At 39.6% G+C, this 108,130-nt stretch overlaps 1 protein-coding gene across 1 annotated transcript; it reads right to left on the reverse strand.

Moving 5' to 3' along the window:
* Positions 1-25,985: 25,985 nt before the first annotated feature.
* COL4A1 (collagen type IV alpha 1 chain) lies at positions 25,986-98,712 on the reverse strand. Its single transcript, XM_031056155.1, has 51 exons — positions 98,667-98,712; positions 79,263-79,352; positions 79,128-79,172; positions 77,568-77,612; positions 77,396-77,458; positions 77,241-77,294; positions 77,062-77,088; positions 75,642-75,725; positions 75,467-75,529; positions 74,821-74,856; positions 74,232-74,273; positions 72,543-72,632; positions 71,910-71,945; positions 71,707-71,766; positions 69,799-69,843; positions 69,525-69,578; positions 69,022-69,063; positions 67,774-67,867; positions 67,089-67,124; positions 65,388-65,552; positions 63,426-63,521; positions 62,248-62,331; positions 61,415-61,485; positions 58,215-58,406; positions 57,197-57,365; positions 56,749-56,841; positions 56,546-56,650; positions 54,951-55,048; positions 54,495-54,645; positions 54,047-54,160; positions 53,475-53,642; positions 52,823-52,912; positions 52,087-52,239; positions 49,230-49,328; positions 49,050-49,139; positions 48,075-48,214; positions 47,084-47,210; positions 46,900-46,980; positions 46,055-46,153; positions 45,503-45,553; positions 43,412-43,597; positions 42,617-42,750; positions 39,206-39,278; positions 38,453-38,524; positions 36,992-37,120; positions 35,530-35,628; positions 35,172-35,384; positions 34,240-34,417; positions 31,336-31,450; positions 30,538-30,710; positions 25,986-28,898 (listed from the first exon to the last, which is right to left on the reverse strand). Exons 2-51 carry the CDS (start codon positions 79,302-79,304, stop codon positions 28,817-28,819), a joined length of 4,848 nt encoding a protein of 1,615 aa, XP_030912015.1. The 5' UTR covers positions 79,305-79,352; positions 98,667-98,712; the 3' UTR covers positions 25,986-28,816.
* Between the last annotated feature and the right edge of the window lie 9,418 nt (positions 98,713-108,130).

Genomic DNA, 108,130 nt, shown 5'->3' on the forward strand with positions numbered 1-108,130 from the left:
CACAGCCAGCAGCCGAGCGCACACACCCTGGCCAGCAGCTGCCAGAGGGCTCCCAGCCCAGCCACAGCCCAGCCAGGACAGCTCCAGCTCTGCCTGGACCTCTGCACAGCAAGGGGCTCCAGAGCAACACAGATTAACCATGTACAGTCCAGCATGAGCAGCTCAGACTGTGCTACACAGCTCTGCACTCTTCACAACCACCTGAGATGCAGCAAGATAGCTGAAATCCCAAACAGCATCTGCTTTTAAGGCTGTGTATTCTATTGGCAAATGGTCTATTAATTGTACCCCAGTGAGCAGTTGTAGAAGCAGTACCCAGTGTCTCTAGCTAAAGTAATAAAAATAACTTAATCACTTCTCTGGTTTTCCCACTCAGAAAGCTACTGTGCATTAACTCAATCTATCATACAAAAGATTTCATTTTGTTTCTCCGTTTCAGCCCTAAAAGGAGGCTGTCAAGCTTTTATGATAAAAAAATAATTGCCTCCTTCAGCAGTGGTCCCATTTAAATGGATCTTTTAAAGAAACACCTTGGGTGTATTTTTCCTTTCTTTTACCCTGACAAGAAGAAATAAAACGCTCCTCAGCCCATTATTCTCTCTTTCTTCCAAATTCACATTTAAAAAAACAAGCTGGCCGTGTTTATTATGTCTCATCTTTTATAAGCAGTTGTTTGTTCAGTCAGAACTTGATACAAAGCTAATGGAAGTCAATATGCTTTTTGAGCTGTCTTAATTAAGTCTTGGATGAGGCAACACAAAAACACAGTGTCAGTGTGACATATTTTACTATAATGTTCAGTAGCTGGTGTTCTAAGTCAATAAATGATTGATTTTTTTTTTTCTCTATACTAGGTGGGATTTGTAGCAACTCCTGTTAGGAATTTAGCCTGGCATGTTAATGATAAGATAATAATATGATAAAACTCTTTACAAAACTGCCCATAATAGGAATTGTCAACTTCTAACTTACATGTATGAAAAGCTGCAGATTCAGTTGGACACTGGATGATGAATAGTTGGGGAAAATTTGGCATGGCAAGATCTAGCCACCCACAAGAGTGAGTGTGGGGAAAGAATAGTGTTTTGTACATTTTTCAGACTTCTAAAACCTGCTCTTAAATCTAGAGGTTCAAACAAGTCACTTGAAATGCAATGGGAGATGAGTGACTTACATGTGAAAACCTCCTGCCTTTTCCATCCAACATGATCCAGTTATAAGCTTTTCAGAAATAGTGATTTCACCTGTTCAGAAATCAATAACTGCCTAGAAATTGCACCCTTCCTGCACATGTTCCAGGTGGAAGCTGCAGGGGACAGAGCAAAATTTCAGTTTCACCTGGGCACAGCAGAAAAGGAAAATGGAACTGGAGCATCCAGGTCTGGGAAAGGACTCCAGGGTGAGGGTGGGAAGGGGCTGTGGGCAAGGGGCAGCAGAAGCAAAGACCTTATGTGGTAGCACAGGAAGAGCAAGCCTGTGAGGGAGATTTGGAGCTGACCAAAGGCAGACACAAGGGGAAGGGAAGCAGAAAGGTGGAAATGGGCAGTTTGCAAAGTGGCTCCTGAGAAGTAACTGGGAACAAGAATGCTCAGGGAAAGAAACAAAAGATGGGCAGCCTGAGGCTAAAATGGCGAGATGGGTTATCTTCTCCCATCAGACAATCAGTGTATTTTCCAGCAGTCATAGAATCCTAGAATCACAGAATGCTTTGGGTTGCAAGGGACCTAAAAGATCATCTAGTTCCAAACCCCCTGCCGTGGGTAGGGACACCTTCCAATAGATCAGGTAGCTCAGAGCACCATCCAACCTGGCCTTGAAAACTTCCAGATATGGGGCATCCACAACTTGTCTGGACAACCTGTTCCAGTGCCTCATCACCCTCCCAGGAAAGGCTTTTTTCCTAATATCTAATCTAAACCTACTGTTTTCAGTTTGAAGCCATGTCCTTTTCCTATCACTCTTGTAGTCTCTTTCCACCATTCCTGTAGGCTTCCCTCAGGTACTGGAAGGCTGCAATTAAACCATCCCAAGTCCTGCTAAGAGAGCTTGTCCAGGTCACCCCGGATAGCAAGTACCTATTGACGTCACTGAATTTAAGAGGAACACCTCTGAATAAGTAGGATAGAAAACTATGCTCCAATATGGGATTCAAGCACAAGCTTCAAATGACATGCAGATTTCAGGTCTTATGCTTCTCTTCACCTTGCCATCACTGGGAGAAAAGACCCATCACTGTGTTTCCTGCAGAGCTCCAATGCAAGTGGCTCTGTGCTTCTTTTCTCCTTACCCTTACCTAGTGCTTTCTTTTCTAGTATTAGAAACACAGCAGAGATGAGTGGTGAACACAGCTCATGGATAGGTCTGGGAAGGGTGCCCAGAGAACAGGAGCATGAGGGGAGAGAGTCATTCTGAGCAAAAATGGCGAGCATGAGAGCACAGAAGTTGAGTGACTCTTGAAAAAGGGTGAGGAATGTGTGATTTGGGCACTCAGAGTGCACATACCCACCCAGTGGGTTGCATTTCTTCCCGGGACTTCCCAAACACAAAAGCGCATATGTCACACAGTACAGCGTTTCTGGGAAGTGGCTGCCTGGTCAGAACTTGCATAGGAAATCTGATTCTTTCCAGAAACATGCACCTCTTTGGGCTTTTCAGTTACATGGCAATGGTTGATGTTTCTGTACGGTGACTATAAAACAGCAGACCAGTGTTTATTAAGAAAAAAGGGACAGAGTCTTCTTCAGCTTTACTGAGAAGGGTAGGAGTTATACATCAACAGCAACCTGTCTTCACGTGAAACATCTGACATACTCAAAAGGGTTTTGCTGTTGAAGACTAAATTTCTTTTTTTAATAAGATACATTTGTGTCACCAAACAGCACAGGATATAGTATTAAGAAAGCCTCATTCCAGTGCTTCAATTATTTATCTGGCATTCTCCTACAAATAACTACATTTTTAAAATCCTGGTTAAAGGCATTGTTACTTAGCAGACAGTTAATTACAGTGCATTGCCAAGCAGCCAAAGCAATGCTCATATCAGCAGCTACAGGAACAACACAGCATGGCCATAAAAGGAAAATACTCTATAGAATTGACATAACATGTCACCCATGTGACAGGATTCCCAGCATAGCTACATGCTAGGAAGACAAGCAGAAATCCTGTGTGATAGCTCTATTCCTCTCTGCTTTCAGTGTAGTGCTAGCTGGGTTTTTATTACCTGCTTCCAGAGATGGTAGTGGAGACCATTTCAAGTAGCTAACCAAATACCTACAACGTTGTTTTATTGGCAAGTGCTGTTTGCATTGTTGCAAAACTACAACAGGAAATCCAGAGAGTAGTCACTAAGAGGAAGACAGTTCACCCTGTGCAGCCTAGGAAGCTCCTGTAGGTCTGCTGTAATTAGCAGTAGAAGCACTTTTGCTTTAAATAACAATTCTTATGTGCCACTACTCTGATAATGGACTCTTCCACAGAGATACTTTTATATCTGATGAGCAAATGCAATTAAACACGTCAACAATTCTACTGTGGAATATCACAGAATCACAGAAAGGTTCAGGTTGGAAGGCAACTCTTCAGTTCATCTAGTCCATTCCCACTTCTCAAGCAACGTAAGGTAGAGGTGGTTGCCCAGGACCATAACCTGACTTTACACGATTCCATGGATGGAAACCACGACCTCTCTGAGCAACCTATTCTGGTGTTAGACCACTCTTGCAGTTTTTTGTGTTCAGATTGATTTTTTTTTAATTTTTTTTTTAATTTGTGCCCATTGCCTCTTGTTTGGCCCCTAAGCAGTGCTATAAAGATCCTGTCTCCCTTTTGTTCATAGGGACTTATACTCACTGATAAAATCCCTCTCAGTCTTGTCTTCTCCAATCTGAACAACCTCAGCTCCCTCAGCCTTTCCTTATGGTAGAGATGCTCCACTCTTTTCTTCACCTTCATGACTGTTGGCTGGACACTTTCCAGTGTCTCTGTGTCTCCTGTACTGGAAAGACCAGAACTGGACCCAGTACTTTAGGTATTTCCCAATCAATGCTGAGAGGGAGGGCCATTGCTATCAACCTGAGGGCAATGCTAATGCTGTCCTGTTGGCCTTCACCACAAAGGCACATTTTTGGATCATATTCAGCTTGCTGATCCTCGCATACTATTCTGCAGACCTGCTTTCCAGCTTGGTGCCCTCAGCATATTCTGATACTCAGTGTTATTTGTCTGTACGTCTGGGACATGACATTTCCTTTGTTGAACAACACAATTCATCTTTGCCCAGTTCTCCAGCCTATCTAGGTTCCTCTTAAAGTGAGCACACCATCTGGCATACCCACCACTCTTCCCAGTCTTCTGTTGTTTGCAGTCTCACTATGGGAGCATTCTGCTCCACAGTCACTAGTGGGGGTAATTAGTTGAATATTATTGGTCTTACTATTGATTTCTGGAATACATTTCAAGTGATTTGCCTCAAACTGGGCTTTGTCACAATGACTGCAATCCTCTGGGTCTGACCATTCTGCCAGTTTTTGATGCGCCTCACTGTGTACTATCTAATGAGCATCTTGTCAGCTTATCTATGAGGATGTTGTGATGCATGATGTCAAAAGCCTTACTAAGGTCAAGTTAAATAGCATTCTCTATTTTACCCTCATGCACCAAGCTAATCCCCTCATGGAAGAAGACCGTCAGGTTGGTTAAACATGATTCTCCATTTGTAAATCTCTGCTGGCCAATCCTGATCACCTTTTTGTCTTTCAGGTGTCTGGAAGAGATTTTCAGGATCGGTTGTTACATCAGCTACCCAGGGATTGAGCTAAGGCTGACCAGTCTACAGATCCACAGATCCTCCTTCTTTCCCTTCTTGAGCATTCCATTACTTTGCAAACATAATCAAGAGTGGCTTCATAGTGACACCAGCTAGCTCCTTCAGCACTTGTGTATGCAATCTCTCAGACCCTATGGACTTCAGGATGTCTGGTTTGTTCAAATGTTCTCTAACATGATTCTATGTAACCGAGTCTTTCCTGTTACATATTTTCCCACTGCTTTCAGAGGACTGAGATATTTTAATATTGTTTAATATTCATTATGTAAACAAATACACACACACATGCATATAAATAGCATTTGTTTATAATGACTATTGGCTATATATATAAAGCTATAGAAGTGTTTATTTTTTATTAAAGTTATCTATTTTATCCAATATGTCTACTTTATTCAATATATATATCTTGTCAGGGGGATTGAGATTAGGTTTTCTGTTGAGTAAGGAATCACTGAGAGATGGGCTGCCAAAAGCCTTAAAGAAGCATCAGGCGAAAAGCCTAAGATGAGTAGGCTGTAAAGGTACAGTCTGGGTTTCCCTGTACTGCCAAAACAATGAAAACTTTTTCAACTACTTTACATGAAAAAGAAAAAAATCCTTTGTTCTTGTTACTATCAGTTTTTCTTTCCTTCATTCATTTCCATGGACTAGGTACAGAGTTCATTACACACCCCTTAGGCTCAACACCTTGCGAGTTGGGGCAGTGCTGACCAGACACTGCACAGTGATTCAGCCCAGCCTTCTGGAAATTCACACTTTCCAGTCATATACCAGCAGGTGCATTTATGAAAATGAAAATTTTGAGCACATTAGTTTGGCACTTCATAGTAGCACATTCAAAAAGCAATTTTCAGTGTTATAAAATTTTCTTCCTATCCTGCAACCTGAGCTGCAGGGCATCACTCTACACCCTTGTACAACACCACTGGTTTCAAATCAGTTTTTCAAACTGAGGTTTTCCAAGGCTCTAGAGTCAGCACACATAAATCAAACAACAAGATCAAATCCAATGCTGGAAAGGCTTAGGCTATCAATTATGATGAAATATAATAAATGGAGGACCCAGTGACATTTCATTTTAAGACACACATGTTATAGTTGAGGCTCAGTGACATAACACTATCGAAAAGTGATGTGACTTCTGAAAAGCATAGCTGCTTGATTATTTTTCCCCCTTGTGAGTTGTTGCATCTTCAAAAGCCTTGAGCTTCTTTCTAAGATGTCATTTCTTCTTCCAGTATAGAAAGCAGTTTGTTTGTGGACTGCCCTTCTAATCAGAAAAACAAGTCACAGATGTTCTTGAAAGAGCATTAAATTCTGTAACTAAGCCTCTACTCACTGGAAACATACCTCGCTTGGAAAGGCACCAGGAGAGCTGTGCCACAGCTCAGCTGTTTACAAGCAGCTCTGCATTCACTCCCATCTCTGGGACCAGATGTGACAACAATACCACGGGCTGCTTGCTGTTCGCTGTTTGCCTTTTGTGCTCATGCTCCCAGGGTCCTGCCTTGTCACTTCTGAAGCTCAAATTTGTGCATGACTGGCCCCATGCCAGGGCCACAGTAAGTACTCCTCACAGCATCCAGAAGTGCCTTATCTCACAACTAATCAAACCCTTTTTTGTTGTTGTTGTTAATTGCAGAGCAACTTGCCGTTAATATGCATAAAGATTTAACAAGACAGATGCCAATTAATCTTGGATTCTGAGATGCCCAGTCAGTTCAAAGTGCACTGGAGTAATCTCAAAGAAATAATGGCAGTGGCAAATTCAGGCCTTAAAACAACATATGTTTAACACAGATGGTATATATTCAAACATTTCATTTGTACAGTTGAATCCACTTTTAGAGTCTACAAATATAGCCACCATTTACATACACTGTAAGAAAGTCAGAATTCCAGATTTCCATTTGAACATCAAAACAGTTATATTATAGCCAGGCGTCATGCATATGATGAAATTGTTTTGATTAGAAACAAAACCAGATTTTTATAATGGGATCCCATTGTATCTGTGAAATTAATCTGTCTTAATACTCAGGAAGAGCATCTGTTTTTAATGGAACAAAAATACCTCAGCCAGTATAGCAAATAACACTGTAAAGTTTCCAGACTTTCCACAGAAGGGATTCCTTGGTAAAGGTGACTTAGGCTTCCCATGTTTCCACATTGAAGACTGTGATTCAGATATTTCCTATGAGAAAATAATTCTATTAGCTTTGTGTTGACAAAATGAAATGTTAAAAAGAAAGGAAACAATAAAAAGCCCAATACAAAGCAATTTTATTTTGAAGTTGCAAATTAAGGGGCTCATGAAACAAGGCACAGTGAACTAGAAATTGAAAGATTGTATTCTCTGCTTCCTTTATAATACCTTTCACAAAAGCCTTTTGCATAGTTGAGCATTAGGTCCTTGATAAACTATTCCCTGTTTGAGCATCACTCCAGACTTGAAGCATATTTGTAACCCTAGGATAAGATATGTTCTCATCTGACCCCAATCCCTGCAGTCTTCAGAAGAAAGGCTACATCACTATGAGCATAACTGGCTACATAGTGTGACAGACATTTTAATTGGATGAAAATTTAAAAGTTTGTTCAGAGCATTCACAGTAAGATCTGTTGCTAAGAGCTTTATGCTTTCCTGTAAAGAAACCTCCAAATATGGTTCCTACATACCATGCAAGCTAGTGAAGTGAGATCAGATCCCTCAGGTGGGAAGTGGGAATGCTCTATCCAGACCCTGCTTCTGCAAAAACTGTCAGGCCTAGCATGATGCTTTGGTGTTGTTCCATTGGAGTCAATTAGATAATAATTGTCCTGTTGTGCAGAAGTGGTTGCAGAATTGAAGGCTGAAAAAATATAAGGATATATTTATATTATCCTTATATTTATATATATAAGGATAATATAAGGATAAGGGCAGCAAAAAAATGAGGATGAAAGAAATTTCAAGAGACATCTTAAATTAAAATGGCTTTAAGCCAACAAATCATTTTTACATAATTTCATTTAAATGAAACATCCAACTGGTTTTCAAACAGACCAAATATCTTTCAAACCAGCAGCATTTTCTACTCCAGGCTCTTGCAAATATTTTAAAGTTTTATGAGAGGGGAGCTATTTCTAAACATTTTTAAGTGCTTGAGATATTTTACTCTTGAAAATGGAAGTGAATTAAGCTGTGTGTTCAAACAGGCAGTTCAAAGACATGTTGAAGCAATTTGTAGCAAACAAAAGGCTCACAATGAAATAAAAGCAAGTATAAAACACAAACCATTTAAAAACAAAATAAGCGGAGCCAATGTTTTATCATCACTGTTAGACAGTTGGAAGGGACCTAAATGAGTGCTTCCTTCTACTACAATTGTCCATGACTTGACTAACCTCGCCTGACATTGGTTTTACCAGCCCTTCTCTCCTTTCTCTTCTTCTGTCCCCAGGCCTTTGTCTCTGGAGTGAAATGTTGCAAATTATGCCACAAAGACACGCTTACCCTGGAACTGGTTTTCACCAGTCTCCTCACAATCAAAATTGGAAAATGATCCTGGGATTAAAGTGTTCATACCAGTATGAAATCATTCAGATAAAGTTGCACCAAGAATTCCAGAGAAAATTTGTTTTTCTTCTCTTGATCAGACCTAAATTTTGTCAGTTCTTCTTCTGGAACTAGTACCCTGCTGTGGGTTTTGCTTCCTGTGGTTTTAGATATTTAGAAGTCAGATATTAAAGTGCAAGTTACTCAGGCTTTCCTCCCTTTAGAACTAATTAAAAATAAAAAAAATGTCAGAGAGAACCAGCAGTTATCCCCTAGGATCAGCTCGAGTGCCATTTTCAGATTACATGGCTCACCTTCACTAGGAGCCTGTTTATAGGTACACCTGTGAGGGCAGTGATACTCTCTAACTTGGAACTAGCACCTATATGGGAAATACAAACTAGCAGCTATGTGGAAAATAAAACACCTAAATTAGGAATACTCAAGAGAGCATCCTAGAGTCTCATTCTAAAACAGTCTCAAGACGAAAGACTCAAATTAAGACTCAATTCAGCCACCTCATAAGTACCCTTGGACAAAAGTGTCCAGCATCCTTTTCAGGTGCATGCAGTTCCCCAAGACTGGCAGATACAGTACAGACCTGTTTGTCCTGCTTGTGTCAGGAGAGGCAGCTGTAGGCCAGATGGCACAGCCTAGGACATCTCTATTGGCATGAGATGTCTATATTTAGACTGCAGAGTCATGCCCCAAGCAACGTGTCTGCTGTATTTCTCTCTGGATCCCGTTGACTTAACCTCTGTTGACAGCAGTGGGAGGTTAGACTAGTGGTCCATGGGTGACACCCACACAACATAACTACAATTTGGGCATCTTAGACTCAAACTGACTCTCACCTAACACTTTTGGGTGAGATGCTCTCTGTCCCTCAATTTTATCTCAAATGCTAAGGTCATCTTGACTGTATGCCTGTGAATCTAATTGCTTTCCCTGATGTCTCTGCATATTTCCTACCTTGACCATGACATGCTGCTGCTGAAATTAGTTTTTCTTACCCTTCCTTTTGGTCATATCTGAGAAAACCTTAGTCCTCCCAATTTCTGTGGTGTGGTTCAAATATGTCCTTCAAGAATGAACAAGGTCTACACAGGTGTGTAATGGTATCAGGACATGGTCTCAGTCTCATTGACTAGACTGGGGTCAAGGCCCACAGGCGCAGAGATTGTGGTGAGGTCTGGCCTCTGGACAGATATTTTGCTGTTGATACAAAGGTGTGGCTTTCACTACATAATCGTGCCATCCAAAATTAGGACAAATATTAAATTTTTCTGAACTAAGCTGTCTGAAGTAAATCACAAGGGGAGGAATTGGGGGATTAATATGTTGTTGACCACCATCTTGCATGTGTCTTAGGATTTTTCATGTAACAGCTGTTACATCTTAGTTTCAAAACATGTCGCTTCACTTGCCTACCCTAAAATCAGCAGAGACAAAGTTTTGCTGTTGTTTTGCCTTCTGGCTTCTTCTCAGCACTAGACTGCACTTCCCTCACTATTCTGCCTCGCCTGATAAAAAAATGATTCTTTCTTACTTTTTTTTATTGCATGGTTTTGCAACTCTGAGCTCCTTTCCACTATATATACACTTTAAAAACCACTAACTCATATACATAGTTAAAGTAGAAAGACACATTGTCAGTGAAGCCTAGAAAGGCTTTACTTCCTCTCTTCTTTCACCAGAGCTTTTTCCCTTTTTCTTTTTCAAATCATGCAAAAAGTTCCATGCTTCAGACCTAACTTTGCAAATGCATATGTACACGAAAAAAATTAATCATATCACAGCTCTCATTTGAAATCAAAGAGATGATTGGTGAGTTTGCAAGATTACAGTTTTCAACTTCTTATAGAGGTACAGAATTATTTAGATTGGAAAAGACCCAAAAAATCATCCTTGAATAGGTTCCCCCTCTTATGAGTCTGCAGAGTTTTGTGTGCATTTTGAAGGTAGTTCATCACCTGCAAGATTAATCTTAGAAAACTGTCATCAGTAGAAAGGACCTTTAGCTGAGCAATAGTTAAAATGAACAAAAATTGAGATGCAATAGTTGTTCTTTCTAATCAGCCCTGATGTGAAGGTATGAATTTTATTCTCATTCCTAGAATTTGGCACTTTCGCCTTCTGACTTTGTGTCTTATATAGTTAGCGGAACAGAATGGCAGCTTCACTTGTGAAGTTATTATAAATGTTATTCATAACAAGCTAATTTGTTTTTGTTGTGCTAAATTGGAAGTCTTACTTCTCAAGGGCATTTATTCATTGTGATTGTGATCTGCTGCATTCATGTTTAATGTTTGGTTAATCTAGTGAGTGCTGCAACCTGATTTGTCCTCCTTGAGAGAGTGATGTGATCATAGCTCAGCTCTGAAGGGCAGGGTTGCAGTCTAAAGACTCTCAGAAAAGAAAAATAGATGGTATTTACTGTGGGTAAAATCACTGATGTTGTACTACTGAAGTTTGTCTCGGTACCAAACAAGTCAGGAAGGAAAGAATTCTGGCAAAAAGATTAAAAAACCCAAACCAACCAACCTCTCACTGGTAATTCTATATGTGTGAATATACCAATGCAAACAGAAAGAAAAAGAAGGCTTGTTAAGATCTTACAGCTACCTTGAGAGGTTTTCTGTGATTTGAAACTGGCTGCAAAACTCTTCTACTAAGCAAAGCTATTTCCTTAGCTAAATCTCAAGACCCATAAGAAGGAAAACTAGAATCTCTATTCCAAAAAAAGGCTGCTGCTTATTGATTTAATCAGTCATATAACTGCATATAACTAACTTACAGGGGACCTGTGTGACATGGTTGTGTGTTGTAGAAGTGAGAAGTGAAGCAGAGGAGTGAAACCAGGACAAAGGACTGAGTGAGAAAGACCAGCAGTGGAACAGAGAGCTACACCCAAAGTCTAAGAATCAGCCAGATGATGGGAGCCTCATCCAGCCCTCCTTTTTTTTTTTTTTTTTTTTTTTTTTTTTTTCTTTGTGAAGGAGTTTTTTGGTTCACTTCAACACTTCAACAGCAGTCACACAGTGGCACTTCTGCAAATGTGGGTGTCCCTGTGCACTCTGTCACACTGAGGAACTGAGACTGTCTGCACAGTGCTGTGAGCCAGTAAGACAGGCATGACCATCCTACACTATTAAAAACTGTTTTTAAACAGAGTAAAAACAGAGTACTGAATAGCTAAGCACACTGATTTTGGTTTAAGCTGCAATAGTGAAGAATAGCAGGTATTCATTTAACCTTAACTGGGTTCTGAGCCCAAGGATTTGGCACTAAAGAAACCATAAATGTTTATGTCCTGTGACAGGCGTTTCAGGAGAGCCCAGGCTGCACGTAGAAGGGATCTGACAAACTCAGTCTAGCTGCTCAAATTCAGAAATAACCTGCTTGCTCCTCACTCCCCCATCAGAGCCAAGGGCCTGACAAAGGCTTTTTGACTGCATGCCTGGGCTCCAGCCCACAGCAGCACATTGCCCCAGCCTGCCTGAGCTCAGCGGGCTTCAGCTGCCCTGCAGGAAAGTACCTTGAAAAAGTCACTCCCAATGCTTTCTTTTCCCAGCTAAGGGTAACAGAAGTGACAATGACTACCTGATGTCAATGAGATATTTATAACCAGCCTATTAACTTACCTCGTTCATGTGGCTCTTGCACACTTCCAGCCTGTTTCCCAGGCTGGGACTAAAGACTGCCATTCAAGTAGAATGGGCTTGGTGTGAAGAGTTAACTCAGAGTTAATCTAAGCCTAAGCATCTCCCACTTCCTCAGCTTGCCTTCAACCCACACTGTGAATATGAAGCAATTTTGGGCTCACTACATGGTTATACTCATGTTCAGACATCATATAGTCATGTTCAACTAATCTTTAGGTTTGAATCAGCTCTTTCTACAAATAGCTACAGTGACACTGTGACATGGAGGTCTGGTTTTCATGCTGCAATTATTCCAATGTCTCTCAAAGAAGCCAGAGGGAGCAGTCCAGAATTTATCAGTATAATTTTAGTGTGGGTTTGTATTGGGTGTGACCATCCTGTCTCTTCTAATCAGCATTTTATTACCTTGGACCATTACCTTGGACCATTTTCTACCAAGCTGGATTTATTTTATTAAATACATGCATTTCATAAATATCATTAAATACATAATTTTTTCATAAATTTCATTCATTATCCTTTCCAACTCGCTGGATTCACAAGTGTTCAAAGTAATTCAAGTCAGGTAGCTCTGCTTTGTGGGTTCTTTCTTTTTCAAGGTGAAGATGGACAATAGTAAGGGCTTTTGATACTCTGGTGGGAAAGGGATGGCGCAGATGTGTGGCGGAGACATCCTGGGCTACCAGAGCACAGCATGTCTCCATACAGGAAAAATGGCTACTGTCTCTCAGTGTTTTTCCTAGAAAGCTGATAAGGGAAGAAGTCCTTGGTTTTGCAATCTGGACCCCAGTTCTGTAAGAAAAAGAAAATCAGGAAGGAATTACAAATTGTGCAACATCACTGTTCAAAACAAAAGGATGCTAGTAGGGTGAGATGAACCTTGAAGATCTTCACAGAATATTTTTATTTTTCAGAGTGCTATATTCTCCATTCTTGGGTGTGTTTGAATTACTCTTGCCATGGCCCTGGCCCTACCAGAAACCAGAGATTCACCAGTTAACAAGGAAGGTATCTTGGTAATTACGGGTCCAGAAAGGCTGTGGCGCCAGCATTGTGATCTAAAGCAGAATCTATGGATCCCACTGCTAAGACATCAGATATTGCTTCTGAGCATGAACCCCTTTTCTATGATGCTGTCCAAATTCAAGAGTCTTTGAAGTATATAGGCTTTTGTACCCCATTCATAATGTATTCAGTGAGAAGCATATAAAAACGGTAGGGTAGATGTTAAAAAAATTGGAATTGAGCATAGAAGAACATACTCAAGGTACAGCAGGAGAAATCACATGTACAAATAGCATGCTGAGGTTGGAAGGGATCTCTGGAGTTCACCTTGTCTGTGTTTTATCTGTATTATGGGAAATAGATTTAGGAGCTTTTACAGAAAGAGTAGCTTTTTCTTTTACAGAAAGAGTAACTTTTTACAGAAGAGTAACCACTTTTTTAGGTGGTGGCAACAAATAAATGACATTAGATGCTTTTCATGGGAGTCTGAAAATGTGCTAGTGATTAAGTTTGGGAGAAGAGCTAGCTAAGATAACTACAGGGACCCTAAAATATTCACAGAACATGACAATAAGAGAGTTGCCATGTTGGAGCTCATTTTGATGGACGAGCAAATATTCACTGCAGATTTAGAATATTTATGTTTGCCTGTCTGTCAGTTATCATGATCGTGTTAAATATGTTCGACCGCAGTACTGCTACTAATCAGTATTACATCTTATCAAGCTTCAAATAACAATTTTTTTAATGTTTAAGCTAATTGACAGCATTTTATACTGGAATGTATATATAGACCAAGAAATGCTTTCAAAAAGCACATGAGGAAGTGCTTAAGAACTAGTTCTTGGATGCTAAATAAAGCAATGTGATGGAGAAACCATGAGAAACGCAATGGCTTATAAAAAAAAAGATGCAGAGAAATAATTAATTCCTCAAAACAAATATTTAGAATCTGAGAAGAAAAAAAATAAGTCAGTTACCATATGTTTTAACTTAAAAAAGGAAGGAGAGAAACAAAAAACTGAAGGAATCAGTCACCAGTCATCAGTGAATGACCAGGAAATGCCACAAGTCACAGTGAATGACAACTAGAATTCAAAATTATAACTGGGCTCTTAAAAAAAAAGAACAAATTGGAAAAAAAAACCCTCTCCAAGTATCAGGTCCATCACAGGATACTGGTGATGAACTGTAAACAGTAACAGGAAAAAAAAGTAGAACTCTGAATCTGGTCCTCTATTGGAGAAAAAGCAGTGAAATGTACTGTTGACAAATCTTCCATTCTGAGTAAAAAACTAACAAAAATGACTGCTATATTTAAATGCTTTTGAGTTAATAAAATGTAGATTGATTTATGTCAGTGATCAAGACACAGGGGGTCTGGGTGACTGTCCCCAGCCAGGATTTATCACCAGTGCATATTTAGATGGGAACAGCATCACAACAGGAATAATACTCTTCATGGTCCTACATCTGATATTGTTGATTAGAATAATGGAATCATAAAGTAGTTTGTGTTGGAGGGGACCACAGGAGGTGCCTCCTGCACCACAGCAGGGCCAGCAGTGAGATCAGACCAGGTTGCTCAGGGCTTTGCCCAGCCAGGTTTCACAATCCCCCAGGGATGGAGCCTGCCCAGCCTCCCTGTGCAGGACCTGCCTGTCCTCATGGAAATGTTTCAGTGCCCAGCCTGAGCCCTCCCATTTCAGTTCCTGCTGCCCAGGGCTTGGCTGCCTCCTGTCCCTCCCCTCCCCAGGGGCTCTGGGGTGGCTGTGAGGTGCCCCCAAAGCTGTCTCTGCCCAGGCTGGAGCAGCCCCAGCCTCTGCTCCCGGCCAGGCTCCAGCCCTGAGCCCTGCAGGGCTGAACTCGCTCCGGTTATCGGCGTCTGTCTGTCCTGGGGCACCAACCTGGGGCTGCCCAGATGGGCTCTGACAGTGAGGGCTGGGCACGGGGCCCTGCCCCAGCTCCTCACCGTGCTCCTGCTGTTGCCCCAGCCTGTATGATTGCAAGAGATTCTTCCTTCTCAGCTCTTTGCATTTTGTTTCTTGAAATTCATATGGTTCCTTTTGGCCCATCCCTCCAGCCTGTCTAGGAGCCTCTGAAAGACAATCCTTCCATGGAGAGTATTGTCTGGCCACCAGCAATTTGTATTATCTGGTGAGAGTGTGCTCTACAACATCTTCAGGCAACTGAGGCAGGACAGGTCCTGGGATAGACTCTCTGGCAGCTCCCCTGCAGCATGTTCCAGGCAGAAAAATGATCCCCTGACCCTGAGACTCTGAGCCCGACCATCTAACTGGTTCATTACTGCTCTGATTGTCCACCCATCCTGACTGCAACATTGCAGGTGTCAGTGTCAAAGGTTTGTTTGTTCTCATGGATATGTTTTTGATACCATTACAGAAATTCCCTCAGGCCATGGTGTCATGTCAGTGTTTAGTCACAAGTGACTTTAAGGTAATCCCAAGTACCTCCTTGCCACATAACCCAGATTCTGAAAAGAAGGCTTCTGGTTCACAGTTTTGGTTTTAAGATATTTAATCTGCACCAGAACTTCATACCTCCATAGGCCCATGGCCTCAGGTGTCTGTGGGTCGCAAAGAGCAATTTAGGACTGAGTTTTTGGAACTTCATGGTACACTGGTAGTATTCCTATGACATGCTCAGCAAAGGGATGCTGCGACCAGAGTAGTTTTTTCCCATTTTGCCAAGGATATGTCTCTCCTCACAGATCTTTGTCTTTGGAGAGCATTACTGACTTGGAAGCATTTTGTCCAGAATTAAGTTACTTGCGCACAAATCCCAGTGTCTTCACCCAACATGCCCAGCAATCATTCAAAGAACACTCATGATAAAACCAAGGACTCTACTAGTGACACAAAGACTATTATTAAGATTAAATGGAACAGAAAGTGATGTAAATGGAAAAGATGATGGGTGTTTACCTCCTTAAAGGTATTTTCCTTGTGAAGTATTTGAGTATTAGTTGAGTTGAGTGCTTTGTTATCTACTGATTGTTAATACAGTACCTTCCAGGCAATGTTTTATTATTTGTACTTTTTCCATCACTGACCCTGGCTTCTGTTCTCTTCTTCTGCACGCCATGAGCATTCCTCTGGGTAACAAGCTTTATTAGACTAGATTTATAGTGACAGTGACCTACAAGTCATGCTGATGGAAAATTCATTATGGTTTGGGATTAGTTGCTAATCTTTGGGATTATTAAAACTATACCACTTGGACATTCTTGGTTTTGTTTTAATTGCTGGAGTTATGAACAAAGGGCACAGCCAGTCTAGCATCTGGTGTATGTGTATAATTTCTTATGAGCATTGACAGACAAATAAATACGAGCTATTTTCAAAATGACCTTCTCCTTCCATCCTTATTAGAATGTTCTGACAAAATTTGTAATTGACTGAAGTCTTTTTATAGCAGCAATGAACATAATGACCAGGGACAGAGTTTCCAGGCTGCCACGTCTCTGCCCAGTGTCCTGTCATAGCTGTGGCTCCAGTTGGGCTGCACTCGATCAGGGCAGCGCCTGTGCTCTGGCAGAGTGCAAAGACTCAGCAGCCTCCCTCCACTGTGGGGATTTGACTTCACAGCAGATTGCATTTCTAGCTGGAATAACCTTGCTTTGGAAGTATCTCGTAAACCCCAGCTGGCCTCATATCCTAATGTTCACAGAATGAAGAGGAGATTAAGCCATCAGCAGTAGTCAACGGACAATTTATTTCTAAATTCTAGAAAAATCCTGCTTGTTCTCTCCATCATACTTTACTAAATGATATTGATTTTTAATACAGTTTACCATACTTGCTTCAGCCTATGGTAAGAAGAAACCAGATTAATGATAAAGATATAAGATATATTGTGAGCTTCCTGGCAACTGCACCAATTGAAACAACTTCTTGCTACTTCATTATAATACAAACCCCCTTGAGTTCCTGAGGGCAATGAAATACCTTCTTTCCAGTCCCTGGAAGACTGAACAGTGTAATAGGAACCTCAGTCATCTGCCACAAAGAAAGAAAACATAGGACAGGGAGTAGATTGCAATTTAACCTCTTTTTTTGTTTCTTACTCAATGTGTCTTCACATTCCTCTGAAAGTATCTAAGCACTACAATACCACGTAAGAGGATACCAATGTGGAAAGTAAAGGGAATTTTTATTTATTAAAGAAAATTTTTAAAAATCCCTCTTTGGCAATATGCCAACCTGAGACATAACAGAGCGCAGTCAGTTGTAAAATCATTAACACTTGCAGGGGCTTGGTCGATGTAATAGTTTGAATGACGAATGTCACTGCATTCCTAATGTACTCTTAGTGACCTACACACAGACACATATCTAATAACATGTCAGATTAGGCACTTCACTAGCATTCAATTACCGAGGTACAGAGAAAGAAAGTGGAGCAGAAAAAGTGAATTTAATATAAGGTATGATTGATTTGGGGTAAATACTGCAGCACAAAAAATATTCTATAAATGTAGTATTATCATATGGTCTCTTAAGATGCTTTAACAGGCTGCTCAGAGAGGTTGTGGATTCTTCTTCTCTGGAGACATTCAAAACCCACTTGGACACAATCCTGGACAACCTGCTCTCAGTGAGTCTGCTTTAGCAGGAGCATTGGACTGGGTGACCTCCAGAGGTCCCTTCCAATCCCAATCATTCTGTGATTCTGTGAAGAGTTCAGAAGTAATGGTTTTATACCACTGTAAAGTACTGGCAGGATCTGTGGACACAAAGACAGCAGTGCCTGTGGACATGGGCTCAGAGCAAGCACTGTGTGAAGAATTTGGGCTCCAGCTCTACTCACAGCCCAAGGTTCCTGGGCATCTTGGCTTCAACTCCTCTGCCCGCAAGAAATGGGGGTGATCAATCTAATTGCAAAAGCCTAGAGCAAATGGCATTAGGTAAGGTTGAAAGGCTGACCTTTGATGACATATTTGCATTTTGATGTGGCCACTGGGAAAGGACAAGAGCAGCAGGTAAGGAAGCAAGCCAGGTGCTTTCTCAGAACACCCCAGATGGCAGTATGTGTCACGTCAATGATGTCAGGAGAACACATATTTCCTATTTCACAGGAAAATAATTCTTCCAGGCAACTTTTGCTTCATGATGTTTAATTGAAGTCCAGTTTGTCTACAGTGTAAGAAAATTACTTTTTTTAACTGGGTAAAAGTAATTATTTAGAGAACATAGGCCAAAAAGCTATCTTGAATAAATGCATTTGTTATACTTCAAAAGACTTCTGGCAATTCTTGACCATAAAGTAGTAAGTAACAAGCCAGAAGAAGATGTAAAAAATGGAAAGATTAAAAGTAGTTCTTAGAAAGCAAATCACTTCCCCACATATGAAAAAAAAAAAATTAGTGAGAGGCTTTATGCAGATAGCCCCCTGGAGATAAAGTAAGAAGCTCTTCAATTGCACCAGGAAAGTTACTGTTAAAAGGCATATTCCAAGCTAGGCTGTATTTTTTAAAGTAAAGGCTTTTGTTGTTTGTTCTCACTATTTAAATCCTTTCCAAGCAGACTAAAAGGACACAAAATTAATTCTACCAGGAGTTTATAGCTTGCCCTTATAAAAGGGACAGACATTTTGTACATATAGCAGAGGAAGATGGAGCCTTACTCAGCAGCACAATTCCTGCCTTTCTGTAAAATGCAAGATATTTTTGTGTCTTTTTTGTGAAGCATTTTACTTGCTCTTGTGCTTCCACCCAGCTGTACCTTTTACCTTGTCAAAAGAGAATTTCTTTTGTTGCAGAAAATTTTCTGAGACCTATTGTTCCCAGAATTTCTAAGCAGGACCAGATGAGCATGTGTCCCTAATACTGACACACAGAGGTTACACCACTCTGAAACAAGAGTGGACCATGTTGTGGTGGTGTTTGTCTCTGAATAGCCTGGAGAGCTAGGGCACAGGGAGAGACAGATGTTTGGGATAACACATGGGACACACTGAAGAGAACTAGACTTTGCTGGGATTTTAACTGTTATACTGATAACAGACAGCAAACAAAGGTCAGAATAAATGGTGGCTGAAAAAGACCAGGTCTCTTCAGTTTGCTTTCATTTCACTAGGAAAACACACTGTTTGTACAATCAACCAGAGCTTTCAACAATGGACTGGCTAGAGATGAGTCACTAAAATGAATAATCTTTTTTAATCTCTATGAAAAACATCCTGTTAGCATTGCCATATTCTAGGAATTGTTATAACAGGAGCAGAAAAAGGATTAAGTGCTTAAACCTGTCCCATCAGTACAAGTTTATTGGAGTAGAATCTCTCTGTTGGTAATGAGCCTTTAGTTCTTACAAAAACAAGAGATTATTTCTATTCTGTGTTCCTTTTCTTCTGTAACAAACCCTCTATGACCCACCAATAACATGGCTATTTAAAAAATTTAAATCTAGATCAAGTCACAGCACATGCTGAGGATGACATAAAAGTAAGGACAACAAGTTCACTAAGATCATACCAGAGCCTGATCTAGTGCCTTTCAATGAGAGTATTACACTTCTGCCCAAATTGTACAGAGATTATGAATCCTGTATACTCGTTGCTGTTCTTTCTGTGTTTTGCAGCACAGTGCTGTGCCTCTTTCAAAAGATGAGTGATTCTAGGAAGTTATTAAAATATGCAGCATGTTCTGGGTAGCATAAGGCTGGAGCCTGTGCTTTCAATACCAAATGCAAAAGGGCTGTGAGCTATGCTTAATGAAAAAGCTCTCCAGCTACCTGACAGGAACTATTAGTCTCATGAACTATGAAAGTTCCTAGAGGAGGCAGATGACTACTTTGTTTTTCCCACAATATTTAAAATGGCAAGTGCTTGCTAAAATATTTTGTGTCAATAGAAACTGATGACAAGCCTTTACTGGTCTCCTTTCCAGAAGTGAGAGTTCAAGAAGATTGCCTTCTCTCACTGCCTCTGTCACATTGAGGTGTCTGAAAGATATTGAAGGTGATACAATACAGAATCCACAGAGACATCTTCAATTAATCTCAAATAAATTGACAAGGCTTTATCATCAACAGGTGGCCCAGCAGAGCGTGCTTTGAATGCCTCTTTTAAAATACATCACAATATGTTTAAGCCTCACCATCCTTTCTCCCATGAACTAACACTGACTTGAGCAGAAGCAGAGTAGGGTAGCACCAGCTGTATTTGCAGGGTAGTGCAGGTGTGGTGTTCTTTAGTCAAGGACCTTGGTCATATCCCAGCCACAGAGAAGTTTACCCCACAATATATCATCAGCCCTAACACACTGACTGCCCACACCACAAACAGGCTGGAGCTCATGACCAGATTGTCTGCCTTTTTTTTTTTTTTTTTTTTTTTTTTTTTTTTTTTTTTTTTTTTTTTTTTTTTTTGTGCTGGGCTTCTTCCCAAGAGCAAACAGGGAGGAGAGGGAACAGTCTGCACCTGTACCTCCGTTCAAGGTGGAGCTGAGCCAGAGCTCACATTTGCACCTAGAGCTCTCCAGCTCTTGGCACATCCTCCACCTTCAATGAATAATTTAAAATAACTGAGCAAGACCTCTTACTTACCACAGATTGGGTTCACCCTTGTGTCAGATGAATTTCAAAAAAGTTTGTGATGAGTAGTACAGATGATGGGTTAATAGGCCTTAGAGGTAAAATATATATAAAATAACTGTTGATTTAATGTGTTATGCATTATATTTATTATTTTAATATATATATTTAGAGATATAATCTATAGTAAGAATCTCCCCTGAACACAAAAGGGTAGTATCTGGTAATAAGGAACTACAGATATGGACAAGAGCTGTGCATTTCTTTTTGGTAAGTGATAACACATCTTGGGATGGTGTGCTGGTTTGGGCCCAGATGGAAATGAAGCACCATTAAGCTTCTCACTCCACACACCCATCTGAGTACTAAGAACCCTTTTAGCCTTCCAGTCCTGCTAGCCCAGTCAATCCCACCAAATAGCTATGCAAATTTGTCAGGCCTTAATGCTTAACATTTTTTGTACCTACATTCTTATTGAAAAAATAGCTCCAAATCTCCCCTTTTTTTGATGGTTACAATAGACTCCCCTGGCTGATTTTTTAAAGTTAATTTACATCCAGTTTACTAAGTCCTTTCTCTATTAAATAGCAGGAGTTTCTAATCCCCTTCTTGAAACTCTGTGAAGGAGTTTTAGGCTTCTCATTTTGGAAAAAGGACATCTAGGATGGATCAAAGAGGACACTTGTAGAAGTCTGTATGTCAGGATACCTGGTTATGCAGAATACCCTCTCCTAGTGATTGTTTCTCCTTTTACAATGACTCTTCCTGGGTCCCAAAGAAAAGAAAGTAAGTGATAAGATGTACTTCCTGAAAAAATACCTTGCCTCCTTTCACTTACCGTTACTTTGCTTTGGAGGCACTGCTTTGAATACCATGTTACTGATTTTTTCCTCTTTCAGGAAAGTGACTAAGATAGAAAGTGACTCTCATCAGACACCTTTCCTCAGGTTAATTGATAGCTTATGTACAATATCCACATATCTGATTCAGCTGTCACTTTAAAAGCACTGCAACATTTTAGCATCTATGTAAAGTTGTATACATTAAAAAGTCTAGCAAGTGCAATGGAATAATCAAAAACTAAACAAGTTTTCATAACCATTCAGGAGTGCCAGACACTTAGGGAGACCATGACCCAGCAGGGACACACCTGTTTAGGAGTTTAGAACTGCCTTCCTGTCTAAATAACAGCAAGACATCTCCCTTTCACAGGAGCAATGGCATTTATTTGTAATTGTAAACAACTTAGAAATACAAAAACCCTGTATATCGGTTTATTCTAAGTAAAGGTTGAAGAGAGTAAGTACTAAGCTCCTGTGGGTTCATTGCATAACAATGTACATAAACATAACTTTTGTCTGAGTTTGCCACATTCATGTTTGTATCTAACATATCTTTGTTCAGGAAGCAGGAAAGAAATCAGTTGTCATGAGTCTATGCAACTATTTAAAATTAGATTCATAAGAAGCCATAGGAATGATAAGAATGTCCTTTGCTGAACCTTGATGCTGAAGACTTGGCCACATGTGAAAGGAGGTAGATGATCTTACACATTCCCTCTCCACTGCTGCCACATGATGAGTTAATATTTGATTAGACAGTGCTGTATCTATGACACCTGTTCACCAGGGAGACTAGGACAACAACTGATGTAATCTACCTTATTATATACTTAATGATAGAGGAGAAGCACTGCTTTTTCAGCTTCCCACGTCTGCTTTTCATTTCCTCTCCTACACATTCCTGAGAGGTCATGTTCAGTGCCTTGCAAGAGCAAACAAACAACTACAATTTTTTCCCTCTCTTTCTGTGATTCTCTGCAATTTGTTTGATAGAAAAGAAAAACTTTTAAAATTTCCTCTCTACTGTGTGTTTCTAGGAAGAAAACTACTTCTTGAAAATAGATGTATCTGTATTGGCAACTACTTCTTGAAAATTAATATACCTGTGTTGGCAAGATTTCTCTGATTACAATAGGAGAGTACAGAAAATACCCAAAAAATGTTTTGGTACCAAGGCTACACAGAAGAGCCATAATGTTCGTAGTGGTGGTTCCCACACTTGGCTGCTTTTTTCAGATCCTCATCACAAATGTCCTCTCAAGACAACCTTGCCCTGTGACAAGGAGGACCTACTCAATTTTTTTCGTCAGTTCTCTTAAGTTCCACTTTGCAGGAGCACCAAGACACCTCATCTGAGCAGATTCCCAACTTGTCCAAGTTGTTTGTACCTGTGACTCCCAGTCACAGTGACTTCCTCTAGGAAATGTGTAATCCCAGTAATCTTTGCAATCTGAATACAATTTTTTATTTCACAATTATATGGTTGTGTTCAGAAGACACTTTTTTTCAATTCAGCCTTCACAGCTTCAGTAGCTTTCCTGCTAAGAAATCCTGACCTCTACAGGGAATCCCTCAAATTCTCACATAACTGTAGGTGATTATAGTATTTCAGATATTGTCTTTCTTACTGTAAGTAGCTGTTGTTATAAAGTGAATGTATAATCCAGGGAATAATTTTTCAAATTTCCATTTCCAATTTTTTCCTTCCTATTTTAAAGAGGTCAACATCTTTCCCTGAAGTAAGATTTGCCTTTGAAGAGAGGGGAAGGAGAAATGCAGTGGGGGTTTCTTTGTGGTTTTTTTGGACACCAGAACTTCTTTTCTTTTCTATGTTTTTTTTTAATTGGGAAAAGAAAGGCTGAGAATTAGACAGGGTGTATCTTTCATTACCCTGGGCTAGGTCCTTTCCTCAGTTCAGGAACAATGCCAAAAGGCCTGGATAGTATTAGCTTTGAACAGAGACAGTTGACCGTTCGTAACTGATCAAAGGTAGCAAAAAATAATCTGTGAAAAAGTTGTAGTCTGTCAATGTGGAAGCAAGAGCAAATGGCAATTTTGTTTGCAGATGTTGAGAGCTACCAGCAATCTTCATTCACTTCTGCCTGGTACTCACCTTCTTACCAGCCTGAGGTCCCAAAGACACTGCAACACATCCAGGCCAGGGAAGGAGGAGGTGGATCCCAATATAACTATAAAACAATGTGTACTGAGACTGCCCTGGGAATCAGTGTTTCTGTGGGGATTCCCAGATACATTACTGAAAGTGGTACACAGAAGGAATTCTTGACATGGGATTCATGTGACTGCATTTCAAGTCCCTGTGATTTTGCTGACACTTTGATCACATCTCTCAAACAAGTTCGTGTCCAAAATTAGGTTGGAAAAAATACCGCTATAATTATTTAGAGGAAATAGGAAGATGAGAACATCTTCCACTGCCAGCTTCTATGCCCACAAAGATAACAAAAGCTTTGGCAGAAGGTAACACCGGGCATGTTCTCTTCACTTTGAACCTCTTCCAGGAAACAATGGTGAGAAATGAGCACTCTGTGTAAGACTGAGAGGAACATTCTGGCAAAAACACACCATGAGTTACACTGGTCTAAAAGCTGTGCAGTAAGCATAACAAAAAGGTTTGATCCTTTAGACTGTTTTACAAGGACTTTCTCCCCTACCCAAGCCATTTTACATGTTTATTTACTACAGCGTAAATCGTTCTTCATGGGGTTGAGATGACAAATTAATCCTGCCACAATTCTGCATGAAATCTAACATGTTTTCTTAGGCAAGACAGGAGTTGACAGAGCATCAAATGATCATGTTCCATCTATAACTTTCACTCTGTCAAGTCTTCCATCCTCTGCACACCAATTATAACAAATACAGCTGACTGCATACAGCCAGAGGGGGAAAAAAAAGGCAATTCTCTAACATATGTTAAAGATTCAGACATTTTTAAATCTTTTCAATGTTTATACTCTGTTCTCTGGTTTGAAAACAATGAAAAGCTGGAATGTGCCTTTAAAAGCCAACACTGAAAAGTAAAAAAGAATATTCAGCTCTGAGTATCATCCTCTTACAGTGGGAGCTGAAGATAGAAGGTGGTGTCAGTAAGCCTGACTGGGTAAAGTATCTTACAACAGAAGCATTCCTGTGTTCATGAGAAGTAGTAATGGTTTATCCTCCCACAGATATTAACACCTCAAGCAACACAACAAGCTTATTGTTTGCCAGAGAGAAATAGCCAAAACCCACACACTCCCCTCTGCATTTTTAAGGAGTTTCCTCTGACACTCTGAAGAAAGAGAATGGTTTAAAGATTATACTTCCATGAAAATTTTTTTGAGGTTGTTTTGTTAGTACATCTTTCACAAAGAACATGTGCTTCTTGTTTAGCTGTTAGTGCTAAAAGTAAGTTTGTGCATTATTTTTTTGTTTATAATTATTCTGTAGAGACTACAGCAATATTACAAATTCACAATTTTTATCCATTTCATACTATACTTTTACTAACGGTTGTGTGGAACCTTCTCTCTACCATCTTTCCTCTGAAACAGATAGGCGGAACACTTCCATGTAGCCACTTCTTTTCTTAATAATGATTAATTATATCCCATACCATCCATCACTGGTCTCAGCAGTTGTCTGAGCTTGAAATATGCATTTAAAGATCCACCCTGGTCTCTCATGTTCTCACTGTTATCTAATTCAGAATGTGAAGATCGTAAGAAAGATAATTTCTATAAGAACAGGTGGAAACGCAGTGGGCAGCACATCGCTGCCACAATGTGACCAGCAGAGAGAGACAAGCTCCACTGCAACCTCTGAAAAAATGCTGTTGGTCCCCTCCCAGAAGTCCCAGTGCAGGCGTGGCCAAGCACCTTTACAGAGTAAGGGATGGAGATACAGGCAGGTACTCAACTATTTAGTGGTCTTTCTTTATGCCAGATACTGTATTTTCTATTTAGCTGGTGCTCTGAGATCCACAAGCCTGGCTCTGTATTTATGCTTCTCCTCATGCAGTTAGCGCAGATTATAACAGATTTATAAAAAATGGAAAATAGGAAAGGAATTCTCAAAAAGTCATGCAGATATACAATTTCAGTCATGAAGAATACAGTCACCTTTCTGGGAGCCTAGTATGGGGATATTTTTCTCAGGAGTCCTGTTACATAGAAAAAAGAGTATTTCATCAAGGAAGTTATCACTATGAAACAAGTAAGAGATATAATTATAGACTGAATGTACATTTCTCAGAAAAGACACACAGGCTAAGACATCATTTGCTTCAAAATATCTATTGGATCACTTAATTATATTTTTATTTTGCAGTATGTATAGAAATTTCTTTAATTGAAAACTGATCCATTCCTATTTCAAAAGAAAAATTGCTGGTGACTAGAACATGTCAAAGTAGAGATGGAGACATGAGAAAATAGTCATGTATTCAATAGGGTCATGTTAGCAGATGAGAGACCAAGGTATTTGGCATTAGTGTAAAGCTGTCCATCCCAGCATTACCACAAAGAGAGCAAGGGCACCACCTGCTGTTTCAGAAATGTATTTATTTGGAACATGACAGCGACTCTTCAAGTACTGCACTCTAAAATTTTCTCCTGAAGCTTCTGCAACACAATTTCAGTAAGTGATGACTCAGCAGTTGCCTGTTCACATGATGAACTTTATTGTAGCCACAACACTGGCCATAAATGCCTGAATATGGGGTACTAAAGAGGTTTTTGAAAGCAAGGCAGTGTTTCACACAGGCTCTTCTTCACCCAGGGCATCAAAATCTAGCATTCACACATTTTCAGGAGATCTGACTGATATTCAATAAGCACCAAAAAGTTTAGTGACTGATTTAAGAAATAGCATCTTTAGCATGAGAATGTTTTAGGTCATTATATGAGCTGGAGGTTATAGAATAAATAATTGCTATTAGATAAGAAAGACATCAAACTACAGTTCAAGCAGTTTTCAAAAATTTTCGAAGGACCTTGTTTCCAAATGCTCCCAATTGAGAAGAGAAAGGTTCATACACACCAAGTTGATTTAAACATACATGAAGAACTTTAAAAACCCAACTGTCTGGCAGTTCTAAGACAATTTGACCATAGCAAATTAAATCCCTACCTGACCAGGAGATAAAATGTAGAGTTGTGAGCAGCAGTTTGGACACTCTGAGTCAGTGAAGACTCAATTTTTGAATAATTTTTCCTAGATGGCACAAGGAATCACCTTATAGTCTTCTCCTCTTCTTCTGGATGTCAAGCGTCCTTGGGAAAACCCTGCATGAGGCTGCTCAGGCATAATCAGACTGTTTTATTTTACAGACTAGAAAGGAACTTTTGTGAGGAGTGGTCTTTTATAAATAAGATTATCAAGTGTCAGAACTTCCATGAGAGTTAAGAATCATTGCTAAATGGAATGGCCAATTCCTATGCAGGAGCCTTCAGCCATTTGGTCAGAGAATGTCCTGAAGGATTTTAATTGAAAGACAAGTTCAAAACAGCAGCAGCAGCAGTCTTCACAAATTTTGGAAAACAACACGAAACTTTAGCAAATTATGTGCTTTTGCCAAGGAAAATGATAGCATGGCCCATTTCCTCTTCAACCAGAGCCAAGATTCACCTTGCTCACTTAAAAGCAAAGTTTATGAAATATTTTAATTTTTATCCTATATAATTCAGTTCTGTTTGTGCACAATAAATTCAAAGGAAAAGTGAAAAATGTGCATAATTTGTTGATTCCCATGAGCTGAGATGAAGTTAGCAGATTTTTGTAATGTGTTTGTATCAAATACATTTCAGTGATAAGTTTCTCATGTTTCATCTATCAGTTTCATTTCTTACAAGATAACAACAGAGGTGTCAATACAGTGCCCTATTTGCCCCTTTAGAAGATGCTTTGTACATCTGCAAGATGTGCAAAACAAAAATCATCTATGATTGCATCAAGCTTTTGCATTTATTGGTGGCTTATTAAAATTAATTAATTGCTGTGAATGAATGCTAATAACAAATTAGTAAAAACATCTTCCTTTCTTCTGTTTGTTTTTTTTTACACAAATAGTTTTATTACAAACTTGAATTTTTAAGAAATACACATGTAAGAAATTACAGAAAGGCCTTGGCATTTGCAAAAATCTTTTGGTATTTGCATGGTAATAGTCCATAAAACATTTCTGGACACAGATGTGCTCAAACAATGGTATCATTGCATAGAAATTCTTTAGAAGTATTTCTGAGGCCACTTTGAAGAATTTTTTGGCACGATATTAACAAAATTAAGGCCTTATACTTTTCAAAATCAAGTAATTCAGTGTGTGAGTAGTGTTTAAAACCCTGAAAAATATTAAATACAGAATAAAGACTATAAGCTCAAAGCAGAATTTACTATTATAAACACAAATAACTATTAACCTGGGTTCAGTCTCTGCAACTTCAGCATTGAAATGGCTATGTAAAATTGAACATTTCACATCATATTTTGGCATTTAACACCTAATTCATGACACTGAAAAGAAGAAAAATCTTGTAAGCTTCTTTTTGAAATTATAAACTTAGAGCTTGTTTTGCCTAATGGTTGATATCTATATAAATTACTAAAATATTTATATATATATTTTTCTTGACCATTGCTGGATCATTCTTTATTCCACAGGAAAGTTTGTTCTACTGCACAAAGAAGCTGCATAGTACCAACATAGCAGAAACACTTGCCTATTTGTGAAGCCAATTTGGCAACTTCTTCCAGATGTAGACCCATTAATACTGACAGACTAAAGGCTACAAACAGAAGCAAAGGTTTGCAGGATGGCACTCTATGTTGTGAAAAGATGGTTACATGTTGAACAACCACAGTCTGTAATCCCAAACCTCTTTTTTACATTAGTATTTCTTTGTACAAGAACAATAAGTACATACCCAAGAGTCTGGGATTTTAAGACACCTAGATAATGGTAACAAACTTATCTGGGGAAGAAAAATGAATCTAAATATATACTACAAGAATGAGAAAGGGGGGTCAAACAGTATAAGGCAGAACTGCATACCTCCTAGCACCTTTGCATTTTTTTTCTGGATAAATGCTGACTTTTTATTCTATCAGTGCATTGCATTTATATAAAAAATACACATACTTTGATCAAAAGTGCCATTTGGCATGTCGACATTTGAAGCTTATCTTTGTTGTCTCTTTTCTTCTTTAGCAAGGACAGGGCCAGTAAAGCAGTGTGTGTTAGTTATGCAAGTTCCTAAAAGGCACTTTACTGTTTTCATATTGGACAACAATGAGGTACATATGATATATGTCTAGGCTTCATTGCTGTTAAACAAATAGCACCATATTGTGTGAAATTAGTTGAAATTCAAAAGTCATTATGTTTTTCTCATACAGACTTGACAACGGCTAACATTTGAGCGTAGATCCCCGGCTTTCAAGGTTGAGGGAGTCGGTTTCCTATGGAAAAGAAAGAAATTAAAAGACCCATTAACAACTTTCAGATTCATAACTAACAACACCAGCTTGGAATGCAAGTCTCCCTTCCAGCCTCTGCTGAATCAAGAAGGTGTTCCTAAGTTCTCCAGTGTGTAATCACTTCCAAGTTTGGCCACAAACTATCGTAAGACTAGTTTTAAATGTCACACACCTACTGAAGTGTTCAGTTCTTTCACAAGGCATAACATTTCCTTAACCTCGAACACCACATGTTAAAGCAGCAGTTTGAAAACAATCTAGAATTTGGGTAATAAAATAAAATTGGCAAAGAAGCTGAAATTTGACTGTTGATGAGTTTCTGTTAACTCATATGACTTTAAAGACAAATGAAAAGCTGGCAAAGGAAATTATGTGATGTCATATAGAAACACAAACCAAAGCCTCGAGTCTCTAACTTGTCATAAGGAGGTTAGAGACCTCCTAGCAACTAGAAATAAATCATTTTCAGATGAAGTTGTGCTTGCATTTAATGTTTTTCATTAAAAAATATTATGAGTTTACAGGAAATTGAGAAGTATTTGTGATTTCTGATAGCAGGGCAGGTCCCCTGATCTGGGATTATTTTATTAGTCTGAGGCACAGTTTGCAGCCAGAAAAGTGTGTGAGGTTGAGAGGTCTCAGGGTAGGACTCGAGGAATGGAAACAACTGTAGTGCTCACTCTATATTTTCTTCTGACCAGCCTTCCTCTTTCCTAGGGATTCAGGGCTTACCCCAGTGGTTGAGTGGTTGTGGCAGTAGTTTTTCTGGTTGTTAAGATTATTACAGCCCCAGTGACACTCAGTCTCAGTGCTCAGTTTTTCTACCTACTCCATTGACAGCTATCCGACAAAGAAAGAGTGAAAACTGGCTAAACAACCTGCTTCATTCTGAGACAGGCAAGGCAGCATTCACAGATTTGGATGGAAGGCATGAAGAGATGAAGGGTAACAGGAGCATCAGTCAGGACTGTTGTGGAAGAGGGTGATTGCCTGCACTCCAGAGGAATGTCTGCTGACCAGCTAAGCTATCCAGACATGGGAACTGACCTATATGCCAACATATTCGTAACATTCATATAGAGCAAATGAGCCTGTGTTGAAAAATACTCATGTGTGGGAGACCAGAACAAAGCCTATTACCACTAGCTGCATTTTACTCAAACATACTTCCTCTAACATTAGGGAAAGGTAAATAATTGTTCAACTCACTTAGTTTAACACCTGTACAAATTGCAAGTAATTCTATTATATGTTAATGCCCATTTACAGGAAATGTCATATTCTAACTTAATTTCAATCAGTATGTCAGCCTATCCCAGTTACCACTTGGTGATTACAATCAGAAACACAGTGGAATTGTGAACACTGTTAGATTATTCTGAAAAGCAAAATACATGATACAAATGACACATTGCAAACACTAACTGATGATACATTCATTAATTCCCCCAAAAGCTACTATTTTTTTTTCTTTCTGCTACAAAAGTAATTTACTACATAAATTAACTGTGCTGGTGGACAGCCAATACTTGAACCTGTATTACATTAAAAAAATACTTCTTTTATTCAGTGATAAGGCTCAACTGAGTCTCAAAGAGTGATAAATAAACCAGGAACTTACCTGAACATCTCATTCCGTTCTATAGTGGCAAGCCAGAAGCTGTAAGCATTTGCATAGTAATTGCAGGTGCCCCGGCCATGGCATTCAATGAAGGGAGCGCTGCGGAACTCCTCTAGGCAGGAGCCAGGGGATGCCAGGGCCTGGCCAGAGCCCTCAGCACCAGCACTGGTGTGCTAGGAAAGGCAAAAGCACTGGTCAGACAGGGACTCTCTATCTCCTCTGCTACAACTGCAATGAACTCTCTCGCACAAATATTTCTTCACACTTCTCTCCTTATCCTCTGTTCTGTCCATCTGCTGTTGTGTTGCTCAGCTCAAGGAGGAACAAGAAGGTGGAGCTGAAGACTCCAGAGATGGCATTGGGTTCTCTCATTCAACAGCAGCATGACACATGAGCAATATCAGCTTCAGGGACAGCTGTATGCACAGAAGTCCTTCAGGAGAGACAGCAGGACTCAAGCTATCTCTATGTAAGCAACATGCCAGGGCTAGCTCTTGGCCCAGGAGGAACAAGGTCTGGTATGGCTTTTATCTGAACAGCTTAACGCCATTCCCACCCCACATCACAGTAGCCTCTCTCCCATTGCCAAGTACTAACAGCTCCGGATCCAGCTGTGTCTCAGACCATGCCCAGGCCTTGCTGGGAAAATGATCAGATTCTTCTTGAAGTCACTACAAAGGGTGGAGGACTAATGCCCTCCTAAAACCTGAAGGGACAGAGGCAGATACTAAATTTCCATAGATCAAAACCCTGAAACAGATGTTTTCCTCAGCTCAGAGTATGTCCCAGCGCACTTACCATGACAAAGGAGTAACCAATCCAAAGTGAACTCCAGCCTTCAGGACACGGTGGTATTTGAATTGTTTGGCTGTGAACAGCTATTACCATAGCAGGAGCTTCACACACAGAGCATCTAGAAGGACCAAGACATGAATGAGCTACATGCACTTTAGGATTAATAGTTCATTATTCAGAAACTACTTTCTTTATGGAATCTTGAAATAGAAAATGTTGTCACATTCAAAACCAAAGGAAAATCACAATGTTTCATTTAGAAAAACAGCCAACCAGTTCTTTTTTCTCTTTTGTTAATTTCTAATTTATTTGATAAACTTCTAATTTCTCCCTTACTTAGAGACAGTTCAACTATTAAGTCTTCTTCCTACTAGCTTTCCTATGAGAAAAGAACAAGAGACCTCTTATCTGAATATTTATATGTATTTTGCTTTTTCTAGTCCTGTTTGTACTGAAGTTTCTAAAAGTGCTCAATGTCATGAACATGGGGGGCAAATAGCCAAACACTGTATCTCAGCGAGTATCACTTAAAAGTGGTCTACTCTGATCAGAAACAAGTAACACCAATTCATCATCCTAAACTTAGCTCTGACTTCCAGAGAAAAAGCCATCTCTCTGGAAAATGTCTTACAAAGGCAATCACTGCTAATCTAATCTAATGCAGGCTCTTTCCCATGCATTTTCCTTGAAAGTGTTTTTTATTTACATTTGTGGTCTATATCTCCAGTAAGAGATTTCCAGCAAAGTAATTTGCACAACAAACTTCCAGAAAGGCATGCAGCACCAGTTCTTTTACTTTAGATAAATTCTTCATGTCTCAGAACTGCTAAGTTACTGAATAATCCAATGACCAATCATTCCTCCACAGAATCACAAAAAACCCAGGAGCTGGGCTGGAATTTTAATATGGGGGCTGGTAATAAGGAATTTGGTAGATATAATCAATTTTTCCTTGTACAATTCTTCAACTGGGTGCTGCAGTTAGCAATTACGAAAATTATTCAAAAATAAACAGTCTGATTCCTGTTATCAGAGCAGGGAAAAGAATCAAGTGCAAAATGGATTAAGTTGGATTCTGGAAAATGCAGAGAAGCAAAGGTATTCAGAATGAAAGCCTTCTATTTCTGCCTTGTGAAGACTGCTTTCATACCTACTGCCTTCATCTTTAGTGCAGAAGCAAGAGAGTTATTTTAAGAAAGACATCAATGAAAGAGTAAGTTAAAAGAAGGAATGTAAAGCTGCCTCTATTCTTGGAGCTCTGCTTTGCTTCAAGAGATTTCTGGTATTTCAGTAGAAGGCCATACAGGAAAAGAAGTCCCGTGATTCAAGGCAGCAAGTGACACTTCTACACATTTTCTATATTTGGACAGAGAAAGTTGTTGGTTAAAAAGCATCAACTAATAAAATAAATTGAAAGAAGAGTTTTCCAGATTCTTGGCTAGTTTTCTAAAATGAATATTACAACTATTTCACTCGTTGCCATGACTAAAAGGAGAAAGACACATAAGCATACATGCACACACACACATGTACATACATGTACACACTTACGCGTTCTTACAGTGCAAAAGCTAATCCGTAGGCATGAGATAAGGCAAAGTGTTGGTTAGTACCTCCTTCAGCAAGAGTTTCAAATATGACTGTTAAAGGCTATTTTACATGATATGAGATGGCAAAAAAGGAATATGAATTTCAGAGGCTGGCTATTTGAATTTTTTCTGAGAGTCAAGCCCCTTCCATTCACGTACAAAAAACAACCAAAAATGTAAGACCAAAAAAGTCTCTCTTGAGAATCTTGTCCTCAATCTGCCCATTCATTTTCAAAACATACCAACTTCTTTGGTACTAAACCAAAAGTAAGAATACAGAGTACAACTGCAGATACAAGATGTATTCCACTATGCAAAATAAACATCAAATGTTTTGCAGTAGAGCCATATAGCTTTTTGAACATCCAAGATGTCCAGAATACAACCAACTGCTGATTTGGATTGTCCTTTCTCTTGGATGTACCTGAGAAATCACTACCAGCAATCTCCACTCCCATTCATTAAATATGGCTGGAAGAGGGATCAGCAAGAGCTGATACAGATTAGAAGCAATGACAGAAAGACAGTAATGCCTATTTATAATGATTATCACTTAAGCTGTAAGCTGAAGATTCCCTTGTCAGACTCATATCCAATGGTGGGGCAGTTTGCCACACTCTTGCTCACAACTCTGCCTTCAGCACTGGACATATTATGCCAGAAGAGGTTTTCTAGTGGTCTTAAAATTTCAAATGGAACAAAAGTTCAACATTACATTGATGTAGAACAGTTATGTCTCTGATATAAGCACCATTCTTTATGCTAGCTGCGAATCTGGAATTATTAAAAAAATTAGATGATTGATTTTTCAATTGTTTCCTTTAATTCAGAAAATAATGGCTGTATTCAAGCAGAATGTCTAAAACAATGGAAGAAGCCTGTCAGTCTACTGTATGATAAAAATGCTACCATTTTCAAACAAAAGGAAACTGAGCCCTAAAAAGCTTCTAGCTATGGCTAGTCAAAAAACAGAAGTGTTTCAGACAAGAATTGTGAAAAAATGCACAACTTTTTTTCCTTCAAAGTACATCACAGCTTTTGCAAGACAACATTTCAAAGTATATCTTTTAATTTCAATTATACCCAAAATAGGCTATTCTATTTCTTTGGGTTTCCCCCAAAATGGATTTATTTTTGATCAAAGTCTAAACTGAAAACATGCACACTTTGAAACATTTCATCAAAAGAATTCAAACTTTAAATTTAAAGGCAGGAAATAAAAATATACAAATTCAAAACCTTGTCCAGAAAAATAAAGTACCCTAAGCTCTTTCACAGGCTTTTTCACTTTATAAATACAGCAGAACTGAAACCATACCTGCTGATGAATGGTCTGATATTATCACCAGTGATAGGAGCCATATTCATTGGCATGGGCTCAGGAGTAGACAGCCAGTAGGAGTAGTCATTCCTTGATGCAAAATTACAGACGTTGTTGATATTGCAGAATAAGAAAGGCATGGTACTGAATTTCCGAAGACAGCTTCCTGCTGTGCCTGAAATGTTAAGTGAAAGGTTATTTCTTAACAGTTTTTTTAAGCCACTGCCAACTGCCTAACAATTATTTCCAGGAGCAGCTAAAAAAGGCAGAGAACAGTTGCTCTGGATGGCCCAGTTTACTCAGAGGAAGTGAATCCTCTTAACTTCATGAGGAATGAACAGGACAAGGAAAGGAGTAGTCCAGTCTTGCCTGTAGAATTACGGAATACGTTAGGTTGGAATAGACCTCTAGAGGTCATCTATCCTACTGCCCTGACAGGTAGATCTGGTTTCTTGGGTCCAGATTTAGTCGAGTTTTGAGGATCTCCAAAGACAAGAAATTCAACCATCCCTCTGGGGTTCTGTTCCAATGGTTGACCATCAGCATGATAAAAGAGCTTTCATTTATGTTTCATTAAATTGTATCTCATACTTGTGATCCATTGCTGCTTCTGTCAATGAGACCCTCTGAGAAGGGACTCTATACTCTCTACCCTTCCTCTAGACAGCTGTAGACTGCAAATAAAGGCCTCTCCATAAATATCTGTTAAGGCTGAGCAAACCCAGTTCCATCAGACTGTCCAAGACCCCGTGAGCCATCTCAGTAACTAGGTGTTGTATTCGCTGTGGTGTAGCAACATCTTTCTTATTCTGGATGCCTGGGTCTGAGCCAGAGCAATTACACAGATTTGCTCAATGCAGCTCTACAAATGAGAGCAGCATTTGGTTTGTAATGAATTCTAACTGAATTCTAACTTGGTCTCCACTTACCCAGATCTTGGCCATGTGCTCTTTCATTGCCTTGTACATAAAGCAAGGAGTAGCCGTGGTAAATCAGCCTTGTTCCAAACGGACACGATGGCTCTTCAATGGTTTGACTGTGTCTGGTAACAAGGAATCCATGAGCAACAGATGGTGCCCCTGGTGGGCCCATAGCCCCAGGCAAGCCATCAGGGCCAGGGGGACCAGGAAATCCTCTGGGCCCTACAATACAGAGAGGCTCCTTTTATTTCTGAAGACAGCAGTACTCTCCCTACATAACTAAAGAAGTGAAATTAATACATTCACACTTAATATCACATGTTATTTTTCCATGAAGGAATTAAGTCTGAAGAATGTAGGGACTTACCTGGGGGACCAAAAGGACCAGCTTCCCCTTTCTGCCCAGGCTGACCATCAAACCCTGGACTACCAGGTGGTCCAGGTACACCTGAAGGTCCTGTCACCCCTGTTGAGAAACAAGCAATAATTATTACTGGGTATTATTTCATGATCATTCTGGCTTTTTGGCTTTTAATACAGTACAGCATAGGTATGCCTCAGCACAAACTAAACTCCTGCAGATTCATCTAGAGAATATATGAGGGTTACTGCAGGCAAAGTGATTCTCTAGTAGAGAAGGAGAAGCAAGGAGAGAGCATGCTTCTAAAAAAACTAGCATTTGACTGGAATATGAAAAGGAATTGCTTCTCTCTCTGCTTATCATATGACTCAAAAATAGACCATAAAAAAGTAGGGTCATGAACAGCAGAAAAATGGGTATCCCTCTTAGCTTCTTCCCAATTCAGACACATTTCATGTCTTCCCCTTATCAATTTTTAGGGATGCTATGAATTCTACATAAACTCAGCAAATCTGACTTCAGGAGAAGGAAGTTAATACTATCAGCACTATAGCAATATTTCTGTGACTCATCAGACACTCACAGATTTCCTTTTCCTGATCACCCAAAAAGAAACATTGTTTTGATGTACTGAATTGACTACTAGTGATAGAGCAATGGATTCTGCACAAGCAAACCCATGCTGTGTTCAATCACTGGGACTGTTTCATAGCTATTTCATAAAGGACAGCAGTTGCAGAGTTGTATCATCACCTTCAAGAGAAAACTTTCATATCTACTATATTAACTAGGAAGAAGATACTCATTATCCTCCACTCTAATTCCCATCAACTCAACATAAATCATTCAGGAAAAAAGCTTCCCCCTAGAATCTTAACACCCCTGAGCTCCCATTCTCCATGTCCCATCATTCTGAATGACATGTCCTTGTGCCAGCATTTCATTTTTCCTACCACTTGCTCCATTCTCTTACTTGCTGATGTGTTTCATTTTTGCAGTTCACCTACTCTTTATAAAAAATGCCGTATCTGGACTAAAAGAAGAAATCCAGGACCATGGAACAAGCTTCCTCAGGAATTACTTTTCATTCCAGCATCAGGTGTTTTTCCTCATGCTTTCTTCTCCCAGAGACGCACAGTAATTAAGTCTGGATTCAAGACTAATGACAGAAGACACTCTGACAAATACATTTTGGGGAAAGGATAAGCAGAGTGCTGCAAGTCATTCTGCCTACTGCTGATTTCAGATACTGATGTGATACCTGCAGAGTGAGAGCCTATAAAAAAATCACCAGGAAGGCATCTGTTTTGGATGAGCTTCAAAAAGGAGCTTCTTCATCACTGACACAATTTAAGTGGCTTACAAAAATTGGATAATATTATACCAAAGATCCTGTAGTATCTAGCCTACCTTTGGTCTATTTTACGTTACAAAAATGTGTTTCTAGCGGCAAATTAGAAACTCTCACCTTGCTGTCCTTTGGGACCTGGAAGTCCTGGGAATCCCTTGAGACCAACTGGTCCTACAGGTCCAGGTAAGCCAGGATCCCCTTTAATAAGCTGAAAAGGACCTGGTGGGCCTGGTGGACCTTGTAAACCTGTGGAAATCAACCAAGAAAATCAGCATGTATTTAGTACACCACAATTTTTTCAAAAAGCGAAAAAAAAGTTACCTTGTATTGCCATTTATACAGTCAGAGACTGGAGCCTGTCACAGTCACAAGATATCAACATGTCCTAGACTTTACAGGTGAATGAAACTGCAAAGCTTCCCAAACTGAAGCCTATCTATGCTGATATCTCCAGCCAAGCAGACTTCTCGTGGACTGAAATAGCTGTCCAGACCTTAGCCTTTATGGAGCTGTCTCAACAAGTCTGCAAATAGCCCCAAGCTGTGTGGTGCAGTCAATATGCTGGAAGAAAGGGATGCCATCCGGAGGCACCCTGACACAACACACATGACAAGCGGGCCAGTGGGAACCTCATGAAGTTCAACAAGTGCAAGGCCAAGTGCAAGGTCCTACACATGGGCCAGAGCAATCCACAGTATCAGTACAGACTGGGGGATGAATGGATTGAAAGAGCCCTGGAGAGAAGGACTTGGGAAACACAAGTAGATGAAAAACAAGATGAGTCGGCAATGTCTGCTTGCAGCCCAGAAAGCCAATACAGGGCTACATGAAAGCAAGTGTGGCCAGAAATGCTCCTCCTCTGCTCTAAGAGCCCACCTGGAGTATTATATGCAGCTCTGGGGGTACAAATACTCCCCTGTACAAGGAGGGCATGTACCTGTTAGAGTAGGTCCAGAGCAGGGCCATGAAAATGATCAGAGGGGTGGAAGAGATCTATGAAGATAGGCTGGGAGAGTTGGGCTTGTTCAGGCTGCAGAAGAGAAGGCCTGAGGAAGGCCTCACTGCAGCCTTTCAATATATAAAAGGTGCTTATAAGAATGACTGAGAGATTTTTTACCAGGGTCTGGAGTGACAGGGGAAGGGCAACAGTGCGAAAGAAATAAGTGCTTACAGGAAGAATGTGAATTTGGATTGGACTTAAGGAGGACAATTTTTTTACTGTGACGTTGGTGAAGCACTGGGACAGAGATTTCCAAAGAAGCTACAAGAGTTCTATCCCTGGAAGCATTCAAAGCCAGGTTGAATGGGGCTCTGAGTAAATTGGTCTAGTGAAAGATGTCCCTGCCCATGGCGGGCAGGTTGAAACTAGATGATTTTTAAGATCCCTTCTAACCCAAACCATTCTATGATTCTAATCTGACCATTCAGATGCTGATACATGACACCTGGTTTCATATTCTGAGTTTTTACACAGAACAAAAGGGTGATGGAGTTATAGCCCCAAATAACAACAAATTAATCAAAAGTAACCATTTTCCAAAAAAATCTGGGGGGAAAAAGCAAAAGTCTTCATTATACCTTTAGATCCAGGAAGACCTTGGTCACCTCGCTCACCCTTAAGGCCTGGGAAGCCAGGAGTCCCTTTTGGACCTGAAGTCAAAGGAAATATTTGCATGAAAATTCAGTAATTTCTTGATTTGGAAGGATATGTGTGGACTAATCATGTTTGACCCCCATGATGCTGACAATGACAAAGACATTACTTTATTTGCTCAAGTACTATTTAACTATTAGCAGAAACACGATACAAATGCCACCACTAAGTCACAAAAGAAATGATGACTGAAAATAAATTTCTTGGTTTTTTTCTCTTACTTCTCTTCAAAGTTCTCTTACTTTAATATAATTCTCTAGATTAAAAGCATTATGTTTTTTCTATTTCTATTTTTCTCTATTTTTTATACACCTGTATATTCAACAAGAGAGACATACAGAGCTCACTTCCTCACATATAATTATAACATTTGCCTCTTCAATTCTCAAGAAAATCTTGAAGATTCTTTACTGGTAGCATCTAAGAATCGATTTTACATCCATCTTTTAAAGGAAGTGCACATTTAATATTTGCAATGCAAGAATAGGCAAGAGACAAAAAACCTTAAGAAAAATCTCAAAGCTTTTGTTGTATGTTTTTTGACACAGCTTTCAGTGTCCTGTTCAGTAATTATTAACATAGAGTCAACATTCTTTGGGCATTTCTTTTGAGAGAGGAAGGATATGAAAGAGATATTTTTGCATACTTTTCAGGAGTATGTTAAGTCTTCTCCTTACCTGGAACACCTGGAACTCCTGGAGGTCCGAGATCACCCTTTGGACCAACACCTCCTGGCAAACCAGGACTACCCTGCATAAAAGAAAATGTGCAATATAGTTATCCTAAAGTATTATGATGTAACTCCCAAATAGGCTGTGTATTACTGGAAACCTATGAAAAAATATAATATGACAAAGCCATTAAATTTAAGAAATGGTCATTCTCTCTCTTGATTAGCTGTGAAGCTTCTCCAACAGGAACAGGAGTGACACTTTGCTCTTTCTGAACTATTTTTTGCCTCAAAGATACCAGACCAGAATGAGGTACCACTAGCACTGCAGCCAGTAAAAAGGTTCTCAACCATAGACCATATAATTATGAAAAACATCTGTAAGCACAAACCTCAGCAGATACTAATTTTTGTGCAGTTCTAGCAGGAGGTTGCTAGTTAGATAATTAAATGGGGTAATTCTAGCAGACTTGAAAACTTCTACATTCACACATGGGATGAAATTAAATATGCTCAACAATTTATAATTCTCTGAAGATTTTTACTTTTCAATAGGGCTAAAACACTCAAGGACTTAAAACACTTCAAACAGAATGGGAACTCCTTCTGCCTTCACCATTCTAAACTGTAGCCCTGAAATTAATGGTAACAAGTTCACTGTAGCCTCACTTCAAGGAAAACCAAGACCATTTTTCAAAAGACACTGTAAATAGTCATTCAAATGGCTGCCAGTTTATTTTCTTCTTTTGTCTGTTGCAGATCATCTGCAAAAAGCTTGTAAGTATAGTTTAGAGTTTCTCCCTGGCTGATTTGGTATGATAGTGATAGTTCACTATATTATAAAACACAGAACACAGGTGGAGGAAAGAAATAAAATCCCTTTGCTAAGTAACCTAGAAGCTGGAGATGTGAATTAAACACACAGTGAAAAATAATACCAACAGTAGAAGTCATCTTATCATATTTGCAGAGCAATAAAATAGGCACATAGGAGTGATTTTTCATTCAGTGCAAGTTAGATGTTTATATTAAGGTGAGAAGAACAACAAATGTCTAATTCTTTTCACTGATTATAAAGGGAGAAGAGATGACTAGTTCAGAATGGATGCCAGTTAAACTTCCAAAGACTTCAAAGTTAAACAAAAGAAATGCTACTCTCAAGAGTGCTAAGGAAGGCATGAATGCAGTAAGATTCCCTGGTTTTTCAGTCACATAGTCACAGTGTAGAGGATTGCTTAAAGAAATGGCTGTCTCTTTGTATCATAATAAGTGAACTTCTGAAGCCCAAAACAGGAGGGCTAACTTTCATTCAGAAGGCACTTATGAGTCAATCACATTAAAAGAGAGGGGTTTTAAATATATGCATATATTTTAGGTTATAATTATAAAAGATATTTATAAGAGGAGCTTATTGGAAACTTTCCATCAAAATACATTTGCCATGACAGTATACATTTTTTTCTCATCAGATACAGCTTGGTAAACAACTTTTTTGGGTCTTTTCCAAACAGAACAAAACTATTTCAGGAAAATGTTTTTTCTCTCATTACAACACTAAAATGAACACGAAAAAACCCATGAGGTTTGTATTTCACAGTCTGATCTCTGCATTTACTTTCTTTGGATACAATTTTTGGACAGGTTGCGTCACTCATGTTGCAACAAAATCTCCATTCTGATATAGGTAACCACGTACCTGGAGACCTGTATGAGCAATTGAGCCATAATCAGGGCAGGAGCCTGTCACACTGGGAACAGTGGAAACTCATCATTGCATGTATCACCAGAAGAAGCTTAATATTTAATATCACTCTCACTGCAGCATTTCACACTGAGTTAACAACCTGCTACTATGAATTATGGCTCAAGGATAGCGAAACATTTTTTCTGATTGAAGGCATGGGATCAAAACCCTTAGGCATTTCCCATTCTTTCTCAGCAAACAGTCTCAGACTAGTATATCAACCAGTGAAAAGCTTTACAATTTCCTGGGGTATAGAAATTTAGCTCTCTGCAAAAGCAGTGCAAATTATTAAACTAGGGAAAATATACTGGAGGCTTATGTTGGAATTTACTACCTTCAAAGCTGGTATGGTACAGTATAGTATCAAATATAGAAAGGTCTGAACACAGAAGCAAATCCTTAAAGTCTCTGTGAAGTGACTCCTGGATGCAGAAAAAGATGCACTAGATCTTTGCATTATCAAGAATAAAGTGGATCTTTAAAGTTCTGCATTTCATATCAGGACCTTATTCCTGAGTCTCTCTTCCTTTTGTACACTAGGAATTTTCTCATCCTTTTTTCCATAAATATTATTTTTATTATTATTGTCCTTTTTTTAATAGAATCATTAAGATTGGAAAATACCTCTAAGATCATCAAATCCAAGCATTAACCCAGCACCAACATGTTCACCCCTAAACCAAACACCTCAAGTGTTCTATCCACACATTTTTTGAACACTTCCAGGGACGGTGACTCCACCACTTCCCTGGGCAGCTTATTCTAATGCCTGACCACCCTTTCAGTGAAGAAATTTTTCCTAATATCCAATCTAAAGCTCCCCTGGCATAACCTGAGACCATTTCTTCTTGTCCTGTCATTTGTTACTTGGGAGAAGAGACCAACCCCAATCTGGCTACAACTTCCTTTCAGGGAGTTGTAAGAGTGATAAGGTCCCCTCCGATAAGGTCCCCTCCGAGCCTCCTTCTACTCTGGGCTAAATGATCTCCATTCCCAGCGTAGTAGGAAAGAAGGAATGAAAAGTTAAAAAATAGAGCATATTTTTCAGTGTGGAAAAAGGGATCATACACCCTGAGAGAAAGAATAAAGAAGACAAACTATTCTGGGTGACTGTCCTATTCTACTTCACTCTCGTTAGTATACTGAAAAGTGACTATTTTAGACCAGGGAAAATGAATAATATATGACAAAAATGTATTAATAGTATTGCCTGTTTGTAGCTCTAAATCAGCAGCAATATTTCATCACTGACAGTACTGAAACTGCACTTTATTTGAGAGCCCTCATAACAAAAGCAAACAGTTCAGGTATTTTCAGAAGGCAATTTATCATGCAATATGCAACCTTTAAAATTAACTACTAATGCATTCACCAGATTTATGGATGTGCTTCAGCCATCCCGTACTGTTAAAACACTGTAAATTTAATTTTGGGTGTTGTATGTTACCACTCACTATCTATAAATTTCTAATAAGTTCATTAGCTCACCGGGGCAGCCTTTCCAAGGAGAGCACTGAAATGCTTTCAAACTGACTTTACATCATCAGCAGTGAGCGCAAAGGCACTTTGAACATAAAATATCATTGTTTTGAACAAGAAACTGTATGATTAATATATCCATTAATTACAAGAACCAGCTTTCAGCAAATTTGGAGTGTACTGAAAGTAACTTACTGGCAGTCCTTGGAAACCTGGATCACCTTTCATTCCTGGACCCCCAGGAGTCCCTGGCCAGCCACTGCTCCCTTGCTCTCCTTTGGCCCCTTTCAGACCTGGAGGTCCTGGTGGCCCTATTGGACCTTGTAAACCTGAAAAACAGAAGAAAAGAGTATTTTGCAGCAAAATTGACTTAGAGTAGTAATTCATGGAGGACAAACAGGGTCTACAGATGGTCAGAACTAAAATAATTGTTGTAACATTTCAAGAAAATAAGTAGGAGAATCTGTTGCAGGGACACTTCTCATCCAATCCTCTCTCAGCCTGTAGTTGCTGTAGCTGACTGAAAATAGAGGCAGTTTTCCACATATGCAGAACAAGCAGATAGTCCACCCTCAGGCACAAACATGCTAAAGATACGTTGTACCCTGCTCCACTCCCCTCCTCAGCCTCTAGCACAGGCCACTGCCATGGAAAGGCCAAGCTGGGTCGTTTTTAAATACATTAACCTCAGCACATAGGGACAAACAGCCCCAGATGCCTCAAAACAGTAAATGAAGTCCATAGGGAAACATGGAAATGGGAGGCAACCTTCTCAACACTAGGAAGATTTCTGGACAAAGCTAACTGCTTGAGGACATAAAACCAGCCTGCTCTAGGACATACTGCCAAAACTGCCTGTGAACAAAGGCTTTTCTCTGACCTGGGGGAAGAGGATGAATAAAAATATGCAATATTGATTGTATTATTAATTAATTAATTAGGCAAGCCTCAATGAACAGCAATACTTTAATACTAAATATAAAGAATTACCTGGAAGACCAGGTTGGCCTTGGGGTCCTCTGTCTCCTTTAGGGCCTTGAATTGCACTTCCTGGTAGCCCAGGAAGACCTTGGTTCCCTTTAGGGCCTGGTGGACCTGCATATCCTGGTTCTCCTTTCAGGCCTGGGATCCCTGGACTTCCTGGGGATCCTGGAAAACCCACTTCGCCTTTTGCACCTAAGATTTGAAACAACAAGAGAATATCATTAGAGAGATCACAATCACTGAAACCTTCTGCCATATTATCCACTCATAGTAAGCTTTATTCTTTTTGAAAACACTGACCTTAACCTCATACATTTCTATAAAAGTGCAAAACTTCAGGAAAAGTGCATGATTCTTCACATTATGATATAAAATATGAGGAAAGTAGTTTGACTGACATATCTTTTCTTATCTAAACTCATCACTGGGCTATTTTTAGTCACTCTTAAAATAGATTAACATTCAGCATCCTTCTACTACTCCTTACAAAAAGATTATAAAGCCCCCAAACCCTTACTCCACAGCAATTATTATTGTCATAGTCAAGTAATGGATGTTGTGCTTGACTAAGCACAAAAGGTCTTGCTCTTGGAAAAAAATTGAATACTTTTTTACTAAGATCTAGATTTAGATCTGTTGTACTTACTTCCAGGCTTGTACAAATAGTTAACAATTGCAATTCAATCTAGTTTTAGATAGAGAAAAGAATATAAAGTAACTGGTATAAGTACAATAATAAAAAAACCCAAAATGTATAGAGAACACTATTCCTGGGTCTCTGCTTGAGCAGAACAAGGTTTTTTAATACCTCGACTTGTTTCTTTGGAACTACCAAAGAAATACCTTTAGAACACAAATTATTTAAGTAGAATATATATTTACTCTAAACCCAGATATTTTTAAATGAGCTGAGCTGACAAAATGAGATGGGGAAGGTGAGAGAAGTGTTCTCATAATCTAGTGCTCTACATGCCTACCGAGCTAGGATTAGAATATTTGCTAAATTTATTAAGTTCTTTAACATTAGGGCTTTCACAGTAGTTAATGACTGTTAATTAGTCTAAGATGGTAAATAAATGATATTCAGAAATTCTGGTTTATCACTTTGGTTGTCCAGAAAAGTTTCCTTTATTAGTAGAATGAATGAGTGAGGAAGGGCATTGATATTTAAAGCTGTGCAAGTTCTTCAAAATCTGCTGTGTCATGTTAATTTCATGGATGAACTACTTGAATTGTTTGTGTTTTCCACAATGGAAAATTGTGGATAGTTAAAATTGAAAATTCCCCCATTATACACAATTTCTTTTATCAACAGGAGTTTGACATTTCTTCACTACTGTATCTATTTCAGCCTAGTGTCCAGGATATACTTATTTCATTAACTGGAGCATGGTGCATTACAGACACCTTGAACAACTGACACTGAATCAAGCCAATCAAACCATTCTCACAGCACAGTGTAGTGACACACTTTTCAAAGAACATAAGGGGACTTGAATTCTCATGGTCATGTGACTGTACCCAAGCAATTAAGTCCTGAGCCCAGGAAATAAATATTTTCAGTGGGATCTCAGCAGGACTCTGCTATCTTTTGCATCTCTGCACCATGCTCCTGTGCATAGCTTAGACATGCTTTATTGAGATACAGTAAATGACTAATTTAGAATTAATATGTCTGGGCTGCAAGACAGGATCAGGCAAAAAGATTACTACAGTATCCTGGCCACAAAACCACTACCTACAGCTGTCTGTGCACAGAGCCTCACTAAACTTTGATTCTTGAGAAATTAGTAGGAAAACAGAAATAATTGGGAGTCAAAAGCACAGCACACAAATACGGGAGTTATTTATATTACCTCATCACACCACAGCTTGCAGAGAATTCCACACTATGAATAATTACCTATTTTAGTGTATATCTAACTCCAAGATGTTGCCACTGTAACAGAAATCAGTATTTGAACCTCTCAGAGCTTCTGCCTGCTCTGAGAAGGCACAGGATGTAAAAGAATGAAGTAGAAAGTATGTCTGCATTACAAAATTATGGTTATAGGATGTTGGGAAGGAGGTTTATAATTGTTTAAATAAGTGTTTTACCTTTATCTCCCTTTGCACCAGGAAATCCTGGAAGTCCTCTACCTGGAAGACCTGCAGTACCGAGACAGCAAAAAATGAGAAGTTGGGAAAGTACTTACATTTAACCTGTAATGAATAAAACTCTATTATGCAAATACAAACCCCAAATAAATGGCTTATGCAAAAGTTCCTCAGGGCAGAGGCTGTTTTTGTTATGTATTGGTATTGTATTTAGCACAATGGGTCCTGTATGACTGAAAACCTTACCCAAAGAAAAGGCAAGGCTGCTGCACTATTTCACAGCTAAGTTTCAGGCTCACATAAATGCCAAAACACAATTCTTTAAAGCATTACCAGCTTTTGTGAAAAAAAATCTTTCAATATTACATTGATTAAACACAATTGCTTATCTAAATGATCACACTGGATGATTGTAAGACATAATACTGACTTTATTTTCTAAGGTTTCATCTAAAGGACTCAAAACCAGGACACACCTCTACCAGCTACTCTTGTGCAGCCTGTGTCTGTGCATTTTCATACCATGGGAACTGAAGATGACAGTCACAGTACCTTGTTCACCCTTTGCACCAGCTGCACCTGGAATCCCATCATAACCTGGTTCACCCTTCTGACCAGTGGCACCAGCAGGACCCGGAAGACCAGGTTCACCTGAAAAATCATTGACATTTTCATTTGAACTATGACTTCTTTTCTCTCTCATGAAAATCTTTACTTTTTCTTTTGCTCCCACAGAGACCAAGCAGATATTGCATGATGACTTCAGTGTGACTTTTCACTGAGTTTACTTCTGAATTAAATCAGTCTGAGACAGGGCTCAAGTATTAAAGATTTTGACACAGCTAATTATCATGAATCTCAGTGAGTTTAGAATGCAGGACCTCTAGCAAAGACTTGTGAACAGCACAATCCATTGTCCTGTAAGATGATGTGTCCTGCAGCCAAAAAACTGAGAAAAGAAGACTCCAAGATCAAAAATGTTCACAACAGCAATGGATTTACTCTCTTCCATACTAACCTCTTTCCTTTCTAACATCAGTGAAATGATGATAATGTGGTGATTCAGGTTTGGGCATAAAGATTAACTGAATTGTTTTAAAATTAACTCAGAAACAACAGAAGTAATGGCTGCGTCAACAACTGGTGTTGTGGAAGGTGGTAAAATCTATTCCTCTAACAGTGCAAAAGAAATGTGAGCCCACTACTACATTGACTCATTTACCTAGGATATATGTCAATATTGTCAAGCAATGTCTTTTTTGCTTATGAAATGAACAAATGCACTGTGAAATATCTGAGACAAAATGAATGTAGGATGCAAAAGATTTTGTTTTGTCCACCGCCTGGAGACGAACAATATTTTAAGTGTCCTTGGTTGGTTGATATTTCTTTTTTACCTGGTTCTCCTTTTAAACCTGGAATCCCACTTAAGCCAGGAAGTCCTTTTTCACCCTTTTCTCCATGGCGGCCAGGGCTTCCTAAAGAAATGAAGAAAAATGTGTTTCCATGTGGGATATTTGATATAATTTTTACTTCAATTTTTCACTGCAGTTTCTGTTTTGTAAAAGCATAAACACTTGCCTGGAAATCCTGCCATGCCAGGGGATCCTTTGGGACCTGGGGCACCTGGCATTCCAGGAATTCCTATATTACCCTTTTCACCTTTATCTCCAGACAGACCTGGACTACCCGTTCTTCCTGGTTCTCCCTAGAAGAAGTAACACATATAAAATCCAGACATTAATTCTGAAACAGTTTTTTCTGTATGCAGTGGTAGATGTCACCCCTCTTATCCATCTGAATTTAAAGAATTCCATCGTTTTTCCACTTCCACACAATGTAATTTAGGATTAAATTTGGTATTAAATTTCACTATCAGAGTTTTTAAGTAATCTAGCAATTGCTTAATACCTACAAATGAAAATGAGCAGTCTTCTGTGCATTTTTAGGATGCTTATACAAAGTCTTTTCAAAATTAGTCTTTAATTTATTACACTTCATCATCTTAAAAAGTCTTTTTTTGAGTCCTCAGTAAGTTTGCTACCAGATTAGCAGGTATTATTTTTTACCATTTTTACTAATAAATTCATTATAACTGTCATTGCACAGCTAGGAAAAGGAATATGAAACAAATGAGAATCCTAATAGATACTATTAGAGATTAAATTAAACTTTACAGGCAGTATTAGCACAGTTCACTTTTCAGTAGTAGCTGAGCACTCTATAGTATCTTTGTAAAAGTACAGTAACATTATTTTAGTGTGATTATTTTCCCTGTTCATAAAATGCCCTTTTCACATTATTGACTTAGTATTTTTAAAAGTTCTTCCCCTTCCCTACCTTTCTAGCACTGTCAATTAGCCTATTTTGAGCGGAGATAATAAAAAAGAACACTGGAGATATTGGTTCCATCCAACAGAATGCATCTAAACCTGCACATATGCACACCTTTCAAGTTTTTCATAAGGCAGTTAAATTAGCATAATAGAAAACATAACAAAACAGCTTAAAGGCCAACAGCATCTCCTCAAGTGCTTGGAAGAGATAACCAAATCCTTAGGGGTATAAATACCTTCTCACCAGGAGCCCCTGGAAAGCCAATTCCAGGAAAACCCGGTGCTCCTTTGTCTCCTTTTTCGCCTTTTTGCCCAGGGAACCCTGGTGTGCCTGGTGAACCTGGTACTCCAGGAAGACCCTTTTCTCCAGGTGTTCCTAGTAAAGGGAAGGAAAAAATGGGTACATCAGAACCAGTGGTACCTTAGCAGTGTTGACAGTGATGTTTCAGTGTTGCTTTAGCTATTCAGAGCTATGAAAATAAGTAAATTTTCTTTTGAGATTCACTCTCTAAATGGGACTTTTTATGGGATGATCAACTCTACTCATAGAAGACAGTCATAATCTTGGATTCAGAGTAAACAAAGATCTTGCTAAAAGTATGAACTGACTAAAACTTTATTTTTATTTGATTAATTTCTAATAGTACTACAAAGTGACTCTTCTGCAGCATATGTTTTCTGTCCTCATTTACCATTTCAGACTTTCATATTTGATTTCTAAATATGCTAGACACAAAGCCATCCCAATGAAGACAAAGTTTCCATGTTGAGTTATAGGTTCTTCTCCATTTTATTCTTTACCAATCCCTTCCACAGCAATTTCATTCCCAGACCCTACACTTCCTAATTGACAGGCAGTACACAGCAGCTCACCAAAGCTTTTAGAAGGGGGAAAATACACAAGAAGCTTAATGCAGTTCACAGACTATCAGAGACACAAACAGGCACCACTTAAAAAACTGCCTGCCTGAAACAAATACAGAAAACCTAAAGATCCAGCTAAAGGATTTGCACATAGAAACTTAGGAAACCATCCTATTATTTGTATATGACAATAGGATTGACAAGCAATGTCTCAAAAGCTTAACATTCAGTCACTGCAAACAGTGCAATTGTTTAGTAGATCTACACCAACAAATATTCCATACAGGTTTCTCATAATGTTCTATATTAATTAAGGAAAAAAATAAGAAATTCCTAGCAATCAGTACCTGGCAGACCCATTTCACCAACCGATCCTTTTTGTCCTGGAACTCCTGGATCCCCTGGGTACCCTGGGGGGCCTTGATCACCTTTTGGTCCTATGGACAACAGAGAAATGAAGAATCCCATCATTAACAAGGTTTAAAATACCTGACAAACAGTCTGTCTGCTGTTATCTTCAGACATACCTGGCTGTCCTGGAGTACCAGGTTCACCATCTCTCCCTGGAATTCCTGGCTCTCCATAATCCCCACGTAGCCCTTTTTCTCCTGCTTCTCCATGGTCCCCTAAACACCAAAAAGAAAAACACAGTGAGATCAGTTTTATTACAATTTACTGTAATTACATATAATCATCCTTCTAGTTAATTTTTGATCACTGCTGCTTCTCTCTGCTAAACAAGGAAATGGCTGAGTAAAACACAACTTTGCAATCATTAAACCAGTACTGAAAAAAGGCTGAAAACTATTGCAATTTTATGGGTGTCTGTGCAAATTGCAAAGCAAGTTATATCTATAAAAGAAATGGAATGAATGTGCGTTTGAGTTAGATTAATGAGTTATTTGAAAAGTGGCTGACAGGTGTTAACAAAAATTATTGATTCGACTGTTCAGCGCTCTAAAAGGGCACACGTGAACAACTAGGAAAAAGACAGAAATTTGCTCTTTTCCCTGTTCCATTTAATGTAAAGCACCTTCAGAAGGCTTAATCTCTTACTCTCTAGTGTGCCTCTTCTCCAACTTTATGTCCATGCTTTTTGGTCATAAACAATTCTGTTATTGTTGCATAGAGTTGCAGGACAACAGGTTACTGAAGATAAATCACTGAATGTTTAAGTAAGCAGCTTTTATTAAAAACATTTCAAGATGTCCAAACCCAATTTTTTTCATTAAGCATCACTGATAATATGCCATAAAAAATCTGTGTCTTCTCTGCACAATTTGTCTTTTGGAAGCTTCTAAAATCATTACTGTGATATTCATGTCTAGAGGAATGAAGGCAGCCAAAAGATCAGCAAAGTTATGGAGTATAACTAAATTATTTTTCTCTGCTGGAACTAAGTATCTTCTGCTTGGAGAGGATGAGATAAGAGCAGAAATTTGCAGGCTGGGATCTGTTTGGAACCTACTCTTCCAGGCTGTGTGAGCCAGGCCAATCTGTAGACTGCATGTGGTGAGGAAAAGGTAGAGTGTAGAAGTTTGCAAGCATGCATTGTTAGTGATGGAGAGATTAGTAAATTAGAAACCAAAGAAATTAACCATTTGAATTTCTCAGCAAAGGTTTCTTTATTTGCATGTAACAAGTGTGCCTAATTTAGATTTCTAGGTACAAAATAAAATTAATCATCCTACATGCCAGTAGTAGATAAGGAAATAGTGAAAATTACCTATGTGGTTTTAAGACTTTACATATCACTGTACATATCAAGATCAGAAACAAATGAGAAAAAATAATCTAGATGAAATCTTTATAGGCCGGGAGCTTCATTAAAAGTTCTCTCAGAAGCTGCATCTCAGCTGAAGGGCAGATGTACTCACTCCTCACTGGCTGACGCCCTCCCCTGCAGTCCCTGGCTGCCCAAGCTGCAAGGCACTACTTACCCACATGCCCAGGTTTCTCTGAGACCCAACCAGAACACGTGAGCCCACATCTCCTTCTGACAATTAGCCAGGACATGGAGATAAGAGGTAGCTAAGACTGGGATACTCTCCTGTTTCCACAGTTCAAATACAACATAGTATAGTTATTAGTGATTCACTGTCAAACTGGAAAGGAATCTGCCCTAGAATACACTGATGAAATATACAGATGACACTCAAAAGGAAAGGCTCAAAAAGAGGACAGGATTAGACTACAGAAGGATTGTGAAGAGTTGGAATGAAGCTTGAAAATCATCACAATGAAAATCAAAAAGCATAATGAACGACATGTGTGATGGAAGAAGTCAAAAACACGCATACAAAATGAAAGATTATTACATAGTAGTCTAGAACGAAGGGACTAAGAATTATAGCTAATCACAAACTCAGTCAGCTATTGTTTCAAGAAAGGGAAGTTTCATTCTAGCCAGGCCTGAGTTGAAGTACTTTGCTTGTTTCAGCAATGTGTACTCTAACAAGGATGCAGCCAAACTGGGGAGAAATCACAAAGTATAAAAGGAATGATAATTGTTTCAGAAAACATGATATATGATTAGAGCCCAAAGGACTTGGTTGAGGGAAATTAAAGACCACAATATCTCAGTAGCTCCCTTCTAAGCTCTACATTTCTATTTTAACAAAAAAACTAACTATTCATTAAAAACTCTTATTTTTTAAATAAAAAATAATGTATAGTAAGAAGAAAAAATATTAAAAATATGCAAAATATACACAATTTTTTCTTTGAAAATAAATACAAGACAGAAAATTATTTCAAACAACTAATTTATCAATTAGCAGTAAAACTAAAAAAACAAGAAGAATGTATTATCTAAAAAAGCTAACAAATCTACAACCATGAAGTTTCTAAACAGAAAACTGATTGCCTTTCTCCTGCATACTTCCAGATATTTCTAAACTGATATAAGTTGATCTGTTGGTATCAGTGATATAAATGCATTTCTTTCCTGAATTTTCTTCAGGTCACAAGAAAGTGTGTCAAAAAAGGCTGCTCACTTTTTTTCTTACACTATCAGTTGATCTTCATGGCCACAACTACATGTTTTACATGAAAGACAGCTTTCCCCTTCTGGAAAGCTCTAGTTTTACTTTTAAAATTTCTTTTATTTTCAGAGAATCTTGTGATTAAAGAGGTAAAATCAATTATAAAAGGACAAATTGAACCTCTTCTGTTCAAACAAAACCCCTCTGCTCTGTGATTATTCCTTTTTTCTATACCATTGAAAAACACCAGAAAAATATCTATATTTGCTGTGCAAAACTCTTTAATTTGATTTTAAAAACTGTTGCCTAAAACTAACACAAAACTGAATTCAAAGTACCACTGCTTGGTAGTATATGAGTGTTAATTCCACTTATTGACACAGTTAGAGAATAAAGTTACCTTTTTCTCCTTGATCTCCCTTCTGGCCTTTGAGGCTAACCATGTCCATGTTGTCTATTGTTCCAGGTTTTCCTGGGAGACCAGCTTCACCTTTATCTCCCTTCACACCAGGATCACCCTGTGGTCCAATTACACCTTTGAAACCTTGGCTACCTATAAAGAGACAGCACTGAATGTTATAGGGGCGTATAAAACTTTGCAAGAATATTTAGCAGACAACAACAAATTAAATTAGCTATTTATTCAGATTTTGAGCACCAAATATCATGTTCTGGGACAGTTCCTATGAATTTTTTTCACACTCCACAATAGTTCTGTCAGAAAGTTGACATATTTTTCCCACTTCCTAGCCAGTAATTTTAGACTCTTGAAACAATAAGGACAGGGGTTTGGCAGTAATACAGAGCATTATCTGAGGCTCTTAATTAAGACCTTCCTGCTGGCTTTTAATAATTTCAAATAGTGTATTTTTTCTTGGAGTAATACGTACGGCAGTCCCACACCTAGCAAACCCTTATGTTCTTGAAAAATTGATCAAAAATCATGTTTTAGTGCCCAAACTCATGCCTGCTCCTAGAATGTGGCCTTTTATACTATTTCTAACTTAGAGGAAACTGTCTTGACATAAACGGTTCCTTAGGCCAAGTACACTCCTTATCTTTGGTTATTTCTCAATTTCTGTTGGGGAAAAGGTGTGGGGTCTGCAATTTTTATTTTGAGAAAATCTCTCTCTTACCTTTTTCACCAGGAAACCCTCGCTCTCCAATGGGCCCAGGAGTTCCTGGCAACCCAGGAGTTCCCATAACTCCCATTTCTCCTTTGGGTCCTGAAGCCAAAGAAGAAGAGTTAATAAAAAAAATAAAGCAAGCAGTGTAAAGAAATACAAGAAACAGAATTATTTACTGCCTATCATATTAGGAGTTGCACTACTTAAGGAAAAATGGGACAAAGAAGATGATTAAACTAAAGCAGCCCAACAGAGAAAACAACAGTAAAAATAGTATTACGAAAACCAGAAGAAAACAGTCTTTAATGGGTTTTTGACAAATTCTTAAAACTCCCTATTACAGCAAACAATGCTGTCATTAAGAAAGGCATTATTAAAACCATACTCTGTCACTAAAACTGTGCAGAATAATCCTCTTTCATTATTACAGGAGCAAGGCTAGTTCCTTCAACCTGCTGGATTTGGTCCATGAAAGGACTTCAGCAGCAGCAGTTCAGTTACATGTGCAACAGAGCTGCTTTACTGACATCAGTCCTTGCGTTTTCCCAAGCGTGGGCTCTTTGATCAATCAATTCCTAACTGAGTGAAAGGGTGTGCTTTAACTCACAACTTAATAAAACAGCTGTCAAAGATGCTGTTTTCTGAGGGACAAGGCATTTACCTGTTGATCCTTTCAGTCCAACAGCCCCCTGTGGACCTGGCAGACCAGGTAACCCCACAGAGCCTGGGACTCCTGGCTGGCCCGGGCTGCCTTTATCCCCTTTAGGTCCTGGCATATCTAGACCTGGGACACCAGGGAAGCCCCTTTCTCCTTTTATTCCAGGAAATCCTAGGAAAAACAGAAGATACCGGATTAGTCCTTAACAAAAAACAAGGAAAACCATTAATAAGCATATCTGACCATGTCCACCCATGATTCACAAATTAGATGGCATAGAGGATGAAGACTCAAAGGCAGACAGCAGAACGAGCCCTTATTTCCTATGAGAGGCTTTGAACCTGTATCAATAACCCATCAATGACCCAAGGAGACCAATCCAAATGCCAGAAATCCTCTCAGGAGGCCTCACCCTTCATTTTGGACCACATGGAGGAGGCCCACTGGCATGCCCCCCCATCTACCCCTATCAACTTCACACTGCAAAAAGTTCTCAAGCAACACTTTTACCTGTGTTATCCACTTATGTCAAAATTCTGCTCCTAAGCAGCATCATGGGAGTATTCTCTGCTCACCTGGTGGTCCCTGGGGTCCCGGCTGCCCAGCAGGTCCTGGCAATCCTGGAGGGCCCAGCCCCGGGGCACCTGGAGGGCCCTGTAAGCCTTGGAGACCTGGGAGACCAGGGTCACCTGCAGGGAGACAGGAGAAACATAGACCAGGCATTCTCTGATGCTGTTTGACATCTTGCTTGCTGAAGATGCCAGACAAGGCGCTTTGGAAGCACATGGCCAACGAAGACTTCATTCAGCCACCAACTTCTCCAAGACTGGGCTTGGATGAAGGGCTTTTTCTGCTAGCATTTGCTACTGGTGGCTAGTAGGAAAAAAACGAGATGGGAAAGGGGCAATTCCCCAAGATATCAGTAGGATATTTCAGTAATGAATAGACTTTTCACTGCACGTGCAGGAGAATGACTTTAAAACAAAATACAAATACAGAACTGTATTTTTCCAGTGACATTACCTCTGAATCCCTGCTGTCCAGGTATGCCTGGAAAGCCCTGCTCGCCACGTAAACCAGGCAGTCCTGGACTTCCCTTCTCTCCAGGGATGCCAGCTGGGCCAGGGGGGCCTGGCAATCCCTTAGGGCCAGGTAGACCTACACCAGGTTCGCCCTAGCCAAAGAAACACAATAGATTAGGAAACTACACATCAAAACAAAGAAATCATTTCTTGAATATGTATTTAAATCATGCAGTATAGGGCTTATGTACAGACCTCTATACATGACATCAGGGGAGAGCTGTAAGCCCTTTAAAAGTGTTAATGCCAAGCATTTATCCATCTACTCTGCCCCCTTGTGTGCACAGCAGGAAACATAAAATGAAAGGCAGTTTGGCCAACTTCTAAAGTTTTTCCTTGCATATGTTCCTGTCAACATGGGGAGTCACAGATAAAAGTATCAGCAGCTGACATCTACCTTTTGGCCTTGTAAACCTGGAACTCCTGGCAAACCATCCAGACCAGGGGTTCCTGGAGTTCCTGGCAGACCAGGTGAGCCGGGCTGACCTTGGAAACCTATAAAACAAAGCAAAACAAACCAAGAGTCACATCATTACCCTTTCTGTCTGTAAAGTGACCTCTGCTGTTTCTTTAAGCCTCTAAACTGAACTATTCACAAGGATGTGTTAACAAAGACTTAGGTAGTCAAACTTCTAGGCCTGCCAGTATGCAAATGTCCCAACAAAGATTCAAACACTGACTTTTGTGCAGCAGTTGGCTTATGATGAGAAACAAGCACCCAGAAGAAATAAATGCTGAGTGTCTCCTCTTAAATATAGCCTTGTGGGTTCATCTCCCATCTCCCTTGTGAGAAACATCCTGCAAAACTGGGTCCCCAAAGTCTTCTTCAGAAAAGGCAGCTTAATGTGTGGGGCATCAGACTGAGGGATGTACAACAAAGCCCACCTGTAAATCAACACCTTCTGTACAGTATATATCTTGTGACACATTCTATGTGTCCTGTGGAGGGTTTCATACAGAAGGTTTCTATGCCAGAGCTAACCCATGAACTGCACCTTGGGAATGCAAGAAGGAATACCTACAACATTCTGCAAATCCCTTAAAGATAGCACTCACTCAACATCAGCACATGTACAACAGATTCAAATGAAGCAGGCAGAAATCCAGCTTTTAGGCTAAGATCTCAGAATGTCATTGGGCAGGGCTGAGTTCATGGAAGGGTCCTTTAAAGAAATATATTTAATGTGTCATTTCTTTCATCTGGCATCAAAGTGCATACAGCAATTCTTTTACAGATACAATGGGCCTTTTCTGTTCAGGTCCCCATGCACTCTCAGAGGAATCAGACACGGCTACACAGAAAAATATGCCCTTTCTCCTTATTAAATTTCTGACCCTCCCAGTCCATTCGTGTGTGGAATCATAAGAAATAATGACAAAGACACAAAAGAATTTTGGTGATTGAGGTGGCTGCTGAAAGTTCAGTCATCTAGTTCTAAATGAGCAGCAGTACTGTGAAATACATCTTCAAAAATTCAAAACATTTAGACTCCCTCTAAGCTACTTGCATATGCTGACAATGGCCATGGAGGGAAGACCACACTTATGTTGAGTAAGCTGGAATTCTAACCAAGCCACTCTCAGCTGTCTGGGATCCAGCAGAGATGTAAGCTCTGGCCCACAACTGTTACAGTTACATCAGCATATTATTTGGACCAACTACACACAGCATTTTTCATCTCTCAGAAGGGTCATCTCATCTCATCTCAGCAACTTCAGTTGCTGCAATGTAAGATGCTGTACATAACCACTTTCCATTTTGGCAGTAGCTGTGACTTGTCTGTAGGTGCAGCACTGCACTACACAAAGCAAGGGTGCAGTTGAACTCTACTGAAAGAATGCTCACTGTGCTGCAGGCTGACTTCTGCAAGGGAGCTTCTTCAGCTGCACATCCCAAATCCCATGCAGCTATGGCTGGAAGATAGTGCAGGCCTAAGCCTCCATCCACACTCCAGTTACACCAGCCCTGTTAGATGGACAATTTTATCTTACCTTTGGGACCTGGAGGTCCAGGGAACCCTATCCCTGGCTGCCCAACAGCACCTTTTTCTCCTGGTAGGCCAGGTCTGCCTGGAAGCCCAGGATTCCCTTTGTCACCTTTGCAAATAAAAACAAGACAAATGTTAACACAAAGGCTAACTTCTGGGGAACAGAACCATCCTGATCATCAGACAAAGATTAACAGACTGCTGTACCTTGGGGTCCAGGGAAACCAGGTGGCCCAGGAAGGCCATCTGCCCCAGGAGGTCCAGGGAGCGATATAGTTCGTCCTGCTTCACCCTTTGCTCCTGTAAATGTAAAGTTGTATAAGAGTACAGGAACTGATGAAATAAAACAAGGGACTGCTACCTTGACAGCATTATCAGTTCATCCATACCATTAAAAGTGACTTGTTATGAAGTTTTTTTTGGTAGAAGCTTCATAAAAAAACTAGGATAAACCTAAACCATCCCATTTTGCCTAGCAAATCCTTCAAGAAAACTGCCCTCAAAAATTTGCAATTATACTGGTGAAAGAGAGCACTGATTCAAATTAGCAAGTCTTATTTCAGGCTTAAATTCTGATGATCCTCTAGGCTGTACCATTTAAAGGGCACAATTTAAAATATTTTTTTGTATTTTTTAAAACACATTATAGCATTACCTGGAAGTCCTGGTAAACCCGGGGTTCCAGCAAAGCCTCTGTCTCCTTTTTCACCAGGTAATCCTGCAGCACCTATCCCAGGAGGGCCAGGGAAACCTCTCTCACCACGCACTCCAGGGAATCCAGGTTGGCCAGGGGGACCACGTTCTCCTTTCAAACCAGCCGCACCCTAATTTTTGGAAAGTATAAGTGTACTTTTTGCCTGGCTGGCAAGACAGAACACATCATCCTCTCTGAATATTTTGTAACTGGGATTTAGCACAGGTATCTGCAATGTTGAAGAAAGTGGATTTTTTCTACTGAGTTCAATGGAAACAGAACGAGGTTCCATGTGGAATAGCACATGGAGATCACATCTAGCAATGCAGCTACCTGTAACATGCAGGCCATGTTTCCAGTGGTGGATCTGGGAGCAGAAGTGAGCTCCAATTCAGCTCCATATCCACATCAGCTCAACTCTATCAGTGCCAGATTTTGAAGCGTTCATTTCCACAAGAAGAGAAATATGCTAGAACAGACTTGAATCTTGTCCTCACAATTTCTACTTGAATAACTGCATTTGTTCAATCATCTCCAAATATCAGCTAAATCATTCACGCTCGTTCTCACTATCAAGCTGTGAGAAAGGCAGAAAGGAATAAAACTACTGTCCATGTTTCAACCTTTTCTCTATAGTCCTGAAAGTAACAAGCCATGCTGAATGCATTTGAGCCAAATTACTTATTTGCATGACACGTAAAAAGAAATGGTCTGAAAAACCTAGCTCTGAAATAGTCTGTTGTTGAAGAACTGTCTTCCTCACTACTTCCAGTGAAAATGGAATCGTCTTCTGAGGAAGAATGTACTACTCAAGGTAAAGAATAGATGTGGAAAAATAAATGAGGCCAATAAACATAAAGCACGTATAGGGCACAAAAGCATGTGAATTCTGATCTGATAGACAGAATGTACAGCACAGTAAGTAAACATAAATGAGCACACAGTAGGACAATATGCAAACATAAAGACACAAACATACCGCTACTCCTTTTGGACCCTGGGGACCTGGAAATCCATCTTTTCCTGGTCTTCCTTCTCTTCCGGGAATGCCTGGCTGTCCTGGGAAACCAGGATCTCCCTTTTCACCTTTCAGGATAGAATCATAAGTAAAATCTCCAGGTTCTCCTTTCGGCCCAGGGCTGCCCGTAAGTCCTGGAGTGCCAGGGGGACCCTGAAATTTCATAAATTCAGATGTCATCATTTGCCCTACAAACCTTTCAACTATAAAAGAAAGCAAACCTCAGAAACTGAATTGCAAATCCAAATTAAGGGAACCACCAAGTCATTGGCTGAGGAGGTCAAATGAGAATATTTTTCAAGACACAGCAGTCTTGGAAGCAGAAAGCTTCTCCCTTGGGTAGTTTATTCATAACATTCAGAGGATGTGAATACATGTGTTCAATCATTATTAATATTCATCAACTTTGAACAGCTGACCCAGTCAGTTGGTAATATCAGAATATAATGCATGTGCTCAGAAAATAGTTTTGTAACCTCTTCTGGAAAGAAACTACCTACCTAATGGTATGCCTACAGGATTTCCAGAATTTCAATTTTTCCCCTACATATTTTCTAGGACTTGACTGAACTTTTCTTATGGGAACAATCTCTATAATTTCTAGTGACTCAGAGCTACTCATTAGGGTAGTAAAACACAAACTTCATGGGCAATGTCCACTATGTACAGCTCATGTGTGCCCTCCACTTCAGCCTGAACCAGAACATGGTCAGTGGCAATCTCTTCATTAGCACTGGAGTGCTCTGAATCAGACTCTGATGTTTTGGCATGGCTGTGAGCAATGTCAGCTTGCAAGGCTGGCCTCTATGTAGTTCTTCCAAGTTAAATTATATGCTGGATCACCACCTGGCTGAACTTTGCAGAGTAAAACAAACTTAAAAGCATTCAGAACAGCAGGCAATCCTTGTCTGATTAAAGACATGAACAGCACTTATGAGGCAATAAAAGTAAGATATAAAGGTGTGGCAAAACACGTGCCAAGAACAAATGACAGATAGCAAAAAAGCTTAAATACATTAGAATGTCTTCTATTTCTTCCCCACTGTTTCTTTCATAGGTCCCATTGATATTATAGTACATTCAGTCACCGGGTAATGCAATTTATTGTGGTGGCAATAGATAAGGAATTCATCTTAGTCAACTTTCATTGGCTGAATTCAGGCAACAAGGCTTTATTTATACTTCAGGGAGAGAATCAGATTCCTTGAGTAATGAATTCATACAAATGGTTTGGTTTTTTTTACTTCTGAAGGTACCTCCCTCTCACCACTGGTGATAGAGGGAGCTCTCATAACCCCAGTGTGTGATAAAGCCAGTGCACAGGGATGTCACTGAGAAGTTATATCAGAAAGGATCAGCTGTAAGGAAACAGGCAGCTTTGGGGAGAAGAGGTCTGGGAAGACTCAGTCTACTCACACTAGGAATGGTGTCAAAACCCACATTATGCTACAGGAACGTGTATGCTGAGGTAGGTTTCCACAGCAAACCTCAGTGTCCATAGGGGCACTTAATGGATTCTGACAAGGTCAAACGTAGTTGTGGTAGTACACTGCTCATCTAGGAGTCATTTGTGTCACATTTTAGACAAGTGTTACACTTACAGCTGTTCAGCTTCTGGCCTTACTGAGAGTCATGCTGTGCTGCCTCAACATAATTTACAAGTAATCTTATTAGGATGCTACCCACTTTCACAGCTTTGCTTTATTTCTTCAAAAGTATTTGACTTTCCTGTTTACTAATTGTGTTTTACAGAACATACTGCAGACACTTCCCAAAATCTTTATTAACAACCTGGATGCAGGACTCAAGGAATACTAAGTAAGTTTGCCAGTGGCAATAAATTGGGAGGAGCTGTCAGCTCCCTTGGGGGCAGAAAGGCCCTGCAGAGAGAAACAAATCAGAGAGATAGGCAATCACCAGCACAAGGGCAAGTGCCAGATTCTGCACCTGGGATGGGGCAATCCTGAGTGTGTGGACAGACCAAAAAATGAGAGGATGGAGAGCAGTGACATGGAAAGAGACCTGGGGGTCCTGGGCAGTGGCAAGTTGAACATGAGCCAGCAGTGCCCTGGCAGCCAGGAGGGTCAACCCTGTCCTGGGTGCATCAGGCACAGCATGGCCAGCAGGGCAAGGGAGGGGATTGTCCTGCTCTGCTCTGAGCTGGGGCAGCTTCACCTTGAATACTGTTTTTGGTGCCACAAAATAAAAATGACATTCAACTATTGGGGAGCAACCAAAGGAAGGCCATGAGAATGGTGAAGAGTCTGCAGGGGAAGTCTGATGAGGAATGACTGGAGCCACTTGATTTGTTCAGCCTGGAGAAGGGGAGACGAGGGGAGACCTCATATCAGTCTACAACTTCTGCATGAGGGGACGAGGAGGGGCAGGCACTGATCTCTCTTGTCATCAGTGACAGGAATTGAGGAAACAGCATGAAGCTGAGTCAGAGGAGGTTTAGGCTGGATATCAGGAAAAAAAATGACATCCAGAGGGTGGTTGAGCACTGGAACAGGCTCCCCAGGGAAGTGGTCACAACAGCCTCATAAGCATTTGGACAACTCTCTCAGGCACATGGTGTGATGTTTGGGATGCTCTTCAGTGGACCAGGAATTGGACCCAATGATCCTGACGAGCTCCTTCAAACTCAGCATTTTCTCTTATTCTCTGATTCAAAATTCAGCAAAACTGCCACAGTGTGCTGCATGCTAACATTAGACTGCTTACACCACACTAGATGGCACTGTCTCTCTCTCAATATATTTGTACTCTCCAGCAAAACGTTGCTGGAACAATTCAGAAGGTCAGGGAATACCTGCATCTGTTTCCTGAGAAATCCCAATCTCTACCCAGCTCCACTGCTTAGCTTGCTCAGGCAGAAGGCCATGTGTCCCACTGAGTTCTTATGATGGATGAACTCAGAAGTATAACCAATATCTGACAGCTCTTTTTTAGCTCTTACAGTTCAAACCACTTCTTCCTACATTATTTTATAACACATAATTGACCCTAATTTTATCATATCACTGCACTGTTTTGGGGATGGGGGGGTTTGTTTGTTTTTAAAGAGAACTGTTACACAACCACACTGCTACACTGATCATCACATGTGTTTTGATCACATGCCCAGCAGGACATGTAGTATTTGGCAAGGCATTACTTACAGGCACCCCTGGAAGGCCACTAAGCCCAGGTAAGCCTCTGTCACCCTTGAAACCTGCTTGTCCTGGAAAACCTTTTCAGAGAGACAAATATATGGCTTAGTTTATTACATAAAATATAGTATATTCCAAAAAATATATTACACACAAATAGCTAATTGTATGCGAATTCTTTGTGGTCCCCTGTAAAATGTCTCATTCCATTCCCAGTAACACCAGCACAATGCTGCTACAGCCAGTGAGGCTGTCTTGATTCATGCACTTGTGTTGCATGCGTGCATTCATAAACTTGGAAGCTGATGATTCATTTGACTTAGGAATGAATTTACCAATTCATGTAACCAATGCAGAACTGAAACTAATTAAACCACATTCATTTTTCTGAACAGCACTAGAACAAACATCAGGTATAATATAATTAATATAATTTTTGGCATGTGCACACTTCTCTCATATGGTAGCAAAAAATAATTTTATTTTTGCGCCACAGAATTTAGTGCTGCAATTGGAAACAAATGTATGGGTCACTGTCAAGCCTGGGCACATAGGCAAATGGTTCCCACATTATTTCTCACTGTGAAAATACCTGAGCCACAGTTTGCAAAGACCCTTCATCGTGGCCAGTTTCTGCTTCCCTGGTAATTCTAGTTGATTGTATTTGAAATTTGGAATCAGGCCAAAAATAGGAATATGCCACCCTCCTTTCATGAGTCCTTTCATTAGTTTCACAAACAATTTGATTAGTGGGACAAAATGTAATTAATTTTCTTACGTATGCTGCATTTTTTGGAATTTAGCCTACATAGCTCATTCTTGGGTTATTAAGGAGTTTTTACCTGCTGGACCCGGTGGCCCTTGTGGTCCTGGAAGTCCAGGAGGTCCTACTTTATCACACAAGGCACAGGCTTCACCTTTTTCACCTGAAAAAAGAAAACAACAAAGGACATGAATAACAACAAAAAGATTCAAGACAACTGCAAGCAGGTGAATTCAGGGCAAATGTCAATTTAATATTTAAATAAATTGCTACTTCTAATTCCATGCTTCAAGGAGAAAATATCAGCAAGTTGATGTTCAAAATTCTTTAAAAATTTTAAAGGAATGGCATGAAAATCAACATAAGTCTTATCCTAGGGTTAGTATTTAAAAGAATGGTTAAAGGGGACCAGGTTGAAGAGGATCAAAAAGAAGAAAATAAATATTCAGTGGGTATAGAGAAAATAAAATTATTAAAGCAGAAAAAGGGTAACCTCAATAGTCACTATAATTTTGCAAGAAAAACAGTGAACAGAATAAGATTAGAAAGGAGCAACCACCATGTAAATGAGTGCAGCTCTTTTTAAATGTTCATTTAGTCAATGCTGCTAAAACATATGGTTGACAGTTCTATTCACAGAACCCCACAGTTAGGTCAGAAAAGATCTTTGCCATCATTGAGTCCAACCCATGACCAAACACCACCATGTCAATAGACCATGGCACTCAGTGCCACATCCAGTCTCTTCTTAAACATCTCCAGGGATGGTGACTCCATCATCTCCCCGGGCAGCCCATTCCAATGCCCAATCACCCTTTCTGGGAAGAACTTCTTCCTAATGTCCAACCTAAGGTTGTCTTCAGTTATACTCATGGCAATGATTTATAAACCAATTTCATTCTCAACTCATTTGCCCCTCTTTAAATCTGCATCTCAGAATTCACACCCTGAATTGCCTTGAACAGCTCAATTTACATAGGGCTCTACTGAACCCCTTCTGCTCCTCTTGCAGCCCTGGGCCATCCTTCATCACTTCCCAGCACTGACCAGGCCAAGAGAAGTTCGTATCACACACTTCAAGGCACAATATCCTTCCTTACTCACCAGAGAGTCAAGAAACATCTTCCATGTCCAAGAACTATTTAACTAACTTTAAGCACACTTTCTCTGGTTCCAGCCTAATTTGCTCAGCCTCTTTACATACCCAAGCTCCAGGCTACTATGCATTAGAACACAATCACTTTAAAATACTATTACCTTTCTCTCCCATCTCTCCTGGAAATCCATCTCTCCCTGGAAGTCCAGGACTACCTGGTGCACCAGGTTCTCCCTGCTGGCACTGATCAATTCCATCTGAAATGAAATTGCAATAAATATTGTTTTGAGAAGTGCAAGTTTCCATTACAGGGTTGCATTTACATCCTACCTGAACTGTTACCTATGAAAAGTGGTAACTCAGGATAGCATTTTACTCCTTTATTGGATTTACTTGGAAAAATTTAACTGTGACTCTGTATACTTATTCCATATACACTGCTTAAGAAACCCTGAGAATTACAGAGAAAAGACAGGTTGTGCCATAATAAGGTTACACACAATTTCAACATAAAATCTATTTTCAATTTAAGTTTTGGCTTGGTAAAGTATCACAGGTGAAAAACTGATGTTTTGACCCTGAAGAGAATGGAGAGTATTGATGTTCAGAGAGATTCATTAAGAAGGTTTTTTTGTACCCTGACTTCTCTTTTTCAACGTTTTAGGAAACTTTCTAGGTAAGAGCAGCTTGTCAATATCTATTTAACTTCTTCACACCGATCAAGCTTCCTGAAAACAACAAACTTCATGTGTTAGGATCTGAAATAGGTAACAAATGAGAATATTTCTCAGGCTTGATATAAGAATATAAATAGTGCTTGTTCTGTTTGATGATATGATGCAGGATCTGACCCAACACAGCATGACACCATTTTGACCAAAGCCAGTAGTCAAAATGCTAATGTAAAGTTTGGAAAACAAATTAAATGAAAAAGAATTGCTTCCCATTATGTACTTGAAGAAGGCTAAAGAAGTATCTGGGGAAGGAGCAGAATTAAGCAATGACAATAATTTGTATGAAAAATAGAAATTTTTAGGAAAATGTAAGATTTAGCTATTTAATTCCATGTGCTACATGCTGGATTTTGCACTGCTTCACTGGCAAACACAGCAACAACCAGGCATCTTCCCCTGTTTTTGAACAAAGTATCTTTGGTTTAGGAATTCCATAGAGAATAACATTTCTTTCAATAACTTTAAAGTACCTTGACTATTGTAATGGGGATATCATTCCTGATGTTGGAATGATAATTTAACTCACAATATCAGTATCACCTATAGTAAAAGTTTTCTATGAGTTAAAACATTAGTTGTAAGGAACTATTTAGCATGAACCACTTCCACATGTACCTGGTTACTGCTTCATTGCAGAGCAAAAACATTTTTCTCTTTAAAATTCCTTTATCACAATCTAATAAAACATGTGTAATGTTGTTATTATTACTACTGATGTTATAATTTACTTGTCACATCATTACTGCCTTTTTATTTATTCCATAAAGCAGGTGTTTAGCCCGATCTAGTAGGTGGCATCCTTGCCTGTGTTGGGAGGTTGGAACCAGATAATCTTTAAGGTGTCTTCCAACCCAAGCCTTTCTATGACCCCATTCTCCTCTAAGATAATTTTATTTTAAAATAAAATCTTCTGGCAAACTAGCACCTCACACAGCAGTTCTCACACCTGTTCAATCTGTTACATAGACTGGAACTGCAGACTTGTAAATCATCACACTGAACAGCATCTTTTATGCTAAGAACAGTATGAATATCTGCTGTTTTTTAATTGAAAAGATACAAATATCACTACATTGGCACAATAGGACACAGAACAAATTAATGTGAATTAAGGTCAATTGTTTGGTTATATTCTAACAATTAACAATGAATTTTGTAGAAATTTTTGACGTATTTATTTAGCAAAGAATCCTTGTCCTTTCCCAGTAAGGAAACAAGTGGTTTCCTACACTGTGCAACAGCTTTAATTGATTCATCAACAACTTAGATATGTTTCTTCCGTGACACAGATGCATCCTGATAATAGCTTTTATAATCTTGTCTCCTTTTCCTTTTTTGAATGTGCATTATGAGTTCTCAAGGTGAAAAGCAACCAAGGGCTTTACCTACCTGTTTTGCCTGGAGGTCCTGGTGGGCCAGGCAACCCAGGGGGACCTGGGAAACCATCTCTTCCAGGGATTCCAGGTGAAGGGAATCCAGGAGAACCCTTTTCACCTTTTTCACCTCTCTCTCCAGGGACACCAGGTGATCCTACCCTGTCTGGAACTGGTCGACCTTTGGACAGAGTAAAACATACATGTAAAAACAACAAGTGAAAAGACAGCAACATTATCAACACATTGACTTTCACAAGGTTTTAGAGAGAAATGGAAAAATGTTAATGCAAAAGACAAAAGGGACTTAATTTTAATTATTGGTGATTTATGAAAAAATGAGGTTTGTATACTCACTACAGCTGAGAGAAACTAACTTCTGTTAGGTCCCTAAACAAACACACCTCCTCTGTATTAGAGTGCTTTTCTGAGATTTAGTTGGACACACCTTTGCTGGGTAGTAAATAGTGGCAACACTGAAGTTAACTTAGCTACTCCATCTAGAAACTATTGCACACTTCCTTACCTCATAACAAACCAAATCTAAAATACACCTAGAAAGGGAGGGCATGTCTGATAACTTCAAAAAATAAGTACTCAACAATGCTAGCAGATTTAAGGAATGCTAAAACAAAAATGCTTTGTAAGAATAATAAATAAGTGAAAACCAGGCAACAAAAAGAAGCAGATACACAACTACCAAAACCCCTGCTTAAGATGTACTTTTAGCTATTTGTACAGTCACACAGGTCTTCATATTTTAATAACTTCCAGCTCACAACTCATCATTACACTTGACCATTAAAACATTTTGAGTCATCTGCAACATTGCAGGAGGACACAGAAGTCACACAAAGCTCAATCTCTGTAGGGTAATTACAGACCAAGAGCTATCATTACAGCCTGTGGTGTATAGCATCTTCTCTCTAACCTGTGAAAAATTTCCTGGAAACTATCTGACCCTGGTTCACATTAATTTCGTATTTAGCTCACTGCCAAGATAGAAAATGAAAGCAAGGAAGGTAATGGTAGTATCACTGCAGGATGTGTGAAGTGTCGGGTCTCCAGAGCCGATGTGCCTAATTTTTAAAAAGCAAGTATCATGGTGTAGGTCAAACACAAGTACATGTACTTATATACATAAAAGTGATACCATGGATGGGAAGATGTTAAGGCTCTGAAAAAGGCAACATTTGTAGGCAAAAAAAAACTTTTATTAGACCAAGTGACACAGTCTAAGAAGCAGGAAGCCTTCAGGAATGACTTTGATCAAGTCAGTATTATTTCTTCCTACAAACCTTGTTTTATTATACTTACACAAACACATAGAGAGCTGAAGTGAGGGCCAGACAAAGGTATGAGCATACACACTCAGGTGTATGTGCACACACTCACACACATTCCCAGTTAACAACTCTTCTTGCCTGATGGGTTCATACTCTCTGGGCTGTCTCTGATGGACTCTGCACTACATTTTCAATTTCAGCAGAAAGTTATCAGAGCAGAACAGAAAGAACAAGGCTGGATCATATCAGAGACGGGAGAAAAGCAATCTAGAGGAAGGGTCTGCAGGGATGATTAGACCCAGGGGAGGTCAGTGCTTGGGTGTTCAGAAAGTCAGGCAGTAACTGAAAGGAGCTAAGGAGAATATCCCTCAAGACTGTCCACTGAAGAGCACATGACAAATGTGAAAAAATCAATAGTTACAATTTCATACCTGGAGGTCCTGGGATTCCTTGTGCACCAGGGAAGCCTTTAGAAAAGAGAAGGTTTCAATTAGGCAATGAATTCTGCAATGAACTTCTAGGAGATATAATTGAAATTCATATTCATGCATATTCACATTCAAAATCAAATCTGAAGTTAAATAATCTAGATATATCTTCAAGAAATACATTCAGAGAAAAGGTCCTGCTGTGTGCCAACTTTCCCAGAATTTTTTTTTGAATTGGCTAAGATCTGTAATGGGAAAACGGGAAGGGAAATCCTTGATTTTTTCTCTTTACTGAAGACATTTTTAAAATATGCAAGCCAATCTTAGGATAAAAAATTAGCAACTGAGTTCTACAAAGGAGTCTCAAGATTCTCTGCATTAATTACCCTCCTTTTATTCATGTTGATTTCCATACTTCCTATATAATCTCACTGAATTATTTAACTGCCATAAAAACTGATCCCAGTTTATCATTTTTTCATCTATAACTGAAAGACAATCTTAGCTATGTTGAGAACCAGAAGTGTCTTACAAGCTATTGCAAAATATAATAACCTGAAAACAATTAAATAACTGGAACATTACACTGTCATACAAAACTCCTGAGCACAGATAGTACAATTTTAATTTCCTTTAGTGAGAAAACTAAAGGTATAACTCAATTAAAAAGACAAAACAAAATACATACCTTTTTCACCTTTTTGACCTTTCAGTCCAGGCAAACCTGAAACTCCAGGGTCTCCTTTTTCACCAAAGGTATCTATTGGTCCAGCATCTATCATCTAAATCACAGGACAAAGACTAGAAACATGCAACTGAGCCATCATATCTCCCCCATCTTCATCTGATGGTACAGAGGCCATCTTAGTTTCATTGACAATTTTCAGCAGTTTTGATTACACTTGCCATTTCAGCAAGTGAGAGGATTGCAGCTGCTGAGGAATTACCAGAGAAAATAAATATTTCCTATTCTACTCAAATGCCTTCATATCTATTTAAGGATTAAGTGGAGAGCTTTTATAGCATCTTCCTCAAAAAGAATGATGCCAGAAAACCTTAACATGGTCTAAGAACTGATCCATTAGGTTTGTACTACCTTTTATTTTAAAATATTATGTAGCAAATTTTTGCTAACATTGAGCTCAATATATAGGATGCTAATATTTACAATACAATATTCAGGAAGTATGTACAATTTTCCAAACCAAATTAGCAGATGATGGGCATTTGTTGCCACAGTTGGGAAGCAGCGCCACCAATAATCTATTTGATCCTGACTAACCCCATTTTTTATTTGAAGGGTTAAAAAATTGTTCCCCTGGTTACTTCTTATGTATAAGAGCCAATCTCTGCTCAGGGACTCACTGGGCATCGTCAGCAAGTGGTGAGCAATTGCACTGTGCATCACTTGTCTTCCTCAGGTTTTACTCCTCTCTCTCTCTTCTTCTTATCTCCCATTTCTCCATGATTATTACTACTACTAATAGTAACTTTATTTTTATTAATAATGTGTTCTTATCTAATGAATTTTACCTTTTTCCAATTCTCCTTCCCATCCCATGCTGAGGAGGGGCAGTGAGTGTGTGAATGGCTGCCTGGTGCTTAGCTCCCAGCTGGGTTAAACCACAGCTCTGAAACAGGCAGATTTACTCTTTTGAACTGTCTTTTGGGTACTGTGTACTGATTAGCAATGTTTATAATATTCACAGTCCAAAACACTTGAAGAGGGTTCCTTTCCCAAATTTCAGACATACTTTGAAGAACTGCACCAAACTTTTGCTTCCATTAAGGAAAAATATGGATATGACTGAAGAGAACAAGATCAGACTATACACAGTAACTCTTTTTTCTTCATTCTTTGAGCACTTTGACTTTCACAAAATTTATTTTTATTTTATTTTAAGTTTAAAATTAAATAAAAATTCATTTTACTTACTCTTCCTGGAGGTCCTGGATAACCTCTCTCCCCTTTATCACCCTAAATCAAAACAGAATTTATGTCTTAAATCCAGATCAGATTTTTTTGCCAACAAAATCAGATTTCCTCAACAAATGAACACTGATACAGATTTAAACAGCATCCACATGGTAAGTACCTGGAATGCTATAACAGCCAGCAGTAGTAATTAGTTTGCAAGCTTGTACTGGTTTGCACTATTTGAAGAGAAACTGGAGGTTTTAGGGAAGTATACTTATGCCTATGCTGGCTGGACAAAGAGCATCTGAAAATAAAGCCTGGATTAAACAACACAGATATGATCTAAACTGGGGGTACCTTCATTTTGACTTCTCACTGTCTCTGAATGATGACATACAGCTAAGCAACATTCAATTAATATTGCTTTATGTGCATTCACTGCCTTAATGCAATCAATGAACACACCACAAAAGCTCTTAACTCATTCTGTGTGAAGTGAAGCAAAAGCTGCTACTACTCACCTTTGTGCCAGGCTCTCCAGGCCGTCCTGGAATCCCAAATCCTCCAGGCAAACCCTGTGTGGAGAAGGCAGTGAAACCAGAAGAGACAAATATAGGTGGATCTTAGCTGTGGCAGCAGCAAAGTTTAAAAATTTTAAAAGTCACGAAGTCACTGAAAGCAACTACTTGAAATAAAAAATTCAGAGGGCTAGAAAATATCAACTATTTATAACACACAGACAGTTCTTTGTTTTGAATGTAAGAAACAGTACTGGAAAATGAGTGAAATACATACAGGTTCTCCTTTCAGTCCTGGTTCACCATCTTTTCCAGGCTTGCCCTGTAAAACACCAAGTTTCACTCTGTTTTAACAGACAACCATATACATTCAATTTCTGAACACAGTGGGTGGAATACTAGAACAAAATTATCACTATTGCAATGCATTAATCAAAGTGTGCTAATTCAGCTAAAAGAGCAGAGGGTACAAATGGTGATTATGCCTAGTGCTTGTATTACCCCACACCCTCCAAGATGCCAAATTAAATAAAATCCTGAAAATCTATTCCCAGATTCAGAAGTAACATAGATTTCCCTGTCACAGAGTCTTCTAGACAAAATATATCTACAGCACAAGAAACTGGAACCAGATCCATCTTTTTCCTTCACAACAATCCCTTTCTATATATAGGCTCCTCAACTTCACAAGACATTATGTATAGATATTCAGTGGTTCAGTTTCAGTAGAAGGGTTGGAGAGTGGCCCTCTATCAGACTGTGTGGTCATGTAGTGGTAAATCCACTTCCCTCACACTGAAACTCAAATCATAAGGCAGATGATACACTAAAAATTCAAAATTCCCTCCTTCAGAGTAAAATTACAACTATTAGCCCACTGTGTCAACATATAGAGGGGTTAAGATTCCCTTGAAGTAGTCAACAGTTATGTGATAAATTATTTGGATGGGCAAAACCTACTTTTCAGCATCTTCCCTTCCTCTGCACCATAAAAGGACTGGGACATCAGCTTGTAGCCTGATGCACTGGTGGCTGCCTTTCATTTGGTGTCCCAGTGCTTAGATTGTATGTGTAGCATAAGCAATATTAATTTGTCCCATAAACCCAAGGAAATGTAGGCACTTAATACACAAAGTAACAGTGCATGTAATTCAGTCTAAAAATAATCCCATCAGTTTAGGTATAAAGATTTTGTCTTAATAGACAAAAATGATAGAACAAATGTGAACAGGCCACCACCACTGAGGTGTGTAGTTATGGTCTCTTATAATGAAGGGTTACAAGTAAATTTTAATGATTAATTAAAACTTTGATCTGCAAAGTCAAGAGAGTCTGCAAATATACACCGTGATCAGAATTAATCATATGGTTTAGTTTCTTTGAACAAGAATGTCATACTGTAACATCTGATCATCTTTCAGGGCTTAGCTTAATTTCAGAAGTAGATATGATTTCCTGAACAATTATATATAAAATATCTTAGAAACTTTGTTCAGGGAGCTCTTCAGAAACTGAAAATTGTACTTTTGATAAATTCAGATGCTCTGGTTTCGTCAAAAAGCTCTAAGCCAACACGTCTCCATTCCTCCAGCCTCAAGCCTGCATTTACAATAAGAGTAATAATACATACATGATAGAAAAAATAATCCCATCACATAACTTTACTGAAAAGTTAATAGAACATCTGACTTAGAAACACAGTAGAAAGGAAGAGTTTTCTTTTTCAGATGGAAGTACAAGCTAATGCCTACAGGTGTGCTGGGCCTAATTGTTTATCAAGACCCACACCTCAAGAATTACTTAGAATATAATTATTTAGAATACTTTAGATACATTTGAATGCAGAAAAAAGTACAATTTTGCTACCTGCTCAGCTATGAAAGATACAGTATGACTCATGGACAAGTTCTATGGTTGAGACTTTCTTCAATTTGGATTAATGTGAGTGCTGCCTTCACCTTCAGCACTGCAAGCCACTATTAGATGTCTTTAGTTAACTGAAATGTTACACACTAACATTACTGTATGTTACTACTATCTTGATTGTACACCTGTCCTACAGCAAAACCTGCTTGTATGAAATATAGCAAGGTTGCTGTTTAACTAATGGTTACTAAGTTTAGTTAGCTAATGGAAACAATACACTAACTGCAATTATGATATTGATAAAATTGAGTATACTTACACGTGGACCAGGCTGCCCGGGTTCACCCTTGTCTCCTTTGAAACCTGAACCTGGCAATCCCTGGAAAATAAACACTCAGGAGATTAAAAATACTGCCAAATTCCAAAGTAAATTTGCTTTTAACTAATAGGCATAAAGATATTCAATGCCACTATCAAAGTCTTTACATTTTTTATTGTAGTAAAAAAAAAAACAATACTCACTGGGATTCCCTGTTCACCCTTTTCACCTGGATCACCCTAACAAAATTATTAAAAAAATTTAAATTAGTAAGCAATACTTAAACATTATTCATTTAGGTCGTAAATAATTCTTCATTTCAGCAAAAGCACATTTAATCCTGTTCTTCATTTCAAGAGCTATGCCTAATAGTATGATATACAAGAATTTAGACAAAGGTCAAATGTGAATCCATTAAGCTAGTTTATTTTACTAGTATATACTGCTTTGACTGCTTAATTCAGTAATAGAAAAATTCACTAGCATTAAGATTTCACAAATGTGTGTATGGAAAGTTGAGTACATGCTACTTAATTCAAACTTCCCAAATATTTTTACAATATCCTATCCTTATCAATCCTCCTTCCTCAGAAAGTCATTTGCTGCTTACTTATTTATGCAATTATTGATGCATTTACCATCTATTGTGTATTTTTTAGAGAGACTTCTAGAATGAAAATTATAACTCCTCCATAAAGTAAAGCAGGCAGAAATTTTTGAAAAGTTTGCTCTAGGTGACTTTATATTTTCTTTTTCCTGTGTCACTTCTATTTGCTAATTTCCACAGATTATACTTTAATGAAAAGTACAAGAAGTTTAATAATTTAATATCTCACCTTTTCTCCCTTTATGATTTCACTCCCTTTTTCTTTCATATGAGGTGCTGGTCCTGGGGGTCCTGGGGGGCCCCTTACCCCTTGTTCTCCCTGTCAATAGCAAATCCAGAATTGTCCATTGAAAATAGAATCACACTGAGAACAAATATGGCTAAGACCAGTAACATTAAAGAGAACTATCACTTGCTTTTAAAAATATAGCTAGGTAGTTTCTTTAAAAATTCTTTTTTCAACAAAACCAGCAAGACAAAGGGTTACAGAAGTCACTACTGTGTAACTGGTTACCAACAGAGACTACCCTGAAGAAAGAATTCTGAATCTACTCTTAAGGTCAAGACTGATTAACCAAATAACACAAACTTATCCAAATAATTACAGCAATAGTACCTAAGTTTTATAGTGCCTCCTTCAGGAAGAAGGAAATTAGGAGGAAAGAGGTCAGGTACAGAAAGTCAACAGCTAAAGGAAAAAGTTACCCAAAGTTTATAGTGCTCCAAAATCTTTATGGAAGTCCATAAAGGCCAACTTCAAGATGATAATTGTGGATGACTTTTTAGTATGCATGTGTCCATTGCAGGGTCAATCATCTCCTTCTATAGTGCAAAAGCTCTATCTTTAACAGTAAACCACCTCTGAACAGACTCCATAAATTTCTGTCAAGCAGTAATGTACAGCAATACCATTTACCTTTTGCTAGAGACAGACCTGAGGAATCCAGGAAATCTCCACACATTTCTATGTCACCTTTTCCAACATTTTTCACTAAATTTCATGGTAAAAAATTAATTTCAACAGCATGTCATGTTGCAAAAATTCTATCCATTAGGAATATTGACTCAAAATCTATTAATAAGGTGGTCATTTAAAAAAAACAAAAATAAAAACATCCTACCTAAGTAATATAAGTTACTTATACTGCAAAAGCCCTCTGTCAACAACACTCATGAAAAGCTTCTGGAGAAGTGCTCAGACACATTATGAATTTACTGACTAGCCCTTGAATGCATGCAGTTTTTGGCTCCCAGAAACACAACATAAGGCGCTTTAGCCTAGACCTCTCAGTGTGAGAGGTAACAGATTAAAGCTGACATGTATTACCTCCCATTTGATGCTGATTAAGAGAATAAATGGGGTCCTGGAGCACATCTCTTGGCTTAGAATTACTCAAAAATAAACCACTCTGTGTGCTCTGAAATCTCTTCCTGGTTGTGTCAAAACACAATAAAAGGGGACAACTGAAAGATCTGCTTCAAATGTGTGCATTACCAAACCAAAATAAGGCAGACAGGCCTTAGAGTCCTACAACAATTAATTCTGATCATTCTGAACAGCACATTAAATCTCATCCCTTAGAACTAAATTGATTTTTTTTAAAAATCTCATGGTGAGTCCTAATATACAGAATAAATGTTTCAAGATCTGCCCATTGCAAATTAAAGCAGCTTTCCAGGCACAGCTGGAAAACAGGATGGTGACCTAAATCAATGTCAGGTATAACATCACCATTAAAAAAGTCTGTAGCTGCTCATGACTTTTAATTTAGGTGTAAGTTACAGATTTACTCAAGTCTTCCAAAAATCACAGCATTGATTTTCTCCATTGATTGATTTCAAGGATTTTTCTTCATTTAAAACTAAGTATCAAGAATATTTCTAAAAGTTGCTCTCTAGAAGTTTACAAGAGACCTACCTTTTCACCTTTGGGACCCTGAAAGCCCAAGCCCATGTAGCCCTGAAAATGTAAATTACACACACTTAGTCAATTTTTTTCTGCAGTGCATACATGCATATATATAAACGTATGAAGGTATTACGTACTTGTCAAATGCTAGGGGAGAATTTAAAAGACAGAATATGTCTTTTAAATGCATGTGTGAAACAAATAAATAATCATGTCCTAACTCCCCTGCTGTTTTTAACTCCTGTGTCACAGCAACTGGTGGAAAAACAGATCTAAATTCATCAGATATTTTTTGTTGTCACTGTGCTCTTTTACCGAACACTTAGTGAAAATGTTGACACAAAAATGTTAAAATTAATTCAAATAACCAGAGAATGCTGTAATTACTACTGATTTCATTAAGTGAGATAACAGGGCTAGACAAATTTGGAAAAAAAAAGCGGTAAAAATCTCTCTTTATGATGTTCATTAAGACACAGAAATAGGTCCCAAAGTATAGGTCCCACACCTTTAGGACCAGTAGTTTCCAGAGTTTTGAGGATCTGGTATGCAAAATAAATAAACAACTGGACTTAATAATTGTATTAAAGAGTCTTACCTTCTCGCCTGGAAGTCCTGGTGGCCCTGGGGGACCCTACAAGACAATACATTTTAGCATCCTCATGTATAGAGCACACTAAGTGGAATAACGTCTTATTCTATGAAAACCAAAAGGCAGATGTTTTCATTAAACCCAGTAAATTAATTTTGCTCTTGCTGTGCATAATTCACAACTTAAAATAAAAAAAAATAGTAACAAAGTGAATCTGAGATATCTCATTAATTATTATAATAACAGATAGATGATAATGTGCTTCCACAGTAATGCTCAGTGCTGCTACCCACAAGAATAACCTCAGCAAAAGTTTGGATTTTGATCTGGATGCTTGGTATGTAGCTTATTTTCTATAAATTAAATTGGGGAAGAGTGGAAAGGATGACCAAGGAGAGTTACAGTCTCTCTCCCACAAAAATACCCACCAAGAGTGCAAGAAGAGAAGAGGACTGTAGGAGCAGCTGCTACTGAAAACCCATGTTGCCTGGTAATTTCTGCCATGGCAGAGTTCAGAAGGTTGAACATGAAGTCTGGAACCACACCTTATCTTTCCCAAATCCCAACCAAGATCTGCTACACACCCCTTCCACAACATTCCTGTAATAAATATCTCTAAGTGAAATGCAAATCACCATGAAAGGAAACTTACTGGCTCTCCTGGAGGGCCCATTGGTCCCATTGGTCCCTGAAACCCTGAAGCTCCAGGTGGACCCTATGAAAAATTCAAATGACATCATAAGAAAGTGATACTTATATGGTAATTTCATGAGACTGATACAATTTTAGTTGAAGCTCACTGCTACTCCAACATCGTTTTCACTTACAGGCAGTCCAGGCTGGCCAGGAAACCCTTTTTCACCTTTTAGCACACCAGGAGCTAAAAGACCAACCACTTCACCTGGATCTCCCTATAATAAGAATGGAAAAATAGTAAGTCTTGAGCATGAATTCAAATACATTCAAACTCACCAGGAGAGGAAAGCTGTAGCTATGCATACTTTGGAATCATTTGGAAAGCTGACTTTAAAAAATCACTTTATTTCTTTTAATTCAGCTGAAACATAGAGATATTAAAAGTTAAGACCTTAATTGCCAAATGTACTCTAAAGCAGCCTGAAGAGATTTCAGTACCAAAACTATCTTCATACCTCATTCCCTGTATTGTAATGGGTAGTCAGAATGATTTTCCCATGACATCTATCACTACTACAGTGTCACCAGACAACTGGATCATCTGGCCTGGCTGCTGAGAGGAGTGGTAACCTCACAATCTCTTTTCCCCTGCTGAGATCTTAATGCTTACACCTAATTTTGACATAAACACCATTTAAGGTGTTCTTTTTCTTCAGGAAAGGAACACATTTAGTCTTTCTTTAGAAAATTATTCTGATTGCCATCCATTTCTTTATGTTCCTTCTTTTTAGAGTAAAAATCATACTTCTCCTGTGTTTTTGCACAAAGTTACAATATGGTAAGTGATTTTATTTCAGTTCTGTACAAGGCATAAATGTCTAGGGAAGAAGCATCTGAGTACTTCAGGGTTTCTATAATGAATCAATTCTTTCCATGTGAGAGTAAGAGAAATGGACATTTTAATCACTTGGGTTGTCATGTCATTACAAATCTGAGATTACTTTTAGACTTATATTTAGCTTAAAGTTCCAGATAATATCTATTCATTTTAAAGACAAAAGGCTCTTTGGTGTCATTCAGTGCTTCATTCTCCAGTTCACAAAATGCACTCAGACACCTAGTTAGTTAGTCTGATTTTTTGTCTATATGAAAAATGTCTAGTATGTGTTGGATGATTCTCCTGTTGTGAGATATAGGATCTTCTTCCACAAACATCATCCATGATGTATCTTTTTAGATACATGAAATGCCAATATAAAACCAAATGTTTGATTCATAAAACCTATCTAAATTTTTATACCCAACTGGGTGGCCACCATAGTGTTTATAGATAATTAATGACATGTACTACTTCTTTTCTGTTGTAATCCATATAACATTTACCCTTTTAAGACCTGCATGGAACAATACATATGTTCAATTGTTCTAAAGTGAGGAGGTCACCCCACTGTCTTTATTTAGTGGGGTTGCAAAACAGAGTACGAAGTGAAACAAGGCAATACAACTTTTCAGTCCTTAAGTAAAGACTGCTGCTAGTCTTAAAGGGTGTAAAGATCATACAAATTCTTATTGTTAGAAGCAGGATAGAAATACTCTAAGAGTAAAATGTACCTTCATTCCAGGAGGTCCTGGAGGTCCCTGTGAAAAAAAAACAAAACACAGTTGTTGTTTTTGCTCCTCAATATTGTATATATTACATCTTAAACTCAGTATCATTTTCTATAGATATATTTGCATTTCAAGAGCCAGCCTTAAAAAAAAGTGAGTCAAGCAGGAAAGAATCCACTTACTATACTTCCAGTCAGTCCTGGTAAACCTGGGGGACCTACTGGACCTCTTTCACCCTAAGGAGAACAGAAAAATTGGTCTTGTTTAGGGAACATATGCTTGAGGGGCTTTTTAATTTCAACACAAAGATGCTGTTATAAACATATATAAATGTCACCTTTGTGCCATTGCATCCTGGAATGCCAGGTGGACCAGGAGGGCCATCTTGTCCAGGAATGCCCTACATGAAGAGAAAGGAAAGAAATTAGCAATATTTGTAATAATCCAGACCAGATGCCACGACTAAAAGTTTGATATTCCTTGTAAAAACACATATATTTAATACATACAGGAAGGCCTGGGTTTCCTGGGAAGCCTGATACTCCCGGGGGGCCCTGCAATTGAGAAAAACACAAACTGAAATGACAAATCCACAAAACAGCAAGGACAAGCTGCAGCCCAATTTGCATCTCCAATGCTGACAGTAAAAATCAGTAGCATTTAAACTTCCTTGACAAAATAGCTCTAATCTTTAAAACCTCTTAAACATGTCACCTTAGTAACGAACAACTGAAAGCAACCTTTTATATTTCTTTAACTTTTTAAGCAGTAAGAACTAGATAAGAGCCTCATGTAGAGGTAAAAGGGAATTCACAGGTGTTCCCTTCTCAGAAACACTGTTCTCAAAATGAAATTTACTGCAGGCATCTCTTCATAGCAGAAGATAATGTTAACACACTATAAAGATGCTTCTCTGTCTTTCATATTCTTGAGTGTATCAATACATTCTTATTATCAAAATCCTACCAGGCTGAGATAATTCTTTCTCCTTGAACAGCTTTTCAGTGTAATCAATCAGGCATTTCAGTTGGCACATAATTTTCATACTATCATCTTACTTATCCATGCAGCTTTTCCTAAAACATGTATTATGAGGCAGAAATGATGTATGGGAATCACGAGCTCAGACAGTGTATTTGCTTCTTTCAAACTTCATAATTGCTAAAATACATTTTACTTACTCTGCAGCAAACAAATACATTTGCCAGGAGGTGCCAATTTACATTAACACTCAGGATACCCCAGGTCAACATGAACATCATGGATTGAAATATGGATTTCTTGATCTAGCAGAATATCCTCTCTGTAACACCTCATAAACTGCACTTAATTCAGTGAATTCCATTTGCAGCAGCAACTGCAGGCAAATGGAGAACAAAACTGAGATTGCATTTTGAGAACCTGTGAGCAAGAGGGCATAGCTGAAAATGTATGCATCATTACTGGCCAAGTCATTTGAATCCTCTTTCATCATGACATTAGGAAACGTGAAAATTCTCAGAAAGAGCTTGGCACCTCAAAAAACCCCAAAAGGTATGGCCCTGGCCAATATAATATACTGAAAGAAGTACTATATAAGTGGCCCATTTAACAGAAATGACAACAGGAAGATCACAGACATTCAGAGCCTCTTCTAGCAAAGTTAAGAAATCTTTGTCCCTGGCTTTAATTTGCTCTGTATCTTTTCAGCACATATGTGCTCATGACTGTGTCAGCTTCTCTGCTGGAGTGCTTCAAGGGTAGATGACAAATATAAAGGAGACTTTGCAAGAGGAAATAAGGTTGGTTCATTCTGAAGCTGGAAAAAAGCCTTTTGGTACGTCAGGAAGATATCAGAGGCATACAGAAACCAGTGCTCTTGACACAGTGATAAGTATCAGGTAACAATGCAAATTAATAAAGGTACTGGCTGTCCAATGCAGCAAGAACTTCAAAGGTAAAAGTGAGAATTTTGAAATTATTGTGCAGCTCAAGATCATGTGATTCATTAACTCAGAGACTTCCTCTTGCACTTGAAGGCAGCCATACCCAAAGACATCCGAATTGCAAGGAAGTAAGACAGAACTCACTCTTGTTCCCTTTGTTCCTGGCAGTCCTGGTTCTCCAGTATCACCCTGAAAAGTAAAAGAGAAAGCTTTATCTTTTCTTGGGACAACAATTTAGTGAAATCTGATTGTTTTGAATACTAAAGCTGAAGTTCTTACCTTAAGCCCTGGTGGCCCAGGAGGACCTTCAGGTCCTTGCATTCCAGGAAACCCAATCACACCCTGTAGTCCCGGCAAGCCTCTTTCTCCCTGTGTAAAGAAAAAAAAAACAATCAGCAACCACAGAAGCTCCTTCTTCAAGTAACTCACATATCCCACTTCTGTGCTCAAGGAACCTGGTAAGTGGCAAGAAGCTAGATGTGACAGCAAAGAGTTCATGTTGGTACTTGAAAGAAGGATTATCATGAATAAAGAAACATTTATGGTTCAATAACAGATTGGCAGGGGCTGAGTGTGGCATAACACAAAAGCACTCTTTAAATATTAGTTAAACCTTTTTTTCTGGATAGCACTCTTCATAGCAGATTTATTCCCCTGGTAACAGGAAGGTCACTTTCCCTTTAATAAAACCTACCTGCATTCCTCCAGAGGTGCAGCTAAGTCCCAGAAGAAAATCTAACAGCTCAAATCAGCAACTAAATTTCTGAAAACCACAAACATCACTGTTTGGTCAACTAGTGTATGAATGGTAAACACCACGCTTCTAATACACCACTCACAACAGCAGTTTTTTGAGACCAGGTTTGTCACGTATACTTGAATTTCAGGGTGGTTCAGAGACAGGGTGCTTCAAGATACAGGATCTTCCCAAGAAGCTGAACACAAAATTGTATTTGTATATGTGTCATCCTTTTGATTCTATTTTAATGCTGTATGGGACACCTGTGCTGTCCCTCTCCCTACAGCTCCAAATGTATTTAAATCAGATTAATCTAGAGGCAGAAAACCTATCCACACTCTAGATCAATATTGCAGCTACTACACATTCAACTATATTTGCACTGCCAGTGAAACCAACAGGAACACTATCTGAATAAAGGATGGGAAACCTACATGTAGGGAGAGGGGGGAAAACAAATGCATGTCAATCCCTGGAAACAGCAAAACAAGCAAATCAAAAGCCACTAGTTCCATGCAGGGAGTAACCAAAGTTGTCCTTTCAAGGCCTGATGTGAAACGAGCAGAAACACTTCATCCTGTCAAAAACTGTGGGAATACTGGATGAATAAAAGGTTAGCGTGAAACTGTGAAAAGAAGAAGTTTTACAAGTTTGGACAACAGCTGAAAACATGGCACCTGCTTTAGGAAATAAAAATACAGCCTTTTTCAAAGGACTGCAAAAAGAAAATAAAATTAACAATGTTCAAAACACATTAAAGGACAGTACAGAGATTTAAGAATTTTCAGCAAAACAGTGAGAGATGAAATTGCAACTCAATTTAGCATTTGATTTCAGGATGGTGATTAAGAATAAACTTTTCTCCTGTTTGCTGAGGACAAAGATTCCCAGAAATATGCTGGCTACTTAGAGGTCAGCTGAGGACTGAGCACACATGAGAACATCTGAGTCTTGGAGAGCTCATTTGTCCAGGAAGTATAACAGGCATCTTGCAAAGAAAAAGTTATGACATGCAGAGAGAGGAAACTGAGTGATAAGCAACAGACATGGTGCTATAGTGTCAGAAGATGAGAGGAATTGGAAAATTTGTGGAATTACTGGGCTGATGTTGTTTTTTAGTTCCTTGTCCAGGATTTTGTTAAAATGAAGAGACAAGGGGAAAGAGACTTTATTGATTGGTATGAAGAGCAGGGCCAAGGAGGGAGGGACAAAACTCTAACTGAGATGATAAGAACACAAGGAAGTAAAATCAAAATAGCATTCATTTATTTAAAATTCCTGATAGAAAAAATTATCCTGTGGCTTCTCCTCTCCATCTTCCCACAAAAATAAAATTTTTCAGTATAAGAGTACTTTCTGAGGCAAACAGTTCCTTGAAGTGCTGAAATGGCATGACCTCCTCTATTTAATTCCTAATATTCTTTATCATGGTTTGAGAATCCTTTATTTGGTTTGAGCCAAATCTGAAGCAGTGTCCTAGACCAGAAAACAAAGCAAAACAAAGCAAACATCAGAACAGCTGGAGAAATATGTTTCTAGGTCAGCTGTAGAGGTACAAAGTCCAAGTTCTAAAGTAACTAAACTTGTTTTGAAAAATATTTGAAGGAAGAATGCATCATGATGGAGGTCTCTGAATGAATGTTGAAATAATTAACAATCTGGAATATATCTGTAAAGTTAAAGAGTTTAACATAAACCCATACTTTGACTGGCTAATTTGCACTACTGTCACAAGCATTCTTCTACAAAATCAGTTGTTGTGTCATTCAGACCAGAATTTCCCACTGAACCCTGGGCACTTGCTCTCATGACCTGCTGTGAGATAGGCTAAGGAAGGAGAATACACTCAAGTACAAACAAGAGGGTCTTCCACTGCTGAAGGAATGTACAACATGTGCAAATGAGAAGAAAAAAAGATTATTTTGACAGCCACAGAGAAATATGCCCCCTGTGTACCATAGGTGACTCACATCAGCAATGTGTAACATGGCTGACACCTTCTGCACTCAGTTCTGCCCCTGAGGATTTCACTACACTTTGAACCACTGTACCCTTCAATACAGAAAAATAGTCTTTCCTCCATTCTTAAGGAAAGTTAAAACTGAGGTTTACAGATCAGATTTTCACTTGGTCCTTTAGACCATTCTGGAACTGTAAAAGGGCCTGTAAATCACTTACTAAGGGAATGACTGCTTCAGCTGGCCAAGGAGGTTACCTAAAGGCTTAAAATACATAAAAACTTGCAACTTCTAAGGCAACTATAGCCAATCCTCTTAATGCTATCTTCAACCTTCCAGGCTGCCCTGTCTGAGGAGTAAGACAGCTGGAGGAGCATAACAAGTCACTTTGAGCTGAGATGCATTGAGGTTTCCCTGGAAACATTTTTATTTTCCCTACTTAAACTGTTAGGCCAAGAAGAAAAACAACTGGATATTTGTCCAGAACTTCTGGACAGCCAGTGAAGGTACTGGATGTTCCAAGGCCTGGAAAATATAACTCCTGAGCACGTGGAGGTCTGTACCACCCCAAAGCCTGCAGACTCATGATTTCTCTTTCTGGAACTGAGTTCATTTTTTTGCAAGAGGGAAGGAAACATAAAAGAGACTGAACATTTGAGAGTTGCTGGATCCCTTTCTGCATGCAACCTGCAGGGAATCATGGACTTCCACACTGCTAACACCTCTCCCTCTACTCTGCCTTCCCAACTGATTTTACTGCAAAGTAAGTGCAGAGTAAATAGTCCAAACTAAGGATTGTGTAAGAAGTCCAAATTTCTGCAGTTTTAGGCTACACAATTAATAGGACTTAACTTCTCTATGCCACCCATAGACACTCAGAGAAGTTAGGGCAACCTATTCCACTGAGACCCAGTAGGAGACCTTAGGGATGCCTTCTGGGTTCCATTTCCTTTCTTTACTACAGGTATCAGTCTTCCTCTTTGTACAGCAGCCTTAGAAAAGTAATAGTGCCTTCATTTGTAAGGACTAACAAATAAAGCTTTTACTTTGATACTCTTGCTTGAGTTAGTACAAACTTCCATCTTTTTTTTTTTTTGCATCAGTGATACTACACTAAATTACAGTAAAATTCTAACAGAGTACCTACACTGAACTAGAGAGTACAGAAACTACACTCCTTAAACTGTAAAATCCTATGACTGAAGGGTATCCTAATGTCACTGAGTAGATCAGACCCCACAGACCACTGAGGTAACAACAGTCACATTGCTGCATTCCTATCTGAGGTGGCTTACTTGGAACTGCAAGATCAGATGAAGCTATCACTTATTCTGCTGTACACAACAGACACAAGCATGTCCTGAAGATGCCTTGACCTTGCAAGGAAACACTTGTTCTGCTGCATCCTTCCCCTGCTTGCCTGCCTGTTCCTTCCTTCATTCAATATTCCAGCCAAACAGCCCAACAATAAAGTGCTTGTGCTACATTTATGCTGCAACTCATTAAGCACATACACTGCATAAATTGGCAAGCACCAGGTCATCACTGCTACCCCACTTATTTTTTACTCAGCACTGAGATTTCTAGCTGTGATGCATGAAGAGCATGAGACTCTGACTGCAAGGGTTATGTATTGTTCAAGTTCCAGTATTCACAGCTGCAAAATCTTGGCAAGTAATATTGAAAGAGCTTCTGCTTCTTACAAATCAATTCATGAGACTCAAAAATTAAAACAGATGTAACCATGTCATCTGTACCTCTGCTGATTCAATGCAAGCTGTCAGAAAGCACAAAGGAGAACACATTACTCAGCTCACAAAAATGAATATTCTGCCACTCAACTGCTGAAAATGTGGAGGTGCTACGTAAAAAGACAGCAAGTGCTCAGTCACCACTGCAGTCATTTAATAAGCAAAATGCCTGTGTTAGCTCAGCTTTTGTGAAATGCCTTTGCATTAGGTAGTTTAAATTAAAATTGAATGGACTTCTAAGCAGACATGAACCTGTTAAGAGCTGAACTGCATGAGCTGATGGGTTTTTTTTCTGACACCTACTCTTCCAAATTAGCCATGAAGTGCTGTTTGGCACACAGAACAACCGCAGATTGCTAAGCAAGAGAGTCACATAAAGTAAGTCATTTCAGAAGGTTCAGCTGTAATATATCAACAGCTGAGGGGGAGGAAATAATCACCACCCCATTATAAATTATTTCCCCTATTACTTTGCCTAGGGACTACTGGACTGGGAGGTTTTAGGCTTGAGAGACTGGTAACATGGATATAAATCAGCTGCTTCCCAAAGTGTGGGCTCGCAGGGTGTCTGTGTCTGTACAAATATGATGTTCTCAGGCTCTCCAGAGACTCAGGCACATGGTGAATAACAACATGTAGATCTTCCCAAAGCCATTTGAAAGATGCTTCATTTCTTAACATTTGCCTCTGCCAGAGATCCCCCAGCAGCTGAAACAGCAGGAGGGACACATGTCTGTCCCTCAGCTGAAAAGGCATACACTCAGTCCAAGGGAAAGATGTCACAAGGCAGCTAAACTAACCTACCCAGCAAAGGCAGCTCTTCTCCTTTTAAAGGGATGGTGCCACCTCACCCTTCTTTACACCACCTGGTATGGTTCCCTCAGCCAGTCCAGCTCACTAAATTTATTCCCTTTTCTCTAGTGAGTGAGTTTGGCCTGGCCTCTGTGAGCTGAGCCAGGTGGCCAGGCAGCTGCCAAAGCCCATGTGAGGAGGACACAGCAGGACACAAGGACACAAGGTGGAATGGCAGCAAGAGCAGTTTCTCACACCAGCACAGTGGGGCTTGCTGGAGCTCCTCCACCACAGCTCCTCAGCTGTGCCTTCACTGCAAGGGAAACTGAGCTGAGAGCCAACAAATCCTTGGCCCTGCCAGAGGGCTGTCTTCAGACCACTGTCACTGCTGATTCCAACATGTTATAAACTCAGAACTCTTCCCACAAACACACGTGCTATCCTGTTTCCAAAAGTTAACATCCATTGAACTGAAATTCTACCAGGGTCACACTTGGTAAAGAAATGCAACTGTTTCAAGATGAAAACTGGCAATACAGTTTCCAAACAGAGTTTAAAAAAAATTTTAAAAAAAAGAGCCTGATTGTTAACAGGAAAAGCTGCCATTCAAAACAGTCATCACACCTTGATGCTCCAGGGTGACCTCATAAAATCCCCAGCAATGGACTGCATGGTTTCTACCCAGACTATCCCCAGCCCTGTGAGAGGTGAGTGCAGGCTCTGTATTTGTTCCTTCCCCTGATGTAACTGCGAGCACTCAGTGAATTGGCTCCAAGGTGTTAGACCAGTAATTACAGCCACAGTGGGAAACAGCACTGTGCAACCTGAGCGTGGCTCTCAAGTCACAGTGTTTCTCTCAACACCCTTTTAAACATGCATTAGAGAATTGTAATTGGCTCAGTGTTACTCAGTGTTACATTAGAGAAGACACAGAGAATAGCCAATTCTTTATTAAAATGGTATTTTTAACCACCAGAGGGAGCACTGGCCCTGAATATCTGTCAGGAATAAAATAAACATGTACAATAAATGTCATCTGTTTGTCCTCAGCTGCACTTAGCATTTTCAGTATTTTATTGAAAGTGTGAGGTGGATATCAGTCAAGCAGAATTACTGCTATATGCTTACAGGACATGCGTCCTCAAATGCACTGAGCATGTTTGACATTACAAAATCCCCACTGCACATTCTTCAGCAGAATCTATCTGCACCATAGCTATACAGTTCTGGAGCCACACAAGTAACAAGCAATTAATTACACAAACATAACTCTGCAGACATGCAAAGAATCTGTGTAGGAGCTCTGTAAAGATCTTGGCTCACCCAGAAGTTTTGGAGCTGAGTTCCTGACGGTATGTGGAGCGGAAGAGGGGCTAGGGCAGAGAGAGGGGGGAGAGTCAGCAAAATCTGGATTCTTGCATTGCCAGGAAGCATCTGAAAGAGCTCAGTCCCATGGAAACATGAGTGCAGCATTTTTGGCATGGCCAGCAGAAGGAGCAGCCATGACAGTTTCACATTGCCTACACTGCTCCACAGCCAGGCTGGCTGAGGCCCTGAGCAACCTCAAGCACTACCAGGGCTGCTCTACACTGTACTCTGACATGTGTGACAACAAAGGGTGACCCCGAGAGCTGCTGCACCCCATTATAAATTATTTCCCCTATTACTTTGCCTAGGGACTACTGGACTGGGAGGTTTTAGGCTTGAGAGACTGGTAACATGGATATAAATCAGCTGCTTCCCAAAGTGTGGGCTCGCAGGGTGTCTGTGTCTGTACAAATATGATGTTCTCAGGCTCTCCAGAGACTCAGGCACATGGTGAATAACAACATGTAGATCTTCCCAAAGCCATTTGAAAGATGCTTCATTTCTTAACATTTGCCTCTGCCAGAGATCCCCCAGCAGCTGAAACAGCAGGAGGGACACATGTCTGTCCCTCAGCTGAAAAGGCATACACTCGGTCCAAGGGAAAGATGTCACAAGGTGACAGGTGGTGACCTGGTATGGTTCCCTCAGCCAGTCCAGCTCACTAAATTTATTCCCTTTTCTCTAGTGAGTGAGCTTGGCCTGGCCTCTGTGAGCTGAGCCAGGTGGCCAGGCAGCTGCCAAAGCCCATGTGAGGAGGACACAGCAGGACACAAGGACACAAGGTGGAATGGCAGCAAGAGCAGTTTCTCACACCAGCACAGTGGGGCTTGCTGGAGCTCCTCCACCACAGCTCCTCAGCTGTGCCTTCACTGCAAGGGAAACTGAGCTGAGAGCCAACAAATCCTTGGCCCTGCCAGAGGGCTGTCTTCAGACCACTGTCACTGCTGATTCCAACATGTTATAAACTCAGAACTCTTCCCACAAACACACGTGCTATCCTGTTCCCAAAAGTTAACATCCATTGAACTGAAATTCTACCAGGGGCATACTTGGTAAAGAAATGCAACTGTTTCAAGATGAAAACTGGCAATACAGTTTCCAAACAGAGTTTAAAAAAAAATTAAAAAAAAAAAGAGCCTGATTGTTAACAGGAAAAGCTGCCATTCAAAACAGTCATCACACCTTGATGCTCCAGGGTGACCTCATAAAATCCCCAGCAATGGACTGCATGGTTTCTACCCAGACTATCCCCAGCCCTGTGAGAGGTGAGTGCAGGCTCTGTATTTGTTCCTTCCCCTGATGTAACTGCGAGCACTCAGTGAATTGGCTCCAAGGTGTTAGACCAGTAATTACAGCCACAGTGGGAAACAGCACTGTGCAACCTGAGCGTGGCTCTCAAGTCACAGTGTTTCTCTCAACACCCTTTTAAACATGCATTAGAGAATTGTAATTGGCTCAGTGTTACTCAGTGTTACATTAGAGAAGACACAGAGAATAGCCAATTCTTTATTAAAATGGTATTTTTAACCACCAGAGGGAGCACTGGCCCTGAATATCTGTCAGGAATAAAATAAACATGTACAATAAATGTCATCTGTTTGTCCTCAGCTGCACTTAGCATTTTCAGTATTTTATTGAAAGTGTGAGGTGGATATCAGTCAAGCAGAATTACTGCTATATGCTTACAGGACATGCGTCCTCAAATGCACTGAGCATGTTTGACATTACAAAATCCCCACTGCACATTCTTCAGCAGAATCTATCTGCACCATAGCTATACAGTTCTGGAGCCACACAAGTAACAAGCAATTAATTACACAAACATAACTCTGCAGACATGCAAAGAATCTGTGTAGGAGCTCTGTAAAGATCTTGGCTCACCCAGAAGTTTTGGAGCTGAGTTCCTGACGGTATGTGGAGCGGAAGAGGGGCTAGGGCAGAGAGAGGGGGGAGAGTCAGCAAAATCTGGATTCTTGCATTGCCAGGAAGCATCTGAAAGAGCTCAGTCCCATGGAAACATGAGTGCAGCATTTTTGGCATGGCCAGCAGAAGGAGCAGCCATGACAGTTTCACATTGCCTACACTGCTCCACAGCCAGGCTGGCTGAGGCCCTGAGCAACCTCAAGCACTACCAGGGCTGCTCTACACTGTACTCTGACATGTGTGACAACAAAGGGTGACCCCGAGAGCTGCTGAGGAACAGCACTCTCTTCCTCATGACCTCTTTGCCATGGCGTTCATTCTGCATCTCCTTCTCCCTTTGCTCCTTCCCATTGACTTTCTCCTGTGGGACTCCTCCAGTGCCACAGGCAAATGGGCTCTCAGGCTGCATTTGGAGGGGAGGACACTGGGAAGCAGCTATTTGTGGAGCAAAAGGTACAGCCAGTGCTGTACCCTTAACCCACAGGAACCCATACAGGTTCATATACCATGGGGCAGGCACCCTGATCACCAAATCTGTGTTTTTTCACTCCCGGGCAGGATTATACTCTTCTTCCCATGAAAGTATCCTTTCTCAAGGGTCATGAATTCACAGCACTGAGGAACCTCTGCAACTTGATCCAAGATGAACCCAAACCTCCAATAGTGACTCCATTGATATAAATATGTCATTAGAGGGCTTTTCAGGTTTAAGGTTAAGGGACTGAGCCTGGGCCTCTGCCTCCAAAATACTAAGGAACACTTAAAGCAAAGGCATATTTCTGTGGCACCTCATGGCTGTACAGAACATTCCTCAGGAAGCTGCTAAGTGTTTCCCAGGAGTACAAAAATAGAAATAACAATCTTTGATTATCCTTTCCTCTACATATCAGTATCTATGTGCTTAGCTGGTGCTCAAGTGCATGGATATACAGTGTGTCTCAAAGAAATTCAGAAGCTGAATAAGAAGTGAGTGAAGTAAAATTAACATTCAAAAGCCAATCACGGCTATCATTTAATTGGTGCCAAGCAATTGGTTTCCTCATCAATTGTATCAACATCATACAATTTCAGTTAAACCAACTATAAGTAAGAGCTGCTCCCTACATAATTTAGAAGTCTTCCTCATGCAATTCCTCTTCTTCCTTGACCCATAGTTATACTCCTGATTTTCCAAATGCAGTAATCAGTTTTTTCAATGCAGCTGCCCAAAGTTCACATTTTCGGACTTCTTGAGCCATGTACACTCTTACCTCAAGCTCTCAATATTCCTTATATTTGCATGTCTTCGGTTCATTGTGCAATACTGCATTCCAGCATAGATAAATGTTACAGATCCAGAAGCAGCTGGGATGCTGAGGGGGTACATATTTATTCATAGCATGATGGAGAGCATGGTATATGAAGTACAGAAACAGAAAATGAGAGAGAAGATGATGACTGACAGCAACTAAACTTTATCTTCAGCTGTGGAAGTCTGCCTGCACAGAGTTTGGCAGTTTAACACCAAAGTATGTGGTTCATTGTCTTTTTGTTTAAACTTTTCTTGATTTAAAAAAAATAGGAAAAAAAGCCCAACACAGTAATACAGCTTATGATGTTTCAGAAGGAAGTCACACAAACCTTTTTACAAAGGTACACATGAGGTTCTCCAACTTTGTTTTAGTTTTTAAATCTTTTATCACACATTGGTCAAGGAACCTCTTCTCATCAGCTAGAGTCACTCAGTGGAACAGAAGAACCTCAAAGAACCATTAAGGGAAGAGGATGTTTGAAGGACAAATGTGTTTGCACTGGAAAAAGAAAAAGGAAGTTCTATCACCTGCATACAGGTTGAATCAAAAGGGTGCTATATTTCCCACCCCTTCTAATCATCTGTTGAACACATTAGGTCTGAGTAACTCTTCCTTTGTTTTATTACACATTGTATTAAATCACTTCCAGTGTTGAAGGTCCAAGAATATAAGGGGTAAAAATGTTCCACACCCTTCCTACTTCATTAATGAAAATTATTTAGCATTTGTTTGCATTTGGCATTGTTTAAAGGCTCACATTTAAAGATGAAACAGCAGGGGGGAAAAAAGGATCTTAAACCTTTCTGGGTTTTTAATTTATTTTTGTTCAGATCCTAGACTGGGAATGAAATGTGACATTACATGCAAGTTTTATTCTCTTGCCAAAGGTTTGTCATGGACATATTTACAGAAAATAACCTCTTCCATAAATAGTAAAAACATGGGCAGCTGGTCCTGGACAGTACAGACTGCAATAAAGTTCTCATAATGAGGTACTCATATCTTGAGGGCATGCAACAGACAGCACTATTTGAGACAGTGCTAGTCTAGCTGCTTTTTTGGGTCAGGTTGGAAATGGCATTTCTAAAGATTAAAACATTTTGTAAGTTCCACAGGAGTAAAATATCTTTCCACAAAACAGAGAAAATACTCTGGCTTCTGACTTTTAATCATGTAAATATCACAAGGCAGACAACACTGTGCCTCAAAAGTGTCAATCACTGCTTCTTCACTTAATTGTCTCGACTCAACCAGATCCACTGTGAAACAGACATGACAATATATATTTTTGTAGTACCTCCGGGGTTGTTCAGCCCTAGGCAATAAAGTTAATAAAGCTGCAGTAATTATTAACAATAATGAAAGCAAGTATCTTTCTTAATTTGACATTGTAGAGGATGTCAGTATCTTTGTCCGTAAGAAGTTATGTACTGCTCAGCAGGTGGCCTTAAGGTTTTTCTGACCAAAAAAGGGACAAGGACACGTAAAGAGGCCGGTCAGAATAAAGGACATCCGTAATGTCTGACTGCCACCCAGAGGAGCCCGCGGGGAAGTGACACAGCCCGGCTGCCGCGACACCGCCAGCCCCGGGCACGGCCCTGCCCTCCCGCCCCTCTCCTGCTCCTCCTCAATGGAGCCCAGCCACAGACAGCGGGCAAAGGCAGGTCTGCTATCTAAAGCTGATACTCCAGAGAGTTTCACAAACACTAGCTTTCCCCTTTTTTGATGAGGAAAACGGTGTCGCTCAGTTCTCCTGCCTTGACATTGATTTCGCTGCATTTAATACTAGTACTTCCTGCAGAGATCCTTTTATAGGAATTTCACGGGGCTGGACGTGTCCTTGCTGGATTTCCAGCTTCTGTTTCCACACTTTCAGACAGACACGAAGTTTGAGTTGAGGCGCTGCGATCACATTCTTAACCCACGATCCCATTAAAGGTGTTGCCATACAGATGGAGGCAGCACTGGTTTCCCTGTTCGTTGCTCGCTGTACAAGCCTTTGGTATTCCTCTCTTTATTTCACCTAACTACTGACATTGGAGCCAGAAGGCATTTTAGACTGCTCCTCTGTACCGGAGTCCCTCCCCTCCATCACCACCACTTGAAACCATTTATTTTGCAGTGTTGCACCCTCTTTCAGACTTTGCTTGCCACTCCAGCAAACCTAACAAAATTAAGGGTTACTAAACCCCCTCAAGGCTTTAAGTATTCTGCTAACTAGCCATGAAATGCTTTTGTTGCACGTGTTTACAGTCAGTGAGAAAAGAGCGAGAGAACATCCCATTTGATGCTGGTGACTGTGCTCACTCAGCTCAGTACACTGTGCACACTGAACTTTGACACAAGCCTTGGTGAGAATTATTTTTGTTGGCATATCAATACATTTAAAAATGTTCCAGATGAACTTCGGTGGAAGCTGTCACATGCTTTCTTTAGGAGCTACAAAATTTATGAGTACGTTTTGCCATTATAATCACTCTTAAATATTCTAAGAGATATAAACATGATTTTCCAGACAGGAGTCAAAGTTTCTTTTCCCTTGGCTTTAGCTTGATTTTGCATTTCTCTTGCTGTTAAAGATTATATAAGAGAACACTTCATTATTGAAAGCTAGTCATTATTTTCATCATTTAAATGAACTCGCTTTGCTACGTTATCAATACTTCAATTAACTATTCTGTAGCCCTTTTTCAGGTGTTGTAGTTACTTGAAAAGAAATGTAAATCCTCTTCAACATCTCTTAAATATGGTTTCCCAACCGGTTTTGCTCCTACTGTGATATTAAACTTCTTTTGTGGCTAAACTAAATATGTTCTCCAGCAGGTTAGAAACTTCTCTGTGTGATAAAGTGCTCCACTATCACGCCTTTTGCAGCTACTTCAGGTTTCCTCTTTGAAAATTCCACTTTCATGCTGCTTCTTACTGTTCTGTCTCCTTCCAGGCATATACTGTTACAAGCTTTGCTATTGCTTCTGCTGGAAGTGGTTTTGAGAACTTTGTATAAAATTTGGCTTTTTACCCTTCCTTAATGAAATCCAAACTTTGAGAAAATCCAGATCTGCTTTTCTGAAGGCCAACATCATATGGCCAGATGTTTTCAGTGACTAATCCTAGTTATGACCTTTCTCTGAAAGCATAAGTCTAAAACCTGAAATAAGAAGTAGCTGAGAGAAAGGAAGCAAACAACTACCATGAGGTATGAGATTTAAAAAAATAAAACAAAAAACCACCAATTTCCCAAACTACTTTTTGCCCTTGGCTAGAAAGACCAGAAAGTGATTTAAGAAGAATACCATATACCACATTACTATGGTTCCCTAGTGATAATTATATACACCCAGGTCACTTCTTGTGGATATTGCTACAGAGAAAATGTACACAGAAACTGATTATTAAGTGCATCAAGGATTAAATTCTCGTGTGGGAACTGACATATCACAGAACTGTCTACTTTAAAGTCTGTCTTGGTCTGAGATCCCAGCAAATACAATATAAATTGAAGAGCAGGCTTATTTAAAGAAACTTAAAAGGATTAACTACAAAATGTAGCTCCTGCTGTACCCCAGGGTTTGCTGTCCCAGACTCCTAAGTTACACCAACAAACCCCTGCAGCATCAGAGTTTTAGTGGGCAATTAGACCAGATACTGAAAAACTGCACAGGACAAAGGTTTTGTAATCTGTATCTAGTCAGTAGATATTGACCCTGTAAAGACATAATTTTAAATTTGGGAAGATTTTAAACTATGCACAGGTATTGCACAGGCACTGGGGAGCTCCACTTCCTGAGCATGAAGATTTCAGAGCAGCAGAAATTTTACACATCTTTCCATATCTTACATCTCATATCTCATACTAGGGAAACCTGACTAACTCATTGAAGGTTCACATACTTCGGATCAAGCTAAGGCCCTGCAATCCTTCAAGAAACCATACTGAAGGCATACACTAACAGTTGTTGTGCAAATTTAAAATCAAGTCCTGTGAGCTTGTTTTATTCCATGAAGAAGAGAGCTTGAGCTCATTGTGCCAATACCCTTAAAATCAAAGACAGTGCATCTAGCAACAGCTACTTAAAAGTTCATATTGTGCCAAATGAAATATTACTTTGTGAATACCTTCAGAAGACAGCTCTGAAAACTAAATATGAGCATGTCTCAGCACATATTACTACTGCTTTTATAGCCCTCTTTCCATAAATTGATCGGTGTAATCCTGGTTTGTATTAATCACAGATACACACTGTACTGAATGCAAAAATGTATCTCAACATAGAAAATGTTGCCAGAGACAACTGGGACAAACGGTTGCTATAACTGTTTAAAACTTAAAAAAGCTGATGGTTTCAGATGCCACTTAGCAGTTTGGTCTGACAGCTGTGAAAGAGTAGACAACTCTTCAACATTTAGCATATCGTAGTCAATATTATTCAAAGTTGTTTGATATTTTGTTATTTTCAAGAATAGTAGGCCTTTTCATGAAAAATTATGTTCTTTTCCCCTGATTTGAATTCAAAAGATTATTTTTCTCAGAGTAAAGGATAAATCAATAAAAAGATACTGCTGTCAAAGCAGAACTGACAAAAACCATTGTGACCATATCCCGAATTTCATAAATATGAATCACAAGTTTCCCTGTAGAACATCAGATCTGCAGCTGATCAGTATCTCTGCTTATTTTATTACTGTCTTCTGAGTCTGCCCTTTCAGGCATAATTAAATGATTTCATGTTACCTATTAGCCCTTTCCAGACTGCAGACACATTTTGCCTCCCACATTGCCTGTCACCCCTCTTTCCAACTTTATGGCCATCTCCAGAGTACATTATTTGGCTGAGGTTTCCTTAACGTCCCCCGTTCAATGTCTCTCCAACACAGGCATAAACTGGTGCTGGACTCCAAGTTCCTACAGCAGCCACTTCACAGAATCACTAGGTTGGAAGAGACCTTCAAGATCATCAAGTCCAACCCATGCCCTAACACCTCAACTAAACCATGGCACCAAGTGCCACATCCAATCTTTTTTTAAAGACATCCAATCTTTTTTTAAATACATCCAGGGACAGTGACTCCACCACCTCTACTTTATCACTCTTTCAGTAAAAAACTTTCTCTTAACATCCAACCTGTACTTCCCTTGGTGCAGTTTGAGACGGTGTCCTCTTGTTCTCGGGGGATTTAAATAGAACACTGAGCAGTGCTTACTAAAACGCAGCAGCATCAATGAAAAGTGATTTAAAAATTAACATTCTTGATTCTAAAAGATCTAATAAAGGTTGACTATGGAAAGATAGGACTAATGATTACTGATTTGCTCCACTAAAGGAACTGACTTGTTGCCTGTGATACATTTTCAAGGAAACTCAAAGTACTTAATAGTGATCTTCCCACTGAGTGCCAGGGCGTGTCTCCCACAAGGTGGTTTATATTGCGTTAAATCATCAATATTAGAAATATTTTTGTTCTATTTTTTAATATGTAAAATGACAGAAAACCCTCAAAGGTCCTCCCAGTCTAGCAAATCTTAAAAAAAATTACAAGGACACAGTCCACTGCAACAGTCAACTCTTCATTACAGAGCAAAGGCAGAAGCACAATACCCTGCATACACCAAAACCATCTCTGATTTTTAAGGCTGTAGAAGTGTGCAGGAGAGAAAACACTGGTCTCTGCTTCTTTTGATAGGCAACTCCAGAAATGTCCCACTGACTCTCAGTCTAAGTCACAGCTACCTGGCTTCCAGATCCAAAATACCTCAAGCAAAGCCAGCCTGCGTACTTCTGCAGCATGGTCAATCCACACATGCGTGATGCACCCATCAAGGCAAACAGAGAATTCAAATTTATGTAGGTATAATAATACAGATACAGCCTCAGAACAAGGGAAACAAATATAAGCCAAAATAACATTATTTGCTCAAGTTTTCCTGCTTTCAAACAATAAAAATGTCAAAACCAGCAGTACATTAAGAGTAAATTCTATTCTTATCTTCTATCTAGCAAAGATTTTTTTTTTAAATTGCAATACTTCATGCTCAATGACAAAAGCATGTTTGATATTCTTGTTGACTTCAACTCTCAGTGGGTAATGCTGAGACAGTGAAATCATCATAAAATATTTATACTAAAGAATGAGGATTTATACTTCAGTGCATTCTAACTTGATAAGTCAAAGAAGAATAATCATTCTCTATTATTTACAGCAAGGTTCCAGTTTTGGCTCCATTTACACTTGTTTCTGATGCAGAGTAAAAGTAGCGCAAATGGTCATGAATGAGAGAAGGAACATTTTTAGAAAAAGTCAGTGCATGGAGAATTTTACTCATCTCTGTGCAGTCGTTGTTCTGAATGGTAATTAAATGCTTAACATGTTTTTTCTGCACACACTAACAGCTAGCACTTCTTATCTCGACAGCTGCTTGAAATTGTTCTCAAAATCTAGGTAGGCATAAAAGAGAAAACATAGCTTTGGTCTTCTTCTGAGTAGCTCAACAAAATGCAGGCAAGCACTCAACACTCTAATCAGTTTAAACAGATCTCACACTTCAGGTTTAAGAGAACAGTCAAGTTATTATGCAGAAAACCAAATAAAAAGTATGAGGTAATAAATGAAGATGTTTTAGGCTAATCTCTCTAATGGAAAACAGTAAGGTATTATTTTAGCAATATTATGTTTTTCTAAAATTTCTGTACCTTTTGTATCACCAAATATGTGATATTTGACATTATATAGCTTAAAACAACAGCTTGATGTTCAGCGTAATAATAAAGGCTTTATAGGATAAGGGCCATCTGTTGCAATTACACTCACTTTCTGAATTTTCTGAAAGGGATGAAAACCCTTAGAATTTGTCAATTATATGCCCTTGATAACATATGAGTCATGTTAGGAGTTTGGCATAGAAATGCAATTTTCATGGAAACAGTCTGATGAGAGAACATTTTAAATGTACTCTAAATATGGCCATCATATTGATGAAATTATTCTCAAAGGAGAGAGAAAAATATGGCAATGTGATTTACTCTTCCATGTCTCAAATGCTCTTAGGTACTATTTCCTGGTCATTTCACAGCTTTGAAGTCAAATACCATTTTCAGCACTTTTTCTGATGAAATCATGAATATGATTATTTGGCCAAATGAATTTTAATTGAACCCCAGTTTGGAACTTCTGGGTCTGGAACTTCTTCCCACACTACAGTAGGAAATATCTCTCCAGATGTTAATAATTAAGGCATTAAAGAGTAAACCCAGCACCCACTTCCGCAGCTCCCAGGGCTCCCACGGCAGTGAAGTGGTGTGGGTGGATTGCTGAAGAGTGTGGGAGGATTGGAAAAGGCCCTTCAGCATTTGTGCACTTCTGCATGACATGGAAGCCAGATCAAAAGGGTTTCCAGGGCAGGCAGAATGTTGGCTGTGGATGGTGGAGGGTAGAGTGGATATGTCCTCCCACATGAGAAGCGGAGAGCAGATGTTCTTTTATGCGGTCTCCTGGGGTACCACAGGAGCTGGGCATGGCAGCCTTCTCTCAGCCCAGATCTTGGCTAAAATCAGTCTTTCTAATCTGTCCTCTGATTAAGAAACACTCACACAGATTTTTGAAGGAACAGGTACCATTACTGATGTGTGTGTTAATGGGAACCACGTTTAGCAGGGACCAAATCTAAATGCATTCATTGGAAATGCCATTTACAGAAATGTTACAGAGGCGAGCAGGAAGGATGCTCCCCTTACTCTCCCTCACCAGGTTCTGTCTCCAGGCCTGGGACCAAGTGGCAGGCTATCCTTATCCTAGACAGACATCAAATGTAATTAATCAGGATAAAAAACAACACAGGGCTGAAGGGCAGGGGGCAGATTTTTTAAAAATAAAACTCAGTTTTCTGTTCAAAATCTTAAGTATGTTTCAAACAGAGTTAACATAATGAGCAAGCATTGATCTGAACCAGATTTATGCATGTCAAATGCATTCCAATATAGCTTCAAATGCCTGTCTTGACTGTTGTTTTCTAGGTATAACTAGACATTCACCTGTCCAGATGCCTCTAATGTCAATAAGTGCATTTCCTACAAAGTCTAAAATTATGTGAATACTTCATTATATACCTGCCTAAAGTCAGAGAAATTTGTGATGGAACCCATTATGAAGAGTGGAGAGTGCACTGACACACTGGAACTTAATATGCCTTCTGTTACTATGGACTGATATTTTTCTCTCATCAACATTTTTAAACAGCCTACATTAATGTGAAGTAGTTTTGGATTGTAGCATATCAGACAAGCACCTATTTCTTTTAAACAGAACATTTTGAGACGTTCTCTGGACTACGCAAATGGAAAATGCCAGCAAAACCTCTAGCAATCAGACAGGAGCACAGCTGGAAATAAATGAAGCATAAGGCTTCATACTACTTATTTCCCCAAGCTATCATTTTTTTTAAATTATCTTGTTACAAGATGCTGGCATACTCTATGAAGTGAAAACTGATGTCTTTCAACGAAAGGGTTATACCATGTCTCCTTCATTCTACCGTCACTCATTTGTACTTGTTACTGAACAATAAGATCAAGCTATCAATAAATAAATTCAGTTTTGAACCTTTCCCAAATCTTTGCTGCATTTGTTTTCAATATATAGTTGACTTTTATTAAACAGACATTAATGGGTCATTAAAAAAAGGAGATTCCATCTGAATGATGTTCCAGACCTTGACACTTTTTATCTGTATCACAAATTCATCTATGCTCTGTTACAAAGAAAATTATCTTGCTTGGGCCTCCAATTAAGTAATTTACATTCCTAGTTGTGGAAAACACCAAAGAAAAGCCACCAACAGACATTCTTAAATCCATCATCTCTAAATATGCAGCTATTGCCTTTCAGACAACACAGAACACCAGCTGTCTATTTATTTCAAAGAACAAAACAATCCCCAAAACAAAAAGCAAACAACCCCCCCATCTCTTCTAAGTATTCCTTTGGGTGACCTAAACAACTTACCTTGAAACACATACCCAAAGCAACCACAGGATGAGAAAACTGGTTTACATTAATTTAGAATGGTAGATGTACAGCACATTTGCGTGCACAACAGAACACATCATAGATTAAAATCTCTACAAGCAAAATTGGAAGAGATAAGGAGAGTGGTTGAATGCCTATAATATTTACAAAAGCAGGTACTTTACAGGGGGAATTCACGGAGTGCTTAAGTGCACTGTAATTTTTTTTCACTGTAACTGCTTTAAAAGAAGACTTTAAAGTGCCTTTTTTGTTTCATATACAAGAAGTTTAGAAACTGAATGGGAACTTTAAAACTCATTTGCAAGGTTCTGTCAAAAGTTTTAATTTTTTTTTTCTTGACCTGCAACACTTTTCTGTATCTAAGTTGATCATTAACTTCCCTCTTCCTACTGCAAGTCTTTGCCTCCCAGGGCTAACCCTGGTCAGGGAACATTGATTATGATGCATCACAGCCATCCTGGAAAGCAAACTGAGGTGGTCAGGATGTCAAGCCTGCTACCCACTGAGGAGGCTGGAGATGAGGTGAGGGAAAGGTGGGAGTGATGGATTAGCATCCCACTCAATGGGGAAGGACAGAGGGCACGGCCACGTTCGGCTGGGGGCTTCACTCCAGAGTGAGAGCATTCACCCGCCCCCAGCCCTGGCCCTCCTGCCCTATGTAGCCACAGCCACAGAGGTGGCTGCTGCTCAGAAACACTGCTGATGGCACTGGCCTGGCTTGGCAATGCTCCCTGGCAGTGCAAGCCTTCACTGAACCCAGTGGCTCACCTGGCTCCCAGCAGATTTTATACCCTGTGGTTGAAATAGGCAAGAAAATGAAATGGACAGAGTTGACTTACCTTTTGCCCTTTTACTCCACTGCAATCACATTTTCCACAACCGGAACATCCCTGAAAATAAAAGAAATTGAGAATTAAATGTCTGAACTGGGTGACAGGCAGTACACACTGCAATGAGCCAGGGATGTCAGCAGCATCCCACTGACCACCCCAAGGCTGGTCAGTGCAGGGAAAGTTTGCTTAAGCCCATACAGTAATATGAGAGAAGTCAGATTAACTGGTGCACAGGTAAAATCTTACAGTCACTTTGTGTTACCAAAGATGCTCCAAAGTGCATCAGGCCAATCTCTACTTTTCCTCCTCACAGTCATGAAGCAACTGGTAAGCAACTCAGCAGTCAATTGCTTTTACTGTTGTCATGCCCCTCAGAAACAGACTATGAGGAAAAGAAGCCGAACATCTGTATCAGTGAATATTCCACCAACGCACAGGAGATCCTTCAGCAGCCCCTTCAGGCCATCATTCAGAAGCAGTCAGGGACAGCACCTCCCCTGAGACAGATTTCAGAACAGATGCTGGGCACCTGTCCCTCTACACCTGCAGGCTCCACAGTCTACTGGGATCTCAGTACTGCTGGGAAATGAAAAGAAAATGCACCTAATCCGTTTTGAATTTGGAAAGCCCCCAATGAGACCAAGAAATATTACCCCAGAAAGCTAAATAATACAGTAACATTTTTACTTGGTAAATACATTTTATTTTAAAGTAAAGCATCAAAGAGAAATGGGGCTTTAATACCTAAAAAAAAAAAAAAGGCTGTCCAATGAAACTACAGTGCTATCTCCTAAAAAATTTATTGCTTTTGTTGACACTTTTTTTTGTATATGTACATCCACTGAATTTGTTTCCTGAAGTAGAATTTTCTCCATACTGACATAAAGCAAAAATAGTTACACATTTTTATCTTACACTATTGTGCCACGTAATATTATAAATTCACACAAAGGTGAGAATTAACATGATTAGAATGATTTTTTTATCATATAATGCAGAAAGAGAACTGGATCTGAAGACAGCACCAAGACATGCTGCAGTGCAACCTCAGCAAGGATCAGAAGGGAAATGTGCCACCCACTGAATAATCAGCTTTAGTCCTTGCAGGACATGGTTGTGCCTGGAAAAACATTGGGTCTCCCATTACAAGAAGTGACCTGGTGTGACCTCTCTTAGTTTTTCAGACCCGATGAGATCTCAGCTGGAGGACGCATGCTTGCAGCTCATACTTCCTCCTCCAGGATCATGCAGAATGTTATCAGTTTTATCAACACATCCCCTAAATTCAGGAGAAGTCTGTTCTAATTGCGCCTGGGAATGTACTTAACATAAGTCACTGAATCATTATAAACATCTGTTTTCAAGTTAATCCCTGCATATTTCCTTCAGCCTATTATTTAACATGCACTGTTTTAGAAAAAAACTATGCTGTTATTTAAGTATGGTTTTGTTCTCAAATTTAGCATAGCCAGAAGAATGGGCTTGTGCTTTCGAGCCTCTTTTTGTCCCCACAAAAATGAGTCCATTATATTAAATTTTTCCTGTTTATAATGCCTCAGATGAGAATAACCAAAGGTGAGGAAGGTAAGAAGGTCCTGAGCACCAGGGAGCACAACTGCACAAGGTCCTGTTGGGGGCAAGGGCTGCAGCCTGCCATGCCAGAACAGGCACCTGCTCTACAAAACACTGCCTTTATTTTACAGCAACATCATCTCCTGCTGTCGCTGACTGCAACCTCTGTGGGTGGGGGGGAGGTTGGCCAGCAATGACAGCCACTGCTGAATAGCATTATCCTCAACTACTAAAATGCATTTAGAATCTGAGCAATGTGATAACACTCTGCCTATACTAGGAAGAAGTATGAGGTTTTTCCTTCTGCTTCTCTGGTAAAATGGGAGGGCCAGACTGGAAGAAGTTTGTGGATCAAAGGTCACTTTAAGGAGGTCAAAGGGGCGCTTAAGTAACAAGATGCTGGAAGAGAGAAGGATGATTATAGCACGTACAGGAATATCACAAGGCAATTAAACTTAAACTATGCAAATTGTTGTTCATTTCTAAACTTTGGTTTTAAATCAGTCTCATGACATGAATAATCCACTTAATGATTTCCCACTATATATGACTAGAGATATTGAGACAAATAGAAAGAAATAACTTTGTCCTATCTCCCAGACATCCTCAAAGAGACAACGCCTTCCCCAGAAACTGCAGGGAGCTTGGAACAATCACTGCTGTCCTCCAAGTGCCAAAACAGAGAAGGAACAGTGCTGGGCAGGAAGCATAATCTGTGGGGGGAGTGATAGATGAAAAGGCAGTCTCTTTATCCCTTGTCTAGGAGCCAGTTACAGGCTAATCCAAAGACTTTGGCCAGGTGCACTGCACCAGGTACCTCCCCTATTTTGCATGGTACACTCACAATTTTCAAACAGGCATAGCTTCCTCGCACCACAGGCCAGCCTCTCATGCAACATTACAGGACATTAATTTTATCTTACTCCGCCCACAAAATATAAGTCTGCCCAGAAGCAGAAGCTTATTTTAGTGATGCAAATTGTTTCATTTCTTGACAAGCATTTCCATTCCATTTCATTCTCCCAGACTGTCTGCAACTGATAAGCTTAGTGAATCATCCTAGTAAATCAGTATTAAACTATAAAAAGATTACAGCCCTTCAACACGACACACACAGAGGTGCTACATGCAGCCTGACTGTTTGCCTAAAGGACACCTATCTATTTTCTATCACATTAACATATAGTTCAAAAAAAGTCCTGCTAATGAACGGGCATCCCAATCTGGACCTCTAGCTTCCATGACCCACATACTGAGCCTTACAAGCCTTAAGCCCTGTCAGTGACAGAGCTGAGAAAGCTGCTAAAATTCCCTGCAGCAGACGAACAAACTCTGCTCTGCAAGGCAGGCTGTAAGACATCTGTCAGATCACAGCTACAGACTTGTTGCGTTCTGCCCTGTTTTTCCACGTCCAGCTACTTTCCTGGCATTTGAGGACTACTGCTTGGAACTTGCACAGGAACGATGCAAACAGCCAGATGAGCAGCCTAGGAGGGAGATGACTGCCATATTTGGAAATGCACCATTTCTGGAGGCTACAGACATCTCCAAAAAAATACAAAGGCAGAGTCAGTTCTTGGAAGCTACACTCTCTTACAGAAGCGCATTTCTCAAGACAAAATGTAGTTCCCTTTCCCACAACATCACCTCAGGCTCTGCTTACTTAATTGCAGTTGCTGAGCAGCCACCAGCTTAGGCTAATTGCCTAGGTATCAACAGAGTTCACCTTGTAGCCTGCAAAGCACAACTGTAAGGTAAAAAATTAATTAATTAAACTCTCCCTGGTTACTCAACTCTGTTCACATTAAAAATCACATTCCAGGGGACATAGTCACTTGTCCTGCACAAAATACACTGTCTTTCAAATCACAGAAAATCCTGTGGATAGGTGAGGCTTACAACAGATATCAAAATTCTCTGACTATTCACAAATTACCTATTTCATAGCCAAAGCTCTTCAAAAAGGTAAAAATAATCATAACTACTTCATCTCGTGATTAATTCACTATAAAATGACAATTTCTTTTAGATGGGATGCTTGAACTAATGATGTTTTCTGATGAAACAATCAAGATTTCCCACTCTATATTGCTTTAGTTTATACCCCAGTTTGAGCTGAATTCCCATAGCAGTTTCAAGCTGAAACACAAGAAAGACTAAGCCAATAGGATGGCTGTTTGACAGTGACAACTTTAAGTCTGAATCTCCTCTCTCCACAAAATCAACCCCTTTCTACCTCTGTGTAAACCCAGTCTCTTGGAAGCCCAGGGGAGATTTATCCCTCTGTAGCAGACACTTCTTCCTAAGTGCACATACATGCAACTCATGCAGCTGACATGAGAGCCAGATCAATATTATCTTCACACTTCACATCCCACCAAATACAGAAACAGGGAGTTGATGCCAACTGCAGGACACTTATCTTGCATTCCTCTCATATTTTCTTCTCTTTCCAGAATGTCAAAAGAGCTCCCTGGCTGTATTACTATTCTTGTCTTCAACCTTTAGATATAACTACTGAATTAGCAGAACTGCTATTTGGTGTACAAAGTACCACTAGAGGAAACCACTAAAATTAGTGAAATTAGTATTAGCTAAAATTAGTAATTAGTTAAAATTAGTATTTTGTTAACTGATTTTACAGTCCATTAACAACTTTGAAAAAACTCATGTAGCTAAAACTCCTGATTTACACTTAGCTAGAACAAAGAAGACAACAAAAAAATTTGCGCTGTCTTAGCAAATAGCAAAATTTAGTTATACACCCTTAAAGGAGTTGATACAAAGCCAGTTTTTCTGAACTGATTATTTGAACTCCAACTCTTAAAATGGTTTAGGAAAAGGAACATCTGCTATTCCTTCATTTTGATGACTTAAAGCAAAGACCAGAAGTTGAGCACAGTTCTCAAGTCTTTTGTAAATCCATCAATTTCAGATGTCTACAGACAGAAAAATAGCAGACAAAAAGACAATTTTTTTAATGTCAGCAAGCTCCAGTCTTTCCTCCTCTCCAGATTTATTTTTTCTCATTATTAAAAAACAAAACAAACAAAAAAGACCCTTCACAAACCAACGTTGGCAGCTTATCTTCATGTCCTTTTTTAAATTTTTTTTCCCAGCAAATCATGGGTAGACTCCAGTTCAGGGAATTCCCCAAACCAAGGGAAGAATTATTGGTTTTGAAGTTTTAACCCTCTAGGTCACCAAATTAAGTTCAGCTCTCGTCAGCAGTGACTGGAAGCTTCTGCCATGCAGTAGCTATTTAAAGTTCTTGGTTGTGTCATTTCAATTTTCTGCAGATCCAGTCTTCAGAGAGGGCAGCAGAACAGTGCCATTCAAGAGGTCCTGTGGGATATCACCTGCTTTCAATTGCCAGGCCAGGTGGGAGCAGCAGTTCCCTAGGTTCCTGGTTATCCTGCCTGGTCTATGTTAATATTTCAGAAAGCACCAGATGCCTGTGTTTAAGCAAGGGAAATACATGCAACCCATAATTTCCAAATGCTCATTAAACTTCAGGATTACAATACTCATTCTCCTGAAGACCTTCTTTGCTTGCAGGCTGATGTACATGAGTGTAACAGGAGGAAGCAGAAGTGGTTCCCACTCATTTCTCTCTGTGAATGCAGAGCCATTCTTCTAATGTATCTTCTGGGGATTGCTTTGGACCAGATGAAAACAAACCCACACAGTGGAAAACTGTGGCACTTCATGACTACTTGCATGTCAGCGCATGACTTAAGTAGTCCTGTTAGTCTGAGGGGAACTTTAAGTTTAGAAGTTTACAAATTGACCTATTTGTAATATCTGAAAAGAATGGCAATTCACTTTCTGAAGTATTGCTGTGCATGATGAAATTTGAACTAATTACAACCATTCAGCTCTGGTTTTATTTAGAAGTTTAGCTCAGTTGACTGGAGCATGGTGCTAGTTACACCAAGAGTGTGGGTTCAATCCCTGTCTGGGGCCATTTACTTTAAGAGCTGGACTCAACAATCCTTGTGGATGCCTTCCAACTCAGAATACTCTGTGAGTCTGAAAAAAGCCTTGTACAATTTTTGGAAGATGATTAATTTTAAGAAAAACTATAAAATACAATTGGAAAAAATCATTATGGCTATTGGGACAGGAGGGGCCTGTTCATATATTTTTGGCATGGTTTTTCTGTTTGGCTGGTGGGAGGGCTGTTTTGTTGTTGTTTTTAGTATTACCATAATCATGCAGGATGTTCATACAAAAATTGCAGACAGACCACAGATTCTTATCTATCTCCAGTGTACTTTAGTCACTCAAAGGAATATTAGCAAATTTTCAGAATTTAGTAGATTTTAAATTAACTACTCATAAAAATATTTATTTTGTAAATTAGCATCAGTTGGAAGTACTTCACTTAAAATATGTTTAAAAAAGAGTTGTGTCTTCTTAATCAAAAGAATATCAGATTGCTGGCGCTGAAATGTTTTGTTGCCGGGACCTCATTTTTCACATTCTTTTCCAAATTCCCCAGGGGTCTATCCTGGAGGTAGGGTCATGGGACTACCCTAAAGGCTGCTTTGTGAATATGACCTTCCTGTTGGTGATGTGAACATCGTTTGCACAAAGTGATGCAAATCTAGGGGGCTTCCCGTTAGTTCACAGGAAATATAGTTATTCCTGTTGTTCCATATTTGGACAGAAACGACATTTAGAACAACTGTTTCCTCCAGCTACATTCTTTTACAGGAAGCTCTGGAAACAATCAAGGTATCTGCTTACTTAGGGAAATTTCAGAATATCACATTATGGAACTCCATACTGCACAGCTCAAAGCAAATAACTGCTTTGTGAATACAAACTAAAAAAGCCTCCCATGAGCATTATCTACTAACAGGCCTATTTCCATAGACTGTCAGATACTGCTCAGCCTCCAACAGAGAAGACTGTATTTACCAATCCATCCAGTAGGTTTTGCATGCTTTTCCTATACAAGAACTCCACTGTTAGTTTTATTTTCAAATAAGTGAAAAAAATTCCAGGTGCCAGTAAGATCTTCTGGTGTTGCAGCCACTGGTGTTTCTTCAGTGACAGCTGAGGATTAGAGCATGTTCCAGGGCTTCCTAACACCCAGTGACAGGCGCTCTCAGGAATACATTTCAAAGAGCATGACCCTTCCTAAATTCAATTATGGTAATCACTGCTAACAATCGTCACTCAGCTCTTCTACTTTGTGAACAGGCAAACTGAAGCCAGTTGATACAGGTAAGAAACTCCCATTCCTCATCTTGCTAACCTGAAAAAACCTGCAGAGAGGACAGGAAATCCTGTTGCAGAACCCCCCTCCATGGCTGTTGCAGAGTTCACCGTCCACCTCATGTACAACTACCCTGGAGTTCACAAAGCAAAGTGCAAATAAAGTCCTGCAGGGAATAGATCCAAACCCCTGTCCTGAAACATTTGGTGAAACTGGCATTAGCAATCCCTGCGTATACAAGTGAGGGCTAACAAAGCATCAAACTTCTTTCTTTTTCTTGAGGCAGAAAGGTTGGGGACTCTGAAACAAATCACACAAGTTTGTTTCTCTTGCTGCCTTATGGGATGGATCCACATAGCCACTACAGCACCTGCCAGAGGTACAAGGCTGGATCCAGCCATAACCTGGCAAAATGGAAGCGGTGTCAGTACAGTGGTGTGGTGGCTGGCGGTGCAAGGACAGGAGGCAGTCTTCTTGCTGTCTTCTCAATAAATCCACTCCTGCAGGGCTTCACTGCTTTCTAGAAATGTCTCAGAGTTTCTCTGGCCCCTGTGCCTTTGCTTTACAGTGCATGACCCCATTTTCACAAGCACAGGGGGTACCCATAGTAAGTCTGAGTGTGAAAGCCTGCCCCAAAACAGTTCCAGCAGGAAGGCAAAACACAATGCCATCAAAACTAGGCAGAGGCTGAGGGAGAGGTGGTGGTGGCGGCCACCAGCTCAGCAGGCATTGCAGCCCCTCTCAGGCACCTTCTACCTCCCAGCACTTTCCCAACCCAGCTGGAGGAAGGATGAGAGGGAACTGCCAAGGTGGATTCCCTCCCTCCCTCCTCCCACAGGGAGCAACCCTCTCTAAGCAGCACTGGGAATGAGGTAAGACATGGAGGCCATGGTGGCAACCACTGCCAGAGCTGTGCCACCATGGGTCACAAAGGGCACAGGACCTTGTGGCCATCCCTGTGGCTGCTGTGGGTTTGGTCCTGATGGAGAGACCACCTCTGCCACACTGTTCACCCAATCAGTAAGTCTTCCCTTTAAACCTGTCTGGCCCCAGCAAGCCCCCATTACATTGGGGAGTGCCCTGAAAGAGCAAGTCTGCAGGGGAGGTGCAGCCCTCCTGCGCTGCAGCCCCTGTCCAGCAAGGCATTTTCATAAACCCAAAAGCAAAGGAGATGCCTCAGGAAGCCAGAGATACACAGGAAGCCCATGAAGCCATTTTGCAGATGTGTACAGCACATCCATGAGCGGCGCTTTCCCTTCCCGTAGCTGATACACATGAACATAAAAAAAATACATTTAGAAGTAACAGCTTTTAAAAAACACAGTGCTGGGAAGCAGAGGCCTTCAGCCCCCACCATTCTTGCCTAGACTAAATAAACAGAGAAGCAATATCCTCTTAGTTGGGATGCACACCAAAGGATGTGAGAAAAGCACAGAAGATAAACTGGACTTCTGTGTTTGAGTGCAAAGAAAAACAAGTGACACACAGTCCAGCACAGGCACAGACTGCTGTGTCCTGAACTCACACCACCTGAGCAGGGCTTTCCCCTGAGCACTGTTTGTGCAGCTCCTAATTTCCTTTTACCACCCTCCTGCAGTGTGATCCATCACCAGTGGAGGAGGCTGTGTGCACTTCCAGGTAACACCATCACCACGCAAAAGTCTTGCCCAGGAGGCCTCCTGCCTTCATGTCACATACAGTGCATGACCAGGGTCCCCTTGCTCCTTTCTTAGCCCTTTGCTCCCCATCAGCAGTTCCTTACCCTTCAGCTCTCCCAAGCCTGAACTTGCATTGCTCAGGAAACATTGTGGCTTTATGTGGGTATGGCTGACCTGCAGCCAGGCTCTGCACAGGCTCGGGCAGCAGCTCCTCCGTGCTGCAATCAGTCCCTGAAGCTGTGACTGTACCAGCACAGCACCAACATCTGCAACACACAGCCCCGTCTCACCTTACCAGAAGATTTGCCCATACCTGTCAAATATTGCAGCTTCTGCAAGGAAAACCTTAATGGAAGACTCCACTGACCTCCATGGCATACTGCAGATATATACAACTCGCCACTAAAACCTTTCCAAGAGTCTCTGACGGGGCATTTAAAGATTAGCAATTTTACTAGAACATATGCAACTTCTATTGCATAAATTTATCAGAGTTGTCCAAGTGATTTCTTGAGTAAAACATGTGAAGTTATCTTTTCTTCTGAAAGGAGCCTCAACTTTTTCAAAACTTCTGACAATTAAATAGTAACAATCAATGTAAACAATTTTAAATACATTGTTTGCACGTCACAACACCAGCTCGCTCATCTCCTCAGTAATACTGGGAAGAGGAGACAGGTAGGGTAACAATGGCTTCACTCTGGCCAACAGACTCAACAATGAATCACAAGATTGTTAATGAGCAACTAATTTGTACATTTTAAGAGCCTTATGGTATTCTGGAAACAGCAGTAGTAACCACAGCAGTTCAACATCCTTGTCAAACACAGGATTTAAAAAGCATGTAGCATGTTTAGTCTACTTAGCAGCCAGCCAAAATACACAAAAATTCATTTGATAAACCTACTTAACCCACTTTTCTTCCCCACAGATCTCAAAGTTTTTCCAAGCAGGTTCATCCTGTGGCAATGTCACTGTTACAGTAAAAAAAAAAAAAAAAAAAAAAAAAAAGA

The sequence above is a fragment of the Geospiza fortis genome, unplaced genomic scaffold (assembly GCF_000277835.1).
Source record: "Geospiza fortis unplaced genomic scaffold, GeoFor_1.0 scaffold192, whole genome shotgun sequence".
Classification (NCBI taxonomy): Eukaryota; Metazoa; Chordata; class Aves; order Passeriformes; family Thraupidae; genus Geospiza; species Geospiza fortis.

What these genes read in the sequence shown, in the direction of transcription:
- COL4A1 (XM_031056155.1), bottom strand. Translation starts at nt 79,304, where the DNA reads ATGCAAGGACCTGAAGGTCCTCCTGGGCCACCAGGGCTTAAG. An exon ending in TGGGCCCTCCAGGAGAGCCA is followed by an intron (nt 74,857 to 75,466) that starts GTAAGTTTCCTT and finishes ATTGTCTTGTAG; the next exon opens with GGTCCCCCAGGGCCACCAGG. An exon ending in CAGGACTGAAAGGAGAACCT is followed by an intron (nt 69,579 to 69,798) that starts GTATGTATTTCA and finishes TTCTCCACACAG; the next exon opens with GGTTTGCCTGGAGGATTTGG.